The sequence below is a fragment of the Gastrolobium bilobum genome, unplaced genomic scaffold (assembly GCF_033153095.1).
Source record: "Gastrolobium bilobum isolate Gb01-03AN ecotype WA unplaced genomic scaffold, APGP_CSIRO_Gbil_v1 utg12072, whole genome shotgun sequence".
NCBI lineage: Eukaryota > Viridiplantae > Streptophyta > Magnoliopsida > Fabales > Fabaceae > Gastrolobium > Gastrolobium bilobum.
In genome coordinates, this window is record NW_026899161.1 from 140,987 (window position 1) to 260,785 (window position 119,799).

A 119,799-nucleotide genomic window follows, 5' to 3' on the forward strand; every position below is an offset into this window, starting at 1 on the left:
CGTGTATAACATTCCTGTGTAGGAAAGCAATTTGGTGCCTTTATTTATTATTTTATTTACAGAGATAAGACAAGCGTACAAGGTTTAACTTGACCCAGTCATTTATTTTTCGTTTGGGTATTCATAAAGCAACACATAAGTCAAAAGCTGTATCTTTCAACCTATCTGAGACGTTAATTAAGTGCGAAGATATTTTGTTAAAAAAAAAAAAAAGTGCCAAGATATTTATATGTATCCGTTTGGATAGGCTTTTTTATAGCCAAAAATTACTTCTTCTTCTTTTTTGTTATAAAAATATTCTTACTATAAAAAATAAAAATAAGAGGAAAATAAAATAAAAAAGTGAATGTCTGTTTAAAAAATAAATAAATAAAAAGTCAAAAGTCTTTTTTTGAAAGCCAATAATTTTAGCTTCTATAAAAAATAAAAGCAAAAAAAAAAATTATTTTTAAAAAATTAAAATAACTTTAATTTTTGTAAAACATATTTCTAAAATCCAAACGTTCTAATTGTGATTGATCCAAAGGTGAAAGATCTAATTATGATTGATCCAAATGAGAAAGATCCTAAAAAAAAATGATATAATTTAATACATGAACTAATTACCTTCTCAACTACCCTTCAGCAGCCACTCCACCTGGCACATATATGGGTCACCCATGTATGGTAAGACCTTTGTCATATCTTATTGGAAAATGAAAGTACCTAATTAATATGGTTATTTATTTTACCAAAATAATATTTTTAAATAATAAATAATTGAAATAATATAAAAAATAATAATTGCCTAAAGTAGTACGGCTATAGAAACATTACTGCTTATAAAATAAATGATGTAGATAAGATACAAACTATATCTCCAATATTAAAAAAAGGCAATTGCGACAATGTGGTGTAAAATTATATTAAAAATAAGATTTATTAGTTCTTATGTTATAAGAAATAAATTTGTTTTTCATATATATATAAAAATGTGTGGGTCTATATTTTTTCTCTTTTTCTCACATGTGGGCCTCACACACTTTTATAAATGTGTAGGAGATAATTTTTATCCGAAAATCTTGATTTTCAGAATTATAATTTTTACATTCAGTTTATGATAATATCCGAAAATTAAAAATTTAGAAAAATTTAATTTTCCAAAAATCTTAAAAAATACCGCGTACCAAATGCCTCCTTAGGGGATCAAGAGTTTGGTGTGGGTTGCCAGGATAAATGTGAGGGTGCACTCCAACTCTAAATCAGTGTCTGATCAACGAATTTAAGTTAAGATGGATTAGATTATGATATTTGGGCTTCAAGCCTCTATTATATATTTATATAATTGTTGATTGTTCTGCTTATAGATTGACAACATTTAATTTCATTAATGGATAAAAATAGCTATTGCAAGCTATTTTATGTGCGAAATGTCTACTTGTGGAGTATGCTTTCTAAGTGTAGCTAGAACTAAATATCTGTGCATTGACTATTAGGATAATTGTAAAATTTTGAACTTTTTTTTTTTTTGGTATCCAAATTTTGAACTATTAATACCATAGTTATGTGTCTGCAAGAATGCAGGATGAACATGTTTCCTTAATTTTAAACTCTTAGTTGTTGGGCTTCTTAGATTATCCCTGGATTTAGTTTTATATCTCGTATGTGCTAGGTCAGGCTCAAATTATATATAAAAGTTGGAAAAAAGTACTCTTATACTACATGTCATGACTTTCTCTTTTACACACTTTTTGATAATTGTGCCATTTTTTTTTTCAGGTGGTGGAACCCACAAATTTGTCTCTATGACATGAGATAATTTATCTCCTTTAACATGAGATTAATAAAATTCATAAAAAAAAATTACCAAAAAAAAAAAATTATATATAAAAGTTAGTACTACTTTATTCGGGTTTAAGAGGAGAGGGCTAACCATTTATGTGGTGTTTAGGAAATGTTTTTCAAAGGGTTTAACTTCTTTTAAAATTTATAAGTAAATGTCTTAATTAATATTGTACCGTTAGTTTTTAACTTTTTGCACAATGGTTTATAATGCTTTTAGATATGAACTGTGATGTTATCGTTAGAGCCTTGGCGTTTTTAGTTATGGACTCAATTATCAGCTTTAATAATTGATTGGGTGACACTATTATTAAAAAAAGAAAAACACTATACACGTATATAATCACAAGTCATCTCAGTTTTATTTGACGTAAGATTTTTATTAAATGCTAAATGAGGTTTTTTACGTTATTGACCTTGCAGAATTGATCATGGTACACTGTGAAAGCATTAGATAAGTCCAAAGGCACAGAGATAGTCGTTTGTCTTGGTTTACAAGTGATCCTTCTTATTTAGTCAGAGAAAGAGATGATGATAAGGCACTTTTTTATATTCGTTTTATATTTTTATGTACATTTAGAAAAGATTTTTATCAAAAGCCAAAAAAATGGTTAAGAGAATTGTCTTGTATTCAGTTTCATCATAATCTCTCACCTTTTACTTTGTCTGTTTCACAACTGAAACACTGAAGGTGGTCCAATTCTTCTTCCTTCTTCCTTTCTCCGCTTCTCTCTCTCTCACAGGTGTCTCTAACTATGTGAATGCTCTTGCTTTGGATAATTTGGGCTCAGTGTCTGATTCATTGTTTGCAGCTAGAATTGTTTATTCAAGAGTATTTTCTTCATTAGGTAAATTATTGTCTTTCCTTTTCTGGGTGCGGTTTTTTTTTTTTTGCTATGTGACTTTCCCTGTTGATGTGAGTTTGGTGGCAGTCAAATTTTATCAATTTAGTTCTGATATGAGTCTGGTCATGAAACTTGCAACTCCCAAACTTCCTTCTTGTCCCATGTTTTCCCCTAAGTTGGGTCTTAATATTTAGTATGAATATTGGGAAGGTATTGAGGTATTTCTTATTCTTTATTTTTTCTTTTCTCAAACATAGATATATCCTGTCTTGAATTATTACATCTCTGCTTATCCACAAAGATGATGAAGATGGTCAACTAATTGCTCAAATAAGATCATTGTCGTTTCTTTTGTTAAATAGTAGTCTGGATAGATCTCAGCTTAGAGTTGGTTATATATTGTATTTAGGGATGCGTGTGTTGCCTGAATGTTTTTGGTACTTAGATTCTTGGTACCACGTGCTTAATTGTCTTTATTCTTTTTGTCAGTCTCTCGACTGAATTCTTCATTTTCATTCTTAAAGGGACACAAAAGTGACCCTTTGTCCTAAAACTCCTGTCAATCTACTAATTTTTTGAGCCATTAAAGCATTGTGGCCGCCAGCCTCCAATGCCCTTAAATTTTGCTTGATGCATACTTAAAATGAGAGGAATTTGGTGAAAAGGACATGATAATTGAGAAATATAAAACTCATTCTTCGGTTAGCAAGTATAGATTTGGTATCCTGTAAGTATTTCTACCCTCTAATGGCATTGGAATGGAGTGCGCTTTGTTCTACTCCACAATGCAAAGAACTTGCACTGCACTATTATCAGATTTTAATTAAAAATCACATGACAGAAGTATACTTCTTTTTGTTAATAGTGGCCATGTATTAGACTAATATTGGGGGCAACAATTGCATCAATGGTTGCATTGACCACAGTCATTGATCTACAATTACTGAGTTCTTCCAAATTTTGAGTTCTATGGTAGTTGCAGAATCCAATAAAATTTTCCATGGATAGATTGAATAGTTTTTGTGATATGAGCACATACATCTAAAGCTCCTCAATGCGAACACCTACAGTTTGGGGCACAACCTCGAAAGTGAAATTTTAGCATTGAAAAACTTTCTTTTACATGTGATTCTGGCATCTTTATATCTATACTTTTGACCATGTTGAAATTGAATAGTAAGAGTTTATAATAATATGTTGAGGTTTAATATTTGAAGTATGTTTTTCCTGCCCTTGTATGTACCAAGAATGGCACCACTTACTAATAGGTCAGGTTTGTTCCCAGCAGATGTATTACTTTTGAAGGAAGCCCTTCAGTTTCGACCATGACAACTAATCTATCACTTTCTCCTGGAATTCATAAAGAAGAAAAAGTTCTCTCTGAGGTGACTTTCTGAAACTAGCATTCCTTATTATGCTTCAGGTTTTGTAAAAATATTTTAATAGACATCCTTAACTTTCAACTTTGCGGCATGTTCAGATTGGGAATTCTGAAAAGCAGTTGTGGGCATTGATCCATTCTAAAGGCCTTTTGCACTCCGATGTTCAAGACTTGTACCGCAAGGTCCGGTCTAGTTATGAGAGAATAATATTGAACAATCACTTGCTTTCAGAACTTCAGGATGTTGAATATTCTTTGTGGAAGCTCCACTATAAGCATATTGATGAATTTCGCAAAATAATAAAGAAAAACTCCGGTAATGTGGAGCGCAAAAAATCAGGAATGCTGCAAGATGATGTTGTGCCGAGAAACAATGGCGATCATTTTTTGTTATTTAAGTTATTTCTCTCAGAAGCTATTGAGTTTTACCAAACTCTGATTGTAAAACTTAGAAAACAATATGGAGTGCCAGAAGAGGCCTTGTTTTATAAGAAGGGTTGGATTTCTACTTCAGGTGAACCAGATGCGATGCTGAAATGCCAATATTTATGTCATCGTTGCTTAGTTTGTATGGGGGATCTTGCCAGGTACAAACAACAATGTGAAAACCCTGATATTCAAAATCATAATTGGGCAGTTGCTGCCAGCCATTACTTGGAAGCAACAAGGATTTGGCCAGATAGTGGGAACCCACAAAATCAGGTAATTGTTTCTTATCTGTTGCATAAGAGGAACTTTTATACTGTACTTTTTTTTTTTTCCGAATGACAGTAACCTATCTCATTTACAGTTGGCTGTACTGGCAACATATGTTGGTGATGAATTTCTTACTCTGTACCACTGTGTAAGAAGTTTAGCAGTTAAAGAACCTTTTCCTGATGCCTGGAACAATCTCATCTTGTTGTTTGAAAAGGTAATATGATATTGAGGCTCTTTAATAAACTAAATTTTATTCTATCAATATGTTTAATGTTTCTAAGCTTCTCAAGTTCCATCTCCTCAAGTGTCTCTTATGATCTTGCAGAACAGATCATCTCAGCTGCAATATGTTTCCAGTGAAGTCTGCTTTGATTTCATAAAACCTTGTGGAAGAAAAGGTGAAGAGACCAAGGCACAACTGAAAGATGATAGCTCAAACTGCAAAAAAATCGAAGGCGAAAGTAATCATTTTACAGACACAAAGTTATGGTCTCTTATGGTCAGAACAATAAGTTTCCTCTTCATAACATCAAGGTATACCTTGGATTTGTTTTATTTTGTTCTACAATTTTCTTGGCATTTTGTCTTGCCTTTTTACTGTTTGAATTCCCTCTTGTAGTCAAATTTAGTCATGCATATTCACTGTATCTTTTTTTTTTTTTTTGGATACATGTTCACTGTATCTTTGAATAGCATTTCTTCTTGAGCACATCTGTAGAGTTAATAGTTAATAACTATTTTACAATGTAGGGTTTCTAGTTGCCTTAAAGCAGTTAATATTTACACTTTGTCGTGTGTGGATACATTTTTTTGTTGTGAGCATGATACAAGAGCTTTTATATACCACCTCTGCCTCTAAAAGATGATAGTGATGCCAAGGTTCTAACTACACTGATTATTTCTGCATGTATCTAACTTATAAATGAAAGAGAGAAAATAAAAGAAAAGTATTTTATTTGAAGGCAGTCCAAAACATTTAGAAGTCTATATGTTTTTCTGAATTATGAGCTGGTTTAGAGGTTTAAAGAAGAATCTGATTATGGGCCTGTACTTCTGAAACACTTGTGGCAGATAAACTGCACAGACAAATAAACTTGTAGTTGAATTCATGGTCCTGAAGATTTTAATGATTGTGGTCACAATGACATACATTTTTCAATATATTTTCTCTCATTTGTTTTGGGTGAAGTAATATTTCTGCATACCACCATGATGCATTTACACTGGATTCTTTAAAATGACTTTAGTTTACTTGGTAAAAAGACTTCTAGCAATGCCTATACAGCTTTAGGTCATTTATACATGAGCGAATGTCTACGCATATATTAGCGGCAGGAAATTGAAAGAAGCAAGTTCACTGTTAACTGTTAATTATATTGAGGATTAAACATAGACATTGGTTTACATATTATGCTAGTATAGGGTATAATATATTTATTCAAGGTAGCAACATCATACGCCAGAGAACCCTACTTTGTTAGTTTATGGCAGACTGTGTCAGACCAAATTGTTTGACACACAAAATTCCTCATAACATGCAGATTAATGCATACGTTTCTATAATATTTGTTCTGAACTTCTGATGTTGTTTACCCTTTATCTCCTGAAGCAGTTTAGAGGACTTCTCTATTGCATTGACATCTACAATTGAAGAGTTAGATAAAATGATGGAGCTAGAAGATATAGAACTAAAGACGATGTTGGAATCCTATAATCAAATGGGTTTAGCCAGAAGAGGTCCTTTCCGAGCCATACAAGCAGTTTCTATTCTCATCTTTTCCCTAAAGAATCTAATTGATAAACTTGAAAAAAATGAATCAGAAGACAAAAATGATAGGCAGTTGACGCAGCTGGCATTAGTTGCCGCATTCAGCTTCATGGGACGTTTTGTTGAAAGATGCCTAAAGGCTAGTTCGTTGAATGATTGCCCCTTATTGGCTTCTGTGCTTGTTTTTGTGGAGTGGGGTTCAAGCATACTTGACGCAACTGAAGAATGTGCTACTGATCAAAAGAGTAGAAGAGCCATTTCTTACTTTTTTCATGTGTTTGTTGAACTTCTAAATCAACTAAATGACAATAGGAAGGAAACCAAGAAGCTTCTTGATCGTACCCCTCTATGGGAGGATTATGAGTTGAGGGGCTTTGTACCGGTAGCTTGTTCACATTTCTCATTAGATTTCTGTGGTAAGTGGGAACACAGTGACAATTCTGAAAGTGGAATTGAATTGCGTACTGAGCGCATCTTAGAAGCAGGAATGAAAATTGCAAGCAGATCAAATGATTTGCAAAAGTGGATTACATATGATAAGTTAGAAAAAAAGTTTTATGTGGCTAGATCAAATGAAGATCATGGCAAGAAAGAAACAGAAAATGTGGAGTCCAATGGTAATAGTACAAGAGGGGAAGAGCAGAATCAGCAAATTAGCAAAAACCCAGGGGAACATGGCAAATGGATGAGAGAGGATAATCCGAGTAGCTCCAGCACCAATGGAAAATCTTTTGCTGTAGAAGAAGAAGAAGTTATTCTCTTCAGGCCTCTCACAAGGTATAATTCTGCACCATCCTACCCCTCTATCTCCACTAACGAGCGGATGTCACCAAAGGACAAGGATGACCAAAGCTTAATGTCTGATGATTGTTTGCGCCGCGCTTCATCTCTGCTTATGGAACAAAACCCTGCTCAAACTCAAAGTGATCCATGGGAATTCCATGCCAACACTTTGGATTTCAGGAGTGACAAAACATTCAAGCAGCAAGAACCTTCAACAAAGGAATCAAATTCACACACTTTTTTTGAAGCACCAATCTCTGCTGGCCCTCCCTCGCTCAATGCTTGGGTCCTTGGTAGAGGAAGTTTGAGCAACAACAGAAATAATGGGACAAATGGTCTTATTAGTGAGCACAGGTTGCAGCCCATTGAGGAAATAGCTTCTTCATCATTGGAAGGTCTTTCCATCAATAAAACTGAGAATTCAGTCATCAGTTCAGTGGATAAATCTTCAAACTTCAGTCCCTCTTCTGCTACATATTCTGTTCCAGTACCTTCTGCTCCATTGTTGCCTGATAATGCTGCCTGGTTTACTAATGTACCACCTAGTTTTTCTGCTCCATTATTTCCAGACAACTCAACACCAGTAAGTGGTTATTCAGATTGGAGTTCTACTCAAGGACAACGCGAATATGATCCTAGTTTTCCAGTTTTTTCCAGTGGATACCCACCTCCTGGCAGAATGACTTCTTCAGAATGGCTGCGTTGGTACAGAGAGAATTACAAACCTGAGTGGACCAATAATCATATGCAGCCTACTCATTTGAATACTCCTGCTCCTGGAAATCATGAAAACTTCCTCTATCATGATACTTACAGGTTTAACCATTTTGATAGATGGGGCAATCCTTTGTCTTCTAACCAGTACATATATGTGGAGCCCCCAGGGCCTCCACCATTGCAGCCAGGTTTTCTCTCAGCTTTTGGTGCAGGTGAACACAAAGCCAGTCTCTTAAACAATTTTCAAAGACCAAGCCCTTATGTGCATGGTGCTGTGACAGACATGAGAAATGAACCACAGTCTCTGCTTGAGTACTTGAAGGAGAAGGAATGGCGACTCCAGCGAGATCCTAACCTCAGAGGGCCTACTTTCATGGGAAATTAGAACTTCTCATCTGTAACCTTTGTTCCATGGACCATTTCATAATTGTACACCTTGGTGTGCACTTTGGTTCCATATGAAGCATTGAGCTGCATAAATGTGTGTACATATTGATGTTTCAGTCATTTCCTAAATGAATTGAGGAATTCCAAAGAAAGTGGATGAAATATCCTCTATTCAGCCTTCTATATAGTGGAAATCCACACTTTTATTCTTAGTACAACTATTATAGGATATGCATTTAAAATATGTAGAGTTGAAATTAGAAGAAGAAATCCTCGTGGATAAATGATTGGTGAAAATAAGATTGCTAGCCATGGTTGGTGATATATATGAGATTATATTCGGTAAGATGAAAGTTTTAAAGGTTTATGATGCCAGATTTATGATTGAGAATGTTGGAAAAGCGATTTGAGTGTCTTTAAAATGAAAACACTTTAAATTTCAATGGGTTAAGATTACAATATATTTTAAAATATTTAAATTTTAATTTGTTAAGATTATGAGATATTTTAAATTAAATTAATAATAAAAACATTCTTAGTTGCTCACTTTAAAAGAAAATTCAATTTAGAGGAACTTTAGTCAAATATGTTATAACCTAAAATTACTGCTTATGAGAGCAAGGAAAAAGTTCTCACCTTTTCTTTCGCAGACAAAAAAAAGGGTGGCCATTTTTTAGCAAATGCAAAGGCGAAGAAGGAAAGCACAAACTTCGAGTGTTTTCATTCGATTTCCACTAAGTTTTGACTTTTTTTTAGGATAAGGTTATATTTACAAATTTTTTATTTACAAGCTTTTACAAACTACACTAGATATGATCAGTCATTCTTCAATTAAGAGTGTATGACCGGTCATACTTAGTGTAATTTGTAAAAAAAAATTATAAATGGGTCATTCTCTTTTTTTTTAATTTCAAGGTCATACTTAGTGTAATTTGTAAAAAAAAATTATAAATGGGTCATTCTTTTTTTTTTTTAATTTCATGGTCCTACTTGGATTAGTTTAAAGTTGATTTATTTTTGAGTAAAGTTGGGTCACTAACAAAAAATACAATTTCTATATTTTTTGAGTCTATGCGATGTGTATTGAAGTGTTAGGAAATGTCAGAATGTCAAAGAGTATTAAACATGTTATGTCAGATTTTTTAAGTGTTCGGAGGCTCTTAAAATTGATAGGGTGATATGAAATTTTCAAATATTTTTATCAAAGATTGCGGTCCTATTTTTATCACAATAACGTTCGTGTGGATGCTATTGACATGAAGGAAGGTTTTTTTAGTGATTTTAATAGTTATAACAGCAGCAACCATGATGGATTGGTGTTGCTGGTGATTGTGGACAGTAAACGGAACTGTAGTATTTTGGGGGAAAAAATAAATTTATTTCATAATTTTTGTAAAAGGAACTAATATATCAAATATCTGTGCCACTTGATGGAGAATTTTTAAAGTGAACCGGGTGTATTTTTATTGGGTGTTCTATTTTCTCAAAATAAAAAAAAATTATGATATTTTTATTTATATCATTTTGTTTATTTATTTTTATATCCTCATTTTTTTCTACTTTTGAAAAAAGTGCATATGTGCCCGAACCACAGTAACTTTTCTCCGCTTGATGGTCTTCATTATTGCTCTTAGCCTCTTATACCATGTTTGAGATTTTGAATTCATATAAAGCAAATTACCAATTAGCCATCACAATTATCATCAGCTATTATAACGATGCCACCACCACCCATTGTTATTATCACCCACAATTGCTATTAACATCATTTATTCTCACTAGCCAATACGGATATGCATGGATAGGTTCAGAGCTCGTTTGGATGAGCTTTTTTTCCTTCAAAAGTTACTTTTTTTTTTGAAAAAAAGCACTTCTCATTTTTAGTTCATTTAGATGTCTACTTTTAAAAAAAGCAGAAGTCACAAAAAAAGTCAAAAACTTATTTTTTTCAGAAGTTAAAATTTTTAACTTCTCCAAAAAGCAGAAGTCAAAAGCCAAATATTTTTTTTCAAAAACTAAATATTTTTATAAAAATATAAATAGCTTTAACTTTTGTAAAAAACACTTTTAAAATAAGGAAGAGATAAAAGTCACTTTTTTTAAAAGATGAAACAAACAGGCACTCAGTAAGAGAAGTGAACTCATCCTAAATAATTCGATAATATAATTTGGATTTTTGAACTGAACCTGTTTAGATTTTATTCATTTGGTTATGTTATGTTAAAATCGGTTGATAACAGGCTCAGAATTGATTTTATCTCAAATCCAATTTAAAACCAACTTTTACCAGGCAGAAACCCCAAATTCAGAAAACATCACAGCAACCATTACAACAATGATCCTGACCTCTTCAAAACTTCAAAACAGCAATCAACTTTGTCGCTGTTGACCTCTTGCCACCTCTGATAAAGATCTAAAGTGAAGTATGACCACTGTTCTGTCTCTCTCTTTTGTCTACAAATCCTAACTAAGACTGTGTAATCTAGACATTAAAACGTGGAAGGGTCTACAACTTAGGGGAGGCAATTGGATCATGAGTTAAGAGATGGGAACAAGCCTTTTATTATAATTTAAAACGGTTCACTTATGGATAACCACATTTATTTATTTATTTAAGGTTGAATAACTGATCCATTTTCAAAAATGAAAAACAGTTTGATTTAAAACTGTTTAAAGAAAAAATCGGTTTTTTAGTTATGGATCGGACCAGTTAAGGCTTGGTTTGGTTTAATTGGTTATTTTGAACACCCCTGCTAGCCAACAGCCATCAATTTTAACAAATAATGTAAAACTTAAAAAATTTATTTGGTGAGGGTATATTTTTTTTATTTTTGAAAATTCTGTAAATTATTTATGTATTTTAATGTATTTAATTTTCAAGTATGACTTTTAATTTTTTTGAATAATTTCAAGTAAGAACAAATGTGTAAATAAATAAAAAATAGTTTAAAAATCAATTTTAAAAAATGATATAAAATTATGTTAAAAAAGATATTTTTGTCTATCTATATCATATAATGACATTATATGATTATCTCAAATACCGGATAGAATAATATTATCCTATTATACTATTTATCTAGTGCATATAATGTCATTCTGTACAAAAAAATTATAAAAATTTAAGAACTATAAAAATGAAAATTTTAAATTAGTACATAAGAAAGAATTTAAACTTTCATTTTTTTTATTGCAAGAGTGTAATTAACACAAATACTTGAAAAAAATAATTATTTATATAAAATGCTGATAGTTAGAGGTGAATAACTGGGCTCGACTTGGAGGGCTGGCTCGCCAATATATTTTTATAATTCAATTGAAATTTAATTTTTCTTCTTTTATAATTAAATTACTAAATCTGAGTTCACACTACATGGCATATAAAAACTTTCATTATTTGGTAAATTCGAAAAAAAAAATCTTTTAAAAATTGATTTTTTTTTTTTAAAATCGAAAAATAAATGACCATTTGTGGTGGCAGATATATAAAGGAGAGTTCAATGTTGGAAACTTCGCTGATGTTTCACTCTCTGCTTAATTCTGAAAATTGTGTTCGGCATATAAAAACTTTCCTTCTTTGGTAAATTGGAAAAAGAATTTCTTTTAAAAATTGAATTATTTTTTAAATAGAAAAATAAATGACCATTTGTGGTGGCAGACAAGGCATTGAATGTCACACTGTCCATCACATTGGAAAAGAGTTCAGCATTTAATATTTATGCAGTGACAAAATATATATATAATAAATTTTAATTTAATATAAAATTATAGATTAAACAATAAAATATTTAAAATTATAAAAATACATTTATAGTCGATAAAAATTATTTAAAATTTCAAATTTAAAAGAAAAAATAAGAAATGGCATAATTTATACTTTACTAAAAATAAATACATGTTGTTATCAAAAAAAAATAAAATAAATAAATACATGTATAACCAATTAAAATAATATACATGTATTTTTAAAAAAATATTTAACATAAAATTTTTAAATATGCATGTATAACCATTTAAAAAAAATATAAAAATCATAAATAAAAATAGAAAAAAATTATATAAAAAATATGTATAATTAATATAAAAAGTTTTAAATTTTAAATTTAAATAAAAAATAACGTCTGTCATTCTGTAAAAAAAAATATTAAAATTTAAGAACTATAAAAATGAAAATTGTAATTTAGTACATAAGAAAGAAATTAAACTTTCATTTTTTTATTGCAAAAGTATAATTAACACAAATACATGCAAAAAATAATTATTTATATAAAATGCTGACAGTTAGAGGTGAAAAACTGGGCTCGACCTGGAGGGCCGGCCCGCCAATATATTTTTATAATTCAATTGAAATTTTATTTTTCTTCTTTTATAATTAAATTACTAAATCTGATTTCAATTTTTGTAAATATAAATTTGTGAAATTCCAAAGACTAACGACACTAATCCTTGCAAAAAAAATTTATTTATATAAAATGCTGACAGTTAGAGGCCAAAAACAGGGCTCGGCCCGGAGGGCCGGCCCGCTAATATATTTTTATAATTCAACTAAAATTTTATTCTTCTTCTTTTATAATTAAATTACTAAATCTGATTTCAATTTTTGTAAATACGAATTTGTGAAATTTCAAAGACTAACGACACTAATCCTTGCAAAAAAAATTATTTATATAAAATGCTGACAGTTAGAGTAGATAACTGGGTTCGGCCCGGAGGGCCGGCCCGCTAATATATTTTTATAATTCAACTAAAATTTTATCATTCTTCTTTTATAATTAAATTACTAAATCTGATTTCAATTTTTGTAAATATAAATCTGATTTCAAAGACTAATGACACAAATTCTTGCAAAAACATAATTATTTATTATTATTTTATAAATTTGATTGTAGTAAATGAAAGTTCATCTCTGAGATAAAATATAAAATCCTAGACGCAACTATAAAAATCTTTTTTGTGGATAAATATAAAAACTTTTTACATGCTGATAGCTAGAGGTGGAAAACTGGACTCGACCCGGAGGGCCGACCCACAAACACAATTTTATAATTAAATTAAAATTTCATCCTTCTTCTTTTATAATTATTTTCCTAAATCTGATTTTTATTTTTGTAAATACAAATTTGTAAAATTCCAAATACTAACGACACAAATTCTTGCAAATAATAATTATTTATTTTTTAAAATGTGATTGTAATAAATGAAAGTCTATCTCAAAGATTATTGCTTTTATTTTTTCATATGCATTTGTTGCAATGTAAGCAACAAAATATGACTTATACATGCTTATTTGATTAAGTTGCATTCAAATCCTGTTCAGACAACATTTTTTTTGGTCCTTAAAAAAATTTAATCCAATCTTTTTTTTTTGCTGATACTATGACTTTTGGGTGTTAACATATTAGTGTTACTTATTTAATCACACAAGAAATGACATATTTAGTAAGTGTTGAACTCATCCCTCCAATGATTGCTAAGAAATGACACTGAATGAATAGCGTTTACATATTATAGGTAAAAGCTGATATTTTAAATCCATATTTGTTTGGTGTTATTGTTACCATGATTTTGTTGATAAATGTTATAGTTAGCAATGATTTGTACGCATTTTTCTTTTTATATCCCTTTCTCATGTTAACATGGTGTATTATAACATATTATGGTGTATTATGATGTAGTTGTATGCAAAATTAATTATTCCTCTTAATAACATATTTTTGTTTGTGGTTGATATTTGCAAAGCTCTGTGTCAATGCTGTAATTTTTTTCACCTGAAATATAGAACAAAATAACAACACAGTTTTTTGTAAATATAAGATTTGCAGTGCGATTAACCAATCACGACGGACGACAAAAAATTTGATCTTTCTTTTCCCGTACATCACACGGGTAATATACTAGTACAATTTGTTAAAATTTTGTCCAGATCAAGCCACACCCAAGCTACACGTGGCTCCGCCACTGCGTGGATTCTTATAAAAAAAATGGCGTGAATCCTGCCATAATCATAGGAATTTGGCCAGTATACTTTCGATTAATTAAACTTAATTATAAAATAAAAAGATATGAATAATAAATAACGAAAAATGTTTAAATTTACTTTTCAAAAATAGAATATCTATTCTACCAAGAAATCAGGTAAATCCAATCCAATCCAAACACACACCTCTTTCAAAATTGGTTTGCAAGGGAGTATATTACTTTGGGATAAGATATTGTGACACCCAAGTTATGTTACACCCATGTGACACCCAGTTAATCTCACCGTTAGATCGCTTATGTTGATCCAACGATTATATTTATTTCCATCTTTGTATAGGATATTGTGACACCCAAGTTATGTTACACCCATGTGACACCCAGTCAATCTCACCGTTAGATCGCTTATGTTGATCCAACGGTTATATTTATTTCCATCTTTGTATGGTCATGATTTTCCAAATTTAATATTTTATATTTATTTCCATCTTTGTATGGTTATGATTTCCCATATTTAATGCTTTCACTTTAAATTTGAGAAATCATAACCATACAAAGATGAAAATAAATATAACCGTTGGATCAACATAAGCGATCTAACGGTGAGATTGACTGGGTGTCACATGGGTGTAACATAACTTGGGTGTCACAATATCCTATCCCTATTACTTTTGGGATAGGATATTGTGACACCCAAGTTATGATAGGATATTGTGACACCCAACTTTTGAGATAGGATATTGTGACACCCAAGCATTAAATATGATCAAATTATTTTCTCATCTAATTTTAAAATAAATTGGTTTCCTTCTGTTTCAACCCTAACTCAATTTCCTTTCTCCTTTCTCTCTCTAGATAACTCTAACTCATCTCTCTTCTTCTTCTGTTTTTTTTTTCTTTCTTTTTTCAATTTTTATTCCTTCTTCTATTATACCGAACCCGAAAGTACTATAGAGGTTATTTTAGGCGATTGACTATCCATCATCATGACCTCAAGTAATACCGGGGACTGGAACCCTGATCAAATGTAGGCCCAATCTTTCTTTCTTCTTCTTTTTTCACTGATCTTCTTTTTATGTGTATATTCGTTTTATTGCTTAATCTTGATTTTGGGCTTTGTATAGGCTTCGATTATATATACATGATTATATGATCAAAAGGGGAATGCATGGTGCCGCTGAGATTTTCAAGAATGAAGCCCAACTTCCTAACAACGTCGATCGTATGTATCTCATTTTGAATCTACTTCTTTATTACTCATATCAGACACACATACGTAGAAAGTTTTGCTCTTTCAATTTTTTTTTATTTATTTGTTATATTAAAATTGTTGAAACTAGTTTAGACGGTCATCATTTTATTCTACTTATTCATTTGGATGAAAAATATGAGGGAGAAGCATTGGAAAAGTCACTATTTGGATCCGAAAAATAATATGTAGGGACTGTAGCGGATCCAGAAAATAATTTTTATGTCCGCACATTTAGTGACGGGGTTGGGGGCAGCGCATCCAAAAAAAATTTTTTAAAGAAAATTTCAAATGCATTTAAAAAACAAAAAATATAAATAAGAAAAAAAAAACTTCAACTTAAAATAAAAAATTATTCCCAACACCTTTTCTTTTTTAATCAAACTGATTTGTTGTATAGCATCATAAAATATCCAATAAAATATATGTCATCCCATTTCATTCCACTTTATTCTGTTCATTTTCATTTCATCCCTCGTTATATATCCAATCAAAACTTAATCTAACCAACATCATATTTGACTACTATACTTAAAAAAAAAAAAAAATCAGAAATTCATGTCCGCAAGTGCCCACATAGGTGACCAACTAAGTCCGCCTCTGTGTAGGGGGTGGATAAGACTGTATATAGGGTTCACTCAATTGGTATATTCAAACTGCAAGGACTAGATCTTTGAGTTTGATTCTTGGTGATCTTTATTGTTAAGTCGTTTGATGCACCATTTATTAATATTAACAAAAATAAATGTAAAAGTTAATAAAAAAGAAGAAGCTTGTATGGTTATGCTATGAATGTGGTGGTATCTACACATTCAAGTGGTTGATGGGCATGCCCTGGGAATGTTATATAATTCATTGTGTAATGAAATTAGCATTCATGTAATTCAGTTTAGTTAATATTCTAAATCTTGATGCTGGAACTTGATTGACTTATATTAATTGATGGACTTAATTAGCTGATAAGTTAGTGTTCTAAATCTTGCTGGATATTCATTGATCACAAACGTGAAATTTTTGTGTTCAGTGTATGAATCTCCAGAAGGGTTCCTGCATGAATGGTGGTCTGTTTTCTATGCGGTATTTACCTCTAGGCAAAGGAAGGATCAGGAGATTGGGCCAGAATCCTCTACTAAGGTGGAAACTAGCTAAATGATAAATTAATGTGGTCTTATTTTTGTATTTGTCCCGAGTTTCATTATTGTAATGCGTCGAATATTTGTAAATTTTCAGGTCCCAATGATTGTAGATAATGCAAGGAATAGTATCCCTCCTAGACCCCTTCAAACACCAATGAGTCAGCAGAGACCTCAACAATTTTATACTCAGCGTCAGCATCAGCGTTGACAAAATGATGGCACAACCAGCTGCTTGTTTAATACCTTCAACAGTGTCTGATAAACAGCATCTTCTATATCTGGCAGAAAATGTTGAAAGTTTGGATGATCTTATCAAATAGAGAAAATAACCTGAACAGAAAATGTTGAAAGTTTGGATGATTTTATTAAAGAAAATAACCTGAAGTTCTGGTCAGGGACTAGTTTAATTGTTTAAAGTAGGGACTAGTTTAATTGTTTAAAGTAATGTACAAATATGTTATGTTATTTTAATCTGCATCGATCTTTGTCGTGAGTATTGCTTTCACACTCATGTAGATCCTTATGCATCTCGAACCCATAAGCGAGTTTGCAATATCACCTTTCACTATGACACGAAATAATTCAATAAGGTTCTTTTGATTTATGGTGACACTACAGCTGTGAAACTTCTTCATCTTTCATACTCATGCTCAAAGAAAAATAGAAAAGAAACAAGAAGATTTCCTTACTTAAATTAAATTGATTTATAAGTTTTGAATATGTTGTAAGTTACAGATGAATAAATGATAAGACTTGATTATTTTTCAGGAGTTATAAGTCGGAATAATATCTTTGGAGGTTATTACATCCAAACAGTTATATTATTTATAACAAATTTTGATATATTATTGCAATTTTTTTCTCTAATTATATTAGTTACGTAAAAACAAAATCTCCCAGCCCCTTTCCATATATAAAACGAAAAGAAGGACAAGGAAAAAAAACATAATGTAATAAAGTTAATTTAAGATATTTTAAAATTAAATGTTCATTAATTTTAGCACTAAGAAAATCTTATTTATTTGAGATTGAATAATATTGAAAATATTAATTCTTTACTGTGGTATTTGGTTTAGTTGGTAAAGCTGAAAGTACTTTGGTTGAAATGTTTGAGTCTATTTTTGTTACTAATAATTCATTTTAGTAACCATATTATTATAAGTTTTTATGAACACCACTAACTTGCTTTAATTTTAGAATGACGAAGTTTGTTTATCTTTGAAATTTTTCATAGAGTTAGACAACTTTGTACGAAAATGTTAAATTCATTTTAAAGAAATCAGCTTGCTATATAAAAATATAAATGAAAATTGAAAAATTTATTCAATATTTTTTAGAATTTTAAAACTTAACCTTTTAATCTTTCACAATTTAATGTTTTTACATAAATAAGAAGACTGTTAAAGTATTTTTTTCACAAAATTTAATATTTTGCATCTTGAAGGAAAGGAAAATTGTTTTATTTATAGAAAATATATTACTGTGAGAAAACAATGATGTGTATGGACCAGAGTATTCGATACTCTTTTTATCAAATATAGTAAAAAGTAACAATTTTACACTATTCTTATCTTTATATTTATTTTCACACATATCTCAAATTTTTTCATTTTTGACCAAGAAATATGTATTCCATAACCACGTAAAATCGTGAGAGTGGAAAGACAAACAATGTGCAAATCATTAGTGGGTCTAGTTATGAGTGTGTACTTCCACACTATTTCACATTCATGCGCCTTCACACAACATGTGCATGCTGTTATTTTTCTGCAAAAATTTTTTTTGTCTCCTTATCCTTCGGACTTGTCCAGCTTAAGACTATTTTTAAAGATTAACCAACAACGGTGGTCGATAAATTTTTTGATCTTTTCCTCCTACATCTCGCAGGGTAATGCACTAGTAAAATATGTGCCCGTTTGGATGGGCTTTTATTCCTAAAAAAGTTTTTTTTTTAAAAATAAAAATCCTTTTGAGAATTTTTAGATATTTGAATAACAACTTTTTAAAAAAGCAAAATTTAAAATAAAAGTTAAAATGTTGTTTTTTTAGCCAGTAGTTAGTTGCTTTTGAAAAAAAACAGAAATTAAAAGATAATATAATTTTTTTTTGGGAAAAAAATATAATTTTTTAAAATACAAATTTAACCTCGTCCTATCATATCTTTTTTATCTTTTCTTTATCCCACGATCATGTTATTTTATTTCTCTTTTATTGTAATTATATATATATATATATAATGTTTTTTTATTTTAACATCCAAATAATTTTTTTAAGTAAAAATAATTTTCAGATCATATATCCAAAAGTAAAATAATTTTATCTTTTAAAAAAAATTATTTTAAAAAAAAAACAATACATATAAAAAATTATTTTTTTAAAAGCTCATCCAAACAGACTATCTATTCTACCAAAAAAAGCAGGCAAATCTAATCCAAACACACAACTCAGCCCCAGTCACCCATGGTGTGGGAGGGAGTAAGGAGTGAGACGCACACTTTATTTGGTAGGGTTCGTCGCTTCTCCTTTCGCTGTTGATGAGAAAAGTTGCAGCAAATTATTAACATTAGGATACAGAGTCGTATCCTGGCCTAAAGAAAACATCAGTATCCGAACGCGTATCCTGGTGAAAATAAATGTTACTGCACTTTTCTCATTTTGCAGTGACAGAAGATGACAGAAGAAGAAGTATATAACCCTTATTTGGTATATAATAACGCCTCATGGTCACAATCACACGCTGTCAAAACCCATCCCTTAAAACTGAATTTTGTTCGCTTTGTTCCTTTTTCATTTGCATGGCACTATCACTTGCCGCTTAGCACACTCTCCTTCTCTTCTCTTCTCTTTTTTTCATTCGTTCTTCCGTTTCTTTCCGTTTCAACTCAAACTCAATTTCCTTTCCCCTCTCTCTCTCTAGATAACTCTAACTCAACTCTCTCCTCTCTCTCCTCTCTCTCTCTCTCTCTCTTCATCTTAATTTGTTCCCTCTTCTGTTGTACTGGAACCGAACTGAACCCCAAAGTACTGTAGAGGTTGGTTATCTTAGGCGATTGACGATCGATCATCATGACCTCAACTTCTAACGATCATGGGGATTGGGACCCTGATAAAATGTGGGTTCAATCTTTTATTTCTTCTTCTTCTTTCTTCACTGATCTTCTTTTTATGTGTATATTTGTTTTATTGATTAATTTTGATTTTGGGTTTTGTATAGGCTTCGATTATATATACATGATTATATGATCAAAAGGGGAATGCACGAGGTTGCTGAGATTTTCAAAAATGAAGCCCAACTTCCTAACAATATCGGTGGTATATATATGTCATTTTGAATCTCCTTTACTCCTATTATCATACACACATACTTAGAAAGTTTTTCTCTTTCAATTTTATTTTATTTATTTGTTATAGTAATTAAAATCGTCGGAAACTAGTTTAGATGATGGCCATCATTTTATACTACTTATTCATTTGGATTAAAAATAAGCTTCCTATCTATAGGGTTCACTCAATTGGTATATTCAAACTGCATCGACTAGCTAGTTCTTTTGAGTTTGATTCTTGGTGATCTTCATTGTTAAGTCGTTTGATGCAACACTTATTAGTACTAACAAAAATAAATGTAAAAAAAAAAAAAAACTTGTATGGTTGTGTTATGAAGGGGGTGGTATGATGGTATCTACACATTCCGGTGGTTGATGGACTTGCCCTGGGAATGTTACATACTTCATTTCATAATGAACTTAGCATTCATGTAATTAAGTTCAGTTAATATTCTAAATCTTGATGCTGGAACTTGATTGACTTAGCTGATCAGTTAGTGTTCTAAATCTTGCTGGAAATTGATTGATCACAGACATGAAATTTTTGGGTTCAGTGCTTCATTCTCCAGATGGGTTCCTGCATGAATGGTGGTCTATTTTCTATGCGGTATTTACCTCTAGGCAAAGGAATGATCAGGAGATTGGGCCAGAATCCTCTAGTAAGGTGGTAACTAAATGGTAAATTAATGTGGTCTTATTTTGTATTGTCCCGAGTTTCATTATTGTCATGCGTCGAACATTTGTCAATTTTCAGGTCCCAAAGATTGAAGACAACGCAAGGAATAGTACCCCTCCTAGAACCCCTCTAACACAAATGAGGGAGCAGAGACCTCAACAATTTCAAGTCAGCTTCAGCGTTGACAACATGATGGCACAACCAGCTGCTTGTTTAATACCTTCAACAGTGTCCGATAAACAGCATCTTCGATATCTGGCAGAAAATGTTGAAAGTTGGGATCTTATCAAAGAAAATAACCTGAAGTTCTGGTCAGCGACTAGTTCAAAGTAATGTGCATATGTGTTTTTTAATTTTAATCTGCATCTTGTCGTGAGTATTGCTTTTACACTCATGTAGTTCCTTATGCATCTCGAACCCATAAGCGAGTTTGCTATATCACCTTTCACTATGACACGAAATAGTTCACATATGGTTCTTTTGATCTATAGTAACACTACAGCTGTGAAACTTCATCCTTCACACTCATACTGCCTTGTTTCACTTATATATACAAATTCAAAATGTAAGCAGCTCTGATAAAAAAAATTCTGTTATATTGAAGGGGGTACATTCTTGATTTTTGTTACTCTTAAATTCGTTTTATGTAGTGATGAAACACCCATCACTGTTTCTCTGTAGATAATTCTTTCTAATGTTCTCTTTATTTTGTCAGTTATCCACCGCAAGAAGTAGGCATGCCGGACCAGAAGCAAGTCTTTAAGGTTTGGTCCAGCTCACAACCATATAAGAATGAGAATCTCAAACTTAGTGCATCGCAAAACAGATTTATTTTATTTGTATTTTCAGGATCGTGGAATTGGCATGCGTGTAAGGAGGGATGCACCTACGAACCCTCTGGATGTAGTACCAAGAACACTGCCGCCTTTAGATGGACCTCATGAAACAAGTTTGTCTTGAACCTGTTTCTTGCATTCTCCCCCTTTATTCTGGAATTTGAAATGTCTTGCACTCATGCTGTTTATTATACTCAAGTTTCTTCTTTTTCTAGTTTTTCAATTGTGCTGGGCTTAGCATTTTGATGTAATATGAAACTAACTGTATGCGCTTTGTCTCTGACTCTTCGTTATTCTTATTTTGTTTAAAAAGATACAAATATAGCATCCCACTTTGTGCCTCATTCTTAGTTTGATGATCTCTTAAAGAGACACTCTGCTATTTACAGAGAAGTCATTGCCTCCACTTTTATGTTGATTCTATGAAGTTCACTTTGGAGTGTTTTTCTGTGATCCAGCTTTTTCTTAATCAAATGTGTAACAATGAAGATGGTGCCATAAGGTTATTATGTTACACACGCGCACATAGTCTTGTATTTCCTTTGATCCAACAATCAGTTTTCTTGTAGAATGCTGGGGAAAACGATGTACTAACTCTCTAAATTCGATGCTTAAATATCCTGTTCCTCATATAGATATCTGTAAAAAATAAAATTCACAATAAAATTTATATGAAAAGAATTTCCACCCAAAGCTGATTGGCGCATGTTATATTCTTCTGTTTTGAGATCTTAATGGTGAGTTTTCTTTGCAGAAACCAACGAAGCACTCAATCTAGCGCCACTAAATGGATGGCCAGTAAAAGTAGGTGATGAAATATGATTGTGGAATCTTTTGAACAAAATATTCCATATGTCTTCAAATTTTCTGTAGATTTCCATTGTAATGTATATGAAAGTTCGTGTTGATATTATCACATTATTAACTGGAAATTAACCAAGATCTCCTGGGTCCGCAGAATCAGGTACTAACTTCACTTTTGCAAACACCAGACTATCGAAAGCGGTATCAAGTGTTGAAAACACCAAGACAGGACGCAGTCCTTGCTCTTCCATGTACTACTAAAAGTCAGACTTTCACACTTTCTGGAAACTCTACCAAATTTAACAGTCAATATCCGAAGATTCCCATCATTGAATCAAGTAATGAAGATAGGCAGGTTTGTGCATTCATGTCCCATCTTTAGATATTCCCGACCCGAACACAAATTGTTCTTATTTGGATTTCAAAGAACATTAAATTATGATATCAATAGGGGTAAATCGTGGAACAAAATGAAGTATCATGCACGGAGAGCATAGTTCACAATCTTTTATTTTTTATAGCAAAGAGTAGTTGTCAATTTTGAACTCATAGGGTTCAAAAGTTTAAACACAAGGATAAGTCAACTTGATGAATTAACAAAGAAAAAGAGAAGACAATACGATTTCTCAGTGAAAGATGGTTGAATGTAAGGCTTCTGTGAGTCACTTTAAAGAGTATTAATCAAAACCAAGTATGCTTCCAGGATACGAAAGCAAATTAAGTAGATGAAGATGACTGCAAGTCTGTTATTTCTTCACTACATGTGAGAATAATTTAAGGCACGAAAATCAAAAAGGGAAGAATAAAAGGATCAGTGCAATTGTGTAATGGTCTTTACTTTGGACATTATGGTTTTCGTGAAGATCCTTTGTATTTGACATGATGAGTGTATAATGATTTCATTTCCCTCTTCTTAGAAGAAGCTTTTGTTTATCATTATCAATTGAAGCTACCAATGAAAATTTTCATCCCATCAAGTCTGAAATATACAGACTGATTGTTAAATTATCTAAAATATTTCATATGAATCTATTTTTCCTTCATAAACTAATTACACGATGACACAGATGACAGACCAATTGATCAGAACTGTAGAACATCAATATCAGCAGGATCAGCAAATGCAGATGCTGTCCCAGAATGTTGAGGTATGTTGTTCAATTTTTTAAAATTCTAAATTATTGGACTTTACCTTATTGGTGACAGAAAATGATTATTGTGCGTATATATCTGAAATATATTTGTACCTATTCTCAATCAGAAGAGCAAAAAGAGAAAGACAACAGCGTTCGTAAGAACTGGAGAAAGTGCCCTGGTAGGCTGTCGAAAACCTTCAAAGAAAATCCTAGAAATCTTTTCATTCCTACCCACAACGGCTTTGTTTAAACCATACCATTGTTTGTTAATTCAATTTTTCGTTTTGTCAATTGGACTCCTATCTTCTAATTTTTGTTCTTTCCATTCCATGGTACAAACAATAGGACTGTGTGGATGCAGCAGATGGAAAACCTGTGGATGAAAATGTGGAGTCTTTCCTGTCTTTGGAAAATGAACATGCTGATCATAGGATTGTGCCTTTCAGCAATCTGAAACGTATTTCAGCTACATACGGTAGAAATGAAAAGAAAGGTAATATATCCATGGCTGCGGAATAGGGAGATAGTGATCTATGCATTGAACCAGTTGATCGTATTGATCATAATTTAGGAGTGATCTATGGTATAGACACGGCAGATAGTGATGTGAGGCCAGAGCAATTTTTTTTAGCTTGGTATTATTTTAGATTTTTCTAGTAGTAAATCTCGTGGTATAGTTCCGGAGGAATTTATGTATTTAGAGCACCAAAATCCTTTATGCAGGGTTGAAATCATATATCATAAATTTGTTAGTTTGGTGATATGAACTTTATTTCTAATATACCATGAACCTGCAAGTTGCATATGCAAATTCTGTGTTCGTCCATACATCTAGTAATCATCTCAAGTTCTTTCACACATATTCTCTATTATGATCCTCTTTTCTTTTTCCGTTTTTCATTTTTAAGCCTCTTAGTGAGTGCATATAAGTAGAGGTTGGCGTTATTAAAACTAATGTGCTAGATATTTCAGTGAACCCTATATCTTTTTCTTGACAATATATATACTTGACAAAGAAACTGTGGGGGAAAGAAAAAGTTGGTGAAACTCATTTCTTTCATCCAGTACTTATTTGATGATAAATTTCTACATGTTGGCTCCAAATCCCTCGAAAAGATTTAGAAAGTGATAATTTGTGAAGGAAATATAATCTTATAAAAGATTTATATAAGCAATACCAATATCTTGGGCTCATAAGTGACAATATACAACAATGTGGTGGATCCATAATTTAATAAGTCAGTAACAGTACTTGAACTTTATGGAGAGGTTGTCTTAAACATTTTTGCCGCATCTTGTTAGTATCTTAGGTTTCACTACTCTGAGATGCTGTGATTATATGATTGCACTATAACATAAATATTGATGGAAATTAACTAGATAGAGATGCAACCTCAGTAACGAAATTGAAATAAAATTAAGTAAAATATAATTAATTCAATATGGTGAAAATGTAACTTTGGCAATAATATTTATTAAACGTCTATTTTAATTTCTATCACAAGGATCTTCTACCATTTGGATAGGTTTTTCATTCGAAGAGGTTGGTTGCCTTCACTCAAGCAAAAGCAAGGTTTTGTCCAGCCATTTTTCGTCGGATGGAAAAGTTTTGGCAAGTGCTGGACATGAGAAGAAGGTGATTCGATATGATCAACTTTTCAGAATTGAGTTTAGTTTATTTATCTATTCTGAATTTTTGCCTAGGTGTTTTCCTTGTGTTCAGAACTTAATTGTAGTTTACAATAACAGGTTTTCATTTGGAACATGGAAACTTTAGATTGTGTTGCTACTCCAGAAGCACATTCACATCTCGTTACAGATGTTCGGTTTAGACCAGATTCAACTATATTTGCAACATCTTCCTTTGATCGATCTGTAAAACTATGGGATGCAGCCAGAGTAAGCTGCTACTTCTCACATTCATTTTTGCTTAGTTGCCTTCATGTATATTTCATAACTTCAATATTGTTTAGACTATGGATCATCTCCATCCTCCCCTCTACTCACTTTTACTCTTTCGACTCTCCTGCATTCATTTTCATATTTCTTTCACTTGCTCCTTCCTTTGTATTTGAGGCCAATTTATTATTTTACCATTTAATTTGTGTTTTTTGTTTAATGATATAGCCAACCAGATCATTGCTCAAATTTACTGGACACGCCGAACAAGTAATGTCATTGGACTTCCACCCGAGACAGGTAGACCTTCTTTGCTCGTGCGATAGCAATGATGTAATTCGACTGTGGAATGTCAATCAATGTGTTTGCATGCATATCACTAAGGTCAGTTTTATACACACCTTTTGCTTTTGGAAAGATAGTATTTGACAATATGTTCAATTGTCATGATCAGTGCTAAGTCATGGTGTTGTTATTTGTCTATGTGAATTATTTTCATAATAAATATTTTGATTCTTCACACTTGACAATGTTTACTGTTTTCATAGCAGTAATCACTAGCTTCGTGTGTTTGCAATGTAAAAAAAGGGCTGCAGCTGGACTGCGTACATTTATTATAACATTCTGATGTACTCGTCCATATGTTTTTACACCTATAAATAATTTATTGCAGGGAGGTAGTAAACAAGTCAGATTCCAGCCTCGTATTGGGAAGTTTTTGGCTACTGCTACAGGAAATAATATTAAAATAGTTGATGTTGAGACTGATCAGCTTCTATACTATCTAGAGGTAAGCTTCTTAGGTTAACTCATGCCTTTAGTGTTTCATGACTCCTACCTTCACTTCATCGGTTGAAATTTGGGTTTTGCAATATATCATGACTGAATTTCATTTCCTTCTAGGGACATGTTAAAGATGTTATTTCCATTTGTTGGGATAGAAGTGGAAGCTATATTGCCTCCGTCAGTGAAGATAGTGCACGTGTCTGGTCTGTTGCTTCAGACGGAAAATGCATCAGTGAATTGCATTCAAACGGCAACAAGTTTCAATCCTGCCTATTTCATCCGGGATATCTTAACCTCTTAATTATTGGTGGCTATCAGGTAAATTTCATACAGTGTGTGATTAATAGTTTGGCCAGTACCTTTCTGTATATTCCTAATAAAGTTAAAAGCTGATGCACCTTTTTCTTTATGAATTCTTTTATTCATTTATTTATTTTGGTTAAGAGACTACCTACACCTTGTATATGAGCACTAACTTCCTGAATTATTACATTTATTATGCATAGGATAGTTTTTAAGTCTCTTGTTTTGATAATTGGATTCCTTTAAAACTGAATAATCATTTACGCATAGGATAATTTCCATGCCTGTTTTGTTAAAAAACTCTTTCGCATAAGTAGAAACTCAATACCTTCTAATGAAACAAATTTGTCTACAATTTATTGCAGTCCCTGGAATTATGGAGTCCAACGGAGAGCAGTAAAACATGGGCCGTTCCAGCACACAAGGGATTAATTGCTGGACTGGCAGATTCACCCGAATATGGATTGATTGCCTCTGCTAGCCATGATCATTGCGTGAAACTATGGAAATGAGGATTTGAGAGCAATTTTCTGTGTAAAGGTTAAAATTTTCGGGGGCTTCTGTATGACAGGATTTCCATTTCTGCTACATTTTTTGGGATTAATTAGGTATTATATAGGTAAGGTTCATCATTACATACCATTTTGAAGAGAAAAGTACAACAATTATATGTACTTTACATAGTGCTGCAGACTGACCGACCTTATGTGATGTACAAATGTTAGAAACTCGTTTAACTTTGTGATGCATTTAAAATTGGCCCGGCGTGTATCCGTTGTTTTGAAATTTTTAGGCTATTTTATTTTCAGTCACAATATTAAAATTTTGCATTTAATTTTTTTCCTCATTTTATGCGTTTTAATGTTGATTGATTTATAATCAGCTATCTTTATTTTTATGGGAGCTTTTATTTTTTTAAGAGTATTTAATGCTGATTGAATTGAATCAATTATCTTTAAAATTTCATTTTTATTTTGTAGGTGTTTCGGGGTTAATTAACACCCTATAGAAGGGTTTTTATGACTTCTATTGTAGGTTATTGAATTTCTTATTATTGATTATCCTTTTTCGAGAACAAGACTTTTATCAATCCTTATTCGTCTATTTAGTCTACTTTTTATTTGTGAATAGAGCTTAGTTGGCTTTCGCTAATGGTTGAATAGATTTGTGGTGGTCGTGGATGGTGGAGTCACAATGGCAGGGGACATGGTACAGCTTTAGAGACCGAAAATGAATAGCCGTGTTAGAGAAACCTACATGATATAGAAAACGACGAGTCACAACAACGAGCTAGGGAATTAGAACAATAATTTGCATGATCGTAGAGTTACAACAACGAGCTAGGGAATTAGAACAATAATTTAAGAACAAAAATTCTCTTATCAATCACATTTTATCCGTTCAATCTATTTTCTATGTTTCGGCTTTCCTTTGTTTTTTGAGGAAAGTGAAAATTTCATAAAACTGCATTATTGCATTTGTATGCTGCTCTAATAGCTGGAGTTTTTCCAAAGGACTTTGAGTGTCATATATAAACCACATTTATCATTGACAGATCTCAAAAGTATGGTTAAATAAAAGTAGGCAGCAGTTTAGGAATCTCTTCAATTTGGATACAAGTTGAATCTGAAGAAATTATTTTCCTTCTAGAAAAATTCCAACAAAAACGAACTACTTTTTCACTTTTTGAAGAGAGGGACAAGTTCAATTCTTTTTTTTTTTTTTTTGGTAAATGGACAAGTTCAATTCTACGTCACAAAGATCGATGTAAAAAATTCACAAAAAGGCTTCAGAATTTTCGTCATTTCCATAGTTCTTCCATTGGGATCCCACGCTCCTGTGCAACCTCACGGAACTGCTTCATTTTCTGCACTGCAACAACCGTTGCTCGGGCATTGTTGAGCGCATTATTACTCCCTAGTTGCTTTCCCAAAGCATTTTCAACTCCTGCCATTTCTAGAACAATTCTCACAGCCCCACCTGCAATAACTCCAGTACCAGGAGAAGCAGGTCTAAGCATCACTTTGGCTGCTCCATAATCTCCGTCGGCTCTGAAAAAATAAAATAAAATAAAAAAATTAGTAGCGGCTATCTAGAATGATAACAATTTATAATTTGAAAAACTTTCCTTATAAATAATAAAGGAAAATGATTTCTACTTCAAAAGCAGAAATCATTGTCTCTGCCGCAGAGCGCACAAAATTTGTCTCCGTGGCCGACAATGTTTTGTGTTTTAGAAGCAGAAATCATTTTCTCAAATAATAATATGCCAGTGTTGCGTGTAAAGAGCACGAAGAGACCGTTGGAGGCCAGCATGCCAGAATAGTCAGGGTATCGCAGTTCAGTTAGTAGAGTCAGTTGCAGTAGTTAGGTTTGATGGTTAGTAGTCGATAAGATTCTCTGATATGATTAGTAGCTACAAGGGCCAGCCAGCTCTTGAATATAAATGGTGTCCACATGTATTATTAAGGCATGGAGAAAATAATAAATTCATTAGTTCTCTTTCATTTTCGTGTTTTCTCTCCCTATAAGAAACCCTCCTCGTTTAACAATTGGTGCTTTCATTTCAAACAGCATCACCATCATGCAGTCGCAGGAGCTAGATAAAGTGGGAAAGATCTTGTTTCCTTTCGTTTTAAAATGGACCAGCATTTTCATGCCAAGAACCAATAGTTTTCCTCACTCATCGCACAGTTGAAGCAGGTGTACGAGCATGTTGCTGCTATGGATGGCCTTCTCCAGAAAATGGCCACTCAATCGATCCTTCAACAATTGCAAGAGAAAGAGACAAAGACAATTTTCCTTGTCACAAGAAATAGAGGAGCCATGTCCAATATCGCAAAAGAAAGCAAGAACCTTCACAAACTCTGACAAGATGGGTGCTCACGTTGTGCAACCAGCATGGAGCATGAGTTCTCTCACATGATCTCTCTGCCATAAACTCATTTACAGCCACGCCTCCATCCCACTTGCCACCCACACATGTCATTCCCAGTCACAATCAAGAAACTATTCAGATAATGCCATTGAATTCTCCACTCCAGTGCAGATCCTCATTGCTTCTAAGATGCTGCACTTTGCTAAAAAGTATGCTCAAGTTGAACTCAGAGAATTGGGTGATGATTTAGATTTGATGAAAGAGCAATTAAAAAACAAAAAATTCTTGAAAAAATTATGCAGACGTAATATATGATGAAAGAGCCAGAAAGCTACAAGAGGAAGTGAGGAGAATGACCAAGGATGAAAAAATATGGGCCACTCTAGAGCTTATTGATGATGTAAAACGGTTGGGTCTCAGCTACAACTTTGGCAAAGAGATATTCCCTTGATAGGTTAACTATTTAGAAAGAAGTGGCACAACTACTCACAGAATCCTGCATGAGATGGCTTTAAGCTTCAGGCTTCTCAGAGAATATGGCTAAGATAACTCAGCAGATATATTGGAGAGCTTCAAGGAATGTTGAGTCTATTTGAGGCATCATTTCTCTGTTATGAAGGAGAACAGATTCTGGATGAGGCCAAGGCCTTCACTAGCTCCCATCTCGGGGTCCTTGATAAAAATAGAAGCAGTATCCTCTTAGATCAAATGAAACACGTAATGGAGCTCACTCTCTCTTTTTTTGTCAGGAACAGATCCCCTGCATAAATGATCATCTGCCTCTACCATGAGGGTATGGATGATTGCAGGTTTTCATTATTTCTTGGACCTTGAGGACAAGGTCGCTTTTGCAGGGATGGGTGGAGTTAGTTACTTGCAAAAAGCAGAAGACTGTTTGAAAGCCCATGCCAGAAGAGTTCAGGTACAGCAGTTCAGTTAGTAGAGTCAGTTGCAGTAGTTAGTAGGAGGTTATATGTTTAGTAGTTGTAACCTCTGATATGGTTAGTAGCTCTAAGGGTGAGCCAGCCCTTGTACGTAAATGGCATCTGTCCACTTGATTGTTAAGGCATGAAGAAAATAATAAACTCATTAGTTCTCTTTCATTTTCATGTTTTCTCTCCCTGTTAGGAACCCTCTCCTAACAGCCAGCCTCCTATAAGAAAATCAGGCCAAGTAATCTACATTAGTTAATGTCATAGTCATTTACAGGCTTCTATATGCTGAGATGAAGGTTTTGACTTTCAAATCTCAACATGAAGGATCTCAACTTTCGAATTCCTGTTTGAGTAAGGAAACTTTCAGAACAAAGGGCCTGTTTGAATTATGTTTTCAAAAACAGTTTTTTGATTTTCAAAACAAAAAAAACATGTTTAATAAGGCCTGTTTTGTAAAAATAGTTCTAAAAATTATAACTGTTTTTTAATTTTTAGAATCAAATTTAGAGAACATATCTGAGTTGTTTTTGTTTTGTGTTTTGACTTTTGACTTTCAAAATATAAAAACACATAAAACACATATTTCATTAACTATTCTACAGAACAGATTTAAGAACAAAAAAAAAATATAACACAATCAAACAAACCATTTTTCTCGTTATATTCAGAAGGGATACAAGCTACTATTGCTTGACCCTGTGATCATAATTCTAAGTTCATTTGACCTCCATAAGATGCTTAGTCATTCCTTGGTTACAAAGGATTGGACTCAACCCATTACTCTTTCAACAGCAAGTACTGCATCCATGCACTTTTGCAAATGACAACCAATCTGTCTGCAACAATTTATGACATGGCCCTTTATTTATTGGGGGGAGGAGAGATGAAAAGTAAAAGTGTACACTTCAATATATCAAATGCTCTAGGAGGGGCCATTCAAAGTTTTGGAAGTAAATAGCAAATTGGCAAGCATTGCTATTGTTATTAATTTGGATAAAAACTCTTCAATATCAGAGTTAATCAGACAGTGACATGTCAAACAAACAATTCCAACATTGTGAAGCATGGACGTTACATTTTGAGACACGGGATATAATCTAATAGTTCCAAATCTTCCATTACGCTGATGAAGCATTAGCTTTGAACTTAGGTGTACCTCAGTGTTCAATGTCCTAAGTAATCATTATATTTTGAGAATCAAGTGTCAGCAAAGCCTCAGTGAAATGAATTTTTAATTTTGAATTGGTCCCACTCTGCAATAACTTCTGTATGCATAGATTGCCAGACTAAGTTCAGATATGAGGCTGCATTATGAATATGATAGGAATAAAAATATACTCTTGTAAGTGTATGTAAGGTGGGTAGTAGGGAATTATGTTCTACCAATGAGGTGGCATAACTAACTTTTGGAGGGAGAATAGAATATTCTAGAAGATTAGGCTTAGCATAAGGTGGGAATAATGAAGCTGCTGAAGGGAATTAGGACGGAATTGGATTGGAAACTTGGGAGAGCCTCAGCACCTCTCGAATGTGCTGAACCTTAGCTTTTCGTATTGAGTCTTTTACTGTTATTGTATTTACATTCTGTAATTTCCTTTCTTGTTCAAATATACAGAAAATCCAGATAATTTCTGGGCCAAAATATCTCTTGTTTGCTTCTGTTATTTGGTTATTTGATCCGGTTCTTATCAATATATGATCTAAGCTTACACACAAATGTCAAGGGACAATAAAGTATGTGGCTCTCATAGGACTGCCATCAATGAGATTTTCCCTAACTGAACTTAGGCCTACAAAGCTTCAGTAACTAGACAAAAAGCATCTGAAATGTGTTTCCTAAGTTTTCTCCATCACCCTAAACTAGGGCCATCCACCATATATTAGCAGACGCTATGCAAATGAATGAATGATTGCCAACTATATTTACTTCAAAAGGCATCATTAAGTATCAATTGCAAGCAACTAAGAAAATTTCTTTCTTCATTCTTTTTTCTTTGGTGATAAAACATAAAAAATCAAGGATTTGTTTTAAAAGCAAAAGGTATGAGAAGCATCCCTGTCCGAATTGAACTTCTGCCACTCAGTTATTGAGTTTGTGTTTTACAACTTCTACAAGATTCAAGCAAATCTTGAGCACCGTATCTTTGTGTGACCGACTGAAATACCAAATGGAAAAGCAGAAACAGCTTAAAACTAAATAGAAATTTAACTATCTTTTTTTTTTTCAAGAATCCAATTAAATCCCTGACTTTAAGCAGAACAAAACCGATAACATTAAGCAAACAGATATTTTAGTATACCAACATGCTCATTTCAAACATCAAAATTCAGTTTCAGCCAGTATCCATTTGTACGAAAACAGAAGAGTCCTATTCCTGTAATCACTAAAGTGTACCTTAAAGATGAACAAACTCACATTCACAGGGAAGTACCACCAATCAAAAAATGTGAACTAATTCAATTTCCATTATCCAAAGGTAAACAACAAGCACATGAAAAACATTACCTATGTGGGAAAGTGGAGTACTTTGTCAAAGGCACTTTGATGATATTCCTCCTTGCATTGACAGCAGACTTCTGAACAGCACCTACAACCTCCTTGGCCTTGCCAACACCAACACCCACTTGGCCATTCTTGTCACCAACCACCACAACCGCCCTGAACCGCATCTGTTTCCCTCCTTTGACCACCTTGGTTACCCTTCTCACTTGAACCACCCTTTCTTCAAAACCATCCCTCGTCTTCTCCCTCTTGGATTTCGAACCGAACCCAGTTTCTTTCCTCACCTTTGCGTCCATAACGTATATGTCATTTCCCAGAACACTGACGCCACTGTACGCAGGACCATAAAGCTCCTCGTACGCTGCGGCTATTTCGTCTTCGGTCTCCAAAGGACCCTCGTCGATGGAAGGAGGGGCAACGAAGTCTTCAGGGACTTCTGGGGGATTGAAAGGAATGTTTTCTTCAGGGTTCACGTTGTCGAAGAAGCTTGTGTCAATTTCATCGGAGGATTTTGCTTTTTTGGTGGTGGTGAGCAATGGTAATGATGATTGTGGTTGTTGGGTGAGGATAGAGAATGTGAATTTGGGATTGGGAGCGTGGAGGAGAGAGAAACGGGAAGAGGTGTGACTGTGACTGTGACTGTGAAGAATTGAGAGAGAGGAAAGTGAAGAAGTGAGAGTTGCAGAAGAAGCCATTGAAGCCTACAAGGAAGGGATAGATAGGGGTTCTCTTCTTTCCTTCCCTCTTGTTGTATTATTAGCACTTACTGTTGTTCTTGTTCCTATAGAGTTATCCTTATCCTCTCTACTCACTCTTGTAATTTCTATATTTTATTAATTTATTTAATTCTTTATTTTTTATTTTTTTTATTGGTGATTCATATCATTTAAATATATATTACTTGAAATAAAGATAAAACCCATTCTCATAAGCAAAATTACACAGATGAGAGTTTAACATTCATATGTATAACTTTTTTTTTTTTTTTTGGTGAGGATATGTATAATAACTTTAACATTGCGTATAAAAGCCACATTACATTATTTAAAATGTTTCTAGAATAGTACTAGCAATTTAAAATGTGTACAACGGGATCAACTCATATTACACGTATGAGAATAATAACAGTACAAAAGTGACTTTTTGACTTTTTTATTTTTTATTAAATAAAAAATAATCATTTTGTCTCTGTTCCAAAATTATATCTCAACTTGTTCCTCTTTAATCGATTACAAAGGAAATTTAATCGATTAAGTTTTAAAAAAAAATATTAATCGATTAAGAAACTTTTTTAATCGATTAAGCTCTGCTCTCAATTTTCTGCTATTGATTCCTTTGCAATTCCTTTTCCTTTTGTTCTTTTTGGTTCATTTCATTGGTCCGTGATCTCTTTCTTCCTGGAAAAGTATCAAATAGTGGCTTTAATTCCATTGTAGTAGAGAATTATATGAAAGAAAGCAAATCCGCGCCAATGGGGACGCGTATTCCATTAAATATAAGTCCAACTATTTTTTCCATCCCAAAGTAGAAAAGTCTCAATCATTCGCTCCAATTCCAATCCCTTGGTTTCTCTTCTTGCAATCTGTGACAAGGTAAGTGGTTATTTGATCCTTTGCAACCTCTCTTACCTCTATGTCACCTTGTTTTGTCAACTACCCTGTCTCAATGACTAGAACTAGGAGTACTACTATCACACTCGTGTTGTTGATTTTATCCTTCTCTGCCATTTTGCATGGTGATTCTGCAATGGTCTCTGACGGGGTGACTCTATTGTCACTCTTGACTCACTGGACCTTTATTCCTCCTATCATAAACTCGAGCTGGAATGCCTCTGATTCCATTCCATGCTCATGGGTAGGAGTTCAATGCGACCATGACCACCATGTGGTCTCCCTTAACCTCACTGATCATGGGATTTTTGGTGAACTTGGGCCACAAATTGGAAAATTGTATCACTTGCAGACCCTTGTCTTGTTGGGTAATGGTTTCTCAGGAAAAGTTCCTTCCAGAGTTGAGTAACTGTAGTTTGCTCGAGTATTTAGACCTTTCTGAGAACAGCTTCAGTGGACAGGTACCATATAGCTTGAAAAAGTTGCAAAACTAACGACATATCAGCTTGAGAGCAGAGCTTGATCGATTAAAAAAGTTTCTTAATCGATTAATTTTTTTTTTTTTTGACACAATCGAATAAGTTTTTTTTTAATCGATTAAAGAGGAATAAATTTAGATATAATTTTGAAACAGGGACAAAGTGATTATTTTTTATTTAATAAGAGGTAAAAAGATAAAAAAACCGAACAAAAGCTTCTTAGATTACAATTTTATTTTTTTTAAATATATAATAAGAAAGTTAACACATTATTATGAATTTAACATTTTATATAATTGTTAACATAATTAAACTCATTAAGTAATATGTTAACCTATAGTAAAAAAAAGTTCTATACAAAGGGTGTATCAAAAATAAACTTAATAACGTGAGAAAAAAGAAACAATAAACAAATAAACAATAACCAAAAAAACATAACTCATGTTATGAAAACGTGAAGGTGAAACTAAAGGATAAACTTAATAAAGAAAGAAAGAGTTACAATTAATAAACAATAAACAATGACTCATGTTATATAGCAAATAAATATCTAAAGTACATGTAACTTTTATTGAATAATCATTATAATGTGAAAGTTAAAAAAAAACTCAATTTTTTAAAAGAAAGCAAATTGAAAAGTATTTACCCAAATATAATAAGACTTAATAAAAGTTATGTTGTAGAAAAAGTGAATTTGTTATATTATACAAATTCATTTTTAGTGACTTAGTTTTTTTTTTTCTTCAAAAAATGTTAACCTCACAAAATGTTGTATCCATAGGAAATTCTCTCTTTCTCTTGCATGATGGATGCAAACTCCAATATAATAAGTTATTGGAAAAAAGTTTCCGATGGTACTTTAGATAATTTTATCTAATGTTCATCGAAACGACGTCGTTTTGGAGTTGAAAAATTAAAAAATTAGAGTAATAAAGACTATTATAACCCTGAAATAAATTAAAATTATAAAAATACTATGATTTCCGTCCCAAAACGACGTCGTTTTGATGAACATTAAATAAAGTTATTTCAAGTAATATAAGAAAAAACAAACCCTAAATTATTATCCAATCCAAACTTTAGTTTGAGAAAAATAAAAATATAGTAGACCGGTCACTCAAACTCACTTATATGGGCTTGTTGGGCCCAAGTTTTTAAGGAGCAAAACAAAGTCCCCGCCCCGCTTGCTTGGGAAACAGAAACCCTAACCTCTCTTTATCTTCGAGCTCAGCCGCTAAGAAGCGAAGACAGAGATCTAAGTCAAGATTTCACGATGAAGGTTTTCATCTGAAACCCTAAATTTTTACGGTGCTTTGATTTCTTGGTTTTGTGACTGAATATTCACTACTTGTTTTGCAGTTCAACATTGCAAATCCCACCACCGGTTGCCAGAAGAAGCTGGAGATCGATGACGATCTGAAGCTGTAATCTCTTCACCACTTTCATTTTCCATTTTTCGTTTCCGTTGCTTGTGTTCATACGAAGAAACAAATGGATGATGTTGGAAATTTATTTATTTATTTCCTTTTGTAGTGTAAATGCCAACAATATTCTAGAACAAAATATTAGCTATATGATATTAGTGTAAATTTGATTTACATGTTATTAAGTCTAATTTATCCAAGTAGTTATGTTCCTTGATGCTATTGGGCTATGGAACTTTTAATTACAATGTCTCGTTACATTTGTATGAATGGAGTAATAAGGAATGGGAATTTGTGTTGTTGGATTTTAATTTGGTTTTGGGACGAGTTTTCCTGTCATGATATTTTATTTTGAATTGCAGTCGAGCATTTTGGGACAAGAGGATCTCTCAAGAGGTTCTTGGTGATGCTTTGGGTGAGGTATGTTCCTTAGCTGGAATCCTTCATTAGTTAAGCGTCTCCTGAATTTTTTTGAGGAACATTGATGATTGACCTTTTTCCCTTTATTATCCTGCTACCAACAGGAATTTAAGGGCTATGTCTTCAAAATCACTGGAGGTTGTGACAAACAAGGATTTCCGATGAAGCAGGGAGTGTTGACCCCTGGCCGTGTTCGCCTCTTGCTCTACAGAGGTAAGACTATCCTCAAGCCGTTTTGTTTTTGGTTGATTATAGAGAGATTATGAATTCATGAGTAAATTTTTTGTGGTCTGCACAATGCGCATGGCATTCAATCAACTCATCTTCTGCATTTAAATTTAGCCTTGAATATTTTTTGAATGATAATTCTGTGTCCTGCCTCTTTATTTAATAACTTGTTTTGTCTGAATCTTTTTCCAGCAAAGTCATATATGTATATATATTTGTTTTTTGGAGTATTATTGTCTCTTTATAGCAAGAGTCAGCAAACTTATTGTTAAATTTCCTTTCATTGTTTACTTGAGCAGGAACTCCTTGTTTCCGCGGACATGGAAGACGCAATGGAGAGCGTAGAAGGAAGTCTGTTCGCGGGTGCATTGTCAGCCCAGACCTCTCTGTTCTGAACTTGGTAATTGTGAAGAAAGGTGACAATGATTTACCAGGCCTGACAGACGTAGAAAAGCCAAGGATGAGGGGTCCAAAGAGAGCATCCAAAATCCGGAAGCTGTTCAATCTGTCTAAGGAGGATGATGTGAGGAAGTATGTCAACACATACCGCCGCACATTTACAACCAAAGCTGGTAAAGTCTCTTCTCTATGTAAATATTCTATTTAGCTTTGTCCTGCCCTTAAGAAGAGGGGGCTGATGAAAAGATGGAGTTTTGTAATGAAAAATAGTTTAAAGTGTAACCCAATTATAATTTGCAATCTTTCTTGTCTCTGCTTCTAAGTTGAGATTTATCAAATTCATTTGTTTGAAGATGACTCCATCAAAAGAGCTAATGTGGTATATGAAATTTACTGTGAAGTTTTAACCTGTTTATAACTTATATTTTCTTCACATCTCATGAGAATTTAAGCCATTTTCAATTATCCATTCACAGAGCTTTTGTGTGTGTTGGTGTTGCAAAACGGGACTTTGATAAAAATGTGTTTTCTTTACATGATTCTTTTGAATAACCTAAAAAATATAGTGAAACCTTTGTTTTGCATATTTATGTTTTTGTTTGAATTGAGGGATGGAGGACCCATTTGAATAGATTATTTTTGGACATGATTTGTGGATGCATAATTTGTGATGGTTTCTATTCTGAGAAATATATGTTTTGTTTGTTGCAGGGAAAAAGGTTAGCAAAGCTCCAAAGATACAACGACTGGTCACTCCCCTGACACTCCAAAGAAAGCGGGCAAGGATCTCTGATAAGAAACAGAGAATTGCCAAAGCAAAATCAGAGGCAGCAGAGTACCAGAAACTTCTTGCCTCCAGGCTGAAGGAGCAAAGGGAACGCCGTAGCGAGAGTTTGGCTAAGAAAAGATCAAAGCTTTCCAGTGCTACTAAGCCAGCTGCCACTGCATAGGCTGCATTCAAACAGATGGAGTTTGATCTTCACCTCAGTTTTTGATAGTCTTATTTCATGATGCCTGTGTTCTGCAAATTTTCCATTCAAATGTTTTTTTTTTTTTAATTTTTCTTTTATGTTTTGTTCGACAGTTTAATAGAATTTAAGCTTTTACTTAGTTGGAATTAGTGGCCTTTTGGTGAGTGGTCGGTGTTTTTAGACTAGTAGATTCGGAAAGACATGAAAATAAACATCTTTAATTTTAATTTCATCCTAACTAGTCCTTAAATTATAGTTTATAGTTAGAACGAGTCTTGGGCGAGGTTATCAATATTAAATAAATCTTAACTATTGAGTCCTTAATGTGTCTACAGAGTCCTTAATAATTTCATCCTAACGAGTCCTTAAATTTTAAATTTTGTATATCTTTATTAAATTTAGATGCTTTATTCATATTTTTATTTGTAAAGATATATAATCTAATATTTTAATATCTTCTATTAAGAAAAACTTAATACAAAAATACACAAGTTGTTATAGATTGCATTCTCTTCTGATACCCGGATTTCTATGCAAAATTCCTCTACTAATATAACCTTGGCTGTGCTTACATTTTGGCTCATTTTGGATAAAATGGAAAAAAATAACCTTGGCTGTGCTTACATTTTGGCTCATTTTGGATAAAATGGAAAAAAGGGATATATATGTATTATGTCACAGGAAATTTTAGTTTTTCCTGTAGACACACATTTAGAAGAGAGAGAAAGTGAAAGTAAGAGAGAATAAAAAATCAGTTTTTCCTGTAACACATTTAGAAGAGAGAGAAAGTGAAAGTAAGAGAGAGAATAAAAAATCAGTGGACCCCAACATTATTTGTGTCTGTAGGAAAAATAAAAATTTTCCTGTTCCATGATAGATTTATATCCCAAAATGGAATACCTTTTTCTTTTGGGAAAAGTGTTTTTTATTTTAAAAGATATAGTTTTGTGTTATTTCAAGTAAAATAATATTGATTTGGTGCATATTTGATATTTTTTCTATTATCTTTCTTTCTCAAAATTAGGAGAGAGAAAGAGAGTATTACAAAGAAGAGAGAAAAGAGTTGTATAGAGAAGAGACAAGGTAAAAAATTATCAAAACACAATGGTTTCACATAATAATATAAAATTGTATCTTTTAAAATGATAAATATTTTTTTCTTTTTTTTTTATATACTAAAAGTTAATCATTGAAAGTGGAATTATTATTCCAACTTTGGTCTGGCTTATTGGGTTTCATGTGTCATATATAGAACTGTCAAAACAAATTAGTTTGCCCCACCAAGCTCTAAATCTATGTGGATTAGGAGCAAAAAAAGCCCAGAATAATTAAAGTTGGCATGGGCCAAAAGTCGCCCAAAATCTGACAAGGCCGGACCCGTGGGTCATTCAAAGCTGTAATTTTATAAAATTTCACTCTTTCGAGGAATTTGATGAAGAGGTTGAGTGAGCGGAGCTAGTAAGAAGAGTTCGCCCTTTAAGTTTATACTAATACAAGTAAGGGTAGTCCTCCTCCCTCCAATTTTTTACTAATTCAAGACTTTAAATTTGAGTATTATTTCTGATTTTTTTATTATGCAATTAGTCATCGCTCCCCTTAAAGCTTCAAACAAATACATATGTTGTAATTGAGCTCCCTTTTAAAACAATAAACAAGCAAAATTGTTCAAGGTTAAATTATAATTGTTAAATTGACATAAATTAACGATAATTAATTTAGTAGTAAGAGTTGTAAAACTTTTCAGTAGTAAGTATAACCTCTCCCAATAAATAAATACTTAACACTTTCATAAAATACTCTATACAAAAGATTTGATTTTTTACAATTTTATTTTTCTAATGAAGAAATATTTGCATACAAATACAGGTTAAAATTTTAACGGTTTAATTTTGTATGTAAAATTTTGTTGAACCTTGTATAGTGCTCTCAACTTTTTTAATGCAACATATTACGTAATACTGAAATTTTAAATAATTTCCCGTTATTCTAAAAAACTTTAGTAAAGTTTTATACTTATCAACATTTTTAAATATGTCTTAATAGCATGTGGCAGTTTAAATCTTGTTAAGGGATTTTTGTAGTTATGTAAGCTATTTTTTATTGTTGTTACATATTTTAAGAACTTAATTAATTTATTAAATTTGTAAAGATCAAATTGAAAATTTAATTAAACTATAAAAAAATTAGAAAATTAAAAACTATATTAATTTTTTTAAATTATATAAACTTATTTAAATTTAATAAATGTAAAAATTTACAAAATAAATTTATCTAAATTTAAAATCTTAAGGACAAAAGGTGATAGTTTGCTTTTTGTCATTTTATTTAACAGAATAAGAGAAAGATTCAAAATTCTAGATGTATGACACTTATATCCCTTCTCGCAGTTGTATGAACATGGGTAGCATCAATATAATGAATTATTGCTTACATTTTTTTTTAATATTTCCGACCAATAATTCAAATTTGGAATATTTACGCAAATTAATATTTTAATACAATTTTATTATATTTAAATTATTTAATTTTATATAAATACCTTTCAAAGTATTGAATTTATATATTTTTGTATTTTTATATAATTAATTTATTACAAATCTCATATAAAAAATATAATTAAAAATATAGAAAAAAAATCTCACTTAAAATAGTTCAATATAATAATTAAAATAAAGAAAATTTCTCATTGAGTCGTTTACCAAACCCATTTTGACAGAATTGTAGGTTAACAGAGTAATTTTGCCTTTCTTAATCAAATAATTTTGCTTCCGGTGATCCCTAATTTATTTGATCACAAAAAAAGGGGATAATAGCTTTGATTCCAATCGAAGACAGTGAAGCTCCCGTGGCCAACAAAAGATAAATATAAGCTTATTGGATGGATTAATTGGTCGAAAGTAATCCACTAATTTAATGAAGAACGTGGCAAATTGCCGAGACACGTGGCATGCTAAAGTACACGTGGTAACCCATTTGTTAGCCACCTTTTCTTTCTAACATGCACTTCTCGAAAACCGGAGACAAACCATTCCACCTTTAAACTCGTCATCAAGTTCACCTAAGAAAACATAACAGAACAGAGTAACCAAACTTGGAGAAAGAAAGAAAGAAAGAAATGGCAGCTATGTTCATAACAAGAAACGCAGTCTTCCGCTTCTCAAAGTCTTTCCCTTACGCCCCTTCACTCTCCCTCAAACCCTCCAGGGTCACCTTCGCCTCTGCTTCCAACTATTCAGGGGTAAGTTCACAACCAACAATTCACAAATTAAACAACGTTTGATTTTCTCAAAAGTGGGTTTTCATGTTTATTTTTCTTTCCTTTGGTTTTCTTTTTTTCTTTTTCAGTGGAGAAATGCAGCAGAAGGAACGAGATATGACTCTACAGAGGCAAGACGTGAGGCAGAAGAAGACAGAGATTCTGAAATGGCAGAGAGAGCCAAAGAAACGGTGAGCGAAGGCATAGACGAGGCTAAAGAGAAAACAGAGGAAATGAAAGATAGAACCAAAGAATATGCACACGATGCAAAAGAGAAGACAAAGGGTGCGGGGGAGTGGGTGGCTGAGAAGACGAAGGAAGGTGGTGAAAAGGCGGCGGAGACAGCGGAGTATGTGAAAGATAAAGCCAAGGAGGGTGCACATGGAGCTAAGGAGAATACAGAGAAGGTTGCGGAGACGGCGACGGAGAAGTTGAAGAGTGCAGGGGAGAAGACGAAGCAGACAGTGCAAGGTGCGTGGGAGGCAGCCAAGGACACCACGCAGAAGATCAAGGAGACGGTGGTTGGCAAGGATGATGATGATGATGATTATGATAGTGGCGATGATGTTGTGGCGGAGACTCCGGTGGATGAGGATGTTGTGGTGGAGACTCCGGTGGATGAGGATGTTGTGGAATTGAGGAAAAGAGCTGAGAAGGTTTATGGTGAGAGGAAGGACTATTAATTAGAGGAAGGCTTAAGAATTTCGCTCTATGTATAAGTTTGACATATATATATATAGTTTGTTAACGTGTTTGTTTGTCTATTATCATCTTGGAATAAGAAGTTGATATTCATTAATGCTGCATGGCTACCAATTCCAGTACCATTGTTCAACGTGAGGGTCTCTTTGGTAGAGAAATTTTTTGGTGACCGGGAATCATGATTAATGGGAACTCAGTAGAAATTGAGTTTACTTGGAATCTTACCAAAGAGGTGTTTGGTTCGCCAAAATATTACCGGAAATATTGGGTAAAAATTACTGATTCCATATTTGGTTTAGAACCAAATATGACTTGGAATATGGGGTTATTTTACAAAAATAACTCCAAACTATTTTTACTTTTGTAATTGGTAGATTGGATTTAGATTTTTATGTGTATTGGGGTATTTTTGTCTCAAAATTTATTGTTGTGCTTTTCCTTTTGCTTGGTATTCTGATTGGTATTCTGAATTACTATATTATTTTTGGCAATATGAATAGTGACTTTTTTTTATAAATCAAATTACCGGTAATCCTTGGATATTCGGGAATCGTAATATATTCCTTCTACCAAACGTGGTAATTACATTTAATCCTCTTCAAAAACTTGAAACAAACACCCCCTAAATGTATTTTTTTTTTTTTTATACATGGGAATTGAACACATAACGTTCAATTCCCAAGTTACTCATTGTTCAAACCTGATACATCAACTTCGAAATTCTATGCATTAATTGTGTGTTTGGAGATTATTTCTAGGTGAAAAGCAATTTTAGGTATAAACTAATTAGTAATCAAATCCATTGACACAATAAACCCCGTAATTTCTTAAGACAAAATAGAAAATAGTGTTGCATACATACCACTGCAAGCGGAGGTGAATACATTTTTGGAGCATAGCGGTGGAAGAGAACCCCACACAGAACATGACCAAAGACAAAAAACAAAAAAACAAAAGAGGGGCGAGCTTAAGCTATCAGCAGATATATATTGTCAATATGAATCCATCAGAACAAGGAAAATAGAATCAAGAGGGACAAGGCTAACTGTAGTGGGTTGGAGATTTATGGTCTGAGTAACATTTTTGGGCAGTTTTAGACTTCCAAATAATAATAATAATAAGCGGCAGAAAAGTTGTGTGTGGCTCACCAAATTTATTTAAAAAAAAATATCGAGATCCGACAAAGTAGAAATACTTTGCCTAATAATATTAAAGACAGAAATTGAAGATGAAACTGGTTTTTAATAAGGTTAGGACTACCTTGACAAGGTGATGTTCTTACAGTAAGTTCTTATAAAAAAAAAGAGCGGAATGCTCCAAAATATTGTGCACGCAATCGGTGCATTGATGACAATGAGCCACAGTGATCATAGTGAAAATGCCGGGGGAAGCTTCAACGAATCTATGTTTTTTTTTTTTTTTAATGTAGGTTGAAACGTATGATTTTCTTTTATATCTAATTTGAATACTTGTTTAGAGTAACTTACGGCATGTTTAATACATACTATTTGATAAAGTCTGATAGTATAAGGCTTGATTGTACAAGATCTGATTGAATTTTAATGCTATTCAGTGTTTGGCAAGGTATTGTATAAAATAATATATTATATAAATAATATTATCTAGTATTTGATAATGCATTGTATATACTATATATGATAAAAATAAATATTTTAATCAAAATATCCTTTAATAAAAAATTTATGTAATTCTTCAAAAAATGTCATATGATATTAATTTTTATAAAAATTTATTGATCAGTGTGTTTAGGGGTATCAAAACGGGTTGACACGACACGAATCTGACACGACACGAATACATCAATACGAGCACGACACAAATTTTTATTGGTGTCAAAATCTTCAACACTGACTCGACACAGATTTTTTGCGGGTTGACACGACTCGACACGAATAACATGCAAAATAGGGGTCAGATCGATAATTGACAAAAAAAAAAATTAAAAAGGTTCAAAATTTAAAAAAATTAAAAAATAATAAATAAAATAAAAATGAAATAATTAAAAAAATATGGGTCGACACGAACACGAATACCTCAATACGAACACGACACGAATTTTTTACGTGTCATTTTTTTAACACGAACACGACACGAATTTTTTTACGGGTCAACCCGACACGAATTTTCGTGTCGTGTCGCGGGTCGACCCACGTGTCATAACCTATATTGATACCCCTAAGTGTGTCAAAAATATAAATTAATTTTTATAAAAATAAATATATTTAATATTTTAAAAATTAATATATTAAAAAATTAATTTTTATTTTAATAGAGTAATATTAAAATAATATATTAATTTTTGAGAATTACATTGATCATCGATGTTAATACATCAATCTCTTATCAGGCCTTATCCCTCACCCTCAGGGCCTGTTTGGTGTGGTGTATAAGGCCTGATAGTATAAGCTTATACTATACGTTATGACATTTTCAGATGTTTGGTGTGACCATCGTATAGTATAAGCTTATACAGCAAGACCCTTTATACATCAAAATGATGTATAACTTAATACGGCCTAGGAGCGGTGGATTAGGCCTGATAAGGGGTTGATGTATTAATATTGATTACAAGTACAATTCCCAATAACTAATATATCATTTCAATATTTATATATTAAAATAAATTTTTTTAATATATTAATTTTTAAAATATTGGAGGATATTATCTTATACAATATCATACCAAACGCTGGATAGTATTAAAATTTAATCAGGTCTTATACAATCAAGTCTTATACTATCAGGTCTTATACTATCAGACCTTATCCTATACTACGCACCAAACATGCCCTTAGGCCGGATTAAGTTATACATCGTTTGATGTATTAAGAGATTATGCTGTATAAGCTTATACTATACGATGGTCACACCAAACAACTGAAAATGTCATAACGTATAGTATAAACTTATACTATCATGTCTCATACGTCACACCAAACAGGATCTTAGGTTCTTAATTTGCTTTCTTTCAACTGACGCATACTATTCTTAATTTTTTTTTAATTCAAATTTAAGATTTTTCGTATTAAAATGTGCATCTTTTTATAATGCTAAACATTTATTAATTACAATAGATATTATTTCAATTAATTGTACTTATATTTATTTAATTTTTTTAAATTTTTATATAAATTTAATAATACATATATAATGCATGAAATTTTTACTAATTTAGGGCATGTTTGGCATTTTTTTAAATAAAATTAAAAATTATTTGATAATTGTATATTTAAAAGTTGTTCATTTCGAAAAATGCTAATACAATTTAAAAGTTTTTTCTAGAAGTTTTTGTCTTAAGAATTTATGGAAAAATTTGTTTGGTCCAAGAGAATCTAACAAAAATGTCTATCAACAAAAGAAGATATCTTTTTTTAAAAAAAAAAAACTAAAGAAGGCCTCTTTAGTAACAAGATAAGAACGACCATGTCCTCGTAGGTCCAACGAAAGTGTCTCACTCTTGAGTGTCTCGCGCTTAGACTCATGAAGACCGGGGCGATCTCTTGGGTCAATTAATGGGGCGTTTGGTTCAGATTTTTAGTTTCGTTCTCCATCTATCTTGAATTGGCATTCCATGATTGCTTTGTTTGATAAAAAGAATATAAAAAAGGATTTTATAAGAGTTATGTTGGGAGAAAAGTGATTGTGTAATGTTATAGAGATTCGTTTTGCGTGCCTTAATTTTTTTTTGCTTCAAAAAATGTGGACCCCACAAAATATTATGCGTGTAGAAAACTTTTTTATGTCATGTGACATGATAGATACAAATCACTATAAAAAATTAGTCATGTTTCTCTTTTTTCCGGCCTTTGACAAGCACATGCAAAAAGGAAAGCAAATTATTGTTGAACTTTATTACCACTTCGAATGTGGTATTCATAGAAAACTAGCTAAACTGCAAAAAGATGAACAAAAAGTGTTACCATATTGCCCTCTTCTAAATACACATGTCTACATCTTTAAAATATCAAATTAAATTAAGAGTTATTTTCGATATTTCAATATATTTACCCACTTCAACCAAATAAAAATTCACAAAATTTAACTTAATTTTTTGATAAAATTTTAACCACCCAAATATTTTTTTTTTAACTTTTTTACCAAACTTACTTTCCTATTATATTACTAGTAATTGTATTTATCTGATAAAAAAAAGTATCTTATCTACCAAATGCCCCTTGATGCCTTAGCCCGCAGGGCCCTATACCTGAAGTACAAAACTTTGCTTTCCCTTCACGCCTCCGTTAGATTTATTGTTGACTTATGACTAATGTAACCAATAACTACTTAACAATTAATTTGATCCATATTAAATTGTATAAAATCAAAAATATCAGATTAATCCACAAATTTTTTTAGCCACACTTGTTTTTTCAACCACAATCTATTCTCAATTTTTATTGATAAATTATAGAACACAAATCACGCTAAATTTGAGACTGGGATTCTCTAATCTTAAAAAATTACATAGTATGCAGATTAGTTAGAGAAGAATGAATTAAAAAAAAAGTTTAAATTTTTTAAGTACAAATGATTAATTGTTTTATTTATATGTCTCTTTCTCTCTGTGACCCATTTCTTCCCATTCTCCACATTCGAACAGAACAGAATTGAAGTGATATGGTGTAGGAGCAGTTGTAACCCCTCTATCATCAAACGTCACCACCATCTCCATTCATTGCATCATCACGTGACTCTGGGCACGTGCCCTCGTCTGCTTTATCAATGTTATGTGGCATAATCAATGCAATCTGCATATGCTTCACTTCAGTTTTAATTCAGACCAGATTTGTCAGAACTCAACAACAAAAGTGAAAGGATAAAAAATTGATTTTCTAAGGTAACAAGTGACAACTAACAACTGAGATCTGGGCATCGTTTCTTCAAATTATTTTCTTCCAAATCGACAATCATATAAATTGCAAATCAAAAAGAGAAAAAAATAAATAAAATAGATACAGTAATTTATTTTAATTCACTCAATTTAGACTACCATTACCTTGTTTATATTACATTAATCTCACCGTCAATCGTTAAACGTTATTCAATTTATAAGGAGAATATAAACAGATTAGAAAAAACACTAATCGCAGCTATTAATAGCCCAAACTCAAACTACTAAGAAAAAAAAATTTACAATAAAATCATAGGCCAATAGCAGTATGTAGCTTCTATGGGGCTGGGGACGCTGCCTCTCGGACCCCGTTCGCTCACCTGGGAGTGAGACTCCAATTGCCTTTCTGCCGACCCTAACAACAAGAATCCTTATCAGCATGCGAAGTATGAGCCACAACCAACATACTTTACCTGTGTAAGACAATTTTCCCAATGGAACTAGCATAAAAATCTGAATTTCACATATATTTGGCTTAAAAGTAAAAGGTAAGATATACTTACCATTAAAAAAGTTTAACATGTTTACAACAAACTTAATCATCGTTGATTTTTGTCAATCTAACAGTTATAATTTATTGGATTTATTGAGAATCAATAATTAATTAATAAATGCGACTCAATAATTTCTATTAAATTATAACCGTTAGATTGACAGAAATCAACGGTGATTAGGTTAGTAGTAAATGTAATAAACTTTTTTAGTAATAAATATATTTTTTCCCTAAAAATAAAACATATTAAAATATTAACTAATTTAAAAACATGTTAAAAGTAAAGCATCTTTAAAAACATGAACTAATTTCTGCCTTACCAAATTAATGGGGGTAAAAGCTTGTTAACTAACAAAATATTCATATTTCTCAATCACTTTCAAGAGATATTTTAAAGTTTTTTATTTATTTATTTCGAAAATTTTAATTTTTAAAGTTATAAAGATTTTAAATTGAAGATATTTAAAAATATGAGTTTATTTTTTCTGCAGTAAATGCAGATAAGTTATCTACATTAAGTTCAAAATAACGTTATTTTTGACCAGAAATCAAGGTATTTTAATTTAATTCAGGATTATAATAATTTTTTGATATTTTAACACTAAAACAACATTATTTTGGGAGTAAATGTAAATAATTTATCTGCATTAACTGCATAAATATTTTTCTATAAAGTTATTTATTAAGTGAAATTCATAAAGATATAAATTATTTAAAACATTTATTAAAAATTCACATGTGAATGATAAAACTTATAGAATAAAATATAAATGAAGTCAGAATTGTATAAATAAAAAAGACTTATAAATTTATTAACTTAAAGTTTTGAATTAAAATATTACATCATACTTACTGTTATAATTTATTGATAGAAATTTTTTCGCATCGTCTTGAAATATCAAATGTTATATTATTTTAATTAAAAAATAGTTATTTTCATTTATCAAATAGTTATATTATTTCCACTTAAATAAAAAAACAAAAGAGTGTATAAGAAAAGGAGGATAATTTTTTTATTAAAATTTTAAACAAACAACATTGTTATATGGGCTTATTTTTTCTTATGGCATATAATAAAAATTTTCTCCAACCATAGATACCATTTTTAACGTGAGATCCACTTACAATTAAAAATGAAGAAGAAAAAAGTTGAGTTGGAATTGTTCGTGTAAAGGAAAAAATATTTTTTACGTGACATAAGAAAATATAAGTCTTTTTGTATTTAAATTTAAACTAAAATAAAATACCAAATTATTCATTAAAAAAAACGTAATTTTCTCATTATTTCAATTTTAACAACTTGTTAATGTAATTGGAGAAACTTCTCACTTAACACGCGGATGGCAAATGGGACCAAGATGTGATACAGGAACATGATGTTCCTGGGAAATAGTCAATATGACCGTGGAACGATTGCTCAAGAAGGACGAAATGACGTCACATAGATAAATCAAGCAATAAAGCGTTATAGTTATAACTATGGGAATCATAATTTTATATTACTATTTTAATAATTAAAAAAATATGTGTCATTTTCTAGTAAGAGAGGTATGAATTTCGTTAAAAAAAATAAAAATAGATATAATTCTCGCAAAATAAAAATAAAGATAAAAAATAAATACAAAATGAGTCTCATATTTTTATGTCTATAAAATAATAATATTATTTAGGAAAAAGTGTGTGTTATTTTAAAGAATGTAGAGTTGTGTCATTTTAAAAAAAAAAAAAAGAAATAGATAAAGGAGAAGAGAGAGTTGACAAAAAAAAAAGATATGAATCTCACCTCTTTATGAGAGTGAAAAAATATAAGTTGTCTGATATAACATTTTTCAACATTATTTATGTCACAAAATTAGAAGAACAAAATTCTTCTTATATTAATTAAAAATTAATGGAAGACTAAAAAACTGTCACAAAAGTAGAAGAACAAAATTCTTCTTATATTAATTAAAAATTAATGGAAGACTAAAAAACTGTAACAATCCAGTAGCATGAAAGGATAGAAAGAAAATAGAGAAAGCAGAGAAAACAATTTAGCAGCTCTGACATAGCCACCATTTCATTCACCACTGCCACCCAAACCTCTTGGATTACCTCCTCAGCCGCCCCAGGCTCTTCCTATACTCTACAATCTTCACCTCTTTACTTTTCTTCTTCAGTACTTTTGTTTTTTCTCTTGTATTGTTTGTGTCACTTTTTCTGGGTGATCAGAACTGAAACTGACATGGAAACCGGGTAAACAAGTTTCAGGTGGTGTTTGTTCCTCCTTACTTTCCTTATAGGCTACCTTCAATCAAAGCTCAACAAATCACAGCGCTTTGTCAGTGGATTTTTACTTCTTCAGCCCCATTTCTTTTTTTTTCTTTTTTTACCATAATACCATCATCGCCTCTGATATGTCTCTCTGGGACTCTGTCCACGTTGCACATCAAAATCAAGAATCACCCAAATTTAGACATCAAGTTTTAACCTTCCATATGCTGAGTACTTCAATCCATTGAAATTAATTGCGGAGCAAGATTATGAGAATCTACTGAGCTTTAATGGAATCCTATTGAATTTAATACTATTTACAACATATAGCTGCAGATATCATCATAAATTTTTTGATAAAATTTGAGTTACAGTGGTTGTTCCTTTTTTTTTGTTTTTTTGTTAAATCGTGGGTAGGTGGAAGTCATGCATAAGGTAAGATCGCCGTGGTTTTGGTCATTGTAGATTCTGAGATTATAATTTTGCAGACACGTAGAGGCTCAAATCTGAAAACCCCACACGCTTTTTACCCTTACGAGCTGCATGCTCCTCCTCCAAGTCAAATCATCAAGCACCAACCACTATCTAGCTTCTTAATATAAATACAAAGCAACCCCACCCACAAAAATACACAATACTCAAAAGTCAGAAAATTAAGTTGCAGAGTAAAAGCAACATGGAACAAGAAGGAGGTGGAGAAGGAGGTGACATCAATAAACCACCTCAGGTTCAGCCTCAGCCTCAGCCTCAGCCTCAGCAACCACAGAAGTGTCCTCGCTGTGATTCTCTCAACACCAAGTTCTGCTATTACAATAACTATAGCTTGTCACAGCCTCGTTACTACTGCAAAACATGCAGAAGGTACTGGACACAAGGTGGAACCTTGAGGAACGTACCCGTTGGTGGTGGTTGCCGTAAGGGTAAGCGCGCCAAAACTTCTTCATCTTCCTCTGAGAATTCTTCTTCCCCGTCGCATCCACAACCACCACTACCACCACCGCCGCAAGAGGTGGTCCAAGCCCAGCCAAACTTGACAACGTTGGCGAGGGCTAACGACCTTTCTTCAACCATGGCTTCCCTTCCCGCGACGGTTCCATCCACCGTCGTTCCCTTTTATCAAGGAGGTGGTGTTGGTGTTGGTGTTGGTGGTGTTGGTTACTTGTCTTCTCTGGCAGCGATTCATTCAATGAACCAATCACATCCTTTTGATCCGTCTCTGAATGTTGGGGGTGATGTTCGTTCTTCTAATTTGGGTCTTCTTTCTGCTTTCAATGCTGCTTCTCTTGGCTCCCAACTTCAAATTCGTGATCCATCGCAATTCTATCAGATGGGTAACAGAGAAAGGGAGATAGAGTCTCTGTATACAGCACAACAAGGTTTAATTCCATCTAGCATGGCTAATACTAGTGCTGCTTCTCAATCTCAACATGATTGGCCTCGTAGCTTCATCAATAATGCTAGTGATAGACCCTCTGGTTCCTCTTTGTGGAGCACTGCTGTCAGCAGCACCACTTCCATTAGTGGTAACTCTGAGAGGATGCCTAGTTCTGGTTCTTCTTCTTTGGTCCAAAATCAGTGGCCTAATCTTCCAGGTTATGGGTCTCCTCCGTGATCTTATTGAGCTGTTGCACCCTGAAAATCCAGAGATGGATGGAATATAGTTCCGAGAAATTAATTTATCTTGTTACCAGCTTCATCTGTTTGATGTCTTTTACGTGTCAGTATAGTAGGTTTATAGCGGGGTTTTTTGATTTGGTTCTTTGTGCAAACATTGGACCGTCGATGTAAACGGTCGATTAGCAACAACCATAGCATTTTATTTATTTTCTTGTGTCATAGACAATTGCATAGAGAATTTCTGGGTTGGTTTAGGTTGTTTCAAATCTTTACATATATATATAATTTTATTATACCGTTTTATCAGGTGAAAGCTTTTCTGAGCTTTTCAATGTCACAATCCTCTGCCTTTTCTACTTACTATCTCGTGCAAAGCAGACTCTTATTTGTTAGTTTATACTAAAGTCTAAAAGGAAAGTAAAATTTCAAATTAGTGAGAATTTATTAAAGCAACTCATAGTAAAGACACGCATAAAGGAAGTTATGTCTTTGTTGATAAAGTTGATGGAATGGTTCCATATCGATCATGTGGATGACTGAAGATCCAAAATTTCTCTTTCTGTATAAAGTCCCGTTCCTGTTGCGCTTTAGCTTCCTGGATTACTACCATATGTTTATCAGTTTATGTGAATGCCAATCTTTTTCCTCCGACCTAATAATGCAAGCAAACTGTTATTTGTCCTTGTATATCGACGTTGTCAATTACAAATCAAAAGGCACATGCGACCTGCATGAGTTTCCCTGATTATCTGATAATTAACTAACCCACTGTACCAATGGATGTTTCGTCTTTTTTTTTTAACTCTTCTTTTGGCAGGACTATACAAGGCTTAAATGATGGTTGATGCGCGTGTGACTCAGGAATAATGAGGAGCGAGCTTACCAAAAACACAGAAATTAAACATGATGTTAAATGTAAATGGTTCGGTTGATTGTGCGTAACGTTGAATTAGAACCAATTGTTATTTTATTATGGAGAGAATGTGCAATTTTTATGGATTAGCCCATAAATAAAATAGGACACACATAGTTGGGATGAAATTTTGAAAATATTATATGAAAATAAAAGTAGACTATAGTGGTGAAGTGACAAAATATGTACGAAATGCCGGGGTTCATGGGGTGTGTAAGTCGTGGTTATCGAGTAAAGCAAATCTTTGGTCTGCCATAAGGAGATCTCTAAGCAGAGAGAATATAAAAGCAGTGAAACATCTCGAGATAACTTTCCCTTCTTCTTTATCGTTTGTCACACGAATTTGGAACTTTTAACAGGACAATGCTTCCGCACTTATCGAGTAGAATTGGAAAATAGTAGCATCACTTTGGTCACGAAAATCAGTTTTATGGTTTGCATACTCGTTTAAATGGGCCAGTGACTCGTTTAAATGAGGATTATTGTGGCTGTAACAACCATTTTGGCAAAAATGTTGTACAAGCATCCCTTGAATTTGATAGTTGGATGGGCTTTTCTTCTCGATGAAAAATATTAGCTTTAACTGTTTGGTTCAATGTTTACATAATATTAAAGTCTTTAGGTGCTTCTTCCACTTCACAACGACATTAAATGAGTTTGGAACATCACAATCAAATCCCAAATCTTAAGCCATTAGGGGTGTGCTTGGTACAAGAAAAAAAAATTTGTGCCCGGGAATCATGATTTCTAATAATATAGAAAGGAATCCAATTTACTGAGAATGATATAAAAAAGTTGTTTGGTAGACGTAAATATTACCAAGAATATTTAATAATTTTACTGAGTATATGTTTGGTTGTTAGTAAAATATTACCGTAATATACGATGATCTTACAAAACTAACCTTAACTTTTCAAAACATATTCTTCAACGGGTATTGATGTGTGTTGGGGGTATTATTGTCTCAAAAATATGTTGATCTGCTTTCCCTTCCCCAGTAATCATGAAAATCACCTAATTTTTGGTAACCCAACAATAACTTTTCTTTATAAAATGCTTTACCGGTAAACCTTGGATATCCGGGAATTGATTTTTAATACTTCTACCAAACATGGTAATTGACGATTACCGAAGAAGGTTTACCAGTAATCCTTGTGATACCCTTGTACCAAACACACCCCAGGTGTTTCCTTCCAATACTCACTTAGTTCATTGTTAATCAATGTGGACTAAGAAGCCATTAGGTGTTTCCTTCCACTTATATGATACTCATTTAGTTCATTCTTAACCAATGTGGACTTTTCGAGTATTCATGGGGTTCACCCGTACTCATATCACTACAAGTGAATCCACCATTAGCTGGAACACCGACCAAAATGTCACTGTTCACCAACTTTTTTACCTAAATGCCACGCGGACAGTGTTATTTCACAATCTGCCACGAAGGCGAGTTCGCTACCCGATGTAGCGAACTCGGTTTGATGACGTGTCACATTTCTAGTGGATAACAAGTACCAAGTTGGAAAAAAAAGTTTGAAGAACTTGATGTCCACTAGAAACGTGACATGTCAGCATACCGAGTTCGCTACATCGGGTAGCGAACTTGCCCCCGTGGCAGATTGGGAAATAACACTGTTCGCGTGGCATTTAACTAAAAAAGTTGGTGAACAGTGACATTTTGGTCACTGTTCCCCATTAGCTCTGATATCAATTATTGAGCTGTACAGGGGGAGCTCATGGTGAGAGAAGACCACTAAACATGGGCCAAGTGAGTAATGAAATTAAGTGGGTTTGGAACACCACAATCAAATCTAAGAACCTTAAGGCATTAGGTAGATGGATCTTTCCACTTATATGTTTCTCACTTAGTCCATTCTTAAACAATGTGTGACTTTTTCACACAATTATTCACACTTGAATTCCTCAACATTGAGTTCAAATCCTTGTGAATGTAAAAAATTTCCTTTAGAAAAATTAGTCCCACAATAATAATGTTGTTGTTCCTAGCCAGAGGATTTTCTTTGGAGGATATATGTGATTTATAAAAAAAAAAAATAATTGACTTTGGGGATCGTGAGTTCAATTTTTGATTGTTGTTTACTTTTTAGTGAAATTAAATCAATACAAGACAAAAAAAAAAAAAATTAAATAAGTACGTGCAATATTGTTGTTATGATTCAGCTTATTCAAGGACCAAGGAATAAACTTTTAACCTGGAGGCTTCTAACTTCTAAGGTACTGTAAATTAGCCCATGTTTTGCAACTGTTTGAATTGAGAAAACAAATATTTTTTTTTTTTTTTAAATAAATACAACTAGACACTCACTTATTACGAACGCAGATGTGGCTCTTTTAATGCAAATATTTTATCTTTGTATCTTGTTTATACTTCATGGTGCATATCATGTCGGCGGTAATCATGAGCTTAGGTTGTTGGAAACATAGCACAGGGAAAATTAATTACGTGTGGCGAGTTGCTAGTTGAAGATTCAATATTCAGACGACTGTCCAAAGGAAAGTCATGTTAATGGAGTGGATGCTCGACGTCCTTTTCTGGAGTCGGGTGGTGCTTTTTGAATTGAGCAGTTACACTTTTATTAATTGACCAATTAGCTTAAATCAAGTGGATTATGCATTTTGATTGATGCGTGGCTGGTAAAAGTAAATCGCTTTTTTTTAGAAGAATGGGGTATGAATATATCACTGATTATTATTATTATTATTATTATTATTATTATACATAAGTCACTAACTATTTAATACATACTCCCGTATTAAAATTCGAAACAAATGGGTTAATATGACATTAATAATAAAAATGGATAGATAAAATAGTCATGCACTCATTCCTCAATACTACTTGGTTGCTGAAAAAATCTTCGGCTGGTGTCGATACTAATTAAGAAATAAAAAACTAAAATGTTGAATAAAGATGAATTATTCAATATGTTAAGAATTCAAAAATTATTCTTTTTATTTAATATTTTTTAATTCATTAATAAAATACTCAAAATACTATCACAACTTGTCGAGTAATAAGGAGTTTTGTTCTCTTCGGACAATATTTCATATTAGAGTCTGGTAAACGAAGAAAGTTAGTTATGAAACAGTTTTGGCCTCCCCTAAGGAGGTGCATCCGGTTTGATTCGAATTAACTTACGTCAGTACCAAAAGGAATAAAGAGTGTTAAATATTAAATAAAATTGAAATATTTAATATTTTAAGAATTCACACATTATTCTTTTATTTAATATTTTTTTTACTCTTTACCAAGACATTATCCAAGTTACAATGACCGTAAATAAGTTTGAGTCGATGTGTAGCATCAATTAATTTTCAATGTGTAGGGATTTGTCCAGCTCTTATTATTTAATTTCAGAATAAATTTTTCTGAGCAGTGCCAGTGTTGATTACTGATCAGACCAAATACACTATGGGCTGACCAATATGTATCAAGCCTAATCACACACGGTTGAGATGCAAATTGTTGTTCTTGGTCTTGGGTCTGGTGTTGAAGTTAGATCTTACTATGCCTCTATCCTTTGTTGGGGCACGATGAATCCGAATAGGGGTACCTGCAAAGACACTCCGATACTTAAGTCAGTATCAGAGACAAGAGTTTTTATCTTATTAATGTAAAGGATGATAATACCTGGATGTCGTATACTCTGTTTATATAGTGGTTATGATGCCGCCTTAGTAAGGCGGCATGACCTCTGAGTGGCCAGGCTTGGGCTGCAAGTCAGTGCTAGAACCTGAGGAGCCTTATCTTCTTAATGTCAAGCCATAGAGTCGCGGCAAGCTGGAGCTGTTTTCCGTTTATTGATATAAAGGCGCGGTAGGATTGCCTTGGGTCTTAAGTTAGCTTCCTTAAGGGCGATTTTATCCGCGATATGGACATCGCGCCTTGTCTTGCGCGATGAGGGCATCACGTATTGTGCGCGATGTTGTCTATGGCGCTTTGCTCTGGATCCTTAATGGGATTAGGCTTCATTGTATGTCATTGGGCTTCTAATGAGCCTATATTTTATTCAGATTAATTACAAAATAAAAAAATTTAGATATAAATAACAATATTTAACAAATTAAATATTCAAAGGTTATATTTTTCATTTAATTTTAATTTTTTTAACCTGTTCACCTGAAATTCAATAAATCTGATTTAAGGGGGTGAATAAATTCTTTACCACTTGAACTAATAATTGTTTACTAAATTTTTATTTTAGACTCCTTAAAAATACATTAACAAAATTCCAATCAACAGGAAGTATATATTAATTTATTTCCAATGTGAAGTTTATTTTTAGATATTTTGTAGTTTTTTTTATTTAATTTGAGATTGAAATTTCCTTAACAGTTCCGCCTCTAATTAAGGAATAAAACAATATTATATAGAAATTTATATATTAATATATAAAGAATTCAAAAGTTTTATTTCATATTTTACTTTTTACTTTTTATTCTTTAAAAATATATCAACCAAATTTGAATCAATGCGGAGTGTTAATTTTTTTTTTTTTGTAATAAGTGTTAATTTATTTCCAATTAGAATATAATTGTTTATATATTTTGTGACTCTTACTGTTTAATTTGAGATTGGGTTTTCCTAATCTATGTCGATATTAATCAATGAACAAAAAAAGAATTTATATAAAAATTAAAATATTTAATATATTATGCATTTTTATTTTCCATTCCTCAAAAATACACTAACCAATTTTGATTCAACGCGGAGTATTAATTGATTTCCTATGCGAAGATTACTATTTAGATATTAATTCAGTGGTTTTTATTATTTAATTTACGATTGAGTTTTCCAAACCAATACGGCAATACCGATACTGATTAAGGAATAAAAAAATAAATTGTACAAAAGTTAAACTATTAAATATATAAATATGGGGAATTATATTTACTATTTTTTTTATAACCTTTTACTACTAAATTTTAATCGTTAATTTCAAATAAATTTTAATAAATTATAATCGTTAGATTGACGAAAATCAACGATTAAAATTTAGTAGTAAGAGATATTCAAAAAAAGATAATAAATATAACGTTTCCCATATAAATAATTCAAAAATTTATTTAACTTGAGATTGACTTTTTCTAATCGCTGACAGTACAAATCAAAGAATAAAAAGTATATGAAAATTAAAAATTTAAATATATTAAGAATTTAAAAGATATTTTTTATTTAATTTTTTTCGATTAATTAAAAATACATTAACCAGATTTGAATCAATGTGTAGTATTAATAAATTTCCTATAGAGAGATCGACTATTGTTTAGGTATATTATGGCTCTTATTAATTAATTTGAGATTGAGTTCGTGCGGCCGAGTCACACAAATAAATAAATTAAAATATTAAATGAAAATGAATTATATAATACATTAACAATTCACAAATTAATTTTTATTTATTTTTAATTTCTTGATACATACTCAGAATATTATCCGCAAGCACTTGTTGGTCTTAGTAATAATGAGTTTGATTCCTTGCGTAAATTTTCATATTTAAGTTTTGGGAGCAAAGAAAACAAATTATTAGAGAACTTTACACTCCCTAAGCAGTACAATCCAATTTGATTCTATAATGCTCGGCCGTTACAAGAATCAATGACTATCTCCACACACTGACATAAGACTTTTCAGCGTGCTTTGTCCTGACTCGCACACTTCTCGAAAAAATTTCCCAGGAGGTCACTCATCCCTGAATTGCTCCAAGTCAAACACGCTTAACTATGGAGTTCTTCCGTTCCGGGCTACCGAAAAGTAGATCATTTTGTTAATATAAGTAGTACCAATTAATTCTTATAAGCTATTCTCAGTTGTGATGTCCTATACCAGCACAATCTCTGGAATTCCTCTCTTTCTGGTGTTATTCGATTCAATCATGTACCCCCGCCGCTGGAAGCCTGCCAGGAGCCGCTCCTTGTCCGTGCCCTTGCGCACTGGCGATCACTCCCCGCCCTCGTCTGCGCCCGAGATGTTACAGACTCAAATTATTGAGGCTCAAAATGTCTTCCATATATCTCGGACAAGAGAATACTCAGAGTTGGGTGTAAATGGGCTAGGTTAGGCTTTGGATTAAATAGACTAAGCCTGCGTAAAAAACATTGGGTATGACCTGACCTATTAGTCTATGTAGGCTCCAAATTACAAGTATGTCCTGACCTATATTCAAAAATAAAAGCCTTAGCCTAAGCCTGTTAGACTGTTTAAGCTTATTAAACATTCAACAATTAAATGAATAACTAAAATAATATTATGTTATTATTCAAAATTATTAAATAATATTTTTATTTATTATATTTTAAATAAATAATATGATATAGGCCAGCCTGTAGGCTTATAAGCCCGATATGTACAAAAAAAAAGCCTATGGCCTGTTTTATAAATAGATTTTTTTTAAAACATAGGCCTATTCTATTTTACTACTTATAATAGGTCAAGTCTGACCTGATATAGGTTAGGCCGTAGGTCCCTGTAGGTCGGTTTAGCCCATTTACACCCCTTGTTAACAAAACTTTTTAAATTTTGTTGCATTTTTTTTTCTGGTACATCTCAAATTAGAATTTTCTGCATTTAATTAAGGTTAGATTGCTTTTGCTAATATATTAATCAAATTAATACCAATGCGATGTACCAAGATATAAAAAGGAATCAAAAGTTTTAAATTTTAAAATATGCAATAAGATATTAATAAGTGGTTTCATTAACATTACATTAATAAAGACTCAAGTTTTTTATTTACAAAAAAAAAAAAAGACTCAAGTTTAATTATTTGTAATAAACAGAAAATTTTTGATTTGAAATTATGTAAAACTCAATAATAATTTTTTTTAATAAATAAGATATTAATGAAGATTTAAGTTTTATTTTTCAATTATTTATTACCTATAACACCATTTGTAATTTTGATAAATACCACAACTCAGTGAGTATACAACTGAAAATTATATAAAAAGAAGAATTAAAAGTTTGAAAATATAAATTGTGTAAAATTAAATTAATAGATTATTTTTCAAAAAAGGCTGTGATGAAGATTTAATTTCAGATTATTTGACAAAATTTAAGAATTTAAAAACTTTAACTTATATAGTATAATATTCGTGATTTTTTTTTAAATTTTGTAAATGAAAATGAAATTTTTTTGAAGTATTTTGTAAATCAGAACTAATATAAATACGACCAAAACAGAAATATTTTAATAAATAATTTATAAATAATAATAATAATTTGATAATTAATATTACCCTGAAATCCAATTCACATTTAAAATGAGAATGTAGGGATGGGGAAGCTTCTCCATCTCTTCCTCACACTTTACACCTTTGCTCGTCCGTATCTGTATAATAGCATTTTTTACATAAAGCGGTTTGTGACACATGCACGAAGGAACAATCCATTATGATTTTAGGATATTTACAAGTGCATGTGTGGGACTCTCTTTTCTCACTTGCTTTTGTTAGAGAACGTATCATTAGCAACTTAGCATGAACTATAGTGGTGGGCTTATTCGCCATCAAATATCACTGGGACTTGTCACTCTTCATTCATGCCTCTCTTGCTTGGACCATATCTATTAGGTGAGTCATCGTCTTTTGCCGTTCAGCACTGATTATATATAGGATCAGCTAATCTCACTGTCTATTTGTTTAATTTATTTTAAAAAAATATTTTTGTAACTTTTTTTTAAAGTTCACTCAAACTCATTTTCTGGCTATTTAAATTTTTTAAAAATATTGAAAATGGTTATTGTTATGAAAAGTCACATTTATTGTTATAGATGCTAAAAAACGAAGAAATGGTACGGGAATGTACAATACAATGAGTTTTGATAACTTTACCAAAAGAGAAAGAGTTTACTACTTTTGGGAAGTTTAATATTTAATATACCTTTTCTTCCATTTTTTTTATAAATTTTGAGTTTTAGAGGAAAACAAAATTACTTTTTCAGAGGAAATTCAAATTGTGTCAATTTTAGCTTTCCGTACTTCTAGAAGATTTTCGTATTTTCGAGGAAACGAAGGTTTTTCCTAAATGAATATTTCTTATCCTTTTAAAGTACTTGTTAATAACAGCAATCAAACACTTCGATTCAAAATTTTAACGAGTGATGACTTTTTTAATAATTTATATTATATTTTCTTACATAAGAGTTATTTAGATTTGAAGTGTGGATGTTACGTATACATAGATCTATTTTTTTATCTTATGCTTATTTAATTTCACAAGTAAAGAGCGATAAGGATCGAACTCGTGACTTTGTTGACAAGGAAGCTCTAATGCAATGTAAAAAATCACTTCAACACAAAATCTTAAAATGTTGGCTGATGATCTTTTTAATAATTAATAAAAATTCTCTAACAATAACTACTAGAGATAGCTCAACTAGCGAGTTTAAGCGGCTTCATTTTTGGGTAATGCAAATTATTTGAATATTTAGGAGTCAGAGAAAAATGGCTCCCTCTAGAAGAAGGATTAGTCTCACACGTCCTTCAGTGATAATAAGCAATGCACCTTCTATTTTAATAAAGAGTTAGCTTTTGGAACCATATTCTGAGAACAAAGTGGTTGGACAAGATGTGTAGGGACATGTTACTAAAAAAAGTAATTATCAATGTAAAGGATAATTTTTGTAACCTCTTTTAGATATTCTATACAATAAGATGGAAAATATAGAATAATAAAGTTTTATGTATTTCAGTACAAAATAATAAATATAATTATACTTTCTTATATTAAGTCCATAATAATTTTTTCCTCATGAAAACTTGAAATGACAGATAATTTTAAAACAAATGAAATAACTGTATATGACAAATCCTATTATCAATATTCACTCGTTAATGTGCACTGATCATCTGCAATACCCGACACGGCATCTTTTTGAAAAAATGTGTGTGGAACACGTGTTTGGTACGCGATCAACATTTTGGAACACGTGATAAATTTTCTAACACGTTTTTCTGACATGTAGAGTAAAGAACCACTTCAACCCAAAATCTTAAGGTGTTGGGTGAGGGCTTTCTTAATGATTTATATTATTCTCTAATACATCCCCTCACGCAAGAGCCCTTTGGACTTGAAGCATAGATATTGCACATGTCCAATTTTTGGTTTTACCTTTTGTATTTTTTTATTTATTTAATTCCACAAGTGGGGGGCGGCTCATGACCTTATAGTCACTGAAGCTCTGATACCAAGTAAAGAACCACTTCAACCCAAAACTTTAAGGTGTTGGGTGAGGGCATTTTTAATGATTTATATTATTCTCTAACACGCAGTCAACTTTTTCCGATACGTGATCAACGTTCCGATACGCTCCGACATTTTTTTTTAGTCTTAATTTTTGTATTAACTAAAAATAAAAAAATCATTTATAAATAAATTTTTCTCTGTTATGAAATTTGACATGAAAAATTAACAAGATACGAAAAATTATTTTTTTTATATTTATGTTATAAAATTTGAATATTTGATTGTTATATGACTTATTATGGATTGTTATATGTATTAAATATAAATTATATTATATATATTAAAAATATTATTTAATATCAAAACGTGTCTCAACGTGTCAAAATATGCCATTTTTTAGAATTAACGTGTCAGCGTGTCGTGTCGTGTCGTGTCTCGTGTCAGTGTCCGTGCATCATAGCTGATCATCACTACAGAGTTAAATAATATTAAGAAAAAGGTAAATAATGTAATAAAGTTATAGGATCAGTACAACCGAGATTGGGATGCTGAACCTCACCTTTGGAGGGAAATGCTAGAGCTGCCAATATGGGTTGAACCCGACGGATTAATCTGCTAACCCGCTAAAATGGAATGGGTTGGGTTACATATTCCAACCCGCCTCGTCGAATTGTGGGTCAAAATGTGTTGGCGACGGGTCGAGGCGGGTTGGTTCGCTGGGTCAGTTTTTTTTTTTTTTTACTATTACGTAGTATTTTATTTGTTTTTAAGCTTTTTCAATATCCAATTTTTTTTATCTTAGCACTTCCTAGAAAAATAGAGAAGAAAATCTTTATTTATGAAAAATGTTATCTAGAGACAAAAATAAGTTCATAAAGAATATTTAATTGAATATTAGCATATATTTAGATTTTGGAAAAAAATTAAGGGAAGTATGAAATAAAAATAATTGATATTATAAATTTAATAAAATATACTTTATCTTTAATTGTTAATTATTTTTTATTTTTTAGACGGGTTGACCCGCCAACTCACCACAAAAACGGGTGGATTGGGGTTTTCAACCCACCTTCAAGCGGCAGGTCAAGATAGGCCAATCCGTTTTCGACGAGTTGGCGGCGGGGCAGGCCGACCCGTTTTGCCACCCCTAGAAATGCCGACTAAACAAGTGGTAGTTTCAAATTGATAAATTGAAGATTAATTAGTTTTAGGGTCCTTTTTTCTTGCTGTAATTTTTTTTCAGCAATTGATTATAATTATGTTTTTCGAGAATACATAGTTAAAATCTTAAAGTCATTTTTTTATTTCTCTTTAGAAATTATTTGTGGATATGGAAAGAGAAAAAAATAATTTCTCGATTATAACTATATATTATAAAAAGTACATAGTTATAGTCGGTTGCGGCAAAAAAAAAATTATAATAACATAAAAAATACATTTCTCTTAATTTTAAGGGCTTTCAACTTCACCTCGAAAGTAATTATTTTCCTGCAGACAGTAATTTATGGTGGGGTCCACTTATAAGGAAAAAATAATTGCCAGAGAAAATAAACTGAGTGACGAGAGGATATTTTTTTTTGCAACAAGAGAATTCTTTTTGCCTAGTTTTAATAAGTTTGGAGGAGCATGAATGATTGAATATTAATTATTGTTAATAAGTTAGGGGGAGTATGCATGTACTACAACTGAGAAATATCAAGGTTGTTAAGTCGCAATATGTATTATGTATCATTTGGCTGATTTTTGTATTGTATATCATGAATCTTATTGAATCGTAAGATATAAAAACATATATATATATATATATATATATATATATATATATAAAATAATTAATATCATATAAATTCAAATTCTAAAAAAATATCGAATGGTTTTGATTGAATTTGATAGAAGCTTATAATCTCTAAATGGTTTAAAAAAAAAAATCTCTTTTTGAAATTTTTTAGTCTTGGTAAGGTTGAAGCATAAAGATATTTTGAAAAGACATTTTTTTAACAACTTTATGTGGCTTTAATTTTAATTAATTTATTTATTTATTTTTTATTCTGAAAATTGAATAAATTTAAAATATTTATTTAATTATTTGTTTTATTAATACAGATTTTTAAATTGATTTTTGAGTTTATATCATACATTAAAATTTTATTTTATTTTCTCTATTAATAATAATTTTTTAGGTTTTTTTTTAATTTAAATCACAGAAAATTGCGAGGTTTTGATGGTATATTTCTCTCTTTCTCTCTATCGAAACCTCGCAAAGCCCAAATATTGTGTCAACTTATGAGACTGATTGACGTGCATATAAAAATATAAATTATTGTTATCAAAAAAAAAAAAAAATATAAATTATTTAGTTTATTTTCTGGTGGAAAATATCTACCGCAAATAGTGCCTATTGTTATTTCAACATACAGTAAAATTCATATTGACGTCAATGTATGCAGACATCATCCATATTCCAGATGAGAAAGTCTATTTTTTTGTTATGCAACCTAACGACTATTTAATTAAGATTAATTTTAATATTTCCGTTAACAATAGTTAGCCCATGAATATCATTAAATAATGTATGATCATTAATGATCAACATTTCATATCAATAACCATTGCTTTGAGTGATAAAATATTTGTTCCCTTTATTCAGATATTTCAAGTTTGATTGACCTGGCGGTATGAAATCAAACCGGATTAACTTGGTAATCAATTAATAAGTACAAAAATAAAAAATAAAAAATTTCGTATGCAAAGTTTAACATATTAGTATTTTACATTTGATTAATTTATACATAACCGGATCATACGCTTCCCGCAACTTTATTACAAATAGACAATAGTAACCTTTGACTTGCAAAAGTGAAAGCATCCTAAAATCCGAAACAGAAAAAGAAAAAGGTGTATGGTGGTGGTGGGGGAACTTATTCGATCCTTTTCTTTAGCCTGAAGAAGAAGGCAATATTATACATTTCAACCTAGTTTTGACTTTGTTCCAACAAAACATTTTCATTCTCTCTTGCTTTAGTTTTTTGTTAGGATTCCTTCAAACTAAAGGTTTTAAAGTTTGACGCTATCATACCAACAAATGTAAGCCTTCCCCACGCACATTTTGTCCTCGTTTAGTTGTTGTCTTCCTCAGAAAAAGGTTATGCCTCTGAGTTGTGACGAAATCTGTGCACTCATGATTCATGCCATACAACTGATCCAGTCTGCAGGTTTGTGATTAGTTGTCATATTTCCATTTGGCTTGCGTCGAGAATGATTTTGGTGTAGGGTCTCTTTGGTCTAAAATAATATTTAGCCAAAATGTTGTTACCTAAAATAATATTTAACCAAAATGTTGTTAATGAATTTGGTGGGTACGAGAAAACGGCAAGGATTACGTTTAGGAAAATATTGTTATTTTAAACTCTCGTTTTCAATGCCAATAAAATATAATATATTATTAGTCTTGTATTATTATGTTAGATTATGTTGGTTGAAAACAACGGAAAGAAATTATGAGTTCCATAATTAAGTCAAAGTGGAAAGAAGAATAAAAACACACGTCTCTATACATATATACCAGTGAAAAAAGAAGTCTAATATTGTGGAAAAGTTGTTATGTTATAGAAAGAGATCGTGGGATTTACGTTTATTTTTAAAAAATAAAAAAGAGGTTGGTGTTTGTCATTTTAGATGACATAAGTTGTCATTTTAGGAGAGAAATAGATACAGAAAATGAAAATCATGGGAGAGAAAAAGTGAGTGTTTTTTAATTTAAAATTTAAATAAAAAATTTATTCTGTGTCTATTTCTCTTAAAATGACATAACTTTATGTCATTTAAAATGACAAATAATTTTCCTATAACATATAATATAGGTCTCACAATTTCTATCTATATATCATAATTTAACACTTTTTTTACAATATTATATTTCAATTTCCCTATATATCATCATACATTTGAATTGTTTTATTATTTGATAAAATTAGACCCATTACAATTTCTACAAACATATATTCTGATTCTATCATTTATGAGATGATGTCCATTATGAAGATATCTGAGAAGTATTATTTGTTCTAGACGGGTCTTTCAATGTTCTGGACTGACTATTGTTATACATCGCAGGGGTTGAGCTTTTGTATCTTTACTGTCAGGCGGGTGAAGGAAAGCCTGCGCAGAAAGGATCATTATTAACCGATAAGGCTATTATTATATTAACTGAGTTTGATATTATATTACAATTCAAAATATTAAGATATTGGTTATACGGTCCTTTTATTTATATGCATTTTACTCAGCTCATTATTAATTAATGTGTAACTTATCATATTTGAATATTCCAATAATTCTTCTCTCAAGTATGAAATTCAACATTGATATGCTCTCCTCAACCGAGTACTCAGCCCCAAAATACTTAAATCTACCTCCTAGCCAAATACCTGGCTAGCTCAAGCCCAACCCGACTCTGTTATACCACTGTCATGTAGGTCCAAAGGGAGCCCATGACGGGGACAACCACCAATGCTCAAGTGGATGTGATATCATGCCACAACTTAAAACCTTAAGGCTTGGGTTCATAGGTCATCCCACTGACATACATACTTTACTTAGCCAATTACCAATCGATGTGAGACTCGTCACACTTGAATATTTCAATAATCTCCTCTCAAGTGTGAAACCTTACTTTGATATGCTCCTCCTCAACCAAGTACTCAAGTTCAAAGTACTCAACTCGCCTCCTAGCCAAACACATGATTGGCTCAAGTCTAACTCAACAGGCAGGTCCAGGAAAAGTTCGTGGCAAAAGAATCATAATCAATGAGCTAATGCTACACCTCCATATTAAGTGGGTTCAACACTCAGTTACAACTCAGAACCTTAATATATTGGGCTATTGAGCATTTTTTTTTTTGGATATAAGTGAGAATTTAACATATAATGTAATATAAATTACTCAAATCCTTTATCACTGGATCAATCTTAGTGGCTTGGGCAACAGAATATATATAAATATATTACTTTCTTATCATCTAAAAGAAAGTTGTTCGAATTTATGCGTAAACTTAATTAGAACTTGTACGTATATTTTCACTCGTATACAGATCAATTGAGTTGAATATAAATAAAATATAGTAAAATTAAAACCTAATTTAGAAAAAAATTGCTGATTTAACTTGAAAGAAAAAAATTGTTACCAATAAATTAAATGTATGTGTTGATGATATGATATATGTTTTCATTCCTATTATCCGAAAATGGTTTTGTATTGTACAAAAAAAAAGAAATTAGTTTTATAAATTGGAGGAAAAGAAAATATTTTATTTAAAAAAAAAAACACGTATACGTTTTCACTATCAGGTTTCAGTGCAAGATTGCAAGGACTGCTTTAGGGGTTGATTCGTTTTATGATTCGCATGCCCTTGTTTTGGACACAATAAAAACAGTTGGTGTGGATTTACATGCTTCTAGAAGCCCATTTAAGGTAGGTTTTGGGGCTTGGGAGACAAAAAAGCCCGTATATACATATGTACAATACTTGCCTAATTTCTTAATGGGTTTATCATCTATCATTTAACATAACCACAAAAATTTTCCTACATACAAAACATTTTGTGGGGCCCGCAGCAAAAAAAAAAAAAATTTCGACACGCAAAACGAATCTCTATAACATAACACAATCACTTTTTTTACAACATAACTCTTATAAAACCCTTTCTTAATTTATAAATTATAATTACTTCCAGCGATGTTTTTCCGACTAAATTTGAACATTTAACCAATCTACTAGCTACAAGCAGATTTACCGTCACTGATCACCATTTATATATATATAAATAAAGAGAATCATAACCATTCAAAGGTGAATCAATTAATATAAGAAAATAAATAAATAAAACGACGTCGTTTTGGGATGGTCGGAGATAAATTTATCTCAAGTCACCGGAAAATATTTTTCCATATATATATATATATATATATATATATATATATATATATATATATATATATATATATATATACCTCTTGATAATGTCCTCTCACAATATATCGTTAAAAATATCTTGAAATATATATAGATAAATAATTACGTGGTGAAACTAGCTAGGATTATATATACGGTGCTACTTGGTCTATAATTTTGCCCTCATCTTCTGCCCCTAAATAATTAACTTTGTTCACGCCTTCAAGATTGTTGAAAAACACGAAGTAAATAGTTAGCCTCATTTTATTTAAAAAATGATATTCCCCTTTATCGACTCATTTTGACTAAAATGATAATTATCCTCATTTTTGTTAAATAGAAATTTTAAACAATTTTTTTCACCTTTTAGTTTAATAAAAACTTTAAAAGAATTTTATTTTGTATTCAAATAATTAATAAATTTTATAAAAATGAAAATATCATTAATTATTTAATTAAATAAGACCATTAAGAACAGTATTTTTATTTTTAAAACCATTAAGAACAGTATTTTTATTTTTTAAAAATACACTTTAAATTTAATTTATTTTTTGTATTTCTTTCATATATACTTTCTCCTTATTTTATTCATTTTTTTTTTAAAATTCTCCTTGGATCTTATCTATGTACCGTTTAGTGGGTGCTTAATGTCACATGAAATTATGTAGCATTTAGTGCATTACATGCATAAGGAGTGGCATGCTCTAAAAACTCCTTATATTTCAAAAAGACTTTACACTCATAAGCAACCCAGTTGCCATAACTGAAGTTAGAAAACGCGGTTCGTGAGCAGGTCCAATTCAACTTGGAACTCAGGCATTCAAGGTCAAATATTTTGTAAATTCATTCAAGGGAAATATATTTATCATGTTGCATGAGATAAATTATCTCCAATATAAAAAATATATTTCCCTTCATTTAAACATGACTATAATTTTTATTTAACAGGTGAGCTAAATTAGTACGACTTTCTTACCCATTAAAAATTACACTTTTTACCATATAATTCCTCTGATCATGTTAAATTTTTAGATGATATGGTCATATAAATTTTTTATATCTATCTTTCTCATGATAGCATTGATGAAAAGAGACAAACACAAGGAGAGGATCCATTTAATCTCTAGTTTAAATGACTTTTATAACCAAATGACTAAAAGGATCTAAAATCTATGGCTGCTATGGCAATGTGGTGCATTTGTTTCTACACACTTGCAACAGTGGCAGATGAGAGGAGGAAAACCATGGTAAAGAGAGGAATAAGAGTTGGACAGTGAGGAAGTGGGGAGAGAAACTAAGAGAAAAATTTACAACACACTCATGTTGTGTAAAATTTAACCACGACAGAAGGAAAATGTTTACTCTCAAGATTTTTTTTAATCGCTTTTCCCTCAAAGAAAGTGTTTTTGTATGCTTTTCGAACCTATAATTCACTCGAATAAATTTCGAACTCTTTTTTTTTTTGTATATAATAAATTTCGAACTCTTGGTCTAAATGAAATGAAGAATTAGGTATTTAGAAAAAGAAAAAACAAAAATTCCACTTAAGTGAAACTCATCACTTGGTAAGGATAGCAGAGGGAGTGGAGGTTTTTTTTATGTTTTGGGGTTCGGATAAAAAATGACAGTAAACTGAGTAAAGGAAGGCACCCTAATATCATTAAGTTAGGAAGGTACAAATGCCCCTCACTAGGTATCCAGCTAGTTGGGTATATACAGTGCTACACCGCATTGGACTAGTGAAGAGCCACATAAAAGACTAATCAATATTGCAAAAGGGAGCAAAGAATTAATGTTGGAGAATATAAGCTAGAGAAGTCTCACATTGTAATAGAATAAACATGATAAGACCTTTAATTTGCGGTTTACACTGACTAGTTATATATGTTTTTGTAGATTATTCCTTATTCTTTGACACCTTCGTTCCAGTACATATTGAAAGTTTTGAAAATGTTAAGCAATATATACCAATATAACCAACAAACATTGCTTTTAAGTAGCAAGTAACTTGTTTCTCTTAAACACATGTCTTGAATTTGAGTGGTCGAACCGGATTAAATTGATCTAAATAAAAAAAATGTTAGCAATATTTATGAATAAAAGAGATCCAAAGAGAACGGAAATTTGAAGAAAGTGTAGAAATTCTAAAGTGAAAGAAACCGTGTCGTATATATCTTCTCTCCTTGTACTTGATTCTAGATTTTTTTGTTTTAATTATCCTTGGTTCTAGATAACCTGAATTGGGATATAGACGAAATATAATGTTCCCTCTCATCTTGGGACAGCAAGAGTCCAAGTCCAGCTTGAGTTCCTATTGTGTGCAAGAGATATTAGCCAGATTCCCTAGGCCATCTTACAGTTACGTACCATTTCAGCACGCTCATTTGTTTTTTCAATGTTAAGTGTCTAAAAACGAAGGATAAATAAATGCAGCAATATATTCTGTGCATGGACCAAAGTTTCTTAGAATTACCAATAGATGAAGAACAAGAAGCTTGAACATACATAAGAAACCAAACCGCCCACATATACCATTATGCCCAATGTATTCCCATATGATATCCCCCTATCCAAACCAAATATCTTCACAAAGTAAACAAAAATGAAACCAACATCAGTTCCTTTCATCAAGGATATATAGCAGCATGTACCCAGTAATTAAATCCCCTACCCCAACTAGCTAATCACGATACATTAGAAAGTAAGAAAGAAATTAAAGGATCGATATGTCATTGCATATATACATAACAAAATGAAAGACCAACTTACTCATCAACTATGGAGAACTTGCACGAAAGGGTTGGCATGGCAAGTGGCAACCACAGCGAGACAATGAGAGAAGAGGATCCGAGGTTCCTCTCAGCGCAATATATGCAATTCTCAACCTTGACATATAAAACTTAACAGGCTGAAGAGCAATATATTTGCAGGTTGCAGCTGACATGATCGCTCCGATCCAAACTCCTCTCACCTTTAGCTTTCCCATTTTTCTTACAAGTATCCCTTTTTTTCTTCTTTTTCAACAAATTTTAATGTAAGTAAACCCAACCCATTTTGACCCAAAAGAAAAAATAAAAATAAAAAACAAAAAAGTAGCAGTAATAAGACAGAAGCCTGATCAATAAAGCTAAAGAAATGACCTTAAACAAGGGGGAGACAAATTTGAAAACCATGGCTTCTTCCTTTGGGATTGTATTTTTCTAGATCAGAGAAGTAACTGATGGACCAACATTAGCTTGATCGTTCCAAACACCCATAGAAGTTGTTGTATTCCAATAAAGCGAAGGATCGTACAAGCCCACATGCTCGATCTGGTTTTGGAAAACACCATTCCATTCCAACCTGTTTTGTCCTTCTACTTTCACGTCTTTTAAAGCCATCATCCCTGACTCACCACCGCTATTTCTTGCCATTTGCAGCTGCTCTATTGGTGTTAAGCCCTGGAAAGCGTTGTTACCAGCTGAACCATCTTTAACTCCACCATTGACGAATTTTTGTTGCAGTAGAGTAGAGCTCAACAGGGAAGGCATAACTGTTGTACTAGATGTAGAAGTTGAAGAAGAAGAGCTAAAGATGGAATTATAACCAGAAAGAAGCGTATTATTTGAAGTGAAACCATTCCTATTATAACCATTATCACTAGTTTCACAGGACGAAAAACCTACTCCGAGGGCATTCATCTGCGGCTGAAGATCATACACAGAACTAGATATTCTGGAATTAAACCTTTGGAATGGAAGATTCAAATCGCAAGAGTTATTGGGTAATCCATAAAAGAAAGGATTGATATGATTTGAGGTTGAAGCAGTGTCGATCTGGGGTTGTGAAGGATGGTTTGAGGTGGCAGTAGGAGAAGAAGCTGCGTCAATGGCGGAGGAGGTGTTTGGTCTCTTGACACGCTTGTTTTTTCTGCAACCGCCGCCGACAGGGACATTCCTGAGGGTTCCACCTCTTGTCCAATATCGCTTGCAGGCTTTGCAGAAGTGTCTTGGCTGAGATAAACTATAGTTGTTGTAGTAACAGAACTTTGTGTTTGATGAATCACAACGAGGGCACTTGAGGGCTTGTTGTTGCTGCTGCAGAAGCTCTTGACCTGGTTTTTCCATTACCCTCCCACCACCTGATGAGGAAGCCATCGAGTCCTTATTATGATCATCTATCTGACTCTACACCAAGTGAAAAAAAGAAAAAAGAAAAAAGAAGAAGAAAAGGATAATTAGGAAAATAAAAATAAAAAAGAAAGAGAAAGATCCAGTTTAAGTTAGCGTTCTAGGGTATATGATAACAACACAGTGTAGATATTCTCTTCCAAAAGCTAAGCAACAAAATTGGACTGCTCATGTATTTGTCTAATAATTGTGTTTGTGTGTGTGTGTTTGTGTGTGTGTGAGAGAGAGAGAGAGATGAACCTGTGGCCATTGGTTAGTGGTTGGAGGAATGAATACCATTTCCTCACAGTTACCCAACATTTTGCTCTCTCAAAGGAATCCTTCAAACAAACAGTTAACAGACAAAGAGCAGGTGGCGACGGGTTTCAAATAGTACGCGAATTTTGACAGAGAGAGTCAGAGACTGAGAAATTAATGAAGGGGTCGATCACCATAATAGGCTGAGCTTATATAATTAACTATATAATAACGATAATGTATATTAAAATTGTATAGTTTCAATGTACCCCCTTCATAAAATAAAATAAAATATATTGTATAGTTTCACGTGACGAGTCTGGTTTAAAATCAGAATTTGGATGATTATTATAATGAGATTGGAATATATAAGAAGCACATTTGAAATCCAAGAAGAGGACAGAGAGATAAAGCAGATTTATGGGGATGAATCTTGAGCGGTTCAATAAAGAAAAGCGAGAACCACAATATAATTATAAACATTGATACACCCAGAGTTACGCACATTACTACATAACATAACATTCCTTCGTACTAGTACAAATCTACAGAGAATCGGATAAATAGGTTCCCAGAGGGAATCCCTAAGAGCCCAATGCCCGATGCAGTCTATAATAGCAAATCCCACTTCCATTTTACTCTAATTAAGTATTAATTTCTGTAGTAATTTTAATCGATAATGCAACAGTTAGATATTTTTTTAATGTTTTAAATAGTTGTATTTCTCTTTGGGCGAGAAGAACATTGATGTGAAATCTCAACTTGACTAAAATATGAGACAATATGTAATTTGCTTTAACCAAACATATAGATAAATAAGTACCTAAACATGAGTATATTAAGCAACAAAGATGCTTTCTCTTTTTTACTGGTTGAGACAAATTAAGAAATATAGAATGGTAAGGAACAGAAGAGTGAGAACTATATATTTGTGTTATTACGAACTAAAAGCTCCAAATGAAAGGGACAAAAAGCCACCATGTGGATGTCTATATCTCAAGACTCGAACATAGGAAGACCACGCTTTGCTGTTAAGAGCCGCTTGCTATGCTTGTTCTCTCTTCTCTCACTCATAATTTGGCCACGATTATTTTTGTTTTTTCTTAGGAATTTTTTATTTACTAATTAGAGTCCTTAAAATATTAATTAAAAATACAATTTTATAAAAATTATTAAATAAAAATATTTAATACTCCTTAATTAATATTATACTGCTGCTTGGTAAAAATTCTTAATTTTTTATTTATTAAAAACAGTAAACCGTTAATGGGATGTCAGAAGGAGGGACAGAGAAAGGGAGAAACCGTGGAGCCTTGAGGTGCAGAAGCATGTGGTGGCAGCTCAGCTTCTAAGGAAAAAGAATAAAAGAGAAAAAGCAAAGCACAGATGGGAAACAAATGGATTTTGTAGTCTCCCAAGGGATCTTCTACTCCTCTTAACTTCCCATCATTATTCCTCGGCAGTTCAATTCTATTTTAAACCTCGATTTTCGTTAATTAAAATATTACATTCTTCATTTTAACTAAAACATGTAAGATTTTAGAGGATGTTTGATAGAAGAGAAATTTTATTTTATTTGAGAATTACAATTTTTAGGAATAAAAATGAATTTTTAAAAATGTTATCAAAAAATTGTTCGGCTAATTTTATTCATACTATTAGGGGTGTTTGCGGTCTGGATTGGATCAATTTTGAAAGCAAAAATCATCTGATCCAATCCCTTCGGTTTGATCATGTAATCATCCATTCGATTTGAATTTTTTTTCAAATCCGATCTGATCCAATCCAATTTTTTTCGGTTTGCATTGGATCGATTTTCGATTTTTTAAAAATCCAAAAATTGTTTTGATTATTGTGCAAATAACATCTTTTGTATATGTTAATTTTGTAAAAAAAAATTGAAATACAAAAGTATCAATAAATGATAATATAGTTTTTTTTGCAATGAGATATGAAGCTCTACACAGATGACATTTTGTGTTGATGAGACGTGATCTGGTTTTTTCTTGAGTTTAGTTGATGGGTTAATAGGTTTTGAGTTTAGAAAATTTTTGGCAATGACTGGGAAAAGACCCAAGTAGGTAGAGGGGAATTAATATATTTGATCGGTTTGGATTAGATCAGTTTTCATCAACCGATCCAAAAACTGATCCAATCCAATTAAAATTTACGATTTTTTTCGATTTTCGATTTTTCGATTTTCGGCTCGGTAACCGCGGTTTAGATTTGGTTGATGAACACCCCTATATACTATGTTAGATTGTATTAAATTTTTCTTTGTCATGGAAATCTTAGAATACCACACTTTGGATGGTATTCTTGAATAGTATTTTCAAAAAAGATTATACAAAAAATAAAATTCTGAAAAAACTAGATTTCAGAAAAAAATTTAGAAATCTCATACCAAATGTGAATAAATAAAATTAACATATTCAGTTTCTTGAGAATTCTAAAAAAAACTTTCTACCAAACGACACCTTATTTTTTTTTGTAGAAAAATGTCAGCCATATAGTCGTTAAAAAAATAAGGACAGTAAAATATATATAAACATTTAAATATAAATTTACGTATATAAAAATATAATATTATCGCAAGTACATAAATTTAGACACATTATGTAATAACAATAATAATAATAATACTGTTTACTATAAGGGGGTGCGAAGAGGATCAATAATAATATAATGTTTACTATGAAGTGGGGAGGAGCGAAGTGGATTTGGGATATTGACTATGACTATTATCTTCACCAATTCAGATCGTTCTCGGCGGCTCATGGTTTAATTTAACTAGTAATATTATTGTGTTAGAAGAAACAAATTTAGACTACTTAACCCATGGTTATCCATAACAGATACATATCTTAATTTTAGGGATGTTTAACTACCTTGAAAAATCAGGTTTTTATATTTAAAGTATTTAATTATCTCTTAACTTTTAAAAAGTATAATTCTTATCATATCTGAATTTGACGTGAAGTTAGGTTTTTTCCCCCCTAATCAAAAGTCTTCTAACTGTTTCTTATTCCTTTCTATTCTTACCTTCTCCATTATTAACGATTTAGGTGAAATAAAGTGATATGAATTATATATCCAAAAAAAAAAAGTGATATCAACTATTCATCCCATCAAGAAGTAAGTAAACAAAAACTAATTTTATTTTTAAAAATAATAATATTATAATCAATTTTAAATTAATTTTGAGCTATATTCAGCTTAATATTGTACCAATTTATTTTTATGCGAGTTTATGTAACTGAGTTTTTATCTAATGCTATTTCATTAAATTTAAAATTATCTGGTAATGATTAGTCACAGTAAAAAAGAATTGTGGTTGGAGATAGAAATACTCGTTTCTATCATCTTAGTACGGTTGTCAGAAGGAATTCGAATAAAATCTTCAAGCTTAAAAATTATGGTGAGGCTTGGATTTTAGATTCTGATGAACTCAAAAACATGGATTGCAATTTCTTCAAAACTCTTTTCACTGAAGACATATGTGACAGAAGGTGGATTTCTTCAGGAAACCTTTGGCCTGATCTTTTAGAGCCGAAAAAATATTCTTTAAGCAAAGTCTCGGATGAGATGGAAATTAAACAAATAACTTTCAGCATGGGAGCATTCAAGGCTGGTATTCATGGTTTTCCTGCATTTTTCTTTCAGAAGAATTAGAATTTAATTAAATCTCAGGTATGTTCCTTAATTAATCAAATTTGGAATTATCCTGAAGTTTTAGCATCAATAAATTCTACTCTGCTGGTATTAATTCCTAAAGTCTAGAATCCGGTGAATATCAAGCAATTTAGGCCAATTTCGTTAAGTCCGGTTATTTATAAAATTATCAACAAGCTTATTGTGAGCCGTATGAAACCAATTATGCAGAAAGTAATTTCTCCTGCTCAATCTAGTTTTGTGCCCCAGCACCATATTCAAGATAATATCATTATTGTGCAAGAACTGGTTCATTCTATGAGGAGAATGCGGGGTAAGAAGTGTTTTATGGTGATTAAGGTGGATCTTGAGAAGGCTTATGATCGTTTAAATTGGAAGTTCATTCATAGAGTGCTTGATGAAATTCAGATTCCTGAAAGACTTTCAAAACTGATCATGGCAGCTGTCACATCTCCAAAAACCAAAATTATTTGGAATGGAAAGTTAACAGAGGAATTCGAACCAAGCAGAGGTCTCAGACAAGGAGACCGGGTCTCCTTTACTTGTTTGTCTTGGCAATGGAAAAGCTTTCTCATATCATTGATACAACAGTGAATGGAAATCTTTGGAAGCCAATAAGAGCTGGTAAGGGTGGTCCCAAAATATCTCACCTCTTATTTGCGGATGATTTGATGCTTTTTCTAGAAGCCAGTGAAGATCATCTTAATATCCTTTTCAGATGTTTGAATTTGTTTGGAGACATTTCTGGGCAAAAGGTGAATATTCAAGAATCTTCTATTTATTTCTCAAAGAATACTCCAAATGAGTTAGCTACAAAAATCACAGAACAGAGTGGATTCAAAAGAGTAACAAATATAGGAAGATATCTTGGAGCAATGATACATCATGGTAGAGTTACTAAAAATTTATTTGCTGGTATAGTTGGGAGAGTTAAAGAAAGATTATCTAGATGGCAATCACAGTCTCTCTCTCAGGCGGGCAGAGTGGTTCTTTCTCAATCTGTGTTGTCTACTATGCCGTATTACTTCATCCAAAGCAATATGATTCCTAAAGTTGTCTGTAATGAATTGGAACAGCTTCAAAGAGCCTTCATATGGGGTGATACAGAAAAGAAGAAACATATGCATCTTATTGGTTGGGACACAATTACAAGACCAAAAGCATATGGAGGGCTGGGGTTAAGGAAATTACAAGTCATGAATGAAGCTTTCTTGGGAAAACTAGTTTGGAATTTTGTTAATGATCCTGATCAGCTTTGGGTGAAGGTACTAAAAGCTAAGTACACAAATTCATCCAATACTCAGACTGATTTAACTTGGAAGAATGGTAATTCTCGTCTTTAGAAATTTATGTGTGATATTTGGAATAAGCTTAAACCCAAACTGGTTTGGGATGTGGGTGATGGATCTTCTGTTCTGTTTTGGGAGGACCATTGGGTGAACATTGGGGAAAAACTTGCAAACAGAGCTATTGCTCAAATTTCCCCAACAGAGGCTGGTAAGAGAATAATTGATTATATTACTCATGATGGAACTTGGGATTGTGAGAATATATCTAATTTTCTTCCTGATGATTGTGTTCAAATTATTAGAAGCAAGCTGCCTACTCATGAATCTAATGGTATGGACAGAAAATAGTGGAATTTAGTTGGATCAGATGAAGTTTCTGTTAAAAATATTTATTTTACATTGCTAAATCAGAATAGTTCTAATAGTATTGACAAAAGATTATGGTCAGCCATTTGGAATTTAAAAGGGCCCAATCGGATAAGTTTGTTCCTTTAGAAGACTGCTCATCATCGTCTATCAACTAGGAGCTTCTTGGCTAACTTTAGATTGTGTCCTCCTAGCTGTCCTATTTGTAATTTTCATGAGGAATCCATTATTCATATGGCACGTGACTGTCCCAAGATTAAAAACGTTTGGTCTAAGCTTTTGAGGCCAAATTTGATAAATGATTTCTTTGAAACTGACTTAGATTCTTGGCTTTCCTTGAATATTCAAAATGTATCTATTTTGTGCTTTGATGCCCCCTGGTCGTTGGTTTTTGCTGTTACTATTTGGTTAGCTTGGCAGTGGAGAAACAATCAGGTGCATGGTGTGGAAAATAACGGGAAAGAATACAAGGTGCAGTCCGTTGAGAGTCTGGTTCGTGAGTATACACAAGCCTGGATAATTTCTAAGGGGACAAAGCTGTCCAAGAATTACATTTCTGTTCCTATTATATGGTTACCTCCGGACACAGGTTGGGTGAAATTAAACACGGATGGTGCAGCCAGGAGTGATGGTAGGGGTGCTGCTTGTGGAGGAATTATAAGAGATGAAAATGGTTATTGGAAAGAAGGGTTTGCTTACTTTATTGGCCATTGTTCAGCTTTTGTTGCAGAATTATGGGGCGTCCTCAAGGGTCTTGAATTTGCTTGGGCTAGAGGTTGGAGACGCTGCATCCTAGAAAGTGATTCAAGCTTAGTTATCAATTTGCTCTCCAGCAGTGGAAGAGTAGCTCGAGAGTCTCGCTTAGTGACTCGGATTCGAGCATGGTTACACGAGAATTGGAAAGTTCAGCTGGTTCATGTTTTTAGAGAAGGAAATTGTTGTGCAGATTGGCTTTCTAAATATCCTTTAGACTATGCTGTTGAGAAAAATTTCTGTGTTTTTTCAAACCCTCCTCCTGATATTTGGCCTTTGTATTGGATTGATTTGTCTTTATTTTATAATTTCAGAAACGATTTTATTGAATTGATCTCTTTGGGGTGTTGTTGTTAACCCCCTTAGATTACTAAAAAAAAAAGAGTTGTAACTCCCACAAAATTACTTACAATCTTAAAACTTCAATTCTTGAAGTTGTTCATATATGAAGAGGAATTGATCTAATCATTGCCCCTAACCAATAAATTGCTTTCAGCAATTGATTATATATCGGGAAAAAAATTAATTTCAAAAGTTTCCTAACACGACATAATTAGACTCTATGTTAACTGCTTCAGTTCAGGTTTGAAAACTTTGATTGAGGACAATTACTGTAGTGTAGAAAGTGAGTGGTGTGTTTTGTTACAATGTGAAATAACAACAAACATGGGAGACTAGTGAGTAGAGTGTACAGTGCGAGTGAGTGAGACTATCAATGTAGATTGTAGGGAGTGACATGAATCAATTAAGATTTTATTATTACCGGATACAATGAGGAGGAGGTGGGTCCTGCCTAGTGCCTACCCACACCCACTACTCACTAAGGACCCCATCACCAGCGGACAAGAGATTCCAATTTGGCAAGCATGAAAGAAACCCAACGCGCACGTTAAAGGGAACCCTGTAATTCTGTAAACAGAGATGATAAAGCTTAGGGGACCAAAGCATCAATCCATGCCAAGTAGACAATTGTACCTATCAAAAGCTGACACCAATGCACCGTCCAGACAAAGATCTCACTCTCCATTTTGGACATAGTTTATTTCATAATTAATACAGTGATTATTGTTTTTCATTAAGAGATAATTTTATCTTTACACATCAAAATGTGTAGGGTTTATATTTTATCTTCACATATATCCCATAATATATTGCCACTTATTTGCTTGTCTGCAGCTGAAAATACAATTATGCCCTCCTTTTATGTTGTCTTTTCCATAGTTATTAAACCTGGACCGACCCGGCCAGGTCGACCCGTGAACCGGTAAATCGGTCATATAATTGGTTTAGTTGAAGCAACGGACCGGCCATGCATCAAAATCGGTGCGATCCGGTCCGACCCGGCCGATTTTCATAAAAACCGGTGATCCGGTCAGTTAACCAGTGACCCGGCCTGGTCCAAAAAACAAAAAAAAAATCCAAATTTTTTGTTTCAAAAAAAATCATAGCCATATTTGAATATTTTTTTGTTTATTGACTTACATAAGTTATGTACCTACAACACTAATATTATCTCAATTATATACTATGCATAAAATTTTGAATTAATTTATAATTAGAGATGTCGTTTTCGAAACTTAAAGCCCCGTATCACGATCATTATATTTTTATTTGATTTTTTATTTGATAATGATATGTGATTTATTATTTTTTGTATTAAAATATTTGAAATTTTTATCATTTTTTTAGATATTTGAGTATGTTTATAATTTTTTAATATAAATTATAAAATTACATATAATTACCGAGTCATGCGATTGAATCAGTGACTCACTGATTAAACCAGTGACACAATACTTCGACCGGGTCAATGACCGGCCAGTTTTAATAATATTGGTCTTCTTCTTTTTTGTAAGGATTACGGCAAAACTGACCATTCGCTTCTGATGTATAATAAGCATACTTCTGTCTAGTGGTGTCCAAATAACTCTTTCTTTTCACGAGTAACTTTGTGAACATTGCTTACGCTTAAAAAGATAAGAATGAAGGGATTTTGGAGTCACATACTGTGAACTCATACATCTTGTACCTCCTGTACTTGTTCACAGACGATGATGGCTGTCTTGTAATCCAAAAAATTTAGATCACAAATGGAAAACACATGCTAATGATCATGCTATGGTTCGTAATGACTGAATAGACAATTTTGATGGCAACAGAAGATGAGGATTCTGATGTGAGTTTCCCTCAAGCATAATTCAACTCATTGACAACACCCGGTTAGGTTCTGAATCAAGGGAATAATTCATAAATCATATTATTGCTTCGCATACCTATAAATGTTGGAGCTTTGCATTTAAAAGAAAAAAAAAAAGATGCCATGAAGTTTCTATGACTTTAGGATGATTCACCAAGATTTTGCCATGCACGTCATCACTCTCGGAGCCCATTCCAATGAACCATATTTAAACAAGTAGACTTAAGCCTATTCAAGAAAAATAATATATAATATCAATGCTATCCACTTTGTTATTGCAAACAGAAAACAAAAGAGGCTGAAAATTAACCAGTTACCAGTTGCATCATTATTTTTCTCTTTTGAATTTTGTTAATGTTTCCACAGAATACTTAACTGCGCGTGTATTTGTAATATGCTTTCAGATCTTCATCATAACATGACGGGTTTACAACACAGTATTTTATCATGAAAAATATACGTATTTTATTGGTGAAATTAATTATCTGTCACAACCGTCCCAAAAGGAGGCCGAGATAGATTAAAACAAAAATATTAAGAAATTTTGTCAAATCCTTAATTGATATGATTGATTAATCAATTAGGATTAGTTGAGAGCTGTTACCAATCATCTTCTTCTATTAAAGAAAAAAAAAAAGAGTAAACACCCTTTTTGTTCCCTCACAATATTTACGAAATCCTTTTTAGTCCCTAGCAATAAAAAAGATCAAATTGGTCCCTAACAGTACGTAAAAAGGGCCACGTTAGTGATGGAAGAGTTGACATAAGGACTAATGTGGCCCATTTTTCATAATTTTAGGGATCAATTTGGTCTTTTTCTATTGTCAAGGACTAAAAAGGATTTTATAGATATTGTCAGGGACCAAAAATGGTGTTTACTCAAAAAAAAAATGGTGCGATGGAAAATTGTTCTTGACCCGGGTAATGGGCTGGGACGTTTGGTACGCAGAATTTTGGAAGATTCTCAAAAAATTAAATTTTTTTAAAATTTAAATTTCTGAGTATTATTGTAAATTGGATATAAAAATTATATTTTTAAAAATCAAGATTTTTGAATAAATAAAAAAATTTCCTCTACCAAAGCTCCTTAAAAAACTCAGAACCTAGGTGTGAGGTCATTCAAATTGACAACAACTTGAAGAGGATTCAGAAGGAGGATGTTGGGGAGGTACTATTTCTACAGTATTATAATAAGTACTGGGATATCCTATGCTATTATTTTGGGACTGGAGGGAATATTTCTACAGTTTTAACTATCTTCAAAACCCGTGGGGTCTGAGAATGTTGGGGAGGGACTATTTCTACAGTACTATATATAATTCCGGGATATCCTATACTACTATATTAATCTTTTCTTCTTTCCCTCAGAATCAATTTTTTGAAGATTCTTCCACTCAGATTACGAGACTAATTGGCATTATAATAAGTATGAAAATGATATTTTAAAAAAAAAAAAAAAGTAAACACCCTTCTTAGTCCCTGTCAATATCTACGAAGTCCTTTTTAGTACCTGACAATAAAAAAAGATCAAATTGGTCACTGAAATTACAAAAAAGGGCTATGTTAGTCCTTATGTTAACTCCCAAATATGTAGAGTAGCCCTTTTCTTGTACTTTCAGGGACCAATTTGATCCTTTTTTATTGCCAGGAACTGAAAAGGACTTCGTAGATATTGCCAGGGACTAAAAAATGTGTTTACTCAAAAAAAAAAAAAAAAGAGTAAAGTTAAAAAAGGCTAATGATCGCAAGCAACCTGTCAACAGGTCTTATTTGCAAATATGAAATTTCTCTGTTAGTATTATTATATGATTAATAACTATCTAAATGCTCACGTCTTCATAATTATGTGCTCACTCACATTCCCTTCCTTTGTAGCCTTCTTCTTGTCCGTTATACACTGTAGCTTCGAAGCATGATACATGGTGAGAAAGCAATCTTCAGAGTATAATAAATTTTGTACCATCAGCTAGTTATGGGCCCTGATTAGGATTTTCAAAGATTATTCGAGTTACGTCCACAACCTTTACACTACAATGTTTCATAGAAAAATCCAACACTTATCTAAAACAGTAGTTAATTACCTCGATCAATCAAAATTTGAGATTACCTATATTGCAATTAGTGACTGAAATTAGATTCAATATTTATCTCTGTTGTTCAATTGATATTTCAACTTCTCTACCAAGTTATCCCAAAACAAGGATGATGATTACTACTCACTAGGAGCAAATCCAGCAATTTTGTAATATGTCCTCTTTCTAGAATATGATTTCCTATTCCCTGAAAGTATATAATTAAGAACCAGGAGGAGTGCATTTAGGCTATGCGAAGAAGGCAAAATTAATTATTACTAACTAATAAGAACAAGGGCGGGATCATAAAATCTTTGATGGTGATTATGTGAGTAATGGGAATCTAATGTTCTAGTTCTGTTGATGCTTTTGGCAATTAAAATTTTATGGTTATCAAAAACAATTACAAGTAGTACATGTGCTTCCTAGCACAAACAAGAAGCTAAAAGCTATAAATGCATGGCTCCTTGTCATGTTTGCAATAGACAAGTTGAAGATTTTAACATAGTAAGATTTCTGTTGCAGAAAGCCACAAACTTGGTTTAACAAGAGACTCGTCTAATTAAGTTCATTATGCCTGACATGGAAATGGAACCAAGCAGAGTTACTATATTTGGCTTCATACCCCATAAGAAAATCCACATCCCAGATTCATAAGCTCTCTGCTTTCCATTTTAACATCATGCAATTGCAAACACATTCCATTTTCTCTATCATGCCCATAGTAATTATTCTTAGATAAAAAAAGACAGGGAGATTCCTCTATCTATTTTATTTGAGAATAATCTTGAGTTGAAAAATTATTTTTTCTGTACAGATGAAATTTGATTTTTTATAGCCATCTCGGAGGGGACACAAGAATCTCATGAGCTACAGATACATGCACTTGGTTTCTCATAAATAGTAGCTGCATGCCTACAACATACCCCAATATCCTTAGTCAAACAATCAAACATATATGTTCATGAAATAACATTCATAGTTTTGAGTGGTCCACCACAAGATGCTGTTGTTCTCACCTTCCCTATTGACGAAAGATACATGCCAAGTTGTCTTACCTAAATTTGAATTGAATACATTTCTCCGTCTCGTGAGTTTTATGAAATAAAACCTCCAAAATACTCCTCCTCATCAGCAATTGTTGATGAGCACTCCACCAAATCTGTCTGAATATTAAAGTAATATACATGAGGATTGAAATGTTTCTGTTTTACGTATCAATTAAAAGGAAGTAATTTGAATTTTGTTTTTTTGTCCTTGCCCATCTTCAAAATATTGGCGTTTCTGCTGATATTGCTTGGACCACTTAATTCAGTTTTATTTACTACCATTTGAGAAATTGGTACCATTAGACTTAAACGTTATTCGCTATTATATAAGTCACCTCTTCCTTTTCGTCTTTAAAGTAATTATTTATTTATTTACGTTCTGTCCCAGAGAATCATTCCTGGATCACAAAGTAGGACTATGAGTAGCACCTTACAAAAAGCATCTAGTATATGAGGAATGATTAAACACAATAAATCCCACCAGCTTTTCTTCCTGCCTTGTTAGTCGTTACAGCTATTCCTCACTAGGAGTAATTGTTTCAACATTATTTCTTTCTCGTGGCTTCTAATTTATGGGAATGCAAGTGTCGGGGAACGAGGTTGATATTATTTAAGACTGAATTCAGTGATAATCATATAACTATAAAGATGTATACATTTAGGGCGTCTTTGGTGTGACGTATAAAGTATGATAGTATAAGTTTATACTATATGTTATGACATTTTTCAGTTGTTTGGTGTGATCACCGTATAGTATAAGCTTATACAGCATAATCTCTTAATACATCAAAACGATGTATAACTTAATCCGGCCTAAAGGTGAGGGATAAGACTTGATAAGAGATTGATGTATTAACATCGTTGACCAATGTAATTCTCAAAAAATAATATATTATTTTAATATTAATCTATTAAAATAAAAATTTATTTTTTAATATATTAATTTTTAAAATATTGAATATTTTTAATTTTATAAAAATTAATTTATATTTTGGACACACTGATCAATGTAATATCATATGACATTTTTTGAAGAATTATATAAATTCTTTATTAAAGGATATTTTTATTAAAAATATTTATTTTTATCATATATAGTATTATACAGTGCATTACCAAATACTAAATGATATTATTTTATACAATACCGTGCCAAACGCTTGATAGTATTAAAATTCAATAAGGTCTTATACAATCAGACCTTATACTATTAGGTCTTATCCTATACTATGCACCAAACATGCCCTTAATGTTTTAAGAATACTTTTTATTTTTTGAGGTTGAATTATAATATCTAAATCCATTTAATGTTATTTGTCACTTAACCAATTAATAGTAGTCTCTTCCACCGTGAGCTCCCAACCAACACTTAATTTCAGTAGTAATAGGAGAAATTTTTACAGTTGTATGAAAATTATTTTAATTTAAGATTTTAATTTATTTATAAATTATTTTGTTATATTTATGAATTTATAAATTTTATCACTTTTGACAATATTGAAAATGATTTTATTCTAGTTTTTAAAATAAAAAATCATCAAAAAATAGTAATATAAGTAAAAACATTATTTACTCTAAACCTTATCTGTGTGATCTCCGTACCGGTGCAAGTTTAATTGGAAAACTAACTTCTCACCTGATGTGACTGCGAATTAATTTGGTTTTATTGTCTAGCTGAGTCAAGAAATAGTATTCCATGACAATTACACCATAGCATAATTTGTGGTTTCTAGTTCGAGATAGTTGTGGGGATCGCCTTCTCAATCACACTCACCAACTTCTGTTTATAATAAGCACAAAATTTGACAATTGTCTCATCATGATAATGATAGTGAAAATGTTTTTTTCCCCATTCTAACAAGGAAACGTAGTTGCCTCATTGAAATAAATCCCACTTGATATATAGCAATAGCAGGTAGCTAGCCTCCAACAATTTGAAAAATGGGGCAAACAACAAAGTGACATTTATGCAACAAATAAAATAAGCAATGCTGGGAGTCGTTGGCAAGACCTAGGAGGTAGGAACCAAATTCTCTGCTTGGCTTTTAAGAAATGAGAGAATGTTGGGCCAATAATATAGTCATGTATATTAAAAAGATGCATTATTTATATATGTAGGTAGCTTATTATTGTCAACCAAAAGATAGAACGCGTATTAATCTAGAGAAAGCCAATAATCGAGCCGGGTTAAGCTACTTGGAGCACCACAACACTATATTAGTCGATAACGGGGTCCGCACGTCAGCACCCCTTAATCAAACATGGCCTACTAGATAGAAAATTATTCATTTCTTCATTCTTTTTCTTCCTATTGTGGGTTCTTAGACTGGAGAACGGTGAAACCGATGGTGATGGAACCATAGCAATGATGGTAGATTAATCATAAATGCATCCCCTAATCAGCACACAACAAGTGCTCTCTCATAAATGGGTTGCTTATTATATAATTTTTGGGCCATAACCCATACAATTGGGTTGCTTCACCTATCTTTGGGTAAATGTTGGGCCACGCCGATGCCGCAGCCTTAGTTCATAGGTTTACCTTGAATGGGCCGAGTTCAACGTCGATGACAACTCTTTCAGTGTGGATGTGTATATATATGGAGGTTTTTGTGCCTCGCGTTTTTAAGGTATTTGATATCTGTTGAGGATAAATAGTTGAATGAAATTTGGATGCATATACAGTTAAACTGTAAGTTAATTAGCTTTTAAAATAAGTATAATAAACTATGGTAACCATATTTATATTAGAATAGTTCATTATACCTTGTTTTTATAAAGATTTGTTGAAATTTACATAAATAATTTAATAAGACACTCAAACAAATATATATGCTATATATTGTTTTGGGTTTGGAGATTTCCTATCCTATTATTGATCATGAATATTAATATCTTGCTTCATATCTTTGGGTAGTGACAAATACGCGATCAAAGCGGGTTATCTGTGGTAAAGAAATATGATATAAAATCAATAATGTGGTATTCACTAAACAATTAGCAGTCATGAGTTTAATTTTTACTGTCTTATGCTATTAATAAATAATTAATATTATAAAGTTTCCTAACAGGTGTGTACATTGTCCACTTTTTATGACCAATGTGTTATTGTTTGATGGGACATGTTAGGAAAGTATGATATAAAATCATTAATGTGATAACATTTACATAGTAACTTAATCTTTTGAGTTGAATCAAAAAAATTATAATGTATGTGATTCTTAATGTCTTTTCCAAAATAAAAAAGTTTCAAAAAATTTGTGGGTCACTAAGATGATATTTGGTTTTTTTTTTTTTTTTTTTACTTTTAGTTAATATATTTTTATTTATAATAACAAAAATATTATTTACTTTTTTTTTACTTTTTAAAGCATTGTGAAAGAAATGGTAAAACCATTTTTTTTGGTAAATTCTTTAAAATTTATATGGTTTTTTTTATAATTATTAATAAACACATATTTACCAAAAATAAAAATAAAAAATATTAAACACAAAAAATATAAAATGGTGGTGAAGGATTTATGAATAAAGTGAAGAAGGGTAGCCGTCATAGTGAATATTTATTTGGAAATTTAATCATTTCAATATAAGTAGCGTTGGATTTATATAGGAGTGGTTCTCTTACAATTTTTAATTTTTTATTACCATATTATTATAGCATAATATTTTGTTAAGTTTTAATAGTGCGGTAGAAAGAACGAGCTGATATAGGAAAAGAAAAAAAGAAAAAAAAAATGAAATCAGCGGATGTTCATGTGAAGAAATCTCATATATTCTCATTCTCTAGATATTGAAAATTTTACGTTTTCTTTTTTTGGTGCGGTGAAAATTTTACTTTTAACTATGTAAATTATTTTCGACTTATTATGAGATATCAATATGAAAAGCATACACACATGGCACCAGTTAAATGCCAAATAACGTAAAATAAAAGCAGACAGTGTTATTATATTTACATAGAAAAGAAAAAGTGTTAAGGCGATAATTCAACTCTATTAATCTAATTACAAATTTTTTATTTGTATAAGGGTGGGGATAAATCAAGAGTTGGACAAAAATAAAAATGAATGTATATTAAACACTTACTTTTTCTCCAACCATGAAAACATGCTTTTCGAATTTTCATCTGACAATATGATCCAGACCAATTACTAAAGTTTTAGTTTCAGATTTGTATCAATAAAAAAAATTAGAATCGCTATTTTAAAGATGATATGACACAATACCTTTTTTTTTTTTTTGGTAAGCACACAATAACTTTTATTTATGGGTTAAATATTTCTCTTATTATTATGTAATTCTAACATGATATATCATTTTGGATTATTAGAAAAAAAAATTTGTAATTTTAATTTATTTTGAAGTTATATTAATTTTTATCTTGACAAACTTTTTCCCAAATAAAACGATATTACAAAAAATAATTTTACGAGAGAACCATCTACGTACCCTTTATTTATTTGAAACATCTGTTATTGAATTTTGAGAGTAATACTTTTTATGTTGAAGTCAATTATGACTAACTTTTTTTTTTCCTATATCTGTCGAGACCAACTTTTGTAAAAATCAATTATGATAAACTTAATGCAAAAGCACTAGAGCTTTCCCGTACCCTAAAGCCCCCCACTCAACAACAATAATATGGGATAAGGTGGGGAGAAGTTTGAATGGAGAAATTTGTAATTTATTGGAGTGGCTAATTGATGTCTAATCATGACACTTAAAAACTGATATTCTAAAAGTAACATACTCAAAACTCATAAATAACGTGGAATTAAGGAAAACAATGACCAACCAGGATATGTACTCATTCTCACCGATGAAATGAAAAATGTAAGCATTATATAGGCTAAGTAATAATTCTATCAAAAACAACAATTCTGTATTATTTTTAGATATCAGTAGTTGTCCGAAGCACTGAATATATGATCCACTTTAAAATGTAATAAAGATTTAGGTAGAATAATTAGTGTAAAGGTGATTGTGTAAGGACATTTGAAGGGCCAGCCTCGCTCAGCGGTAAGCTTGTTTACCGTGGTGTTCCAGGTCAGGGGTTCGACTCGGCCCCCTGTAAAGCAGGAGTGAGGCTTGACACAAATTTTCCTTCCCCAGACACTCACGGAGTGGATCTTGAACTGGGTCGGCTTTTTTTTTTAACAGCAGTTTTGAGCTCAAGTCAATCAAGAAACTTGAAGAAAGAAAAAAAACAAGAGAAAAGCAAAATAAATCAGAACCACATAATAAATAGAAAATTTTAAAATTTATAATAGACTAGAAAAGACAATAAACTTTAAATTTATGTCTAACTAGGTAGGGGTAAGATTCTATAAACTTTTAGTTTTCAATCTTTAGATTTTAGATGCTGATGCAAATAGAGGGAAACCATGCGGTTTTAGCGTGGCCTCACATGTGATGAATGTATTTTCCTTTAGCTTTTGGATCCACATTATCTTTGGTGACGAACATATTCTCTGTCAATTCCATTGATGATACAGCAAAACAGCAAAAGAGACACAATATTATCTCTAATCGAATGGTTCTTGGTGCACTTATCTTCGTTGATATGAACGAATTCAAATCATTAGAGAATTTGATTCGGCTAAATATCGTCATTTTGAACGCAATCATATGTTGTCACATGAATTACTCTGTTATGTCATGGTAGCAACGGGATCAAATAATCTATCATCTATTCAATTTATTTATGGGTTTATCATCTATCATTTAACATGACCACAAAAATTTTCCTACACACACAACATTTTGTGGGGCCCGCAGCAAAAAAAAAAAAAAGAAAACTTCGGCACGCAAAACGAATCTCTATAACATAACACAATCACTTTTCCTACAACATAACTCTTATAAAACCCTTTATTTATATCTCAATCCAACTTAATCAATTTATTTATATAGAGGTAGGATTCTTTGATACCAGTGTCAAATTTAAAATTTGACACCTTATCTAATAGTCATTAGATAAAAAAAGATTAACGACTCTGATTTATAAGCATGTGACACCATTGATCTTTTTTGATCTAGCGGCTATCAGATGAGGTGTCAAATTTGAAATATGACACCAGGATCCTACTTCATATGTATAAGTATGTGACACCATTGACCTTTTTTTATCTAACGGCTATCAGATAAGATGTCAAATTTGAAATTTGATAATGATATCAAAAGATCTTACCCCATATCCTATCCTATGTGCATCAATACATGTATATGATTCGCAATGTCAAATAATTTTATTTTATTTTATTTGTTAAGGATTAGTGGTTTAGAGATGAATACGATAAAATTAAAACAAATTGAGATTAAAATAAAACAATATTGTTGTGGGACAAAAATAAGGATCATAGTTAACTAAAAGGATGAAAAGTGTAAATTTTCTCACGATGATTTTTATGCACTATTTTAGTTTAGAAAGTATATATTTGCGTATTAAAAAGTTTCTTTTAATATATGTTAATTACTAAAATTTCATTAAATTAATTTATAAAAAATAATATAGATTTGTCGACATTGATATTTTAGTTTACTGAAAATCATATTTATAAAACTTTGGACCGCGAATTGACTTAATATAAATACAAAAATAGTGTGTTACTTTACTGGTTTAAATGCTGAATGAACAATTTAACTGTGTACAAATCAATAAAGTAGATACAAAATTCACGCAAGGGTTTTTTTGTGTGTGGTAATACTCATAGTAAATATGTAATCTAGTCCTTAATATTATTTTTCACTCACAATGTAAGGGGATGTATTGGATTAGAATTTTAAAATATTTTTTTGAGATAATTTTTTTTATAGATTTTAAAAGACTATTTAGAATTGGAGGAATTTTAAAGACTTTTCTAAAAAAATTTACAAACAAAATTTCATAAGATTGTATTTTAAAATATTTTAATAGAATTTATAACATTTGAAAGGATAATATGGATTTATAATATTTTAAAAATCATATAAATTTTTAACAAACATTCAAAATTACAAGAGTCAATAAAAAAATAACAAAGAAACACAATGATATTAATAAAAAAAAGTAAAACCTAATATAATTTTCTCAATCAGTAAAACATAATATAATTTTTAAGAAACATTAAAAATTACTAAGAAACAACTCTCCATATATCTAAAGTTATACTAGTCCTCCACGCATTAGCATCTTCTCATTCCTGCTCTTGGTTTGACCAACGGGTTAAAAATTATCTTCTTCATTTGGTATAAGAGCTATGCATATATGATTATAAGATCCAATTTTTTTATTTATTAAAATAATTCTAAATTTGCATATAGAACCTAAAGATCATGATAAAATTTTGTTTGAATTTTTTTGCAATGGATCTTGGAAACCTTGGGATTTTTGGTCTACGTGATGAGAGTTTTTTAACCGTATATCATGTACATATTTTCATTGAATATTCTAAGAAAATTTCAAATATGAATTTCAAGGTTTTATCAAATAAAAGTTTAGAAAATTTCTTAAATTATTTTTAATCGATACATTGAAACCTTAAATTGCTTTGAGGCTTTTGAAAAACAAGTTTTTTGTTATCTATTGACACAAAAACTGTTTGAAATCGTTTCCTATAACGAAAGAATTTCGTTCATGAATGTATTGTTACTTTCTTTAAATTGATATTGTTATATTGATATAAAACGAAAATCAGTTTGAGGGTTTTTGATCCCTTGTTGCTTTTTCACTTTTTATGTTGTTTTTAATACAAAAATCACACATTTTTGTGCCAAGAAAAATCATGACCTATAACTTGAAAAATTATATTTTAAACTTCCAAAACCTCTCAAAAAAAGTCTCAAAAATCTATTGTCTTTGATATGGATTATATTAGAAATTTGTTAGTTTATTATTTCTGAATTATTTTGTGATAAAAATCGCTCAAAAATATTTTTTTCTTGAACTTTGACAAAGTTTCCATGACGGAACCAGGTTTCGAACGAGTCAACCCGCCAAAGAAAAAAAGAAGACACTACAATAGAGAGATCTCAAAAAATCCTAGGGGATAAGGTGAGATTGTAAGAGAAGCATCCTATTTATATTTCTTACTAAAAAATCTCACGAAATCCACACCAATAGAAAATCTATTAATATCGTCAGATTTTTTAATAACACAATTTTTTTTTTCTTTATTTAAAATCATGATTGAATATAACGTATTTGGACGAACTTTAAAATAATTTTTTAAAATCCTAATCGAATATCATGTGATTTTTTTTCAATCTTTTAAAATTATAATTGAATACTAATAGATTTTTATATCCAAAATTAATCCATTAAAATCATTTGAAATCTCAATCCAATACATCCCTTAATTCTTGAACTGATAAGCTTTTCTTATATCTCACTTTAGTTCATTAACTTGATACACATTTTAAAAATTTAAAATTATTTAACTAATACACGCATGATTAAATTTAAGAATAAAACATTAGAATGTTTGAGAAGCATCTGAATTGAAGTAACCTTGGCCATCTCACCAAAGAAAACAAACAAGAAGTAACCTTGGCCGCTTTTGAAACAGTGGGTATAAAACTATTTCAGAGGCTTTGCACGGCCACTGAAAAGCTTCTTGTACTGTTTCTATATCTCTGCCATCAGTTCAATCAGAACTAGGGTCTATACACTATATAGACTTTTATGTTTGAGTCGGTAGTCAGTCTAATTTAATTCAAGGCGGATAAAATCATATAAGCGACAAAATATTTGTTTATCAAATTTTAATATAAGAGTAAATACATTTTTTTTGTCGTCAGCAAATTTTACGATGCACGCTTTAGTTCTTAGCAAATAAAAAATCTCATTGTGGTTCCTACGAAATACAAAATGGACTCATTTAGTTAAAATTGTGGTCTCTCACAAATTAAAAAAAATCCATATTAGTCTCTAAAAGAACTAAAATAAGTCCATTTTGAATTTCTTAGGAACCACGATAGGCCTTTTTATTTGTTAGGGATTAAAGCGGGCATCGTTAAATTTGCTGAGGACCAAAAAAAGTATTTACTCTTAATATAATTATATTTTTGGGGACTCAAATTTAAAATTACCAATTAAGTAAGGCTTTAATCCTTCTTATGTTACTATAGATAAAAATTTTTATAGTTATGCGGATTCTGATTTTTTTTTTTTTAATATTAGAATCCATATATAAATTCTAATATAAACATATTTGCTGCAAAATTTCTGATATGTTATCGCAGTATAAGAAGCGAACCCATTAAGTAATCCACAACTTGGTCGTTGAATGCATAGTAAACTAACTCCACTATATGATGCACTTTGAAAATTCAAACACCAGGTTAAGTTGGCGTTAAATATTCTACAAAACAAACAAAATTAACCCATCTTCCATCTCTAAGGGTACTTTAGCTGACAATTGAGTTTTTAAGAATTTGTTTGGATCAGGAATTCAAAGTCTGTCTCAAGCAAATTTTTAAAAACTCTTTAGCAGTTCAAAGAGAAATTAGTCTTAGTCTTCGACCGTTTTTCGAAAACAAGATAACCGGAGAAGATTGAACAAGAATATACTTCAAGTTGTACCCAAAAAAAATTAACCCAGGTTCAAACACAGTGTCACTTCGTAGTACAACTGGGGACCAATATAAATAAATAAAAAAGTGGTCCTAGCAGATAATGGAAGCAATAAGGACGGTACCCAGGTGAGTATGAAGCTAGCTGGCCATAATTTGTTGCACTGCACCAAAATACAAAGTGGAAGCAAATAACCAAAAGATCTAAACACAATTGTACCTAGTCATATAGGCCAAAACTTGTTAAATCAATTCACCGTAGCTTCTCCTTTCCTTTGCAATAATGGAGATGCACGCTTTCAAATTGGTTGAGGAACGAATCGTCCCCCACACCCCCTTCAACCTCTCGACGAAAAGGACTTCCAGTTCAAGGAATTAGAGAGAAAATTTCAGAGAGAGAGAGAGAGAGAGAGGCTCCACTTTCTTTCTTTAAAAGTTTGAGCACAGACTTCTGTTGCTTTCTAATAATTACCATTGCTTTGTAGCTACATGACATAAATTTTTTTGTCCACGCACGAGACAAGATACTTAAACCATGCATTGATATCAGTGTTTTTTTTTTCTTACTTTACTTACGTGTTGGGTTTTATGTCTTTAACGTGATTGGATAATTTGTACCAAAAACAATAAAACGTGATTAACTAGACAATATAGTGGAAACCAATTTTTTTCAAAAAAAAATTCGCCAAAAATTGACAGCAACAGCCGCCATAAAAGCAAAGTTACAAAGTCTTCAACTCATAATATAGGGATTAATTTTCTGATGTTTTAAAAAATAAAATTATCTTCTACACATATATATATATAGATGTATGAGATTTTCTTTTTCTTTTTTTTTACATGATCTCATATATTTTTATACATACGTAGAAAATAAATTTATCTCTTATAATATAAAAATTAAACCCAGTAATATATTATTACTTAGTTAATTATTTGTCAGATATCTCATCAATAACCTGATTAAATTAAGAAATCTTTTCTTATCTTTCTTTCTAACCTTTTTTTTTTAAAGTTTATGCTTTCTTGAATGTTGACGGTATTAAATTACAAGCTGCCATGAAAGGAAAGTAAAGAACTTTCAAATGGACGATGTTGGGATGGTTGAGGGAAACTGAAAATGGAAAACATTTTTTTTACCAAATTAAAAGGAATCAGTGCATTCCACTCTCAAAACTATCAATATCTATATAAAATTATTGTCGAACAAAAATCCAAGGGAAGCATATATAGTAAGAATAAGGGTTTTAATTTTAACAGTCTTCTTGTACTGTCCATAAACTTTGGCTAGCCAGTGGTCTTTATTTTGATACCTTTCACTGTTGCCATCAAGTTGACACCCAATAAATGAAGAAAGACCCTTTTGTGGTCCACACCCATTTTCTCTCATTCTATTTACCTTCTGGTTTTTGGTTTTTCTATTTATATCAAGGTTTTATGGTCTTCTTCTCCTTGACTTCTCTCCATAACCTTCATCTGGATCGTTGATCTCTCTTTCTCTTCAGATTTCCCTTACTTATGGATGAAAGCTGGGCTGAGGGAAAGGGGACCTTGAATTACAAGGTGGAGGATGAGTATGAAGAAGAGGAGGAGGAAGAGGTAAGTGAAACGGGTTTTGGAGAAGATAGAAGGAAGAAGAGGGTGGTTACTGATCTTTACAGCAAGAAAGGGTCTAAAGCTGGTTGTTCAGTGCCACCTTCTTGTCAAGTGGATAATTGTAATGCTGATCTAAGCGATGCTAAGCAGTACCACAAGCGGCACAAGGTATGTGAGTATCATGCCAAGGCTACTGCAGTACTCATCGCAGAGCAGCAGCAAAGGTTTTGCCAGCAATGTAGCAGGTTGAGAAACCCTAATCTATTTTAAACAAACATAAATTTTATTTTATTTTTTGTGAATCTAACTATTGTATTTGCACTTTTTTTTTATTGGAACTTTAATCTTTGATATGAAATGGCAGAGGGAAGAGGTTTGATTAGAATTGTGTTATGGATACTTTGCTCGTCTCAATCAGCCCTAGCTAGACACAACTCTTTGGTTTGTGCTTGAGATGTGTCTAAACTTGTATCGTGTTTAAAAAAAGTTTCATTGTTACTTTCGGATTTTGACTCTTAGCAAGCAAAGTTAGCTAGCTAGAGTACTAAAATATTCTACTTCTATTATATTAGTAGTGACTAATTATATTCCAACATTTATCAACTGCCCAGATAGAAAAATCTTAGGCATAGGATTTTTGTCAATATACCCTGATTATGTAGTAAAGTGCATTTTTAAAAATCATTGATGGAATGTACTCAATTCAATCCTATTAGCCCCAACATTCTCCACTAAGGCAAGATGTATTCGTAGATGACCAATTTTTTGTACAAAGACAGGGACGTTGATATGCCTTCAAAGATCATAGGGCATTTAATAATATGCCAAGTATGAATAGAATTTCCACTTCAGTGATCACTTAGTTTTGGAGTCATGATTTTAATCCGTGAAATCAACAATACAAAAAGTGTAATTTGGTTTTATTTGTCTATTTTTTTTTTTAAATATGCGGATCCTCCATGGAGATGGCAAATTAGGATGATTTCAGAACATCCGATTATCACTAATTTTGATGCATGATTTAAGGTAATGTCACAACCACAACACACAAGAAACATCATTTCTTTCTTTCTTTTCTTTTTTGAATCTTAAACTATACCATGTCAACCTAAAATTCCAGTTCTTGGGAGAAGGTTCATAAATAGCTCCGTATCTAACTCACCTATTCTTTCTCTCTTCAGGTGAAAGGTAGATTCAAACCCGTCTTTTGTATAAACCAAATCAGCTTGCACCTCTGAACCTGTCCTTGTATAAACTAAATCAAACAAGAAAAATATAATGTTTTCATAGGAACAAAATTCAGTTTCTAGCTAGAAAATTTCCCATGACAACTATTTCACTTTGTTTTGGAATTTTGTTTCCCAGGTTCCATGAGTTATCAGAATTTGATGACTCAAAAAGGAGTTGCAGAAGGCGTTTAGCTGGACATAACGAGAGGCGTCGCAAAAATGCATCTGAATATCATGGAGAAGGATTTCATGGATGAGATGGACAACCACAAGCATTGAGGCAATCATAATATATCAATAACAAGGACAAAAGTCTTAATTTGGTGGACATGCCAAGCAGGAAATGACTGAAATAAAGTCTCCCATGCATCCTTCATACTCAAATTGATGTTATTGATCTCTGAGGAAGCTCTCTCTCTTCTGTCATTCTTTTCCTGTATATATCTATATATGCTAAGATTGCTGGAATGAGTTATATCTATGACAATATTTTCACCTGAAATCATCATAAATCTTGCTTAACTACATGACCTTTGGAAGTTTCTATGTTTCTTTTGCATACTAGTTCAATTTATTAGCATAGCTTCTCTAATATCTTGAAGGGATATGATTTAAAGAGTAATGATCAATGTCCAAAAATTTATATATATATATATAAACTTGCCCAAATGATAGGGCATTATAACTTCTAAGTTAGCATTGGTACATCATCAGTATTATTCTTTTAAAAAATAAATTTAAAGAAAATTATTCACTGTCAATTAATTTTTACAATTGCTCTTTTCTTTTTTGGCTTTTTGCTGCATTTTCTAAAACAATATTAATAATGTGGCTCATTATCATTTGAACAATAATTTTCGCAAAAAGTTTTGATATACTTCAACTTTCAATCTAGAGACCACGTTTCAACTCCAGTTTAATGCATTGTATTTGTTGAAATGTTCTTTGAGTATCCATCATAAGTTTCTTGTATGAATGACTAAAGAAGCTAGTGGGTAGTAATTAATGTCAAACAAGATTGCCAATGGCACCAGAATGTAAGTGCCCTTCAGAAGGTAAATGACATTCATTTTTTATTTTATTTTTGTTTGCATATTATTCATGCCACGGGTTACAGAGAGCACTTGTTGTTGTGTTTACTATTTTAAAGAAAGTAATGCTACTTGCACCGAAAATGGTCATAACTATGTTTCCAAAAAAAAATGTTCATAACTGCATAGGGGCATGCATATAGACACTTATGTGGAGCATTGGTCAATTGTAAGTTTAATTTTATTTTTTCCATATAGTATTAAATAAGACGCACCCATAATCAGCAACTCCATGGATTACAATTTAAGGAATTGTCTCCTGACAATTTTCAGAGCCATTTTTAACCATGAAATAAGGTTGAAATAAATCGTGTTCAATTTTCTTATTGTACCCTATCTCCATTATTTATTGTCAAAATAGCGGGTTTTTAACTGTAATATGATATTTAATTTCTATATAAAATATTTCTATTTAATTTATCTTTTAAACAAATATTAAAGACTAATGCGATCAATTTTACCAGTTGATTTTACAGGACAAGTCTTGTACGTCAACTATACGAGATTTTTGCGTTAATGTGAAAATTCCGCACAGCAAATGTTCGAGACTAGTCTCATATTACTCTCTTGTATGACTTAGAGAAAGAAATGAAAGGAGACGAAAATGAAGTGGTTTGTGTGGTTTTCAGACTTATATATACGTAAGTCCCGCATAAGAGCAATATGAGACTAGTGGCATACGTTTGTAATGTGAGACTTGATGAATCTTGTTACTTGTACGTTTGTCGTGCAGGACTTTTAAGCTAGCACTAATTCTCACATAATTAACGTGAGTAGGATTTATCCTCAATATGAGAGATTAATTGTACTAATATGAATAATTATTTCACAACAAATTAAACAAATTTTTTTAAAAGACTGTAATACAGTTAAAAAGCCTCAAAATTACTGTTAATTATTCACTTTTACTATTTTTTTAATATCTCGTGGGTATGCTCATTTTCAAGGTTAATAGAATTTGCAGGCACAACTCACCCAAAATTTAAAACTCTAGTATATTTCAATTTGAAAAACAAATTAGAGAATTTGCAAAACAGTTAGCGCATTTAATCAATAATTATCTATAATTTATCACAAATTTGAATGAGAATTGTTATTGACCCAGCTTATGGACTATACTCTAATGGTCCCTAAAAGATAATTAAAAATAAGAAAAAAAATCATAAAATATCAATCTTGCTTATATCTTTAGTAGACCAAATACTTAACCTCCAATATTTTTAAAAGTCCAAAATTTTACATTTAATAACCATCTACAAATAAGAGGTTAAATCTATCAAGTAGGCACATTAAACTCTATACTCTCTTAGTTATCAGTGTGCACACTTCCTACGCCTTCAGCTATACACTATTATTATATTGTGCACAATGATTTGTTATCCCTTGCGATGTCTCTCCTATAGACCCCCACAAGAGTATTGATCCAAAATATAATTACCAACCACCGGTTGAACATCGTGATCCTCTCGAATAGAACAAAAATGTTAAAAAATATTTATTAAATATATAAATTATTAATCAAATCAATTTACTGTATAGTTAATCGTATTAAGAAAACCAAGTTAGAAATATTTTCAACATCTTTATTCATTGTACCAAAAACAATCTAATAGCCAGCACTTCAGGATTGAACATTGAAATTGAATCATAAACACAAAGGTTAGAGGCTGCGGTCTAAACTATCAAGGTAGAAATGCTAACAAAAATGTCAATGAACCCGACGTAAGCTGAAAAATAAAAACGCAATATCAATGTCAATGAACCAGACAGCCTAAGTTTCAATAACTTACGCATCAGATGATAGTAGACAGTCCTTAGATGGGCTAAAAGTATATACGAGAAGTCATAAAAGGTACTGGCACCACTTAGCAGTTTAATAGTCCACAAAGTAATGTTTTTAGAATTGGTAGTACATGCTGCTTGTATTTTCAAAATATTTTAACTTGAATGATCATTGAGTCACCTTATACACAAATTAAGCCATTAGAGTTAGCCCAGTAGAAAGGAATGTAGATAGTTATGTAATAGGTTGTATGTTTAATTTCTCAATGTAGCCAAAAAAAAAAACCTTATACACAAATTAACAGTATAATTTTATGGAAAGAACTTAAATAAAGTTTCTTATGTACTTGTGGTGATGTTCTCTAATAAAAACATAACATCAATTTATTTTTTAGCCACATCATCCTTCTTTTAAAAATTCTTCATGTGAAACTTTATCACACTTGAATTCTAACGATAATACACATATTTGTATACAGCAAAAAAAAAAAAACAGCATTTCGTAAGGATTATCTAAGCAATGATGAATATCCTCCACACACCTGAAGTGTATTCTGCCTGCTACCATACACATTAATTATGATGTTGCAGAATGTTGCACAGTTTCCTCACCCCTCAATTTTTACAATTTTAGGGCACAATAAAGAGGACTACTGTATCTATTAACTTAGGAAACAAAGGATCATTACCTTGGATTGGATCTGCATCCTACATTGGAGAAGTTCATTTAAATTATTGCGGTGGTGGATAATAGAGCTATAAATTACACTACAGCATACAAACCCTTGGTTTACTTTACCTTCATCATTTTTGTTGGACATGACTCGATATTGATGATGCAACCAGAGTAAGTTGCAGATGGTATTATTACTTGAGGCTGTGGTTTTATCTCTTCTCTTGGTTTGCCTACCTAGATTAATGCAGAAAAGCAAAAAGTAGAAGGCATGAAATGAAGCACATTCAAGAGGTACAAGATACTTCATGACACTTGCATCATAAATCTACAAAACCATTAAAAAGTTTGTAATGCTGAGTCTCAGAACATTTGTGCTGATTGGAGCAATGTCAAATCAAGAAAACCTCAAGTCATCTTCATGTAAACCTGAAGGGACAGTTTTGTCTTCGAATAAATGCCAAAAAGAAAGGAACTTTCAGATGCCATCTCAACAAAAGATGATGTTGCTACATTACATGTGGAAACCTTGAATCAATCCTCACAAAATCTTTAAATAAGGAGAGAATAAAAACACGAGCATTGAGAGCATAGTAACCCACTAGAAACTGAACTACAAGGAATAATTTGTTGGAGAAGTTATATATAAAAGCCATTAACAACTGAAAAGTTTAAACTTTTAGGAGAGATATCAGAATCTCCATAATCATAGAGTAATGAATTTGATTCTCACCGTCCCACTTTCTAGTGGTGGAGTTTTTTTTTGGTATAATCTGGAGGTATCTCCATTCAATCTCTTCCGGACACCTTGCCCTTGGGATACGGCCATGTAGGCTAGTCCCTCATTGAGCTTCGCTATCGGAAGAAGGATGAAACTAATCTCCCCATTCAAGGACGGAGACACATCCTCTAGCTCCCAAAGATTGGAACTTGCTTGAGGCATGGTTTAAATCCCTGGCTCAAGTAAAAAACCCTTGGGAGCTCAGTTGCCAACTGAGCTACCCTCGGAGGTTCTTTCTAGTAGAATTAAATTAGTATAAGATACAAAAAAACAAAAAAAAAAAAAAAAACAAAAAAAAAATAAATAAATTGGCATGAGATGGTTGTTTATTATACTTATCAACTAGTTTCTTAAAACAAAAAAAAATGGGGTAAAGAGGGGTGATAGTTAGAATGACATGTTACAATTGAACAATTTCCCCGGAGTTGATCTCTCTCTCTCTTTCTCATTCTTTATGCTGCCGCTACTTTCTCTAAACTGTATTGTTGGTATCATCATCCCTACCAACTCTTTCCAGTTTCCATGTCCTGAGGTTAGAGGTTGGTTTATTTTTTATTAATGCCTCCAGCAAACAACAGAAGGTAGTCGCATCGCAAAGCAACTGGCAAACTCATGATAAAGGAAATATTTCCAGACTAAATTTTTATCTCCGTCTTGTAAATAGAAAAACTTGGTTACTTAAATACAACTAAAATATTTGTCACTAATTTAAACCCTTTTATGTAAAATGTAATTAATTTAGTCTGAAACCAGTGTTATGTGCGTACAAATTATTCTTTTATATATATATATATATATATATATATATATATATATATATATATATATATATATATATATAGAGAGAGAGAGAGAGAGAGAGAGAGAGATTATATTTATAATCTCTTATTATAATTTTTATAATTATTAAATCAAAATCAAATCAGCAATCATAAAATGAAATCAATCGAGAATTATTAATTTATTTTTAACCAAACGAAGATAAAAATTTTATGGAAAATTATAATGAAAAAGTGAAAATGACATGCATGGTTTGAAAATTTTACACCGGTTACTACAAAGTACAAGAATAATCATTTACAAAACTTATAAATATTTATTTCCTTGATTTTCTTTTAACTAAGAATCCAGAACAGAAGGTGCCAGTCAGAAAATCATACATGACAAGGAAATGCACCCGTCAACAAGAAGTCATTATATTCTGGAAATGCTTTCGCATAGTCTCATTCAAGTAAACTTGGTGACTTTATCAGAGATCATAGCTTGCTAGGAATAACTTCCTTAGAAAGCACTCCACTTCTTTCAGCAATAAACTTAGCAAACCGAGAACCCTTCTCTTCTTTGCTATTATTGTCTACGAGAGACTGAGATGGATCAGGCATAGGATGGAGCTTCGGAGATGATGGTCGCATCAATGCCCATACAGATGAAAGGTATTCGTTCGGTTCGTCTAGAATTCCTAAAAGTGATAAATTCTGCATATCTGCAGTGGAAGAACCATATCATAAGATGTCCAACCTACCATGAAGTGACAAAGTAGAAAGAAAAAAAAAAATTGTATTTTTGCCTACTCTTATAACCAGATTTTGTAGATTTCTGATTTCAAATATGTTACTAATTGTTCTCTTATAGTGTTAGCCAAGGAGAGGTGAGGTGGGAACAAACTAGATAATATTCATTTTGGAAGTAAACAATTACTTTAAAAGCACACCTTTTGAGAACATGAAGATGGGTGCCAAAGCTGCAGATGGAATGCTAAAATTAAGATGAGGTATTACCGCTCCTCCACCATGCCTTGCATTGCTGTGTCAAAAACATTATCTAATTAAATATTAAGAAAATAAAATTGGACCAGCCAGAGCAAACTGACCTCCTATCCTATGAGTAAATAGGGACAATAGAAGACAGTCTCATGCTGTAGAGACAGTAAGTCTCAAAGCTAAAGAATTACATGCAAAAAGATCATTGTTGTCTTCAAAGCACAAAGGAAACAAGAACAAGGCAAATTTTGATTTGCAGATATAGGCTGCCTAAGAACAACATATTGCAGGCAATCCAACGCACACCCAACTTACATTCTGATTTCAAAACCCTGATCCTAAACTACAGTATCAACGAAATCAGTGTGACAAATGTCAACCAATTGAACTAACTCATATGTTGCAGTTCAGTACTACACATTACACAATGTAACAATTTTTGTAGATGCAGGGGATGAGCTGATAATATTGTACATGAAGTTAGTGGCTTTTGTACCAAAAACAAAAGTTGGTGGCATTACCTTGTAACCAGGCCAATCATGTAACCGTCAGAATCCATAACAGCACCACCGCTAGCACCAGGATGAACAGAAGCTGTTGTTTCAAGCATTGCTGGGAAGAGCCCATGGGTGTGCATGTGCTCAGGTTCAATGGACTGATAGGATTGAGGAGTCTTTGCTTCAACCACTTTGGCTACCACACCAGAGCAAACAGATGGAAAGAATCCTAAAGAAAATAGATGTTAAACAAGGAAATAAAAGGAAAACCCACTGTAATTGAATCAGTTCTTAATAAAAATGGATATAACACATGATGTGTCACACTGATCACCCCAGCAACAAATTATCATACATAATAACATATGCCATAGCCACAAAAGTCAAGAATAAATGGAATATATCCTTTTATATAATTATCACTTTGGGTTTCAAACACATGAGCTCATTCAACCTTGTTTTTGAAAGGTAAGCATCATACAGACAACATAAGCAAGAAAGCATAAACCTAAAGCTTAAAATACCTAAGTATTTTTTTGTTTAACTTTGATCATGGAGTTGATTGTAATGTTCTGTCAGACCTTACAAAATCAAAATTGTTTGGCTCATTAGTTTTACGGTGCTGCTACTTTAGTTAACTAAATACGTTCAATCCTTGGGTGCCATAGTAATTTTCATATTTGCAATCTCAATCCCAGGTCATGGGTTGTGCTCAAACTTAGATATTAAGCTATATAGATCTTACTTTATCTAAGCTTTACTTATGGGTTTATTAATAGTAGGAACTCGGAAATCTCAATCCTTATGAAGTTATTACCAATATTTGTAAGATAAGTTTGTCAAGCCAATAATCTCAAAATCTTAAGCAATTAGGTGGAGGATCAAGAATGGTTTTATCTCTCTAACAAATATGTAAACATAGCTTGTCCCAAGCCAGGGTAAAGGAGAAGGATAATGTCAGGCGTAGCGAGCCGGTGGGAAAAAACAACTATTTTTATGAGAGAATCCAATAGTTTAGGATAAAGATGATGTTGATGCTGAACAAAGGTATATAGGTAAACAATATATGCTTCCTCTCCATATTGAAGATCAATTTTATGTTTTATACGGAAAATAGGTTTGCTTCTTGGTTGGTTGAAGCATTCTTTGGCAAATATGCTTAGTGATGTGTAATAGGTAACAAGTAGCATTGTAAGAGCAAAAAATTTGATTGTTGGCAAATCCTAAACAAATACAGAAAAATAGTTCATGTCAACCAGAGGCAAGCAGACAAGTCATTAACATAAGCTCGTTTATTTTGCACTACAGTTCCCTATTACTGAAGAAGCAACTTTGTTATATTTTCATGCCCATAAATATCGTTGGAACTGCTGAAGCAGGAACTCCGAACAAAAAGAAAATGAAATAAACATGAGGATTAAAAAAAAAAGATTAAAGGAACTTTAGCTTGGCAGATATGTGATCATGAGTAGCCTTAAAATCTATTCCACAAGGCATCAAACCAAGAAAGTAACAGAAAATTAGACCATCAAGGACATACCACACTTGGGGCCAAATAATCCATGGCCAATGACGTATGCCTTTGATCCTGCCGATGGCCTGGAAAAATTCATTACAATTGGCGAAAGCTTATCTGGAACAGATTCAAGTTGCAGTAAGGCAACATCCCATGGTCCTTTACAGACATAAACTACTTTAGCATCACACCAAACCCAAGGTTTGACATGATCAAGACGTACTCGTATGTTTCTATGGTTGTCATAAGTTGTATTAAACTTATATTGCCCCTGCTCATCAGCGGCGAAAGGATAAAGAATAGGCATCTTGGACGGAAAAGTTTGACTAATTTGATAGCTCTCAACTCTATTCCCAAGAGACATGGTTCCCTCCAACACCGAAGTAAGTTTTTCTGAGTTGGTTCCATATCCTCCACCACTTACATGTGTTTTCCCAAATCTCCACGGTTCCAAGAGATGGGCATTTGTAAGTATGAGACCTTGACTGTTTAGCAAAATACCAGAAGCCCATACTCCATCACCAATAGTAACAAGACAGACAGAAGCCATTGCCTTCTCAATTGGTAATGGTGAGGAGCTACCAAAATTTAAATTCTCATGTTTATTCCTAGAGGGTATATCTAATTTGTCAGTCTCAATAGAAGATCCCCTTCCCGCAGTATAATGGTTGCTCTCCTGATTATATAACCCTTTCACTGTGTTCTGAGGCCACTTCTGCAGCAAGCCACTAGAAGCAGTCGCAATGGCTTCCCATGGGATCACCAGCTGTTACCAAAGACTAGAGTTTTGCATGACGTGTTAAATTTGAGAAGGTTTTAGATAATTAGATCTAGAGGAGAATGCATTCGAGGTACCTGGATTTCTGCCCCACTTGTCTTCTGCCTCAATGGTCTGATAAGGACACCAATAAGACATGCATGCTTACTGAAAACTGGACTGCCTTCCATTCCTGGCAGATAGAGTGTCAAAATAGAGCCAGAACCAATTGCATAAATGACCAATGGATTATGCAACAGAGAAATGGCTCACACCAGGAAGACTGCGTATGTCAGCCATCAGCAGTGATCCATCAGATGAATGAGGGGGATAGCAGTTTGCTATGCATCCTTCTGCTATACTGATTCAAGCAAGCAACAAAATCAAAGGATTGAATGGTACAAGAATATCAAACATTGACATCCACTTCATCACAGTATTAGAGACAAAATAGCTGCCTGTACAACTCAACTCAGCACAAAGGAGATCCCAACAGCTCATGGAAATAGTTTGACATAAAATGACAAAGGACATGCTATATCTGGGTGTTTAAGCAAGTTTACTCTAAGAAGAGTGCTTAACCCTTTTTGAAGTAACTACCAGATTTTGTTATTCTATTTTTTCTTCTTCTAGCCAAACGAAAAAATATACCTGTTAAAGAAGTGCGTAGGTGACAGGACTCCAAAAGGAGACCCTACTGCCAGAAGAAAATCACCCCTTTTATTCATGGAAGATACTTTACTATCTGGGGTGTCCTGTGTTACAACCATCCACCAGTTATTCTCATGAATCTCAATGGACTAACAAAGAATATCAGTACAAAATCATTCCACAAGTAATCAATATATTATGTTATAGCGGGTTGCATAAGGAATCTGACTGGAGAAAAATAAGATAAATAAAAGCAGAAAGATACCTTGAAAGATAAAGGAACACTAAGAATGGCCATTCTAGTCAGTGATCTGCACATAAGACTTGCACTGCCAAATCCTCCCACAGCCAATTTTTCCTGATATTTTACAGAAGATTTAGCATTCTCCATAAGAAAATATTGAGTTTGGTTTTATGTATAAAGAATTATTTCAACCTAAAAACTTAAGCTGTTAATCACATTAATAATTTTATATGATAAGAGCCCAGTATGCTTGAAAGGTGGACAGGACAATACACAGGCTCACCTACCTGTGCTCCACATATTTATTTATTAATAGAATAAGGGGCAATGAGGATCGAACTTGTGATTACTTGGTCACGGAGGCTCTGATATCATATAAAAAACCATTTCAACCTAAAAATTTAAGTTGTTAGGTGAAGGTCACATTAATGATTTTATATTATAATTTTCTAACATTATGCATCATGATCACAGAGATGTTATTCCAAAAGGCAATTTATACCATCAAGAAGAAGAAGAATGAAACGATAATGAGTTATAATTAGAAGACCAAAAGTGTATAGAAACCAATTTTTTAGATGTAAGTGCAAATCCATTTATACATGAACAAAATGATATTTGCAGTTGCACCAATAATTATTTTATAAAAGATATACAAACATATCTTAAATAACAACTAACATTACCAAGAACCAACTATCTTAAATGCTTAAGCTATTAGGTAAAGACTCATGAATAAACATACAACACGCCTTCTCACACAAGAATATTTTTGCTTAAAGTGTGAACAGCGCATAGTGCACTTTACCTAGTGCTTTTAATTCAACTTTTATTTAGAAAAAACGAGACCACTAAACTGCTCGGCATAGAAGCTATGATACCATGTTGAGAGACATAGAGGGAGAAGAGAAGAGAAGCATACGCTGAAACCGTGTATTTCATTATATAATAAATGTAATAAATACAAAGATACAATTTTTCTAATTACTATTTGCATGATACAATGAACCAAGACATTTACATAATAATACACATTTCTAACAAAGGTGAATCCAAAATACCCATGAATCTAATGTAGAGATTACATGATTAATCCAAGTTAACATTCCCCTAAAAGATATTATGTCTATTAAACATATTTGTCAAGGCATAGCTTTCAAACCCTTTCCTTAGTCATAATAATCCACATTACAATTAATATAAATTTAAATAATTTATCAAGCACTTCAGAAGGGATATGAAGGAGGAAAAATAAAGAAAAAAATTAGGTGTGCAAGAAATATGACAAGGTAGGGCCTGAGTAACGACTGTGTTCAAAAGTACATACCACCTAGGTTCACTTTTTGTTTTCCCTTTTCATCTTTGACAAACAATCTGCAAACTATTTCACTAAACCAAATTTAATTCAGCTTACCACTACAAGGCTACATGCAAAAAACTTTTGAGCATATAAAAAATAGCAGGAAAATAGATTTTACCAGACAATTCGAGATATTGTGGAATTCTTGTAATCTATTTCTAAGTTTAACTTAGCGGTATCTTTGTAGTCCACTACAGATAAAAGTTTCAAAAGTTTTCAGCAAATACCTAAAGTCATGGAAGGATTATCATTCTTTGATCTCATGTCCTAGAATAAAAATTCAGATTATGGTGCCATCAGGCTTGCAGACCAACGAGCAAAACTTTCCAGGAGTTTATGTTGACTGTTTTCCTCCAGCAGTGACAGGCATACACATGCTACGATTTAATTCCAGAGCTTAACTATTTTATTTAGATAAACATAATACAAAGTGACATACAAGTCATATTATCAAAACTAGGAATGCAGAAATACACTTTTTTTAGGGCATTTGGATCATACTTCCTGTGTTGTTATTGAACAGGGATGTCTCTGAACGTACAAATTTTTAAAGTAAACTAGTTTATAGCAAAAGGAGAAAGTATATTTATGAAGAATAAACAGGGCTAACCTGAGTTTGAAATGAATCCTTAGAAGGTTGAGAATCATTATTGTAAGATGCCAAAGACCAACCAACCTCCCATTCATGCTCTGGCAAGCCCAAAGATGCTTCGATAAGCGACTGGAGACAAAGGGCTGAAGGAGGAATATCAACCTGCATAATGCATAAACCTGATTAGCATTGAACCAACAAATAATGATTTAAAACCAAGTACCAAACAAAAAATTCCCAGGTTGTCAAGAAACAAATGTTACAAACTGTCAATAACAAACCATTAAATTTAACTGCAGAGGTCACTGTATGAGCCCTAACACTAGATTCTTGTCCAAAAACATATGATGCTATGAACTGAAAGTTCACAACAATCTAAGAAATGAACGACTGCATCAAACACTTAAGAAATCATGAGAAATTCATTTACAATCCGGAAACAAAGTCAAGAATTAAATGACATTAGACTAAGCTAGTCATGTACCTTAATGAGTCTCATTAACTAAACATATGCCATTCACAGTGATGAACATATTATAAAACTGAATCAGTCAATTAAAATTATAAAGTATCAGGTGCACCACATTATTAATTGCCAAGAAGACAACATAGAGCAACGTAAAAAGAATTAAAATGCCCACAAATGACAAAAGCTGTGCCACAAGCCAACAAGGAGTTCCTTGATTAGGTTTTTCATTGGTTTTCTCTGTCATAACATCAATCCGAACACCAGAAATCAAGTCAGGCCTACCCTGAAAAGAATAAAAAGCAAATTTAAAACACATTTACACAAAACTCCTTTAATAATTATAAAAGCCAAGAACGTTAGCCAGCTACACTTACTAATAAATCCCTGAGTACCAACCTGAGGAATATTCTCTCTATGTTGAGGGGATAGAAAAGGCTCAACAATTGATGCAACCGTCACAACCAATACCCTACCTTCACGGTTATCACCAAAGTGATGCCTAGCTACTTGAGTGTCATAAAGGGTATCAGGCACAAGCAACCCTGAAGCTGAAAGAGTTGTTTCTCCAGAACTACACATACCCAGTAGGAGAAAACCACATCCATAAATGCAAAAACGAAACTTTGAGAAACAAACAAAATTAGATTACGGATGGTTTTACTAACCGGTATTGATGAAAAGCGTGTCTTCTCATCTTCATCCCTTTCGGGTCCTGAAAGTAAGGGGGAAACAACAGAAATTGAAAACTGAGTGACCCGTGATTACAATAACCGGTTTGTCCATAAAGGGGAAGAGAGAGAGAGAGAGAGAGAGACTCACAGGACCACGAACTCTGACCATAACTGCGAAATTCCGAGCAAAATCAACGGTTTCTGACATACCCATTATTATACTACGAAGAGAAAAGTTTGAAGGAATCTGGGTCTGTGTCTGGGATGAGCATCAGTTCAAAGTTGAAGGTAGAAGAAGAAAGAGTAAGAGCAAAGGGACATGCCTTTCATCTAATGGTATCATTTCATCGTATAACCAACCCAAGGGAATAAAATAACTGTGATGTGAATACTTGGATTGGATTCTTCTCTAAGTTATGCATAACGCCACCAGTTTATGCATTTATTCTTCATTAGACATTTTTTTATTTTAATGACACCGCTGAGTACATATTTCATCAACACTATAAACTCAATGGGTACTTTGCTTAAATAATTAAAATGAAGGCATTAATTAAGAAATATAAACTCAATGAAAAAGTATTTATCATTTTAAATGATATAAGCTATGTTATTTTATAGACACAAAGATATGTGAGTTTTATAGAAAGAAAAAAAAATGTAAATTTCATCTCTTCGTGTCTATAAAATGACACAATTGTGTTATTTGAAAAGACGCATTTTTTCTTTTTATTAAATATGTCTAATTATTAAAAAGTAAGTATTCAATATTTTTGTGATTTTAACTAATAAATACATATTTATTACTCTTTATTTTTGTTTCTTTAACTTGTGTACTAAATTGCTTATTAGTAAATAGTAAATAAATAATCTATAGTACTACTTTTTGACACCCCACAGGAGAAAAGCTAATGTATTGGAGAGTATTTTTAGGAAATCTGGAACATCATTCATTTAGTGGTCCTCCGAACTAATTAAAATTGAGTGTTTTTTGTTATATGTGTATGGAGAAGAAAAAAGAAACAAAATTTTAATCCAAGTGTCACGTTTTGGATAGAAGTCAGGCCTACATGATCCGAGTTCATTGAAAATATTTACAATGTATTGATTTTTTATTTTTTTTCGAGGTATTTTCAATGTATTGATAGCTATTCTAAATAATGTTTCAACTTTTTTTTTTTTTTTTTTGGGTAAATCCATGTTTCAACTTTTAGATAGACAAAAAAGGTTATAGGTTTTGCTTTATTTTTCCTTTCAATTTGCTCCTCTATAAAATGGGCAATGGCACAAGTTGTAATCCGTCAACAAAATAATCGAATCCCAGTTCTTCCACTTATGATGGTGGATGGGAACGTCTACCAAAATGTTATTATTTGACAAAAAATTTACTCAAATATTATACGAATAATATTTTTTATCAGACTGTCACGCAACTTAATTTGTTATGTCTGGTAGCGAATTATGTTCGCTAATAATTTTATGACATATGGCATATTTTCGCAGAAAAAACTAATTAGACGAAATTCGTTACTAGTGGTAACGAATTTGGTATGCAATGTGGCCACGTGTTATGAAATCATACGCGAACATAATACGCTACCACTCATAATAAATTACGCTGCGTGACAATTTAGTACAAAGTACTGTTCATGTGATATTTGGATAAAAAATTTATTAAATAATGGCACTTTGTTCACCATTTCTCGTGAATGAGTTTCCGGAAGTTGGAACTGGTTGAACATTCAAAATGATTTAATGTTTCTGTGTAGATTGATATTGTGTGAACAGTATTATCAATATATACCAATAAAGTGCTCGATCATTGTTTACTGTTTATTTTTTTTTCTCTAATTATAATCGATTAGGAGACTTTGGTAATAAGTTTAGTATAAAAGGTTTCTCGCCAAATACATTATAGTGTGTGAAAGGATATTAGGATACTCGGCCATCAAAGCCCAATCCATTACATGAGTCCATTATAAGAGTTAGTTATTCAAGTAGTTAGAAGTTAATTCTGTTAGTTAATCATCTTTAGTATATATTGAAGAATGTAAACAGAGAAATGGTATTCAATCAATATACAGATTATTCAGAATTTCTTTGTTTTCTACATACTTTCTTTATCTTTCATGGTATCAAGAGCTGATGATCCATGGAGACCGATAAGCGCAACTCTATTCAACCTTTCAACAATCCAGTGTCCTTCAAGCTAGACGAGGACAACTTCTTGCCATGGAAACAACAAGCATTGGCAACCATCAAAGGATACAACCTTACACGGTTTATTACTCCTGAAACTTCAGCTTCCACCTCAAAGACTTCCACTGAAGCACAACAAGATTCACAAGAAGACACAAAAAAGACAAGTGCAGCTGACAAAACTAGCACCAAGGCTGCAGCAGCAAAGGATTCTACAGAAGTTCAACAAGATCAGCTTCTTTTATCATGGCTTCTTTCATCCATGTCAGAAACCATTTACACTCGAATGGTGGGTTGCTTGAACTCCTTGCAGGTCTGGCAAAAACTTGAAGAGTTCTTTACATCACAAACCCGAGCAAAAGTAAAGCAATTAAAGCTGCAGCTCAAGAACATAAAGAAAGAAGGGAGTGTCTCACAATACCTGCTGCAGATCAAGAAGATAGTTGATTCTTTGATTGCCTCGGGCTCTCCAATCACTCCAGAAGATCACATTGATGCCATTTTAGATGGTCTGAATGAGGATTATGATCCTTTTGTAACATCTGTCACCTCAAGAACTGACCCCTACACAATGGTGAAGACCTCTTAAGCATAATGGAATACATATTTTGATGATGACAAAGGATTTACAAAAAGTCTCAAATTGAAGATGGAGTTTGAAGATACAAGTGGTTAGGTATTTTTAGATATTTTGTTACACACAATATTATATCATATAATATCTTCCTAAGTTCCATTGCATATCATTGCATATCATGCTAATTTCATAATAAATAAAAATGATTAATATTTTATTGAAAATATGTTTAAAAAAAAAATATAGCCTTTCAATTATTAAAAGGCATCAGTATGTTGATTTCCATTAAATATCATATGGGTATGTTAAATAGAATATATAAGTAGTAATAAAAAGCTATATAATTGAAATTTCTTTGAGTATCACGTGAAGTTAGCTTTTGTCAGTTAATTTTTTAAAACAATTAAACTATTAAAAAATAAAAGAAAAGAAAAGCTAAGCCATCAGGTCACTTGGATAAAAGAAAGTCACTTGGATAAAAGAAAGGCATTTTATGGTACGTTGGCTTTCAAAACAAAAAATTAGTATATAAAAAAAATAAGCAAGTTTATTTTACAAAATCAAAAAGAAAGACGCTACGCATATCCTAGTTCCAAAAAAAACGCTCTCCAAATTTCGTGAATCTCCACTGTGCTCTTTCTATTTCTTATACTCTGCAGAAGCTCCCTTTCATCCATTTCGTTCTAAATCTTTGCGTAAGATCAAGTCAGTGGGTGAGTGTGACTTCTCCAAGTTATTCGAGAACACACTCGATCTCCATTTCGGTTCTTTCTTTCGGTAGCCAACTAAATCAAATTTTAGGGCTTTTTGGTACATCTCTTTTCAGTGAAAAATTTCTAGGTTCTTTGACTGAAATATTTGGGGCTTCATTGTGGTATTTTCTAATCAACTCAAATCTTTTATGAATCCTTGATTTGAAGCATTTTATCTGAAATTTCTAGATCTATTATTTCATAATGCTTTAGGGATTTTGAGTTGTTTAATCTGAATATTAAATTCTTGAATTGTTCTAGAAATTTTATTGTTGGGATATTAAATCTGAATTTTCTGTTTTAATTGAAGTATATTGTGATTAAAATTCAGATTTCTTTTGGTTTATTATTAAAAGATTTATCTAGAACTAATTCTGAATTTTATGTGAAATTTTGAGATAAATTTCAAATCTGATTTTTCTGGTTATAATTGTGATATTCTTTTTAAATCAGATTTCTTGGTGTCCATTGATTAGAAAAATAATTGTGTAATATCCAAGCTCCCTTGTACATTAATTTTAGAGATTTTAATACATATGTCATTGGATTAATTTTTTGCATATGGCATAAATTTTTGGAGCTTAGTTTGATATTACCTTGATATATTTGGTGTGATAAGACACTGTAATTTTGGTTTATTTCACTTGTTACAATTCTGAAAATTCTGTATTGATTGTTAAAGTGGAGTAGTTGTGTGCTGTAAATCTGTCCTAGGTGTGTGGGTGCAACCGAGTGGGTTGGCGACCTTGTGCTTGGCTTGAGAGTGTGTCTCAAGGCCTGGAGCCTCAAGAATCCACTAGGGAGAATGGAGGTCTTGTGTGAGAGGAGTTGGTGAACTCCTTAGGTTCGGCTTGAGAGTATTCTCAGAGCTTGGAGCAGTGTAGGCACTAGGAAGATTTTTGATATTTTGTTTGATTGCATGTGTGACGCGTGTTTGTAAAACAGGTACACTTGTGATAAATAAAATATCTGCAGCTACTTCAGTCTGGACGTAGCACCCTACTTAGGCTTAGTGGGTGTGAACCAGGATATATCGTGTGTCCATTGTCTCTCTCATTTAATTTCTGAATATTTTGTTTAGAGACTGACAGTTACACTAATTCTATTATAATTGCTGCGTTTATACTCTATAAATTGCTAAGGTACGCTTTCTATTACTACATTGTTCTTAGCATTGCGAAAAACTATTTTGGGCATATAGGGATTAAAGAAAAATTGTGTAATTGTTTACTGAATTCAAAAAGATTTTGAAAAAGTTTAGAACACCTGTTCACCCCTCCCTCTAGGTGTTCCGTAAGCGTCATGTGTAAGAAGCCACTTGCCCAACAAGTGGTATCAGAGCTACGTGCTCTGAGTGATTGGCTATCTGCCAAAGAGTTAAAGATCCTATGGCTTCTTTCCATCAGGATATTCCTCTTGAGGGTGGTTCCACCAATCGTCCTCCGTTTTTCAATGGGATTGATTATCCTTATTGGAAAACTCGGATGCAGATTTTCCTTGAGTCAGTAGATCTTAAAATTTGGTATAGTGTAGAGGAAGGATATCAGTCTTCAACCACACTAGATGACAATGGAAAAACTGTGCCTAAAAAACACACAGATTTTACTAGAGATGAATTAGAGAAAGCCCAATACAACTCAAAAGCAAAGAACTTAATAGTTAATGCACTTGGCAAAGACGAATACTACCGAGTATCTTCATGTAAGACCGCACGTGAGATGTGGCTTATTTTAGAAACAACTCATTAAGGTACTAGTGAAGTAAAACGTTCTAAACAAAATGCATTATCTAGAGAGTTTGAGCTCTTTGAGATGTATGAGGGTGAATCTATATTTGACATGCAAAAACGTTTCATGCATATAGTTACATCCATGAATGCTTTAAATATTTTTCATGATGATGAATTGTTAGTTAACAAAATTTTGAGATGTCTTACTAAGGAATGGGATGCAAAAGCTTCGGCAATCTATGAAGCTAAAGATCTCCCCACAATGTCCATTGCTACCTTATTTGGAAAGCTTCAGGAATATGAGTTGGAATTAAATAGAAGAGCTAACCGTGAGCTTAACAAGAAAAATTCAAAAAGTATAGCTCTAAAAGTTTCTTCTTCCTAATCCAAGCAAAGTAAGAAAAGTACCGATACTTCATCAAGTGATTCAAGCTCCGGTGAAGACGATGAAATGACAATGTTCGTGAAAAAGTTTAACAAGTCGTTCACCAAGTTCTTCAACAAGAAGTTCAACAAAAGGAGAAGAAGGGCCAGCAATCAAAGTAGAAAAGAAAGCAACTCAAACAATGCTTGTTTTGAGTGTGGAAAGGAAGGTCACTTCCAAAAGGACTGCCCGAACAAAAAGTATAAATATGATAATGGCAAGTTCAAGAAAGGTAAGAGCAAAAAGAAGAGAGCTTACATGGCATTTTCGGATGACACTTCAAGTACCACAAGCTCCTCATCAAGTGAACAAGCTAACATTTGCTTCATGACACAAATTGAAAAAGATCAAAATGAGGTATATTCTAGCCACTCTTCTAGTTCTATGTGGGATTCCGATTCGATATGTGATTCTAATTCAATATGTAATTCTAGCTCCTCTTGTGATACATCTTCTATGGTTGGTCCATCATATGATAATTTGTTGTATGCTTATAAGTGTTTGCAAGTTGAAAATGAAAAATTAACCTCTAAGGTTAAGAAAATTAAAAATGAGAAAAATTGCTTGCAAGACAAAGTTGATAGTTTGACCACCATTGTAAATGATCTAATGAAAGACAATGAGGATCTTAAAAATGAAAATCTTTTCATGAATTGTCTTGTTGGATCATGTGATGATGTGAACCCCCCCTTCCACTATTTCATGTACTAAATGTGTTGAATTATCTAATGAAGTGAATAGGTTGAAAATAATGGTTGATAGAATGACAAGTGAGAGAGATAACTTGAATGTCCTCCTTGGTAGACAAAGGGTTGAGACTACAAAACATGGACTTGGTTTTCAAAAACCTCCCTTTGCTCAACCAAGAAAGACAAACCAATATCCTCCTAGATTCATGTCTAAACTACCATTTAAGAAATGTACATGTTGTTGCATGAGTGGTCATCTTGTATATCAATGCAATATTAAGAAGTATGGCCTAAAAGGAACTAATCTTAAGTGGGTTCCTAAGAGGACTATAAATGTGAGTAACATTGCTTCAACATCTTATGGACCTCAACCTAACACATCTAGCATGTTCTTTAGCCCCAAGGTTAAGAACATGATATATGTTCCTAAGAAAACTTAGTGAGCATGTATGCATCATATGCCATGGACTATTTTTTTAAAATCTTTTTGCACATGATGTATAGTTGTTGTTTGGTGTTTAATATGACATGCATAGACTATTTTTAACACATCTTATGTTGTACATGTTCAATATAAATGTTCTATATGTGGATAGAAAGCTTACTTCATGCACTACATGCCTATGTACTTGAATACTCCACTATTTTACTCTTATATTCAATTATATCAAAATAGGACAGCAAGCCTATTTCAATGTATCTTTCACAAATAATGCCTATTAGCAATCATGAATGAGTTATCTTTCATATAATGCCTATTATTCATACTTGCACTATTTGATAAATGCTTGATCTTGCTAATATGCAAGAAAGGCAAGTGTGAAAGATGATGTTGTAGGTGTTTGAAAGAAAATGGAAATGAATGAAAAGATGAAGACTACATTGAAGATATTGGTAAATTGAAGAACCTCTTAGACTAAGCCAAAGAGTTACAAAGAATCAAACTTGGTACAAGAAATGGGTAATTTTTGGATATATGATATGTTTGTTATATGCTTTATCCATCTTTAATCCTTATTATATGCTATAATTGATTTTGATGATGTCAAAGGGGGAGAAAATATAAATATCATCAAATTGAGCTTATGAGCTTATGCATATTTTGAGGGGGAGTTTTAGAGAAGTCTTGAGAACATATGTATGCCTTACTTTTAATTAGCATAATAATTCTTAGTATGCATATATTTAGGGGGAGTATGTGATTACATGATTTTAATATCTTATGCTACTAACCCTTACTTGTTTCAATTTGAGTTTAAATTGCCATCATAAAAAAGGGGGAGATTGAAGACCTCTTAAGCATAATGGAATACATAATTTGATGATGACAAATAGATTTACAAAAAGTCTCAAATTGAAGATGGAGTTTGAAGATACAAGTGGTTAGGTATTTTTAGATATTTTGTTACACACAATATTATATCATATAATATCTTCCTAAGTTCCATTGCATATCATTGCATATCATGCTAATTTCATAATAAATAAAAGTGATTAATATTTTATTGAAAATATGTTTTTAAAAAAATAGCCTTTCAATTATTAGAAGGCATCAGTATGTTGATTTCCATTAAATATCACGTGGGTATGTTAAATAGAATATATAAGTAGTAATAAAAAGCTATATAATTGATATGCTTTGAGTATCACGTGAAGTTAGCTTTTGTGAGTTAATTTTTTAAAACAATTAAACTATTAAAAAAGAAAAGAAAAGCTAAGCCATCAGGTCACTTGGATAAAAGAAAGTCACTTGGATAAAAGAAAGGCATTTTATGGTACGTTGACTTTCAAAACAAAAAATTAGTATAAAAAAAAATAAGCAAGTTTTTTTTACAAAATCAAAAAGAAAGACGCTACGCGTATCCTAGTTCCAAAAAAAAAAAACGCTCTCCAAATTTCGTGAATCTCCACTGTGCTCTTTCTATTTCTTTTATTCTGCAGAAGCTCCCTTTCGTCCATTTCGTTCTGAATCTTTGCGTAAGATCAAGTCAGTGAGTGAGTGTGACTTCTCCAAGTTATTCGAGAACACATTGGATCTCCATTTCGGTTCTTTCTTGCGGTAGCCAACTGAATCAAATTTTAGGGCTTTTTGGTACATCTCTTTTTAGTCAAAAATTTCTAGGTTCTTTGACTGAAATATTTGGGGCTTCATTGTGGTATTTTCTAATCAACTCAAATCTTTTATGAATCCTTGATTTGAAGCATTTTATCTGAAATTTCTAGATCTATTATTTCATAGTGCTTTAGGGATTTTGAGTTGTTTAATCTGAATATTAAATTCTTGAATTGTTCTAGAAATTTTATTGTTGGAATATTAAATCTGAATTTTCTGTTTTAATTGAAGTATATTGTGATTAAAATTCAGATTTCTTTTGGTTTATTATTAAAAGATTTATCTAGAACTAATTCTGAATTTTATGTGAAATTTTGAGAGAAATTTCAAATCTGATTTTTCTGGTTATAATTGTGATATTCTTTTTAAATCAGATTTCTTGGTGTCCATTGATTAGAAAAATAATTGTGTAATATCCAAGCTCCCTTGTGCATTAATTTTAGAGATTTTAATACATATGTCATTGGATTAATTTTTTGCATATGGCATAAATTTTTGGAGCTTAGTTTGATATTACCTTGATATATTTGGTGTGATAGGACACTGTAATTTTGGTTTATTTCACTTGTTACAATTCTGAAAATTCTGTATTGATTGTTAAAGTGGAGTAGTTGTGTGCTGTAAATCTGTCCTAGGTGTGTGGGTGCAACCGAGTGGGTTGGCGACCTTGTGCTTGGCTTGAGAGTGTGTCTCAAGGCCTGGAGCCTCAAGAATCCACTAGGGAGAGTGGAGGTCTTGTGTGAGAGGAGTTGGTGAACTCCTTAGGTTCGGCTTGAGAGTATTCTCAGAGCTTGGAGCAGTGTAGGCACTAGGAAGATTTTTGATATTTTGTTTAATTGCATGTGTGACGCGTGTTTGTAAAACAGGTACACTTGTGATAAATAAAATATCTGCAGCTACTTCAGTTTGGACGTAGCACCCTACTTAGGCTTAGTGGGTGTGAACCAGGATATATCGTGTGTCCATTGTCTCTCTCATTTAATTTCTGAATATTTTGTTTAGAGACTGACAATTACACTAATTCTATTATAATTGCTGCGTTTATACTCTATAAATTGCTAAGGTATGCTTTCTATTACTACATTGTTCTTAGCATTGCGAAAAACTATTTTGGGCATATAGGGATTGAAGAAAAATTGTGTAATTGTTTACTGAATTCAAAAAGATTTTGAAAAAGTTTAGAACACCTATTCACCCCCCTCTAGGTGTTCCGTAAGCGTCCTGTGTAAGAAGCCACTTGCCCAACAAATGGGAGAAATCGAAGCCTTACTAATGGCTCAAGAACAAAGAATGGAGAAACATAAAAGAACCATTGAGGCAACAGCTATGCAAGCCAATTTCACCCAATCTCAGTTTAGAAGACCTTCGACCAATTTTGCAAATCCCAACAGAGGAGCCTTCAATTATAATCGAGGCATAAACAATGCTTTTAGAGGAGGAAGATCCCAAAGAGGAGGTGGAAGAAACAATGGAAATAGACAAGCATGTCAAGTCTGTGGCAAGTTTGGCCACATGGGCTGGGAGTGTTATCATAGGTTCAATCAGAATTTTCAAAGCCCTTACACTCAAATCAACAACAGCAATACTGCCCCACCATCCACTGGCCCACAAATTAACATGGCACTCAGAAGCACTTGTACGTCTCAACCTTCAGTTGATGCAGCAAGTGATTTTCTCTCAACTACAGACTCCAACTGGTATCCAGACTCAGGAGCTACTCACCATTTTACTCCTGACTCCAGCAATTTGATTAACAAATCTCCATTCTATGGCCAAGAAGTTGTCCAAATTGGCAATGGTACCAATCTCAAAATTGCACACATAGGACACTCTATATTACACTCACCCTTGACATCTTTATCTTTCACACTGTCTAATCTTTGACATGTTCCAGGATTATCCAAGAATTTGTTGAGTGTTTCACAATTTGCTAGAGATCATAATGTGATATTTGAATTTGATGCTAATGCTTGCTTTGTCAAATCTCAGGTTACCAAGGAGATCCTTCTCCAAGGGACACTTAAAAATGGACTGTATATGTTTGCTGGATCACCAAGATTACCAAGCAGTACTCCACATGCCCTTAGTACACATACAACACCATTGCACCCTGCATCTGTATTTCTGAATTCTGGTCATTCACTTTCTTGTAATAATGTCTCCATTAATAATACTTTACAATTTTGGCACTCTAGACTTGCTCATGTTGTTTTTCCAACAATTGCCAAGGTTCTTAGACAATGTAATATCCCTTTTGTACATAATAATAATCACAGTCTATGTTGTGCATGTTCTATGGCTAAAATGCACCAGCTCTATTTACCTGCATCTGACATTGTTTACACTTCACCACTTGAACTGGTTCTTACTGATATTTGGGGACCAGCACCTATAAGTAGCACAACTGGATCGAAATATTATATAATTTTTGTAGATGCTTTCTCTAATTTCACCTGGTTTTATCCCATGACAGCCAAGTCTCAAGCTTTTGATATTTTCCTTCATTTTAAATCTATGGCTGAACTGCAATTAAACACAAAAATTAAGGCATTACAAATTGATAATGCCAAAGAATATCTTAAGTTAGTGAACTACCTGCAGGAACAAGGCATTCT

At 32.2% G+C, this 119,799-nt stretch overlaps 9 protein-coding genes across 13 annotated transcripts; 6 read left to right on the plus strand and 3 right to left on the minus strand.

The window, feature by feature from the left end:
* Positions 1–2,461: 2,461 nt before the first annotated feature.
* Positions 2,462–8,623, plus strand: LOC133287894 (nonsense-mediated mRNA decay factor SMG7-like). Of its 4 annotated transcripts, none has more exons than XM_061485590.1 (6): positions 2,462–2,669; positions 3,952–4,051; positions 4,147–4,749; positions 4,838–4,960; positions 5,072–5,280; positions 6,356–8,623. In XM_061485590.1, the coding sequence occupies exons 2-6, from the start codon at positions 3,992–3,994 to the stop codon at positions 8,397–8,399; spliced, it is 3,039 nt and encodes a 1,012-aa protein (XP_061341574.1). In that variant the 5' UTR covers positions 2,462–2,669; positions 3,952–3,991; the 3' UTR covers positions 8,400–8,623. The 4 variants fall into 4 exon arrangements, with proteins under 4 accessions (XP_061341574.1, XP_061341573.1, XP_061341576.1 ...); XM_061485589.1 differs by having other exon boundaries at positions 3,955–4,051; XM_061485592.1 differs by having other exon boundaries at positions 3,955–4,051; positions 6,359–8,623.
* An 11,205-nt stretch (positions 8,624–19,828) lies between these two features.
* LOC133287856 (transcriptional corepressor LEUNIG_HOMOLOG-like) lies at positions 19,829–27,037 on the plus strand. The gene is made up of 17 exons (XM_061485533.1): positions 19,829–19,875; positions 19,977–20,074; positions 20,640–20,752; positions 20,840–21,072; positions 21,477–21,525; positions 21,611–21,710; positions 22,352–22,401; positions 22,556–22,756; positions 23,469–23,549; positions 23,663–23,716; positions 23,883–24,030; positions 25,064–25,173; positions 25,287–25,436; positions 25,665–25,820; positions 26,110–26,226; positions 26,340–26,540; positions 26,891–27,037. The coding sequence occupies exons 1-17, from the start codon at positions 19,829–19,831 to the stop codon at positions 27,035–27,037; spliced, it is 2,055 nt and encodes a 684-aa protein (XP_061341517.1).
* A 1,079-nt stretch (positions 27,038–28,116) lies between these two features.
* Positions 28,117–33,623, minus strand: LOC133287870 (small ribosomal subunit protein uS5c-like). The gene is made up of 2 exons (XM_061485552.1): positions 32,845–33,623; positions 28,117–28,576 (listed from the first exon to the last, which is right to left on the minus strand). Exons 1-2 carry the CDS (start codon positions 33,534–33,536, stop codon positions 28,327–28,329), a joined length of 942 nt encoding a protein of 313 aa, XP_061341536.1. The 5' UTR covers positions 33,537–33,623; the 3' UTR covers positions 28,117–28,326.
* A 2,478-nt stretch (positions 33,624–36,101) lies between these two features.
* On the plus strand, positions 36,102–38,507 carry LOC133287867 (small ribosomal subunit protein eS6-like). Its single transcript, XM_061485542.1, has 6 exons — positions 36,102–36,209; positions 36,290–36,354; positions 36,717–36,774; positions 36,879–36,987; positions 37,302–37,574; positions 38,113–38,507. The coding sequence occupies exons 1-6, from the start codon at positions 36,204–36,206 to the stop codon at positions 38,349–38,351; spliced, it is 750 nt and encodes a 249-aa protein (XP_061341526.1). The 5' UTR covers positions 36,102–36,203; the 3' UTR covers positions 38,352–38,507.
* A 2,980-nt stretch (positions 38,508–41,487) lies between these two features.
* Positions 41,488–42,163, plus strand: LOC133287923 (uncharacterized protein ECU03_1610-like). Its single transcript, XM_061485627.1, is given in 3 exon segments — positions 41,488–41,610; positions 41,718–42,135; positions 42,138–42,163. Coding segments are annotated over 3 exon segments (567 nt in total).
* Positions 42,164–50,359: 8,196 nt separating this feature from the next.
* Positions 50,360–51,710, plus strand: LOC133287918 (dof zinc finger protein DOF2.2-like). The gene has a single exon (XM_061485622.1). It carries the CDS (start codon positions 50,665–50,667, stop codon positions 51,598–51,600), a length of 936 nt encoding a protein of 311 aa, XP_061341606.1. The 5' UTR covers positions 50,360–50,664; the 3' UTR covers positions 51,601–51,710.
* Positions 51,711–70,351: 18,641 nt separating this feature from the next.
* On the minus strand, positions 70,352–72,276 carry LOC133287895 (dof zinc finger protein DOF1.4-like). The gene is made up of 2 exons (XM_061485593.1): positions 72,086–72,276; positions 70,352–71,842 (listed from the first exon to the last, which is right to left on the minus strand). Exons 1-2 carry the CDS (start codon positions 72,143–72,145, stop codon positions 70,877–70,879), a joined length of 1,026 nt encoding a protein of 341 aa, XP_061341577.1. The 5' UTR covers positions 72,146–72,276; the 3' UTR covers positions 70,352–70,876.
* Positions 72,277–94,447: 22,171 nt separating this feature from the next.
* On the plus strand, positions 94,448–96,463 carry LOC133287887 (squamosa promoter-binding protein 1-like). The gene is made up of 2 exons (XM_061485576.1): positions 94,448–94,873; positions 95,994–96,463. The coding sequence occupies exons 1-2, from the start codon at positions 94,551–94,553 to the stop codon at positions 96,112–96,114; spliced, it is 444 nt and encodes a 147-aa protein (XP_061341560.1). The 5' UTR covers positions 94,448–94,550; the 3' UTR covers positions 96,115–96,463.
* Positions 96,464–101,184: 4,721 nt separating this feature from the next.
* Positions 101,185–109,102, minus strand: LOC133287872 (glyoxysomal processing protease, glyoxysomal). 2 transcript variants are annotated; one of them, XM_061485555.1, is made up of 13 exons: positions 108,850–109,102; positions 108,696–108,742; positions 108,427–108,601; positions 108,203–108,313; positions 107,580–107,723; positions 105,631–105,723; positions 105,366–105,469; positions 104,990–105,075; positions 104,813–104,907; positions 103,982–104,723; positions 102,466–102,670; positions 101,896–101,987; positions 101,185–101,667 (listed from the first exon to the last, which is right to left on the minus strand). In XM_061485555.1, the coding sequence occupies exons 1-13, from the start codon at positions 108,913–108,915 to the stop codon at positions 101,441–101,443; spliced, it is 2,187 nt and encodes a 728-aa protein (XP_061341539.1). In that variant the 5' UTR covers positions 108,916–109,102; the 3' UTR covers positions 101,185–101,440. The 2 variants fall into 2 exon arrangements, with proteins under 2 accessions (XP_061341539.1, XP_061341540.1); XM_061485556.1 differs by lacking the exons at positions 108,203–108,313; positions 108,427–108,601; positions 108,696–108,742; positions 108,850–109,102 and adding an exon at positions 107,843–108,116.
* Positions 109,103–119,799: the final 10,697 nt, after the last annotated feature.

What these genes read in the sequence shown, in the direction of transcription:
- LOC133287894 (XM_061485590.1), top strand. Translation starts at nt 3,992, where the DNA reads ATGACAACTAATCTATCACTTTCTCCTGGAATTCATAAAGAAGAAAAA. An exon ending in GTGGGAACCCACAAAATCAG is followed by an intron (nt 4,750 to 4,837) that starts GTAATTGTTTCT and finishes TCTCATTTACAG; the next exon opens with TTGGCTGTACTGGCAACATA. An exon ending in TTCCTCTTCATAACATCAAG is followed by an intron (nt 5,281 to 6,355) that starts GTATACCTTGGA and finishes TATCTCCTGAAG; the next exon opens with CAGTTTAGAGGACTTCTCTA.
- LOC133287856 (XM_061485533.1), top strand. Translation starts at nt 19,829, where the DNA reads ATGACCTCAACTTCTAACGATCATGGGGATTGGGACCCTGATAAAAT. An exon ending in GATTGGGACCCTGATAAAAT is followed by an intron (nt 19,876 to 19,976) that starts GTGGGTTCAATC and finishes GGTTTTGTATAG; the next exon opens with GCTTCGATTATATATACATG. An exon ending in TAATTATTGGTGGCTATCAG is followed by an intron (nt 26,541 to 26,890) that starts GTAAATTTCATA and finishes AATTTATTGCAG; the next exon opens with TCCCTGGAATTATGGAGTCC.
- LOC133287870 (XM_061485552.1), bottom strand. Translation starts at nt 33,536, where the DNA reads ATGGCTTCTTCTGCAACTCTCACTTCTTCACTTTCCTCTCTCTCAATT. An exon ending in TACTCCACTTTCCCACATAG is followed by an intron (nt 28,577 to 32,844) that starts GTAATGTTTTTC and finishes TTATTTTTTCAG; the next exon opens with AGCCGACGGAGATTATGGAG.
- LOC133287867 (XM_061485542.1), top strand. An exon ending in ATCGATGACGATCTGAAGCT is followed by an intron (nt 36,355 to 36,716) that starts GTAATCTCTTCA and finishes TTTGAATTGCAG; the next exon opens with TCGAGCATTTTGGGACAAGA. An exon ending in CACATTTACAACCAAAGCTG is followed by an intron (nt 37,575 to 38,112) that starts GTAAAGTCTCTT and finishes TGTTTGTTGCAG; the next exon opens with GGAAAAAGGTTAGCAAAGCT.
- LOC133287918 (XM_061485622.1), top strand. Translation starts at nt 50,665, where the DNA reads ATGGAACAAGAAGGAGGTGGAGAAGGAGGTGACATCAATAAACCACCT.
- LOC133287895 (XM_061485593.1), bottom strand. Translation starts at nt 72,145, where the DNA reads ATGTTGGGTAACTGTGAGGAAATGGTATTCATTCCTCCAACCACTAAC. An exon ending in CCACTAACCAATGGCCACAG is followed by an intron (nt 71,843 to 72,085) that starts GTTCATCTCTCT and finishes CACTTGGTGTAG; the next exon opens with AGTCAGATAGATGATCATAA.
- LOC133287887 (XM_061485576.1), top strand. Translation starts at nt 94,551, where the DNA reads ATGGATGAAAGCTGGGCTGAGGGAAAGGGGACCTTGAATTACAAGGTG. An exon ending in TTTTGCCAGCAATGTAGCAG is followed by an intron (nt 94,874 to 95,993) that starts GTTGAGAAACCC and finishes TTTGTTTCCCAG; the next exon opens with GTTCCATGAGTTATCAGAAT.
- LOC133287872 (XM_061485555.1), bottom strand. Translation starts at nt 108,915, where the DNA reads ATGGGTATGTCAGAAACCGTTGATTTTGCTCGGAATTTCGCAGTTATG. An exon ending in CACGCTTTTCATCAATACCG is followed by an intron (nt 108,602 to 108,695) that starts GTTAGTAAAACC and finishes GGGTATGTGTAG; the next exon opens with TTCTGGAGAAACAACTCTTT. An exon ending in TGGCACAGCTTTTGTCATTT is followed by an intron (nt 107,724 to 108,202) that starts GTGGGCATTTTA and finishes TGCATTATGCAG; the next exon opens with GTTGATATTCCTCCTTCAGC.